Genomic DNA, 144,179 nt, shown 5'->3' with positions numbered 1-144,179 from the left:
GAGCTAAGCAAATCTCTTTGAGATGTGCTTATAAGCTCTGCAGGCCGTGTTAACAGAATGTCTGCACTTGGAAAAATGTTCACAACTGGGGCTTGAACTCAGGGCCTGGGCTTGACCTCTTGTGCTCAAGGCTAGTGCTGTACCACTTTGAGCCATGGTACCACTTCTGGTGTTCTGGTGGTTAAGTGGAGATAAGAGTCTCCCCGACTTTCCTGCCTGGCTGGATTCAAAGTGTGAACCTCAGAACTCAGCCTCCTGAGTAGCTAGGCATGAGTCACCCACACCCAACATCTTGGAGGTTTTCATAAATATATTTAGAATACAAGAAATGTATTAAGAATGGAAAAAAAGACGTGTTGTAGCAACATCCATAGATAAAGGCATAGGATGGTTTCTAGCTCTTAGCTCATTTCATTAGATCGTAGTATTTTGGCAACCTTGTCACAGAGTTGATTTGTGTGCAGTTTCACTGATCTGAAATCTCCTTCGTATCTCAGATGAACCATACCCAAGCTAAAAATCCTGTGTAAGGGGCTTTCGGTATCACTGGCTCTTCCATTCTTACCTAATAAATCTCATTTCATTTTCCTGTGGCTGCTCATCCTTATCTGTCAATGTCATTGTTTGCAGCTTTCATCTGTCTCAGCAACAGCTGCAAATCTGTCTTCATAGGAGCTTTTGATGCAAAGGTCCAGCCATGCATACTGAGGGCCCAACACAAAGGATTGCTTAGCAACTTGGAAATTACCTGGTAGCAAATACTCTTTAGAGACCTGCAAATACTCTTTAGAGACCTAGTTAAGGACTCACTTTCTTACCTAGGAAATTAACTTATCCATCAAGATATACATGCAGTTGTCAAGTACTTAGCTAAAAATCAAGACACACAGCCCACTATAGTCTGAAAGGGAGGAACGGTATTCTTCCACTGGGCCTGACCTACTCCTGGTAAAATAAAGCTAATGTGTAAGAATGTCTCAAACAAACTCTAGCAATTAATTTTATTGTGGCCAAACTGGGAGAGAGGGAGGTAGGGGATGACATTGTCCAAAAAGAAATATACTCCTTATCCAACTTATGTAAACTCTAACCTCTATATTTATAATAACAATTAAAATTTTTTAAAAAATTATCGTGACCACTTCAGATTCGTCAGTACACTGTCATTTGGATGCCCCCAACCCAAAAGTTGGAGTACTTAACAAGAGTTTGGGTTAGTGTTATAAGCCTCTGTTTTCCAGAAACCAAGATACTACTGATTATAGTTCAGAGATTAAATGGCCTCAAAATCTCTATATGATAAACATTTTTGTCTCCAGCTCTTAGGCACTATTGGAAGAACATGGAACCCTCAGGAAGTAGGGCCCTATAGAAAGAAGTTAGGCCAGCAGGGTGTGTCTTGATGGCGGATGTTGAAACCCTGCTCTTTTCCTAACCCTGTCTTTTCCTATCTCTTTCCACTTCCTGGCTACTAGGTGAAGCTTTGTTCTTTCATATGCTCTTCTCCCCCGAAGAGGTTCTCTCTTACCACAGGTCCCAACCGCAACAGGACTGACCAACTGTGGAGAAGCCATGAGCCTGTAGAGAAAACTTAACTAGTAGACTGGGGAAGATTGATTTCCATTGGATCATCTATGATCACAAGCAAGATGGCTGGCACCAAAAAGACACAGAGGTACATGCAGAGATTTGTTGTCAGCATTCCCTAACTCAAGAAAACCTCAGTACACACAATTGATATTTTTTTTTGGTGCCAGTACTGGGAGTTGAGCTTGGGGTCTGGATTCTACCCCTTAGCTCTTTTAGTGAAGGTTAGTGTTCTACCACTTGAGTCACAGCTCCTCATTGTGTACAACTAATGATCTTGGAGATACTTTAGATATAAGAGGGGTTGTACAGTTGATTTATGTACTTCTACTTTTAACTGTATTTTTATCACAGTTCTTGTAGTTCTGTATTAAATTTATATGAATTGAGAATCATCATGCACCTTTGTATTAAACAAAATTTTCTAACAACAAAAAAAGAGGGGTTGTAGAGAAAAGTTTCACACTGGAGTTTGCTTTCAAGTAGGTTTTGATCTGGCATAAGGAGCCCAAGTGAGTTAAATAGATTAAAACAGGAGTATCTTATTAACTCTTGCATCTCAGCATCTGTCATAGGGAGACGGATCTGGCCCCAGGAATTCAGCAAAGGCTTAGGAATGAACAAGTGGCTGTCAGAAGTGAGCTCACTGAGGTGCCACTAGTATTCCTACTGTACACCTCACCGGATGCTTGCGAGCTCAACTCTCGCTGTCAGAGCCTTATAACAGCCTTGATTAGTATGAGGCACACAGGCTGGGGACAAAGTCGCTTTCAAGCTAGAAGTGACAGAATCCTCAAAGGTCGAGCAACTTACCAAATCTGCCAGCCAGAGATGTGGCAGGGTTGGGGCAAACATTCCGATCGATGCTCTACTCGACACAGAGATCCCAAACAACTCATTTCTAGCATGGCACAAGAAGAAGCCTACAGATTTGTATATTCCCAGGCTTTTTGTTCACAGCACAGATTTTGTTCATGCCACTGGATCACAGGAGTAAAGCTGCCTCTCTGTGTCCTTCAATACAAAAATATAGATAATAGTGGGGCACTGGTGGCTCATACCTGTAATCCTAGCTAGTCAGGAAGCCGAGATCTGGAGTTCCAAAGACTCCAAGTAGAAAAAGACCAAGAGATTTCATCTTCAATCAACCATCAAAATGCTGTAAAATGTGAGTCATTGAAGCAACTTTCCATTAAAATACTGATTTGGCTGGGCACTGGTGATTCCTGCCTATAATCCTAGCTATCCAGGAAGCTGAGATCTGAGGATCATGGTTCAAGGCCAGCCCGGGGAAGGAAAGTCCATGAGACTAATTAATCATCAATGGTGCTGTGGCTCAACGTGGTAGAGTGCTAGCTTTGAGGGAAAGAGCTCAGGGACACTGCCCAGGCCCCGAGTTCAAGCCCCACAATCAACAAAAATAAAAATGCTGTAAAATAGTTTGAGAGAGGTGAAGGGCATAACAGGTACAGCAGTTGCAGCAAGAGTCACCTGGTATTTCTGTCCCTGATTTCCAGGCACAGCTGCTTCTCTTAAAATTAGGTATGGCCTTGGCATTGAACTTGTGGCCCATGACATCTGGCCCTGTGCCACTTCCAGGTGAAAGCTCCTAGAGGCAACCTGCGATTTGATATTTCTCTACATCTGTTAGACAGTAGAATAGGGACATTAAATGCCATTCCTGAGCAGGCCCAAATGGACAGCCAGTGTGAGAAATGAGCTGTAAGTCACTGAAAAGGTTGACGGTGTTCTGTCAACTACCTCATCTTATTAAAAACAACATGTGGCTGGGAGCCTGTGGCTTCTATCTGTGATCCTAGCTACTCAAGAGGCTGAGTTCTGGACAGCCTTGGCAGGCAAATCTGAGGGTCTCTTATCTGCAGCTGACCAGCATAAACCTGGAAATGTGGCTTGAGCGATAGAGCAAGTGCAAAAGCTCAAGGACTGTGCCCAGGCCTTGCATGCACACATGCACACACATATGCATAAACCCAGCACTTAAAGTACTCAGTGCTTAGCATACAATCAGAACTCAAAGGAAATTTATTGTTGCTATAATAGTAATTACTATTAGGGTCATCACTGATACTAATATTGACATTTGAAACAGCTCCAGCTCTGCCTAGCTGTCCACTAGCTAACACTGAACTTCAGAATTTTAAGGTCTGTAGTTTCTCAAAAACAGACACGTTTTATACTTGGCATGAGAAAAACCACAAACAATCCTGCTTCATGCCCTTGTTATCTGAGTGTATAAATATCTGAAAGTGACTCTTCTGTGAGCCCTGATTTTCTTGTTGGTAAAATGAGGATGAAAGCTGGGCACTGGTGGCTCATACCTATAATCCTAGCTACTCAAGAAGTTGAGACCTGAGGATCACGGTTTGAAGTCAGCCCAGGCAGAAAAATCCCCATGAGACTCTTATCTCCAATTTAACCACTCAAAACCTGGAAGTTGGTACTGTGGCTCATGTGGTAGAGCACTAGCCGTGAGCAAAAGAGCTCAGGGACAGTGCCCAGGCCTTCAGTTAAAGCTCCACAACTGACAAAAAATTGAGGATGAAAGACAACGAGTGGAGAGTTTGGGCTAAAGCATTACTTTGGGGCAGAGTCAATAGTTTAATATATTCTACTGCCTTTCTCTTCCTTTCTGCCTGCATTTCCTCCCACCTCTGTCTGTCTTTTCATTCTATATCCATCACCGCTTCTGTAACCTCTTTTCTGGTTACTGGATATTCCATAATGCAACAGAAAGGAGAGTATTCACTGATTAATTTTCATGTTGACAGTTTGAGGAAAAATCCTGCCCAATAGGAGACTGATTGGAAGCAAAATATCTGCAGATGTTGCTGAGATCCAGTTTTATTTTTGTAGCCCACAAAGGTAGCTCAGAAGCAAAAGGGAAATGAGAATTATTTGTGATTTTAATATGCATTCTCTCTGTGTGTGTATGTGTGTGTATGTGTGTAACTGATGTAGCCTGTGTTTTCCTATCTAGCCATACTCAGTATTCATTTTTTTCCCACCATCTTGGCTTTGCTTTTCTGGGTATCTCTAGAGGATGGAGCTCTAGCCCCATGAAGGTGAATGTCATACCCCAGGCATCAGTGCTCATGGCCCAATATCAAGTATAATCCAACCCCAAGTCCCCATGAAAGTGGCCGTTCAAATCACTGCAAGGAAAATGAATTAAACAAGTTTTGCATTCATCATATTTGGAGGCTAACCCAACCAAGCAGTTATGCCAGTTGGTCTTAATCATCACCCCTTAATTTAATAACCATTTTCATAGAGAATTATAATACCATGTAAGGCAGATCTGGCAAGCGTTTTCATTTGGTTCCAGATGGGAAACTTAATGGATCTGCTCAAATTTGCTCACAGAGCTTTTAAGGTGTGGAACAAGACTCCGAGCCTTGCCCTCGCCACAGGCCATGTAAGTTCTCAGCGCTGAGTCCCAGGCGCAGACATATTTCCTACCCAGGGAGCCACAGAGGAAAGAGATCTTAGCTTGTGTGGAAGATTTCATGGCCTGTGAAAGCTTTAACAGAAAGGCTTGAAAGGGTATTGAAGTTGAATCGAAATGGTAATTTTGAGGATAGATTTCTTAATGAATATTCTCCTTCTCCCTTTATCTCTAGGGTCATTATGGCTCACGCGATGGATCACACAACTACATCAGAAGGAAAATGATTGGCTGATTTGTGGACACATTTGTTACCTCACCTGTGGCGAAAATGGGGGAAAGTATCACCATCCTTGTATGTGTATCTGCACAAGTAATATACTCTATAATATGGTTTAGAATATGTTCAAGTCATTTGAAGCTGGATGGTAACTTGCCCAAAGCTCTGAAGATGGAAGCTCCGATGTACCACACTGGTATTCATTACCTACAAAGCAGATGACCCAATAAAACCTATCCACTTGACAATCAGTTCGTATAAAACGTGTCTTGCTCAACATCACATTTTCTAAGAATTAATTCCCAGTGAATAAGGACAGACATAAATGTTAAGTTAACCAATATGATGATCACAGTTTCAGAAACAGATCCGATCATCAAACTATAGTGCCTCCAAAGTGAATCACTGGGCCTTCAGGAAAATAAATGACGGAGAGGAGACTTAGTCATTCCTATGAATATGGAAAATTTATTAAAGCTCAGAGCAGATTGCTGAGCAGATTAGATGCTATTATTCTCCTCTTGGGATAACGCAGGTAGAAAGACAAAGTCGTTGTGACAAGCAGAGATTCCCCAGCGATCAGTAATGTGGTTTTCCTTTTTCTCTTATCTCTCCTCAGATTTCAGACTTCCTGAATGGCCTGGATTGCAAGCATGAACCACTGGCACCTGGATTCCTGCTTGTTTCTTTTCTTTTTAAATATATTTTTATTTTCTTTAGGAAGTTGTACAAATCAGTTGTCATTCAACAGAGCATTTGATGAATACATTGCTTCTTGATCAATGCCACCCCTTTTAACAGTCTTAGCCACCCCTCCCAATCCACCCCTCCCCTCACTTTTCTTAATCTTTAGGTTATGTATTAATTCTTTTGCCATTTAACCAATTTATGTAGACAGTGCATCCTGATCTGTGTCATCCCTTCAATATCTCCAACTCCCTTCCACGTACCCCTTCCCTTACTTTTCTCAGTTCTGTGGCATAGAAGATGCATGCTTGCTGGTGTTCCACTCACTTCCCCCATTCGTTCTTCTACCCCTTTTCACTTGACCCCCTCACCCACGTAAGCATCCATTTCCTACTGCTCATTGTGTTGAGTTTTGACATTTCTTCTCAGTGTGGTATGTCGGAATCTCAAACTCTTCCCAAATAGATTCTTTTAAAATACTTTCTCCTTATTACCACCACAGAGCTTTGTATTGCTTTCTCACAGACTATGATGCACATTCCTTTTGCTCCCCTCCCCACCCTCATGTTCAGAGGTAGCTAGCCAACCAGCTAGGTGATCATACAGAAAAGATCGTTCTGGTCTTTCGAAGCCACCTAACTCTGCAAGGAGGAAGGCTAAGATATAGGATGCTTGCAAATAATCATGCCAGCCTAAACGTCAGGGGTCAGAATCCATGCCCCATTCTGCACACAGAACCCCCCTTCATGGGATCATAGATGGACGGTGGCCGCAGAGGGTGCAGTCAGGATGAGAAGCAAATTCAAGGAGTCAGAAGTGGATACCATGAGACACAGGAATGGGTTTCAATCTCAGTTTCTGGGTGCTTCCTGCCAGAGCTTTGCAGCTACCATGGCTAATATGGTTTACATGCCAGACCTCAAAGGATAATGCATTTTAAACACAAGAGGAGGTTAGGCCAGGGAGAGAAATGGGATCTTCGTGGAGAATAGTTTCAGAGTATCTGAGCATGTCAAATCATTATGGAAGAGATCAGCCATCCATTCAGGCACATCCTCCATTGCCAGCTTAGGGTGCTCTGCCCTTCTGAATATCACCTCACAGGGTGCGTTTCAGGGCCTGCTGTCCGGTGCAGTGAAGGAAGATAAAATAAAATTCACAGGCACTCAGATGTAAGCCAAGGCAAGTTTTCATAAAAGGATCCCATAACCTTATATGTCCAGTTCTTCTAAAGTCCCCCTCATTCCTTTTTCTTCCTTCCTTCCTTCCTTCCTTCCTTCCTTCCTTCCTTCCTTCCTTCCTTCCTTCCTTCCTTCCTTCCTTCTTTCCCTCCCTCCCTCCCTTCCTTCCTTCCTTTCTTTTCATTTGTCAGTTGTGGAGCTTGATCTCTGGACCTGCACGCTGTCCCTGAGCTCTTCAGCTCAAGGCTCATGCTTGAGCCACAGTGCTACTTCCCGTTTTCTGGTGGGTAATTGGAGATAAGTGTCTCACAAACTTTCCTGCCCAAGTTGGCTTTGAACTGTGATTTTCAGATCTCAGCTCCCTGAGTAGCTAGGATTAAAGGTGTGAGCCACTGGGCTCATTCTTTCTTTCTTTTTTTTTTTAATTGCAAGTATTTAAGGCATCTGTCATGGTGAGGTGTATAAAAGTCAATTTGATTGTGTGTATTTAAGGTATATAATGTGAGTTAGGAGATACAGATAAACGGTGAAATGGTTACTAGAGTGAAGCAAATGAACATACCCATCATCTCACATAGCTATAGTGTGTGTTGTGTAAGTGTGTGTGTTGTGTGACAGTGTGTGTGTAAAGGGAAGCTACAGTTTACTCATAAATCCCAAATATACTATACTCTTTGTAACCACTACCCTCATGTTGTCTAATAGATGCGTGTACATCTACAACTTTATATTCTTTGAACTTTATGTATACACATCCACATTCCCTCACTCCTGTTTATTCTGTCTCTCTGGTGTGTTGTTGAACTGTTAATGCTTTATTGAGAAGTGTGTGTGTGTGTGTGTATGTGTGCATGTGTGACAGTCCTGAGACTTGAATTAGGGCGTGTGCACTCTTTCTGAGTTTTTTTTTTTTTTTAATTCAAGGCTAGCACTCTACTTCTTTTTGTTTTATTTTTTATTTTTTTGGCCAGTCCTGGGGCTTGGACTCAGGGCCTGAGCACTGTCCCTGGCTTCTTTATGCTCAAGGCTAGCACTCTGCCACTTGAGCCACAGCGCCGCTTCTGGCCGTTTTCTGTATATGTGGTGCTGGGGAATCGAACCGAGGGCTTCATGTATACGAGGCAAGTGCTCTTGCCACTAGACCATATCCCCAGCCCCAGCACTCTACTTCTTGAGACACATCTCCACTTCTGCTTTTGGTAGTTAATTTGAGAAAAGAGTCTCACAGACTGCTACCCATGCTGGTAGAGCACCAGCCATGAGCAAAAAAGCTAAAAAGCTAATGAATAAACCCTAGGCCCCGAGTTCAAAGCTGGCACACACACACACACACACACACACACACAAATAGCTAGAGATGAGAGAGAGAGAGAACTAAACTAAAAATCTACTCAAAGAGATTAAGAAATAGACTAAATACTAAAACACACTTAGGGGAGGAACACAAAGGCACAAAGCCTATGTGCATCTGACCATATAAAATAATATTTATCAAAATGAACTCCAGGAAATAGAAACAAGAGTTGTTTTTTTTCATTGTTGTTATTTTCTTTTTTGTCTTGTTTGCTTAGCTGTCTTTGGGAGGATAGGGAAAGGGCACAGAAACGAGGGACACAGGGTGAACAAATGCCGCAGTGGTCCTCACTGGGCACTGTTGGAAATGAACTCTACAGGTGTGTCGGTGAGTTGGGAGGGAAAAACTGGGAGAAAGCAAGGGAAGGGTGACATGATCTCAAAAGAAATGTACTTTTTTCTTTTTTGCTCAGTTGTGGGGCTGAATTCAGGGCCCGAACTCTCTTCCTGAACCTCTTTGTGCTCAAGGCTAGCGCTCTACCACTTGAGCCACAGCACCACTTCTGGCTTTTGAGCGGTTGATTGGAGATGAGAATCTCACGGGGACTCTTCTGCCTGGGCTGGCTTTACATGGTGATCGTCAGATCTGAGCCTCCTGAGTAGCTAGGACTATAGGCGTGAGCCACTGGCTTCCAGCAAGAAATGTACTCTTTACCCGACATATAACTATAACCTCTCTGTATCGCATCTTTGTAAGAACAAAATTTTGCTGAAGAATGGACAGTGTAAGTTCACATCAAGGCTCTTTTCCAGTTTGCCCCCTTCCCGTCTGTCATTTCCTTCCCCCATTTTCTCCCTTTCCCTTTGTGTTTTCTTCATTCATCTCCATCCTTGTTCCAGAAAGGTCCATCTGGATCTCACTTCCTGTATTCTTCTTTCTTCTCTTCACCTGATCTCTTCTTGTTCCTTTGACCCTTTGCCCTGTGCCTTGTGCTAGTGTCTCCATAATCTACCATAGAGATGCTATCCTGAGAACTTTCTGGGTGCTGATATGGTGGAGATAGATGTCCATGCATCCCCCCAACATGTAACAGCATGGGAAAGGGCTATGACCCCAGGTGGGGGTGTCATAGGCCATCAAGGGCAAATATTCCTCTCCACTCTTCTCTGCTCTCGGAGTCAGCAAGCACAAGCTAGCACCACAAGACCCAGGCTGAATCTAGAAATACTCAGTCTGGGGATGTTCCATTCTTTTACTTTTCTGTTCTCATCCCTTTTACAGTATAAAAGTTGATTTCTGACTGCGTGCTGGCGGCTCACACCTTGTAATCCTAAGTACTCAGAGGGCTAAACTCTGAGAATCTCTGTATGAAGCCAGCCCAGGGAGGCAAGCCTGTGATGTTCTTCAATTAATTATCAAAAAAAGAAGAAAAAAAGCTGGAAGTAGAGCTGTGGGTCAAGTGGTATAGCACTAATCTGGAGCTGAAAAAAAAGATCAGGAACAGAATCTAGGCCTTGAGTTCAAGCCCCAGGACTGGCACATACAGGAAAAATGCGCCTTTCCTCTTTAAAAAAAAAAATGTTCCCCACTTCTTCCTTCCCAGTCCATGCCAGATACCAGGTGTCTAAGGGGTCATATCATAACCCCCTAACTTTGGGGGAAAGTATTAAGCTTGACCCGAGTCATCCAACCAGTGTCAGTCAAAGTCCAGCACCCCAAAGATCATTAAAGTTTCTACCTGGAATTGCCAGTCATTACACCTGCTCAGCATTTCTCATGGCGGTTGATGGTACCAATATGGACCTCACCATGATTGTTGGGGCTGTGGGGATCAGGCAGGGTCTTGACAAACAAAAGAAGAATGTTCTGGGAAAAAGTACTGAAAATCTCAGGATTTCAAGCAGGTGGTAGGATGACAATGGCAGCTACTGAATGTCAGGTCTGCCCTTGCGGGCTGTAATGAAGCCCTCTCTGCTTTCATACTTCAGAAGCCAGTACATGGAGTTTCTCCAGCCTCTGACTGGAGCCACCACTAGGGGCCGCCCTCCCATCACAGTCCTCTCCTGCAGAGCCTAACCTTAGCTTGGCCCTTGGCCTTTAGATTCATCCATCCATCCATCCATCCCTGTACTTCTAAGCTGGAAACATTGTAACAGAATTAACTTCACTACTGTGAGATCAGCAATGCCTTAACTTCCTCTGGCTGGTTACTGTTTAGTTTACCTTCTGCTGGAGGGGAGAACCTCAGGTATTCAATTATTTTTATACTTCAGAGGTTGTTGCCTCTTAAAGGATTGTATACACAATGGGCATTCTTTTGGGGAGAAGCACTTCCCTGTCTAATTGTCCTCCTTTGGGCAATCAAGATCTGTAGTTAGCATGGAGTCACTTTTGCATTTTCCAAACACTACTTTCTCCTTTTCAATCAAAATGACCACCATGGTGGCATTCTTTAAAAATGGACTCTGGGTCTTTTGTTCTTGTCACCTTGAGAAAAGTAAACTTAGTAACTACCTACAACACATACACAACTTGCTGGGCCCACCCTTGGCTCATACTTGTAATTGTAGCTATTCAGAAGGCTGAGATCTGAAGATGGAAGTTCAAGGCCAGTCTGGGAAGTAAAGTCCCTGAGAGACTCTTCTCCCCAGTTACTTACACACACACACACACACACACACACACACACACACACACACACACACACACACACACACCAAGACTGAAGCAGCACTGTGGCACAAATGGTAGAGTAGTGGCCTTGAGTGAAAAATTACAGGGACAGTAGCCAGGCTCTGAGTTCAAGCCCCAGAACCAGCACAGAGAAGCAAGAATAGGTGGAGGGAGGAAGGAGGGAAGGAGGGAGGGAGGGAAGGAGGGAGGGAGGGAGGGAGGGAGGGAGGGAGGGAGGGAGGGAGGGAAGGAAGGAAGGAAGGAAGGAAGGAAGGAAGGGAGGGAGGGAAGGAAGGAAGGAAGGAAGGAAGGAAGGAAGGAAGGAAGGAAGGAAGGAAGGAAGGAAAGAAGGAAGGAAGGCAGGCAGGCATATAACTTTGCAACTTGACTGGAAATGTAGTCAAAACTATCAAGCTCAGTCAGTCCTTGGTTAGTTGGTGCTGAAATGCCATTAACTAGCAGAAGCGAGAAAGAACACGGGAATTCTACACCAATTTTAAAAAGAAGACTGTGGTGTCCATAACTATGAACTATGTGGGAGATGCTCATTTCTCTTCCTCTCCCCTGGAATATAGGCACCTTGCTGAAGATTGCTCGAGCCAATTTGGAAACCTGTTCACTAACACTCTCATTCCTCTCTAGTTTGAGTGAAAAATTCAGAGCTTGTGAAGGCCAAAGAAAATTGCTGCTGACTTAACAACCCGAGTCAGACAAATTGCAGGACCCAAAGAGCCAGTAAAATTCCTACCTGAGCACCAGTCATTACATTTTAAAGGAAGAGGGGTGGACCATGACCCTCTGTCTAACAAAATGAGAACCTTTCACCTCCTGGTCACCGGAAAAGCATTTATTTCCTTACTCCACAATTCAGCATTGGGCAGTCTGGAAGTTCACAAAGTTGTTACCTTACAAAGTTATCACCTTTCCCCACCCCCCCACCCCAAGATTCTATCTCTGAGAGTTTATGGTCTCCCACCTTAAACCTCGCTCTGTCTGCCTGTAACCCTTCTATCAACTTTTTCCTGTTTCGTCCTGATCTCTCCTAAGTCTGTTCAAGGATCTCACTTGGAGTCTCTGCTTACAATGTGTTCTGTATGAAAGCAGGTAATCAACTCAGAATGGAAGGGACCCCTGCATCTTCATAGTGAAGGTCAGTCCAGTTTTCTGGCCCATTGCCTTTATGATTTTGTTTTTGGTATTCTATCCTTGGTGAATAGAAACATAACACTTGAATTTAATAAATTCTACCTTGGGAACAATTTGGTGAAAGGAATTATTAAAAGGTAACATTTAAGTAGTAAAAGACAATATTTTCTAAACTAATCTTTAACTGTGTTTTCTCAAAATAAGTAAAACATGCCTATGAAATAGCAAAAATGTCTTATTTGTTATAAGAACATATATCACATTTAAGCTTTTTATTTTTTTTCTTGTTCTGTGATTTTTTTAAATTAAAATTTATTGACATGGTGATGTACAGAGGGGGTACAGTTACATAATAAGACAGTGAGTATATTTCTTGTCTTATTTGTTACACCTTCCTGCCTTTATGATTTTATCCCAAGAGTTTTCTAAATAGTGATTAGAATAGGGATTCAATGTCTACAGAGCTCACGAGTGGTCACTATCTCTCCCAGCTCCTTCTAGTTCAGCCATAGGTATCCATCAGCCTGGTCACTGCTGATATACATTGGTCCCCACTGGTATTTGTTAAACAATCTTCCAACTCAGAGTTACACCTCAAAGTTGCTTTGCTCCACATTGGAAACAGATCTTCTACCGTGTCCTGGAAGTTGTGGCTCCAGTTGCTCACGGAAAGTGTGACCAGAGATCATTAATGGACATTGCTAGGAAGACATTAGCCTCCAGCTTTATTGAATCAACCTGACCTCATCATTAGTAATCATTTTTTAAATCAGTTGTGGGGCTTGAACTCAGGACCTGGGCATTGTCCCTGAGCTTTTCAGCTCAAGGTTAGCAGTCTACCACTTACAGCCACACCTTCACTTCCGGTTTTTCGGTGGGGTTCATTGGAGATAAGAATCTCACTGACTTTCCTACCTGGGCTAGCTTTGAACCATGATCTTCAGAACTCAGCCTCCTCAGTAGCTAGGATGACAGGCGTAAGCCACCAGTGCCCAATATGATATCTCTTGATATCATATTCTGAGATGTCCTACCCTTAGTTGCCAGTCTGAGGGTGAAGAAAGGAAAACGACAGAAGTTAAACCTTCCATTCTAGGTTAAAAAAAACCAAACAAATACCAAAATGAAAAGGAAAAAAAAGCCTAAAACAAACACTGCTTCAATTTCCTTTCTTTGTATGATGAAAATTAGCTATCAGAATTGTTTGCAAATCGAATCAACCAAGAAGCAACTGACACTTCTCTGATAGACCATTCTCCTGCCCCAAGATGTTTCTGCTTTGTATTTTCCTACCCGTCTCTTGCAGCAGCTGTAGGCTCAAACTCAGTGGGAGTCATGGCTACTTTCTTTTCCACAAAATTCCATTATAAAACACTACAGCTTCTTATATCCAGTGAACATTTTCCCCCAGCTGCTATCTAGCTAGTCATGCTTCTGCTGACTTGAGAAATCAGTCCCAGAATCGGTCTTGTGTATGACTTACCAGTTTCCACACTAGCTAATAACACCTTTTGTTTTTACTAAGGGATTGCATGGTCTTTCAATTTGGAAAGCTCAGTGCTAGCTGAGCTTCGACTTGATAGCAAATCCAAGTGGAGGCACTGTAGGTGCCGAGATGCAAGTTTCCCTGTCTTCAGGCCAGTTACCTGTGGAAAAAAAAAACACCTGCCACAAGATTACGGTTCACACTTAATGGTAACCACCGAATAGGAAAAGGACCTGTTATCAGCAAATCTACGGAAAGGATGGTTTGCCTGTGCTTCGTTGAAGTGTTGAGTAGGTGGCATTGTAGATGGCACTTGGAGGAGCACATGGGTCCTGAACACAGGGTCCTAGGGTGGGCACCCTGGAGCGCCCCTGGAGATGGATCCCCACAGGATAACCACAACAGAGGCCAAGAAGAATAGACCAGCAGATGCTTTCCCCTTCACTCAGTGAAATAACGGGAGCTGATGAGACGGAGCAAGGCAGGGCAGTCAATGTGGGTGTGTCTGGGAGCTGCCTGGACAAGCAGATTGGACCACGCTGGGCCGGCTGGGATTGAGGGTCACAGAGGGCAGGGAGCTGCTCAGCACCGGACAGGTGAGCAGAGGAGGAGACCAGTGAGGGCTGGTGAAGAAAGAGGGCAGGCAGGTGACAGAGTGGTGAGACTCGCTTCATTCTGCAGGGCCTCCCACATGTGTTTCCTGGACGTTTCTGTACTATGTATTATTACTGAAGTAAAATGCATATTGATCCACAAAACCCAAGGACCACACAAAGGCATGAGAAAAAAAGCCCCTCACAATCTGTTCTTCCTGCTCAGAGGATCTTGCTTCCTGTTTCTTGCATTGCTCCCCTAGAGGATTGTCCGCCTTCTTTTCTTAATTCAGACACGCACTTTGCATTCCTTCTCTCCTCTTCTCTCCTTCCCACCCACCCCTCCGCCATTTCCCGTAATTTCATTATGCCTCATCCCTACCTTTATAACATTGTAATGAATCTGTGAGCCGCGTTATCAAGTGGACCACCTCTCACTCATCTCCCTCTCATCTGAAAGAAGGAACTATGTATCCCCATCTCTCCCCTCCACCTCTAGTTCCTGTAACTGGACATGACTTTAATATTTGCCCTGTTTCAGCATTTACACTCCTTTCCTTAGACCGGAATCTCTTGTGTTTGCTTTTGTTAAAGTACATTAAAACAAAGACCAGGTCTGAAGAATCCCTGAGCAAACAAAGCCAATTAATTCTCAGAAGTGACCACAACCTTGCTGGATGTGCAAACATAAGCAAAACTTCACTTGAGCTATTCCTTGCAAATGCCTACATGTAAAGAGAAAGAGAACTTAAATGTCACCCATCAGAAGAAGTCAATCAACTTCTATCAGTAGGGATGTCCTTTGCTCTTTCCAAGATTTTTTAATTAGCCTTTAGTCATTGTACAAAACCATGTCATTTTCATACATATCTATAATGTCATGTTATACTCCTTCATTACACTCTCTTGTTCCCCTAGGTCTCTACTTCCACTGATTCCCTTCCTCTTCTAAATTAGTTCCCCTTCTATGTGTGTGTGTGCAAGTACGCACGTGCACACACACGCAAGTATGCGCACCAGTACTGTTCTCATAAACTCAAGGCCTTGTACTCTCTCTTGGCTTACTCACTCCCGGCTGGCATTCTACCATGTTTGCTGCACCTCCAGACTCTCATTTTGCAGGTTGTCTTTTAGAGTTTAGCTTCTTTCTCTTAACATGAAGAACTCCAGCTCCATGTATTTTCTCCATAAATGACAGAAATTCATTCTTCTGTATGGCTGAACAGTATTCCATTGTGTATTTGTGCCATATTTTCTCGGTCTGTTCATCAGTTGTATCTGGAGTGTGTCCATAGCTTGGCAGTTGTGAATATTGCTACAAGGAGCATTGGGCATAGGTGTCCCTGTGGTACTGGTGTCCTGACTTACATTCCTTCAATAACTACCCAACGGTTACATTATTAGATCCTGGGGTAGTTCAATTTTTTTTTTTTTGAGGACCTTCATCCTATTTTCCAAAGGGGTTACGTTGGTTTTCATTCCCACAGTGTATTGGGGGTTCTCTTTCCTCTGAATCCTTTGCAACATTTGCTATCATTTTTGTTCTTGAGGATGACAGTTTTGACTTGAGTGAAATGGAATCTTAATGTTTTGATTTGTATTTCCTTGATGGCCAGAGATACTAAACAAATCTATGTATTTATCTGTCATTTCTACTTGTTTAAGAATAGTTTCTTCAGTTTACTCATGCGTTTACTAATTAGGTTGTTGATTCTTTGGGAGTTTAGACTGTTAGCATTTTTTTTGTGTGTGTTGGCCATGAATCTTGAACTCAGGGCCTGGGCACTGTCCCTGCGCTCTTTTGCTCAAGGCTAGTGCTCTACCACTTTGAGCCACAGCTCCACTTCTGGTTTTCTGATAGTTCATTGGAGATAAGAGTCTCATGAACTTTCCTGCACAGGCTGGTTTTGAACCTCAATTCTCAGATCTCAGCTTCCTGAGTTGCTAGGATTACAGGCGTGAGCCACCAGTGCTCAGCTGCAAGTTTAGATTTTTGAGTTCCCTGTATATTCTGGTTATAAATTCATTGCCAGATGTGTAGCTGGAAAGGATAGTCTCCAGCTCCACAGTCCATCTCTACAGCCTAGCTACTGTTTCCTTGGCTGTGCAGTAGCATTTTACTTTAATACAGTCCCATTTGTCACCCTGGCTCCTATCTGCTGAGCCAGTGGAATCCCATCCCAGAGGTTCCTCCCTATGCCAACTGCTTCAAATGTTTCCCCTATTCTTTTTTTTTTTTTTTTTTTTTTGTAGTAGTTTCAAAGTTTTAGGCCTTACACTTAGATCATTAATCCATTTTTAAATTTATATTAGTACAGGATGAAAGACAGGGATCTAATCTTAGACTGCACTCATGCAGTTTCCCTAAAACTAGTTATTAAAGGGACTGTCTTTTCTCCAATATACATTTTGAACTCCTTTGTCAACAACAATAACAAAAATCCAACGATCTGGTGACAGCTGCCTGGATTTATTTCTGGCCCTTCTGTTCCATTAGTCTTGTCTATTTCTCCCATTTTCCAATTCTTGTTCTTATTTCCTGAGCTATGTCTCATTGCCTATGCCGTTACCTTGATGTGTGTTTGCCGGTGTTTTCCTATAGTACTTTCAAAGTTTGGGGTATAAAGTTAAGGTCTTGGATATATTTTTAATTTATTTATTTATTTTTTTTTTTTACGGATTGAGAGTCAGGGTCAAATTTACGTCTTTAACATGTGACTACTCAGTTTTTCCAGCATCATTTGTTGGTTAGGTTGTCTTTTCTTCTATGTATGCTTCTGGGCCCTTAGCTGAGCTTTGTAGGTTTATTTCTGGGCCTTCTATTCTATATTGTTAACCTGTTGTACTGGAACTCAGTTGCTAGAAAACAGAGAAGCTATGTTTTGAGAGGTCAAATTGGGAGTCTTTATTGGAGAGCTGGTGTCTGCAGTTGGACTCTTGTCTCAAAGATCTGCAGCCCAGAATTGAGCTTGAACACAACTTTTAAACACAAAAACCATGTGCTTGGGTGGAGACCAAGCCTTGACAAAAGCAGATCTTGTATGGGAGCACTCGGGTGCCAGCAGAACTTTCTTTCTAAGGAAATAGCTCAGGTGTCAGCTTAAGCTTTTCATATAGGGGATACGCCTAAAACTGTCCATATAGGGAGATACTTAGAGGCTACTCAGAGGAGAGTGAATCAAACCATTTAGGGAGATAATCAAGGACAAACATTCTCGGTGGCAAAAACTCTCCAAAGGCTAAACAGCCGTGACATCTGCAAACAAAGGAATGGCCTCTCTCACCTCTAGGTTTCTCAGAGCTGGGTGGAAAGCCCCCTCCACTCAGCAAGGCACCAGGATGTCTATGACAAGGCACATTGCTTAGACCCAGTCTTCTTCAATCTATATGTCTTTTTTGTTGTTGTTGCTGTTACTATAGCTCTGTAATATAATTGGAAAACAGGAATCCTTATGCCTTCGACATTGATCTTTTAGCTCAGCATTGCTAATTTTGCTCAGAATTACTCAGCATTTGCCTATAGGGTTTTTTTTTTTTAATGATTCCATATGAATTTGAGAATTGTTTGCTTTTGGTTCTATGAAGAATGTCATTAAAATTTGGATGGGCATTTTATTGCATTTGTAGATTTTTTTTTTTGGTAATATAGCCTAAGTAAGCATTTTCCACTGAGCTAGGTCAAAGAAGTCGACTGCTTAATTGTGGCCAATCAAAATGCCTTTTTACTTCTGAATGTCTCCCATAAAAGCATTCACTTTGTGTTCCCTCGGCGGGGCTCCCGATTCACATTTTATTTAGAATTACTTGCTTCATGAATCACATTGGCTGCTTAAATAAACTCTAAAATTTATTGTGATTTGGTTTAATTTTTTTCTCATCTAACCACAGACTAAAAACTGAAGTGGAACATTCACAATCTTGTTAATGATTGTCATTGCAAATACAAATATAACACAGTTGGATGCAAGACAGAACTAGGATCTCCATATTGATACACTGAAAAGGGGTCATGGTGGCTAGTTTTTTGTTTTTTTTTTTTTTTTGGCCAGTCCTGGGCCTTGGACTCAGGGCCTGAGCACTATCCCTGGCTTCTTCCCGCTCAAGGCTAGCACTCTGCCACTTGAGCCACAGCGCCGCTTCTGGCCGTTTTCTGTATATGTGGTGCTGGGGAATCGAACCTAGGGCCTCGTGTGTATCCGAGGCAGGCACTCTTGCCACTAGGCTATATCCAGCCCCATGGTGGCTAGTTTTGACTGCCAACTTGGTTGGATAAGTAAAGGATGCCTGTAGTTATACCTGCAAAGGTTTGCTCAGGGATTAATAAACAGTGAAGACCACTCTGAATGCGACAGAGGGAACACCATTATCTAAGTTAGGGGCCCAGATGGAAGAAAAGGGGAAAATAAAAGGCCAGCTCCCACAGATGTTCCCCTCTTTGTGTCCTGACTGCCAGGATGTCATGCTTTGATTTGCTCCATCATGCACTCTCTACTCTGATGGACAGAAATCTCTGAAACCATGAGACAAAATAAAGTTTCCATCAGTTATTTTGTCTAAGCGACTCAAAGTCTAACACAATACCATATCTCAAAATACTCTTATTGTCTGAGCCTCTCAAGTGCAGGGATTACAGGCACATACCTCCACACCTGATGAGATTGTTCTTTTGTGTGTGTCTCTGTTGGTCATGGGACTTGAACTCAGGGCCTGGGTATTGTCCCTGAAATCTTTTTGTTCAAGGCTCAGCATTCTACCACTTTGAGCCATGGCTCCACTTCTATTTTTCTGGTGGTTAATTATAGATAAAAGCCCTGCCTGGGCTGGCTTTAAACCACAATCCTCAAATGCCAGCCTCCTGAATCACTAGGATTACAGGCATAAACCTGGCCTGAGATTGTTTTTTATTGTCATTCTTTAGTTCTACCCACTCTTGTGGCATGAATTTGTAGTTTATTTTTCCTTCTGACATATGATCAGATAAGAGATTTGAGATTTGTCTAGGCAGAAGATGGAGACATATCAAAGGCAAACATTTGAGACCTGCAATGACTGAAATGCATTTATTTTGGTAATGTCCTACTAATATGAGTTTGAGACCAAGGTGTGGAATTATAGATTGAAAACAACTTTCCCCGTGGACTTTGCAGTTATTGTCTTTTTCCATTCTAGGACCCAGGGCTACTCATCAGAAATCTAGTGCTAGATTGATACTGAGCTCTTTATGACCTTGGTCTGTCTTTTTTTTCTCCCTGTGTGATTAAAAAATTGTTCTAGCCAGCTCTCCTGGGAGTCGTGTCTTCCTTGTCAACTCTGACACTGACAAACCACAAGGTGAGTTGACATCCCGAGACTGCTGTATGAACGTGATGATGAATGTCAACAGATGATCTATAAACGGATGGGTTTGCACACACTGGTGGGTGGGTGGGGCCTTTGGACTCTTTCGGGCACTGGCGATTGTGATTCCCACCACGGAGTGCAATCTGTAGATAGATGAAATGGATATAGACAGATTTTGACTGGTTGAGGCACAGATCATCACCATCTTAGGGGATATGCTCCTTTACAACACAGGATTCAGGCCATAACAATGAATTACATCCACCTCCACCCGCCATCTGTGTTACCAAGCCTCCATGAATTATTTAACCAAAAGCAGAACCATACACCAGGCAGACAAACATTATTCTACTGGAACAGGATTTGAAGAGAATGAGTGTTATAGACCACCCGGACAAAGCATGGCAGCAAATGGAATGCTGAGGGCCTACTTGTTATGCTTTGAGTGTTTCCCACCAAAGTGCAGGTGTCACACATCTGATTCTCTACAAAGGCATCAAAACCTTACAATGGAGAAAAGATAGCCTCTTCAACACATCGTGTTCAGAAAACTGGGCTTCAAGTAGAAACTGGTGCCTTATCTCTCACCTCGTACCCCCCCAAAATCAATTCAAATATATCAAGTATCTGTAGCACCTAAAAATTTGAAACTACTAAAGGAAATCGTAAGGAAGATAGACATAGGTTTAGTCCATGACTTTCAGAATGGCACTCCCATAGTTCAGAAAACTAGGAGTAAGAATTGACAAATGTGATTGCATCAAGTTAAAAGGCTTCCTCACAGCAAAGGAAATGATCATCAGAGTGAAGAGATAGCCTACAAAGGGGAAGAAAATCTTTGTCAGATATTCATCTGACAAAGGACTGATATATCCAGAATATGTGGCAGACTCAAAAAAAAATATCATACAGGAAAACAACTACCCATGAATAAGTGGATAAATGAACTGGATACTTCTCCCAAGATGAAATACAAATGGCCAACAAATGGGTGAAAATTTTCTCATCTTTAGCATTTAGAGAAATGTTAATTGAGACTACATTGAAGCCAGGTGCCAGTGGCTCATATCTGTAGTTCTATCTATTCAGGGGGCTGAGATTTGAGGATCACAGTTCAAAGCCAGCCCGGGCTGCAAGGTCTATGAGACTCTTATTTCCAATTTACCACCAAAAAAGGTATGACAGTTCTGAGTCACTTAGCTATCTATCCATTACTTAGAAATGTGAATTATACCATGATTCAGTCATTATGGAAAAGACCCCAGTACTTTCTTATAAAACACAATATACTCATTATACGACTTAGCAATTACAATCTTGGGCATTTATCCCAGAGAAATAAAAACCTATACACTCACATAAAAATCTTTATATAAATGTTTGTAGCAGTAGGTTGATTCATAATAACTGGAAACTGGAAACTACTCGAAGTTTCTTTGTGGAGAAGAGGCAAAACCATGGCAAAGAGAACCAGAAATCAAAACGAGCAGATTTGGATTGAGTGCAATGAAACAACTCTGAGTAAAAATCAAAGCCAGTCTTAAAAGGTACAAATTAAATGACCCCATTAATATCTCATTCCTGAAATGACAAAATTATAGAGACAGAGAACACATTAGTGGTTGCCCTGAGTTACCAGTAGGAGACCTGTGACCATAAAATCTAGCTTAAGGCATTTATGATGAATCCGTTTTGTGTCTCAATTATGGTGGTGGTTGTGTGGATCCTGAAACAAGTACAATGCAAATGAATAGAAAACAATATCCAAATATAGACAAATAAGTGCATATACAACAAGTGAATCTGAATAGGATCTATGGATTAATGAACAACAATCTCATTGCTATTGGTTGAAATATTGTGTTATTGTTAAGAAAGATGCTGCCGCTAGGGTAACTTGCTGAAAGATTTAAGGGATCATGCTATTGCTTTTTGCCTGTGCATATAAGTTTATAATTAACCCAAAATATAAAGTGATACACACACACACACACACACACACACACACATTCTGGTTCCAAGTTTTAGTCTCACTAAAACTTGAGGATGACTCAGAAATTATCTCTGGATCAGGACTTAGGAACACAGCCAAGGAGCCCTCTATATAAGCAGGCCTGAAGGTCAAGTGTAGGGTAGAAAGTACTTTTATCACTGATATTTTAGCACAAACATTTCTATCCTTATTATAAGGGAATAAAGAGAAGGAGAGAGGAGGGGGAGAAAGAAGGAAAGAAGGAAGAGAGAGCTGGAAGGAGGGAGGGGAGAGGGAGAGAAAAAAGTTAATATAATCTCCAGTTTTTGATCTATAGGAAAGTAAATGGTTCAGACAAGGCTCATCATGGATGCTGAAAAGCACTAAAGCAATTTGGAGGGAACAAGGCACTCCTATGGTTGCATAATGTGACCCCATGGAGAGCTGCTAGCTAGCACAATGAAAACCTACTGTCCTGAAGGAGCAGGCTGACGGACTGGTACATGATGCCCTGTGACCAAATTAGCATCTCTAACAGCGACTTCCTAGTATGAGGAGCCTCCTGAGATGGTGCCACGTGACATACACAGGTGCTGCATTCTTGCAAAAGAAATTTAGTACAAATCTAAACAAGTTTTCAATCTAATCTATCAGTTGTGCAAAGAATGGAAAACAAATAATCAACCAGAATACAAAGTATTCCATGAGTCCAGTTTTTTTGTGATGTTAATAGAAGAAGGGGGAAAAAAAGCAGCATTGTTTATGGTAAAGGGATAACATTAACAAAATATAATACACAGATGGAGATTGCTTCCTAGTGTTTAATGAAAGTCACGTGTAAGATGACTGAAGAGATCTGAATGTTGACTGTGTGTTAGATGATATTAGAAAATCTCTTTTAAGTGTTGATTCTGAATGGCCTGTCTTAGGGAGGCACACAATGGACTGTGTGTAGGTGTGTGTGTGTGTGTGTGCATGTGTGTGTGCGTGTGTGCCATTCATTCCTGGAGCTTGAACTCTGTGCCCGGGTATTTTCCCTAAGCTTTTTTGGTCACGGCTGGGGCAATACCACTTGACCCACAACCCCTACTTCTGGCTTTTTGGTAGTTAATTGGAGATAAGAGTCTCATGGAGTTCCCTGCCTGGACTAGCTTCGAACCACAACTGTCAGATCTCAGCCTTCTGAGTAGCTAGGATTATAGGCATGAGCCACTGATACCTGGCTAGAAAAGTTCTCTTGAGCCGGAAGTGTAGTTATAAAATTGCATACACTACTGACTGTAACCTCAGGGCACTGAATAGAGATGCTTTTAAGAAACTAAACTCATAAAGACCCAGCATGCTTATTTTCACCTTACTAAGCCATTCACAGTTCACCTGGCTCAAGATAGATCCTTTAAGTATTATGAGTCTACATAACATATGCACTCTGTTGTATACGAATTCGGTTGTGAGAAATACAGAAGCCATATTTTAAGAGATCAAATTGGGACTCTTTATTGAAGAGCCAGAGACTGCAGGTGGACTCCTGTCCCAAAGACTGGCAGCCCCTCAAATACACTTAACGCTGTTAGAAACTGAGCCATGAAAGCAGGAGAGGAAAGAAAGAGCAGAAAAACAATGCCAACAAACCAGGTCAAGCCCAACGGAGAGCTGAAGTGGGACGCCATGGTGACCTGAGGAGAACCAGGAGACAGGAGGCATGGCATCCTGGCGCCTGAGCTGGTCTGGGCCTAAATAAGGTCTTGGTCAAGGGGCAAGGTCACAGGGAGCTCCAGAGTCTTGGGAGATCATGACCCCAAGACCGGCAGGTCCAGTAACCTATTGTCCAAGTCCCTGCCCCTGCCTCTATGAATTCAGGCACTCCCACCACCTGGGGGTGGAGCTTCCCTGCCTCTACCACAAAAACAGGATGGCGTCAGTTCATTCAAATAATAAAAGTTCAGGTAATTGTGCCTCTATTATTTTTAAATTCCTTAGCTTTTCATGCAGCCTACCTGTGACAAAGAAAGGGAAATCAGAGCAGACAGAAACAACACATGAAACACTAGATATAAAATAAGCTATTGTATCTATACTAATTGTTGGAAGAGGGTGACTTGAAGCCTATCAACACAAAGAATGATGTGATTGGGAATGTTAATGACTCCCATTTGATCATGGCATATTATATATGTGTATTGAAATATTGTATACTCCCATGGACAATTATTACATGTTTATTAAAATTTTTAAACGTGCTGAAGGAAATAGAAATGTTTATCCCAGTTTCTCTTTTACAGTGTCTACACGTTTTGCATTATGACATCATACACTACAAATTTGTGTAATTACACATTCTAAATCTGATTTAATTGATGTATATTTTCTGATGCTGCCCACAGACTTAAGGAATAATCACTGAACTACTTTCAAATAGTTAGGTAAAATATTCAGGATATCTAGCTTCAAAGAAAGTAGCCTTTCTTAGGTACCTAAAAGCCACAATCTCTAGTAATGTGAATAAAATTTAGCAGCAACAGACACTGAAGCCAGTGTGTGTACACTCTTCTTTGCATTGGTCTGACATTTAAACTGTGTATGGAGCACTTCCAATCTTCAGTTAAATAAGAAAATTAATTTTACTGACCCTTTTAAAGGAAAGAGAAATTGAAATCTTTCAAAAGATGGCAAGAAACTTCAGCAGAACACAAAGGAATATATACAAGATGATGAACAAAAAATGGAGGAACTTCTAGTGGTCAGGAGTTGTTTTTCAGCTGGAGAGAAAAAAATGAAAAGCAGATGTTGAAAGGCAAGTCAGAGATGGCAAGTCTTTCAGCACAGACTGTGAAATTGTCATTTTTCCCCCCGAATGGTCTCGTTAAGTGGGTGGTTGACCCTCTTGGCATTGATTCAGGTTGTCTGCCGACAGTTGAGAGTTGCATGGTTCATGTGGGTCTGAGCCTAGCAAAGTGAATCACAGCCAACAAAAAGAGTCTTCTTACGAAGACTTCTTTTGTGACCATTCTCTCCGGTACTTTTGTTTTGTTTTGCTTTGCTTTTACAACAAAAGCTACCATGTGGTGGAAGATAATTTTTACTGAATTTAGATTTCAGGAGAGAATTCCCTTCGATCAGTGAGCAGATTGCTGATCTTATTTTCTTCTTTCCAGGTTTTTAGATGAATACCAAATTGTCCAAACTAGGTATCTAGTGATTGAACTCATACGATTTGCTGATTTTGTTTTGAAGGAACAAAAAAACAAAACTTGACTTTTTTCTTTCCTTAGTTGAAGTCTGAAATGCTGGTTGTTCAAGTGGAGTGTGTGTGTGTGTGTGTGTGTGTGTGTGTGCGCGCGCGCGCACGTGCCAATCCTGAGGCTTGAATTCAGGTCCTAGGCATTGTCTCTGAGCTTTTTGCATAATTCTACTGCTCTACCACTTGAGCCACAGCTCCACTTCTGGCTTTTTTTGGGGGGGTGTTTAATGGAGATAAGAGTCTTACAGAGGGCTGGGGATACGGCCTAGTGGCAAGAGTGCCTGCCTCATATACATGAGGCCCTGGGTTCGATTCCCCAGCACCACATATACAGAAAATGGCCAGAAGCGGCGCTGTGGCTCAAGTGGCAGAGTGCTAGCCTTGAGCGGGAAGAAGCCAGGGACAGTGCTCAGGCCCTGAGTCCAAGCCCCAGGACTGGCCAAAAAAAAAAAAAAAATAAGAGTCTTACAGAGTTTCCTGCCCAGCTTGGCAGAAGGGGATAGCACCCTTCACCCCTTACCCCTCCCCTGAGGCCTCCTAGAACTGATGAGAAAAGCCAGTCACAGCTCACTGTAATCCAGAAAACTCCAGACCTCCATGAACTGTACATAGACAAAGATGGAGAGACAGCTCTTGATGACAGTGTTATAACAACAACAAAATCAGAATACAAAGAGGATGCTCCTGTATGTAATAATGGGGATTGAAAAGCTCAGCCAGGAAGCAAGCAGTCACTGGCCTCACGCCAGCTGCCATTAAATACCTGCCAGCCACAGACACAAGCTCTCTGAAATTAACTCAGGCTGCTGGAAAGTCAAGCTAAAGTTGTTGTTGTTGTTGTTTTAAAAAAGCTCCCTGACTTAGAAGGATGAGGAATTTAATAGAGAAACAAGGCTAGGGCACATCTGTAACCCAGGGAGCTGTTGCTAACTTCATGTTCTATGTGACAAATTTTATTATCCTCCTCTTTCCAATGGGTCAATTGATTTCTCATGGTCCAAATGTTGCATCCATTTTTAAATAAATGATTGAGTTTACTGTGAGGCTACTCATTAAAATGCAATGTTGCAGCTATCGGTGGCAAAATATATTATGAAATTTTTTTCAGCCAGCGTATCGGAAACAACATGTTTTTATTTGTACTATAAAGAAGAAGTAATTTTGCTGTCAACTCTGGACTTTTTTATTTAAAAATTTAAAGGTTTTTTTTTTTTTTATAAATTTTCCCATTTTATGCAACTTTGTAAATTACAGAATTAGTTTAATAAAAAAAATCCTTCAGCAAAAGAAAAAAAATGGGTTTTTACCGATTGTCAAGTAGTACTTTGTAAGTATAGAAATAATAAACAGTTTAATGACAGGAAAACATTTTGAAATGGGATTTTAGGTGACTTTTCTCATTGTGTAAGTGCAATAGAGTGTATTTGTACAAATCTAGGCAATAAAGCTTGATATTCACCAGGGCTATTTGATACAAACCCTCATGTATGCCAGCAGATGTTTTATTAAAACTTTATTACTTGGTGCATGATTGTAGATATAGTCCTATTTTATTTAACATTGCCTTAATAAACAGCTGTTTCTTTGGTCAATCAAGTTACTTCCTTGACCTCTGTCAATTTGGATATTACAGGGTATATATTAGTTTTCTTATGCTGTCATGACAAAATACCAAAGTCTAAGGAGCTTCACCAGCAGAAATATATTTTCTGAAAATTCTGGAGACCAGAAGTCCAAAATGAAGGTGTTGGTAAAGTTGGTTCCATCCAGCTCTGTGGATCATTGTGCTCAGATCTCTGACTTTCTCTCTCTCTCTTTGGTTGCTCATAGGGCTTGAACTCAAGGCCTGGGTGCTGTCCCTGAGCTGAGCTCTTTTCGCTCAAGACTGTCTATCACTTGGAGCCGCAGTGTCACTTCCAGATTTTTTGTTGGTTAATTGGAGTAAGAATCTCACAGACTTTCCTGCTCGGATTGGCTTTTCAATGTGATCCTCAAATCTCAGCCTCCTGAGTCATTAGGATTATCATTGTGAGCCACTAGCACCTGGCTCTCAGCTTTATTTTATTGCTTTGTTCATGGCTCCTACGTAAGCCACACGTCCATTTAACATTTTGCTGGTGAATTGGAGGTAAGAGTGTCATAGACTTTTCTGCCTGATTGTCTTTGAACCTCAATCCTCAATCTCCTGAATAACTAGGGTTCCAGATTTGAGCCACCAGCATCAAGCCAGCTTGGAAACTTTTTTTTTTTGCTGGTCCTGGGGCTTGAACTCAGGGCCTGGGCTCTGTCCCTGAACCTCTCTGTGCTCAAGGCTAGCATTCTACCATTTGCGTCACAGCACCGCTTCCAGCTTTTTCTGTGTATGTGGTACTGAGGGATCAAACCCAGAGCTTCATGTATGCTAGGCCAAGCACTCTACCACTAAGCCACCTTCCCAGGCCAAGCTTGGAAACTTTTTAAACTCTTGTGCAGATTGCAAGTCGGTGTGATTAGAAGAAAAGTAAGTGTCATGGCACTACTCCTCCACTTCAATGACTCTGCATTCCCTGGGGTACATGACTGAAATCCAGAGAATAAATGGTCACATCTGCTACCTCGTCACATCTGCTACCTCGTTCCCTTGTCCTAGGGTCACCTTCACGCAGTCCTGTACAAGATACATAGTGGGTGTGATCGGCCCACGGCCTTAAAGAATACTGTTGTGCCCACGGTCACCCCCATTCATCCAGGCTCACCCCCACAGTCCTCCAGTTCCAGTTCAACTTCAAATCCCCCTTGAGTTACAGGCTTCTGTTCTCATGCCCAGTGAGAGCAAGTCTCTCTAATGAGTCCTTGAAGCTGACTTACGGGTTTCATTACGACTTCTAATCTCTACTTATGGAAGGAAAACCCCCAAGACAATCAGCCAGTGTCTTTGCCTTTGAACTTGCAGCCACTAGCAAGATGCTGGCTTTTCCACAGGGACTTCAGTATATTTTACACAGGAAACAAATTGAGCCAACTGTTTTTTTGTTTTTTTTTTTTGCTCCCTATGAAATGCTCACAAAGCATTCTCCCAGGCATCTCAGACTCAAATCTACCCCATCTTTCCAGCTATTGTGGTTGGTGTAGAACACAGACAGATGTGTATGTGGCCATTTGGCATTAGATGCAAGCCTCAGTTTACCTCTTTGGTAACATAAGGGATGCACTAATTGCAGCAAGAACAAATACTAAGTGTGTGTGTGTGTGTGTGTGTGTGTGTGTGTGTGTGTGTGTGTGTGCCAGCCAGTTCTGGGGCTTGAATTCAGGGCCTTATGCTCTCACTTTTTTTTCTTTTGCTCAAGGCTGGTGCTTTGTCACTTGAGCTACACCTCCATGTGCACCCCCTTTTTTGTTGTCAATTCAAGATAAGAGGCCCACAGACTTTTCTATGCAGGTTGGCTTTGAACTGTGATCCTCGGATCTCAGCCTTCTGAGTGGTTAGGATTATACCGTGGGAGTCATTTATCTTTATAATGACTCATGAAATAATAACTCCTCCTAAAAAGAATCTAAATTTCTAGAGATATTTTGGTTTTTCTTTATTCAGAAAAACTGAATTCTTAAAAAACAAGCAATTCTGAGAAAAACAATACCCAGTTCAGATCCACATAGAGGACACAGACAGTACACTATGAAGGTAAGTTGTTCAGGAAGAAATGAAAACCCATTCTGGAGGTTTCCAGGCTCCTTCTTTGCCCAGTCCTGGGGATTGGACTCAGGGCCTGAGCACTGTCCCTGGCTTCTTTTTGCTCAAGGCTAGCTAGCACTCTGCCACTTGAGCCACAGCGCCACTTCTGTATATGTGGTGCTGGGGAATTGAACCCAGGGCTTCATGTATACGAGGCAAGCACTCTTGCCAATAAGGCCATATTCCCAGCCCCTCCAGGCTCCTTCTTATAACCGACCTTGGAAGCTTATTGCAATGGGTGAGTGTATCCTAGTAAATTTTTATTAGGTTGTCAGCCTTGTGTATCTCCTCCAAAAACATGTAGCTCATAAAAACATTCTTCAGCTTTCTTCTGGCGATTTGATGCATCCCTCTTCAATGCTGCTTAGTTATATTTAAGGCCTTTGTTTTACTTATGTCCAAAAAAAGGGAAAATAATGTAGAGCAAGCCGTCTTCTAAAATTAAAAGCAGTAAAGGGTAAAATAATTGAGTTGTTTTTGGTCCTAAAAGAAAAAGTAAAGCAGCAGACTGGACTTCACAATATGTAGCATCTTGCCGAAAGCTTTTTATTTCTAAACTTTTGCAAAGCAATGGGAAACTCGTTAACTTTTATAGCCAGACAAAAAGGTAATAGCATTTGTAGCTATGGAGATGTAATTGGGCTTTTATTTGAATGTGGCAGGGAGTTTGTGCTCATTATGACAAACAAATGAAGGACAACAAATCACAGGCTGGATTCATCCTCCGTGAGGCAGTTCGTGCTGGTGGCCATTGAGACACGCCTAGCACCGTGTCTTTGTATTCCAATAAAGCAGAAGAACCAGAGCTTGATGGAAAGCAATGTTCTGAAAGGACGAATAGTAGTCATGATTACATCAGTAAATGTGAGAATGGGATAGGAAATATTCCCAGTCCCCATTGTTGTATTTACATAGAAATGGGGATGGAATGGTTACAGATCATGAATGCAGTTCTGAACTTTGTGATGAGAAGACACCAAAATGTGTCCCTGGTAGACCTCTGCGGTCTCTCCTAAGCTAGTTCCAATTCCTATTTCTCTTCCAAAATAGCAACTTCCCCCATCCTTCGTCTCTCCTTCACCAATTAGGTAGGCTCAGAAGAACCTGAGGGAAGGCCTATTTGAAAAATTTCCCATTGGGTTCCCTCAGGTGTGTGTGTGTGTGTGTGTGTGTGTGTGTGTGTGTGTGCGCGCGCGCGCGTGTATGTGTGCATGCCTGTGTGCCTGCCTGCAAGTGAGCTTCCATGCACGCATGCATGTAAGTATGCTGGTCCTGGAGCTTGAGCTCAAAGATTGGGCACTGTCTCTGAGCTTTTTTGCTCAAGCACTTGAACCACAACTCCACTGTTGGCTTTTCGGTGGCTACTCGGAGATAAGAGTCTCACATACTTTCCTTACTCTGGCTGGCTTTGAACCGCAAACCTCGGATCTAATCCTGTAGATGAGACCAGACTTTTAATTCATACACAATGTTGAATGAAGGCTCTTTGAAGCATCCTATGTTCTTTTCAGTACAGATGCTATTAAAAGAGTAAGCCATAAGTCTTTTTAAAACGCATGAGGTTAATGTTTCCACTGATTCCACTCTTATCTTCCATCCATTTCATATAAGAGTAACTGAAAGGATGAGGTCAAGAATTTGCACTGAAAAAGCATAAATGAACTCATGTAAAGATGACCTTACTTTCTTTGCTCTTCAAAATTCCTACTAACACACACACACACACACACACACACACACACACACACACACACACAAATGATTCCTGACTCTGATGATAGGAGGTGATAATTTTCAGTTTTATAATGATGCATAAATATGCCTATACAATTTTTTCACTTCCCACATAAGGTATTTAATAATTATTTCAAAGTAGCTTTGTGTTAAGAGTTTTTTCCACAAAGGAAGTATCAAATAATCTTTTAATGACTGCATAAATGCAAGTAATATTTAATCTATTCAGAACAATTTTTAAAAGGAAATATTTGAATTCTTGTTAATGAAACAAAATTTATAGTAATCTCAACCAAGATTTCACAAAAAGATAAAGACCCAAATTCATGATATTAATATAAATGTTTTAAATAAAATATAAACATAAGTCCATAACATAGTATCATTTTAGTAATATACTCTGACAGTTCAAAATTGTAAAGTGCATTTATCTAGTTGATTATATATTTGTATGATACATTCTATTAAATAAAAATAAGGAAAATTTCCTAGGCACTGGTGGCTCACACTTGTAATCCTAGCTACTCAGGAAGCCGAGATCTGAGGCAGGAAAGTCCATGAGACTCTTAATCTCCCATTAACCATCAGAAAACTGAAAGTGGAGTTGTGGCTTCAAGTGGTATAGTGCCAGCCTTAAGCAAAAGAGCTCAGGGACAGCACCCAGGCCCCGAGTTCAAGCCCCATGACGGACAAAGAAAAATCTATAGGACCATCTCTACAAATGCCAAAATATGTGTTTTAGTAACATTTAAAATTCATTCTTGATTTTACAGAAGGACTTTTGAAAATTATGACAGGCGTGTGTGTGTGTGTGTGTGTGTGTGTGTGTGTGTAGTGTAGTGTATTTTTAAATCCCAAATTCTTTATTCTGCTTGGTAGAAGAACCCCAGAAGCATTTCCATTAAAAAGAGAAATAGCAAGCACTGCTGTAACTATGGAATATTATGGTGGTGGGATTAGCTCTAAAGTATCCCAGCTGGGTGCTGGTTGCTCATGACTGTAATTCTAGCTAATTAGGAGGTTGAGATCTGAAGATCATAGTTTGAAGCTGGCCCAGCAAAAAAGGCCATGAGACTCTTACCTCCAACTAGCCAGCTGAAAACCGGAAGTAGAGATGTGGCTCAAGTGGTGACATACCAGCCTTGATCAAAAAGGCAAAGTGTAAGAGTATGAGGCACTGGGTTCAAGCCCCAGTATTGACACACAGAAAATATAGGTAGATGATAAATAGATAAATTAAAATGGATATTGATATAAAAAGAAAAAAGCCACCCAGAACTTTTCCTTGCAGTTACTACGATCATGTGTCTCAATGACCCAAAGGAATCATCCGTTAAAGGACAATTCAGTTAAGGAACTGGACAGAAAATTTGCATGCACTGAGTGCTGGTGGCTCAGGCCTGTCATCCTAGTTACTCAAGAGGCTGAGATCTAAGGATTGCAGTTCAAAGCCAGCCTGAGCAGGAAACTCTGTGACTCTTACCTCCAATAAACCACCAAAAAGTCAAAAGTGGACTTGTGGCTCAGTTGGTAGAGAGTAAGAAAGCTTAGGGACAATGCCCAGGCCCTGAGTTCAAGCCTTATAACTGGCATGTGCACACACATACACAAGCACACACACACACACTCTCTCTCTCAATAGGCCTTTTCTTTTCCTTTGAAACATGATGAGTTGATTCTACATTTTAAATAGAAATAAACAGAAAGGAAGTGATAAATATGAAAAATAATGAGACTCAAAGGCTCATTCAGATATTAAAATATGTTATTGAAGGTTTCACTGATTAAAAGATTAATGTACTGGTAAATAAATCAAGAAATCAACAAAATAGCCTGAAAAATCCAAAAATAGAACCCAGTGTGTGTAGGCACTTAGTCAATTATCATGGCAACATTTCAAGTGAGTGAGAAAAAAAGAGATTATTCAAAATTCCTGGGGTTGACACTTTATATCTATCTAGCAAAAAAAAAAAAAAAAGATTGAAGCTCTAGCTTACATGGCACACAAAATAAATCCTAAAGAATCTGTCTCGACTCTTAAAAAAGACAAAACTTGAAAATACCAGAAAAGCAGGGAAATATTTCATTAAGAGGTAGAATTGAGGAAGAAATTTAAAAGTATTACCCCAAATCCAAGGTCGTGAAATTATTGATTCAGTTATCTATGTCAATATTCTTCCTTGAAACAAAGTATAATTAAAGTAGAAAATAAGTGACAGGAGGTTAAAAAATATACTTGCCCTTCACATCCTGCAAAACAGTGATAGCTATCACCTTAATATATGAGAACAGAGACCTAATTCCCAATAAAAATGAGTAAAAGGCGAAACCACTGCAGTACATTGAAAAGCAACACAAGAACAACTGTTGAGGTCCATTCATCATTTGAAGATTCCCCAGTTTGAGCTGGACATAGTTTAGCATGCCTGTAATCCCAGCACTCAGGAGACAAAAGCCAGAAGATGGAGACTTCAAAGACAGCCTGGACTAAAAGAATGAGATCCTATCTCAAATAAACAAACAAATAAACAAAACACAGTAATGACAAAAAAATAACCTGCTGCTATGATGAATAAAACGAATGACATAGAGTTTTAGTAATCAGATTTGATAAGCAATTAGATAAGGTACATTCATACTAATCTGTGTCTATGCAATGTGTTGTAGCCCTTATAAGGAACAATTTGTCAAAAATTACAAATCACATACTCTAAAACATCTATTTATGATAAATACACACCTGATTCAATCAGGAATGAACATGATCACTTATCACAACATTGTTTATAACAGCCATACAGTCTCCCAATTACAAGGCCATGATTTAATGATTTTCGATTTTATTTTGATATGAAAGCCATCTATAACAACCATCATGAGAATTTTGAATTTTAGTCTTTCTCCAGGATAATAAGTAGCACAATTACTTAGCCATGCTGGGCAGCTTCAGTCAGCCATGTGATCAGACAGTGAAGCAATTAAAGAACCTCTAAATGAAGGAGCAGCCAAATATCCTTAGGGAAATACCCCAAAACACAGCCATAAACTTGTAGTGGATTGGTCAGTCTTCACCAAAGGTTCCTTTTACTAGGGTGATTGTGCCCTAAGGAAAAACAAACAATCAGACATTTGGGGGACAATGGCCCTGCTAATTTGGGACACATAGAATGCCCCCTCCCCAAAAGTCAAAAAGAAGCACTTCAGGAAGTTAAGTCATCCTTGGGGTTTGGGCTCCAGTCTAACTCCCAGGGTCCCATGAGAGTCACAAGACCGATCCTAGTGTTATTTCCAATTTCCAGATAGAAAATCAGAAAAAGAGAAAACAAGGGATTTGCAGATTCCTTACCTTGTTTACCTGGCCTAGAATGAGGCCTCTCCTGAGAAAGGCCGAGGGTAGCTGTCTTATACCCCAACTATTGCAAAGCAACAGCAATACTGCATTTCAGGAGAGCTGGTGGACATTTCTTCCATGAGGAAGAAGTTGAAGATGCAGGTGGGTGGAATGGTGAGTCTGGCCACAACCCCACTCCATGATGCCACTTTGGGGTGGTGTGCAGAAGACAGATGGATTTGGAGAATGATAGCCAATTATCACAATCTTAATCAAGTAGTGGTTCTAACTGCAGCTGCTTTGCCAGATGTGGGGTTCATTGTTGAAGCAAATTAACATGTTCCCTTGGTACTTGAGATGTGGCAGATGACCTGGAAATTCTTTTTTCCCCCCCTCTTTTACCTGGTAGAAACACCTGCCAAGACCAGTTTTCTGGCAGGTGGCAGGGGCAGCAATACAATTTGAGTATCTTTCTCCAGAGTAGCTCTCCAGAGCTGATGTCATAATTTAGTTCAGGGGTGACTTGTTACTTTTTCCCCAGGAGACATCACACTAAGCCATTACAATGACAACAGTGTGCTATTTACGTGTGTGTGTGTGTGTGTGTGTGTGCAAGTGTGTGTACCCATTGGTCTTGGAGCTTGAACTCAGGGCCTGGGCACTGTCCCTTGAGCTTTTCTGCTTGAGGCTAGTGTTTTACCACTTTGGCCACAGCTCCACTTCCAGCTATTTTGCTGGCTAAATGGAGATAGGAGTCTCAATAGCCTTTTTTTCTACCCAGGGCTGGTTTTGAAACTTGATCCTCAGATTGCAGTCTCCTGCGTCACTGGGATTACAGGCATGAGCCACTGACAGACAATACTTTACTTTTTAAAATAGGATTCGTTCACACAAGATCAGATCTGAGCTGGCTCTGAAGGCATAAGGCTAAGATGATAAGAAGAGATTGTCTCACTAGCCATGGTACCCTTATGTGATACTGTCTCTTTTCTCCTTGGTGATACTTAGGGGACTTGTCAAGAGTTCTTTATAATCAGTTGTAGAGGTAAAGAGGCCTCTGGCCCAGTTTGTGGATGGCTTTCTGTAACAGGTAGGCATAGCTAAAGTGCAGGGAGCCACCACACTCACAGGCCCTCTGTGGGAAGTCTCTTGAGGACAGTGGTGAAAGGGAATGGCCCAGTGAGCAGAAATCCAAGCAGTGCATCTCATGTGTTTTTTCATTTGAGAAGAGAAAAATGAGCAGGCTTGTGTTTATCTATCAATTCACATGCTTTGCCAATGGTGAGGCCAGATGGTCAGGAAATAAGAAGAAGCATGGTTGGAAAACCAGTAACAAGGAAGAAGTCCATCCATAGACCTCTCTGATGGGGGAAAAATGAGGGTATTTTGTCCTGTATCCTTGCTCGCAAAGGGTGCTTCAGGTATGGGAGGACTAAATAATCAAAGGGATGTGATATTTATTCTAGATGTATAGTCAGTTTCTTTCCATTTTCCACACTGGTCAGCACCACATAGTCTCTTTCCATGATAGAAATGGAAGTAAGAGAGACAAATGGCGCATGTTTTCTCTCATGATCGGAAGCTAGATCTAATATATACTGGAACATGATAAATGATGCAGGGCTCTAGACATTCACACACAGTGAGACCAAAGGAGGATGCTCTTAGGAGAGGAACACACAGGTGCAATGCCTATGGGCTTCTGATCAAATTAATAATGTCTATAGGAATGAACTGCAGGACATGGAAACAAGAGGTTTTTTCTTAAAAAGAAAAAAAGAAGCCAGGTGCTGGTGGCTCATGCCTGTAATCTTAACTACTCAGAAGGCTGATCAGAAGGATGGACCTTCAAAGCCAGCCCAGGCAGAAATGTCTGTAAGACTCTTTTTGTGGGACTCTTATCTCCAATTAACCACCAGAAAATTGGAAGTGGTGCTGTGGGTCAAAGTGGTAGAGCACTATCTTTGAATAAAAGAGTTAAGGAACATCTGGGTACCAGTGACTCATGCCTGTAATCTTAGCTAGTCGGGAGGCTGAGCTCTGAGGCTCACAGTTCAAAGCCAGCCTGGGCAGGAAAGTCCATGAGACACTTATCTCCAATTACCTACCAGAAAACTGGAAGTGGCGCTGTGACTCAAGTGGTAGAGTCAAGTGGTAGAGGTAGCCTTGAGCTGAAGAGCTCAGGGACAATGCTCAGGACCTGAGTTCAAGCCCCAGGACTGAAAAGAAATGGAAGTTATACATGGGATCTTCAATACGGCCTTCCACTCACCAAGCCTGACCTGATGATGGCCCCTACTGAGCACCAGCCATCGACACCAACACTGCTTGCTCAAATAGTGCCATTCTCCAGGGTAATCAGATTGTTACTTGGTGGAGGCTTCCACTGGCATCAAATTGCTCCCATTCTGTGAGTGGCAGCCTTCTGTTCTTACTGAAAGGAACACTTCCTCTAGAAAGGAATTTGCCTTCAATGCTCCTGCCCAAATTAGAATCTGAAGACTTTCAAGGACACCCCAATATCACCACTGTGGCATATCACAGGCCATTGCTTCTGATCAGAAACTCACTTCTCAGCAAATAAAGTGTGGTAGGCACATCTGTCTGCCTATCTATCTATCTATCTATCTATCTATCTATCTTATAATCTATTTACATGCTTATTTTAGGCTGATGCAGCTGAATTGACAGAACAGTCAAAAATGGCTCTGTACCGTACAAGCAAGGTGGCAATACCTAGCAATACCCCCGGTGCCCCTTGGAGAGTTCGTACGTGCAGCTGTTTTCTCCCACAGCCAGGAAATCTTGGGTCTAGAAATCGAGGGAGTAGATACAGGAGTGACATCACTCACTATAAGCCCTAATAACCTATCAGCAAAATCTTTTTTCTGTGTCTTCATGCCCTTACTTCCTGCCATTCTAGAGGCTGTGGTTCTAGAGGGAGGGACGTTTTCCACTAGGAAGCATCATGGTGATCCACTTGAGGTTAAGACTGCCACCTTGGGCTCCTTACGCCTCTAATCAACTGCTGGCTGGAATGACTGATGCTGAATTATGAGGAGAAACCGGACTGTTGCTTTGTGACAGAGACTGTCAAGAAGAGCATGCCTGGAATATGGGAGATCCCTTAATATATCTTTTCATATTACCAGGCCTGGTGGTTAACATGAATATAAAACCACAACCCAATCCAATGGTCTACTTTCTTCATGAATGGTCTGAGTCATGAGAGGAGGTAAAGACCTATGACTAGAGGTGATGCTGGCTGATGGTAAAATAAATACAGAATCCAGTCATCCAATTTAGTGCATAGCCTAGAAAATTAAGAAAATAGGGGGAGGGTTGGGAGGGGATGAGGAAGACAAAGATGAAAGGGTCAACATTGATCAAGACGCACTGTATAATGATGGGACAAAGGGTGAACAAATGGGGCAGTGATATTCACTAGACACTACATTGAAAATGAACTATATAACTTGTGGGGGAGGGGGTTGGTGGGAAAAACTGGGAGAGAAAACAAGGGAAGAGATGACACTGTTCAAGAAGAAATGTATTCAATATCTGACTTACGTAACTGTAACCCCTCTGAGAAATGTACTCAATACCTAACTTATGTAAGTGGAACCCCTCTGTATATCACCACTACAATAACAATTTAAAGAAAGATGCATTGTGTTCACAAACTGATTTGTTGAATAGTAACTTCTTTGTACAACTACTTAAAAATAATATAAATAACTAAGTAAATACAAAATGGGTAGTGGAAGATGGTAGTAACAGGAGCTTAAAGTCCAAACCTCATTGTTGGTTCTTTCACTCAAGGTTGGTATGTTATCACTTGAGCTACACATTCACTTCTGCCTTTCCCCCTCTGACTAATTAGAGTTATGAGTCTCTAGGATTTGTCTGCATGGGCTGGCTTTGAACTATAATCCTCATATCTCAGCCTCCTGAGTAGCTAGGGTTACAGGGTGAGCCACTGACATCAGATCTTTTTTTTTTCTAAAAGGCTAAATGGAAACTGCATAAAACTTTATACCATAGGTTTACTGTCTTTTGAAGTCCCTTTGGGCATGAATACTTTTTGTTCTTGATTCTATAGTCTTCAAAGAGAAAGCTTTTCTTGATGCCAGTTATCTTGGGGTCATGCTAATGATCACAGAAGGAGCTCATTTATATGGCCAAATCTACCTTGTTAATTGTAGCCTTCCCAGCCCTGCATAGATCTAAAGGCACTGGAAAACAATTTTTTAAAAAATCATAAAAGAAATACAAGTGCTGGTGGCTCATGCATGTCTGCAATCCTATGGACTCAAGAGGCCAGCCCAGGCAGAAAAGTCCATGAGACTCTTTTCTCTGATTCACCAGCAAAAAAGCAAAAAAAAAACAAAAACAAAAAACCCACCCCAAACCAGAAGTGGAGGTATGGCTTAGATGGTAGAGCAACAGCCTTGAGCTGAAAAATGCCAAGGGATCATGTGACACACACACACACACACACACACACACACACACACACACACTCCTCACCATTACCATCATCATCATCATCATCAAAGAGAGAAAGTAGGCATAGATTTTCTTCACTCCCAGGGAGCAGTGACTTTTAAGAAGACCCAGCTTTTTCTATCTGACTCCAGGGATGAACGGTGGCGTTGTTCAACACTCCCTGTGCACTACTGATAATTGGAAACTGTGTTTCTGGGGAGCTTGCTTAGTGGCTACAACTTTCTCCGATGACCTCGTGCCATATTAATAAAATGGTAAACCCACGAACTCCCCACTAGCCAATAAATAATGCAGGCTGAAATCACCAAATATTATGCCTCTGAGGGCTATTTCATTGAAATTCACTGATTCAACACTATTCCGAGGAAGTTCTGCCTCATTCAGCATTCTTCATGTGGCATCTGCCAGCTTGAATACCAAGGTCCTTAAAGGCCTTTCTGTTTCTGTCACCCTTTCTCAGCTCACAAATGATGGGGTGTAAGGCTAGTTTTTTCAGGGAATTGAAATGCTGTCTCTTTTCTCTGGAGGCTGGTTAGTTTCTACTTGCTTTCCAAGTCTGTGGGGGAGGGGTGGATCAGATAAGCTCTCTGCCCAACTAGTAGCTGCTGCCCTTCTCTATGTCCACTGTAAAGTTCAAAGGCCCAAATTGAATACGCTTTAGAAAGCTGACTCAAAGCCTTTCCCCTTGATTAAGAAATCTCTTGAAAAGAATCAGTTTGGAAGGTTTGGTTTCATCTTGTGTCAGAATTTCTATAGCCAGTTCTTAAGTATTGAAGTAGCAAGCAAGCAAAGGTCAGGCTGTGGTACTATGCATCTTGATCAATGATACCCATGTTATGGTTCTCCCCCATCTTTCCCAATCCCATATATACCCTCAAATTACACAGTACCAGTTTTACACATGTGTATTGAATATACTACCTCCTCACCTTTCCTCCCCGCAGACCAAAAAAAAACAAACAAACCATGTTCCAGATTCCTAGTGTTCATTTGTTAAACTGTTGATTAGTTGTTCAGAGGAATAATACCTAAAGGTGTAATTCTGAGTATATCAACCCTGTATATCAACTCTGCGTATATTGGGTTGTGTGGAGATGTATATAACCCTGTATATGTTTGTCATATATGCTTATAAGTTAGATCTAACTTCCATCTATGGGAGGAAACATGTGTCATTTGATTCTCTGGGGCTTGAGTGGAAGATACATCAGGGGAGGCTGGAGGAGAGCAACAGAGGTCACAACCTGACATCTTTGGAGCAATGGCTGATGGGAGGATGCTTTAGGAAAAGCATCCTGGAATTTTATGTTCACATTCCTGCATCATTATGTTTCTCAAATGCTATAAGAGCTGCTGAAGAGCTGCTTTTGCGGGGCCCCTAAATTAACTAAAAGCAGGATAAAAGCTGGGCAACTCAGCCCCACATTTTGCATGTTTCCTTTGATCTGAGCCATTCTCTCCTTTGCTATCACCTTAGGCGACAGCCAAGAAGGACAGTAGTTACAGATACACATCTTGGGGACTCTGCCTCTCAGATACCAATGCCTTCCTCTTACCCTCTTATAGCAAAAAGGCAAAACTATCCCAAGGGAAGAAAACACCCAGAAGTTCAAGACAGACCATCCACCATTCATCAAGTCATTAATGACTGCCCTTTTTCTTTTGTTGTCTGTCATGGGCCTTGAACTCAGGGCCTGGGTGCTGTCCCTGAGCGTTTTCACTCAAGTGTTCCACCATGTTAGGCCACAGCACCACTTGTAATTTTCTTCTTTTTTATTTTTTTTTCCTGGTGGTTAATTGGAGATATGAGCTTCATGGACTTTTCTGCCCAGGCTTTGAACTGTGATCCTCAGACCTCAGCCTCCTGAGTAGCTAGGATTACAGGCTTGAGCCACCGGGCTAATTTTTTTAAAATTTACTTTATTGTTCTTCTAAAGGTAATGTACAGAGGGATTACACTTACACGAGTCAGGTAATGAGCACATTTCCTCTCATACAGTGCAATGACTGACTTTTTCCTGCTCCCCAAACAGAATGAAGTGATCCTCTCAAACCTCTCCAGAGAGAAAAGCTATGAGCTTGGACATCCAGTTTCCCCCTCCCCCCCTCCCCGACCTTCCCTCCCTTACCTCAGTTGCTTGTCTAAGTGTATAGCTCGTATTTGTACCTTGTACCTCAAAGATGGTGGAAAATGTACTGAAGTGCTGATTTCCCATGGCTGACATGAAATAAATATTCTTTATCTGCCCTTCTCTATGTCTTTTTATTTGCCCTATAAGAGCAAGAGGCTAGGTTACCTGTGGGACTCCTGAAATTTTAGACCTGGGGTCTAAAATCTCTGGTTACAATGTTTCCTGATGGAGCTGGGAATGTGGCTTAGTGGTAGAGTATTTGCCTAGCATGGATGAAACCTTGGGTTGGATTCCTCAGTACCATATAAACAGAAAGAGCCAGAAGTGCTGCAATGGCTCATGTGAGAGTGCTAGCCTTGAGCAAAAGCAGCTCAGGGACAGCGCCTAGACCCTGAGTTGAAGACCCAGGACTGGCAAAAAACAAATAATAAGTTTCGTGGCTACAGGTGCAGGTCCCTGTTATTGGCGTCTTATGCTCTGTTTCCACACTTGGAGTGAGCAGAGAGTTCCAGGTCAGGCTTGCATCTTGCAGGCAGATTTGATTCCCTCCAAATCTGTATGTGGGTCTGTGTACTCTCTTTTCCTTTCCACTCTAGTAGTCAGCAGTAATTTAAAAGCATCATTGTGCATGCACTTGAGGTACTGGCTAAGGGCTAGTAGCATTTGGATTTGAAAACAAATGAGGTCTAAGTAAAACCCAGGGCCTTTCTGTATTACTTGTGAGCTTCTGAGGTCATTTCTACCACTTTTCTCTTCATTACCTATGAAATGTGGCTAAGGGAAAAGGTATCTTCTACATGAGGATTTTGCCAGAGGAAGCAAAGGAAACAAAGAATAGGTAATTGCAAGCAACTACAAACAGCAGGGAAATGTAATCTTCCTATACTATGCCTTCTGTTTCTTTTTTCCCTTACAAAGCTGTAGTTCTTTCCTCCTCCTCCTCCTCCTCCTCCTCCTCCTCCTCCTCCTCCTCCTCCTCCTCCTCCTCCTCCTCCTCCTCCTCCTCCTCCTCCTCCTCCTCCTCCTCCTCCTCCTCCTCCTCCTCCTCCTCCTCCTCCTCCTCCTCCTCCTCCTCCTCTCTTTTCTCTCTCTTCTTCTTTTTCTTCTTCTTTTCTCTCCTCCTCCTCCTCCTCCTCCTCCTCCTCCTCCTCCTCCTCCTCCTCCTCCTCCTCCTCCTCCTCCTCCTCCTCTTCTCCTCCTCCTCCTCCTCCTCCTCCTCCTCCTCCTCCTCCTCCTCTCCCTCACTTCCTCCCTCCCTCCCTGCCTCTCTCTCTCTCTGCCAGTCCTAGGCCTTGAAGTCAAGAATTGTACTTTTGTCTGGCTTTTACTGGTGCTCTACCACTGGAGCCATACCTCTACTTCTGGCTTTGGGGCACTTAATTGGAGTTAGGAGTCTCACAGACTTTCTTGCCTGGGCTGGCTCCAAATAAGAGACCTCAGATCTCAGCCTCCTAAGTATCTAGGACTACAGGTATGAGCCACTGTTGCCCAGCTACACTCCATATTACTTTAATTATCCGTGCTACTGGGGACAAGATCTCTAAGAACGCAATCCAAAGGTAGAGAGAAAACTTTATATGAAACACCTGGTTAAAATATTCCAAATAGAAATTTGTACAAAGGGTCACCTAGCTGCTGAAGGATGAATGGAAACTTTCTTTAGCTTTGGGAACTCCTTAGATTGCCAGGGGCTGTCTCTGCTCTTCAAAAGAATTCTTGGCCCATTAAAATATTTTCTACAATAGATAAAGCATTTTTCCCTTGGACCAAGTTTGGGCATTTCATCACACAGCAGATTCTATGCAGATAGAGACTGAGACAATTTTTCTTTTTCTAGATGTTAGCAAAGTGTATGAGGCTCTTTTCTTAAAAAAGAAAAAGTCTGCTACAAAAGAAACAAATTAAGCTCTATTTGCTCTTTGAGGCTGTGGGAAGTCATATTTGCCCACCTGCTGTTCTTCATATTCGGAAAGGTCGCAGGCATTTGATGGGTACCATCAGGCAGGCTGTAATCAGGGAGAGATCCACTTCCAGGGTCTCAACACACTCATTGATCAAGCAGCGTGGCAGTTGCCATTACCCTAGAGAGATGGAATGGCAAAGCAGAGGCTCAAAGTTTGACCTCCCTCCATCTGCTGAAGGAAGTCCCCTGCCCTAAAGAATCTTCTTCAAGCATTTTCCCCCCTTGGAGGTTTTCAGAGACATAATTCAGGGAGGAAGAAAAAAATAAATCAGAGAATTTTCCTCATTTAATATACTAGTTTTCCAGCATCCCTGGGCTGGCTGTTGTGAGATCTATTCTTTAACAAGATCATAATGAGAAAGCAGAGTTGCCGATACCAGCAGTACTTATGGGGCCACTGAACTTGGCCTTCCTGTAGCAAGCAGCATCATAATTATTCCAGTGATGAAAGCTTGCATCACATCAGGAGACCGGGGCTCCCAGGCCAGATGCAAAGCAGCCCGAGGTATCACATTGGCCTTTCCCAGTCCAGGGCTCCGCAAATGACCACACTGGCTGAAGTTCTAGTCCCATGAGCCACACTGAGGTTCCCTGCCAGGCAGTCCTGGGGACAAAGAAAGTCTCTAGTGCATGGCCCGGCATTAGGCCTGAAAGGCTCCAATTATTCGTCCTGTTCCCCCAAGAAGTTCCTGGCTCTAGCTTTTGAGCAAGGACAAACCTCAGGGAACAAAGCCTCACCATGGGGAAACTTGGAGTACTAGTCATTAAGCATTCTTGCTTTCTTTAGCCCTAGATTTATTTCATCTCTATGTTTTTAATCTTTATACCTTCCCTCATGCGGTGCTACAGAAGACTGATTTCAAACTCTCTTTCTAACTAAATCATCCGGACTTAAGTAAAAACACACAGTATATGAATATACATATATACATACATATATATATATAAATGCAGGCCTACCCATATATACATCCAGGTGTCTATTCATATCATGTGCATATACGTAGTATACACACATAAAAACATAGCATCTTTGATCTTTTAAGCCTCACTTCCCTCCTCACGCCATTCTCTTCACGCTGTCTTTTCTGGTCTGGCCATGCAGGTGACAAGTAACCTTACCAAATCCCTGGGAATTTGGGCACTGGTGCCTCGGATCTCTAACCCTAGCTGCTCAGAAGCCTGAGCTCTGAGGAGTGAGGGAATGCCCAGGAACCTGGGCAGGACAATCCATGAGACTCTCTTACCTCCAATAAACCGCCGCAAAGCCCAAAGTGGATCTGCAGCTCAAGTGGTAAAGCACTAGCCTTGAGCAAAAAAGCTCAGGGACAGTGCCCAGGCCCCAAGTTTAAGTACCAGGACCAACACACACACACACACACACACACACACACACACACACACACACACACACAATTTCCCACTTCCCATGAATTCATGTTGGTATCCCAATTCTGTTTTTTGGTCATTCGGGGCTTGAACTCAGGACCTGGTCACTGCTCCTAAGCAATTTCACTCAAGGCTAATGGCTCTACCACTTTGAGCCACAGCTCCACATCTGGTTTTCTGGTGATTAACTGGAGACAAGAATCTGACAGATTTTTCCCTCCTGGGCTGATTTTGAACCACAATCTTCAGATCACAGCCTCCTAAGTAGCTAGGATTACAGGCGTGAGCCACCACAGCCCAGCTTAGGTGTCCCAACTCTAAACCTTACATTATCTACACCAGTCAAGGCTTAACTTGCACACAAGGGCAAGGATGGAACTTAAGCTCTCAATTAAACTCAAAGTCTGGTTTGACAGCAGCCCTCTCTGCTATAGGAAAATGAGATGTTTGCGGGTCAAGTGGGGCTGCAGAGGCTGTGGGATCCTCCCCTAGGACAGGAGCAGATGGTTTACTGAGCCTGCCACGCTGCCCCTGGCTGCATTTCTACACAGCATGTATGATCGTCACATCCCTCCCTTCAGCCTGGCACTCACTCCCAGCGTGAATGTCAAGAGCAGCGCTCAAGATCTGGGCTGCAATGGGCATTTCTTCCCCAGCAGGCTTAGGTGATCATTGAATCCTAATGCCACCAAAGGCCTTGGGTTATTGGAATCGCATCTCCCCCTCAGCATTGCACAGGAAGTGAAGGTCATACCAAATCACCCCTACAGTCACACATGAGATGGTAAGAACAAACTCGAAAAGAACATTTTATGCATGTTTTTTTCACTCTTACAAGTGTCAAGGGGGCAAAGCTCAAAGAAAGGCACTCTAATTGCTATTGGAGATCATGCTCATTTGTGTATATGTGAGTGAGTGTGTGTGTGTGTGTGTGTGTGTGTGTTGATACTAGGGCTTGAACTCGAGGCCTGGATATTGCCCCTTAGCTTTTTCTCCTCAAGGCTAGTGCTCTGCCACTTGAGCCACACCTCCATTTCTGGTTTCTTGATGGTTAATTGGACTTGGTGGTTAATTGGAAGTTAACTGGACTTCCCTACCCAGGCTGGCTTCCAACCATGATCCTCAGATCTCAGCCTCTTGAAAAGCAAGCGTTATATGTGTGAGCCATTCAAGCTTGGCTCATGCTCTTTTTTAAACTTGTAAAAAGATGTTTAGTCATGTTTTGCCTTAGATCTTTTTTTTTTTAATTGGATAACCTGGAGATTCATTTATTTGCCCGTCACTTTCCCATTAGAGGGAAAGCTACCCAAAAGCCCACACGAATAAACTCACAGCATTTTAATAAGATGGATCTTTGGCAGGGGGAGGAGAGAAGAATTTATAACTGGTGAGAGGAATCTGTTATTCTGGAAGCAATGCTTCATGGACCCAGCCAACACACACAAAGGCTGTGGAGTTAGTTGGAATGCAAGGCCAGTCTTCTTTCTGCTCGGCTATCGGATAATCCACAATTCCTTCTCCCAAAAGTTCAGTGCTGGAGTTGTAAGGCAGCATTTTATTGGATGATAAAAGAGCTCCCTTTCTTCATATATCCTCCATAAACTGCTGAGTTATAAAGTGCTCCATAAATAATGCAAGCGTCTTGCTCATCATTACCACACGACACTGCTAAGTAGACAGAAAATCCAATGATTCCCTTTTATAGAGACCATAGGACACGCATTTACTATAATTCGCTGACCTTGTCATCAAAAATTAGTCTGCAGAGACCCTGGCCTGGATCCTTTCACACTGGAACAGAAAAAGGTTTTGTTTTTTTTTAATAATAACAAAATTATTATTGTCTTTAAGTGGTGCAGAGGTTTCAACTCAGCATGTTCAATTTATAAGCACAAGCAATCTTTTTGTGTGTGTGCCAGTACTGGGCCTTGAACTCAGGGCTTGAGCACTGTCCCTGGCTTCTTTTTCGCTCAAGAATAGCACTCTGCCACTTGAGCCACAGCGCCACTTCTGGCCATTTTCTATACATGTGGTGCGGAGGAATCAAACTCAGGGCCTCATGTATACAAGGCAAGCACTCTTGCCACGAGGCCATATTCCCAGCCGAAGCGCAAGGAATCTTGATCAATGTCATCCCCTTCATTGTTCTCTCCCATCTCTCCTAACCCCATCCATCCCTCAAGCTACCTGGTTCTATCTTCACATATGTACGTTGAACATTATGACTACATTCATCTACCTCTCTTCTTTCCATTCATCTTCCCTCCCTCCCCTTGACCTCTCCCCTCTCAGCAACCTATATTTCAGCTTCCTGGTATTCATTTTGTTAAACTATTAAGTTATGCTGCTTGAAGAAGTTGTACCACTGCAGTCCTGCATCTAGCTGCTATGCGTGTATGTATCTGAATATGATTACATAGCTGTTCATAATTTAACTTTTTTTTTTTTTGGCCAGTCCTGGGCCTTGGACTCAGGGCCTGAGCACTGTCCCTGGCTTCCTTTTTGCTCAAGGCTAGCACTCTGCCACTTGAGCCACAGCACCACTTCTGGCCGTTTTCTGTATATGTGGTACTGGGGAATCGAACCCAGGGCCTCATGTATATGAGGCAGGCACTCTTGCCACTAGGCCATATCCCCAGCCCCCTGTTCATAATTTAGATCTAACTACGTAGGAGAGAAAACATATGCTTTTGGTCTCTCTGAGCTGACTTACTTAACAAAACTTATTCCGGATCCTTCCATTTTTCCTGCAAATGATATAACATTATTCTTCCTGATACAAGAGTAAAATTTTACTGTCGGTGCATGTATGTGTATGTGTGCATGTTTTAACTATGTACACCACATGTTCTTGATCTAGCCACTATAGGGCACCTGGACTATTTCCATAATACAGTGAACAGTGCAAAAGAGATGATTTTTTTGACAGGAGGCACTAAGCAGGGGTTCAGACTTCACTTGAGAACTGGACCATGAAGAAAAATTTGGAACTACTGCTTTTCTTTTATTGCTTTTCAGAGCACAGTCTTCTAGCAAAAACATTCCGGGCCAGGAATCTGAGCTCTTTCAAGAAATCTGCTCATAGTAAAGGCAAATGAACTGCTAAGTCAGATCGTGGTGTGATAATTGTCATTTTATTATTCATGATATATCACGAGTCATGTATCTCATTCGTGCCCTGAGAAATATGCTGTTCAAGCAACTTCACCAGACTTGGTGCTGGGAAGTCAGTTTAGGAAATGAAGCCTAGAATCCCAGGCAACTTGGTGACTTGGTAAATCCAAACAGAACAACTGGTGGTGGGGAAAATCTGCAGAATTCAGCCAGGTGTCCAGGCATTTGGTCCAATGTTCTCCTCCATCCCAAATTAAGGTGTAATGCTTCATTTCTCAATTTTCCAAGCAATAAGAACCCCATTTCCTTACTGACATTTCTGGTGAATAATTAGCTTCTGGTTACTGTCCTTGTATTTCTTGATTTAGGGTATTCCTCAACCTCCAGTTAGTCCTATGTTCTGGAAAATAGAATTGCACAGATTAACTTCTCCTGGCCTCAGCGTGTTTCTGTCGAGGCGGTACAGAAGAGTGACTCTAGAATCTCTAAGTACCTCAATCTCTGCCACTTGTTCTGACCTTCTGATCACAGCTGGGACTGCCAAACTTCTTCATCTTGACCCAAACTGCCAAAAGAAAGTTGTTGTTCCTTTGCCATTCAGATGGTCCCGCCTACTGTAATTCGCTTGCATAACACTTAAATGTAGTCACCCCCCCACTGCACCCCCCCCAAAAAAGAAAGAAACCAGGCGATTGTGAGGAGACTGGTGCCTCACTCCTATAATCCTTGCTACTAAGGAGGCTGAGCTCTGAGGATCGCAGTTCAAAGCCATCCCCACCCTCCAAAAGCTGGAAATAAAGCTGTGGCTTGATATCTCAAGACTTGTGTTCAGATTCAGGGGCATCACTTGTGGTTCTACAGTCTTAGAGGAAATTCATTAACCTCCCTAATTTCCTGTTCTCCACCTGTGAAATGAGAGCCAAAACAGATAATTCCCCAGATTGTAGGTGGATTAGACGGAGGAAATCAGTCACAGTGGTGCCCAATTAACATTTAAACCATTTAACTCAGTAAATGGTCGTTTCCTTCTTGATTTCCCATTTAAAAACAACGGAGACAAACGAATTTCTCCTTGCCAGACTCCAGAAGGAATCAGATCTCTCAGCACTTTGATTTTCTACACATAAGACTCATTTCTGACTTCTGACTTTATAGTCAGAAGGAATGTGTTTCTATTGCATGAATTCTCCAGGATGATTGTAATTTATTTCCAATAGCCATTTCTCTCCCTTTCTTTGCCTCATTCCTCTTACTAGCAATGTAGGAACTAAGAATGGTCCTCCTGAGTCAGGTCAAATCTCTCTACCCAGAGATGTCAGTAAAAATAAATTTTAAAAAAATCATGAGCTGATTTTCTGGTATCTGTCCTGTACTGGATTTAAATTTCCCATGGGAAGAAGCAGGCCAGGACTCCAAGGATACCACAAGGTCAGGCTGGGATGACCATCAGGTAGACAGCAAGTGGACAAGAGTCAAACAAGAGTCAAACACACTGATGAGGACAGAGGAATGTCAGTCACGCCTGTGGTTTGGGTAATGTCCTGTTGTGTCTGTGTTCAGGCAGGTAGCAAAATAGTCTTGTTTCTGATTTTGGTCCTGTCTCTGAAATTGTTTACTCCATCAGGAGCGCCTCAAGGCCCAGCTGGGAGTTGCAGGAGGCTCCTGCCTGCGTGGGGCTACTCCCTCCCTCTTCCTCCCTTCCTCCCCACTCCCACTCTCTGTTTGACTCTTCAGCAAAGCAGTAATAGCCAAGCCAACCTCTGACTGAGTTTTGCATTTCCTGTTCTTGTTTACATCAGGATTGTGATTGAATACTGCCTCATCACATTCCTTTCTTTAGAAACGCTGGAAAATAATTAATTTGGAAGAGATGACATTTCGAATCATGAGATACATAAAGGACAGGTAATTAAAAAAACAACAACCTAAGGCTGAAGGCAATTGAACCTTGTACCATCTGCAATGGAGGAGCAGAGCCCACTACACAAAATCTCGCGAGACCATGGGAGGCTGGCTGTGTCTGACCTCCTGGGTAGCCAGGCATGTCTCTACCACAAAACCTGTCTGCTCCAAGATAGTGCCTTTAGTTGGGCTCCCTTTCTGCTCACAAGACACACCAGTATCTTCCTAACACCTTAGAACTTCACTTATGCCATAGACAGCCCTTGAAGTGCCTTCTCCCATCTGTAATATAGTCCATGACAAAGACACAATGCCTGCGCTCATTGCTGGTCCAGATGAGGCGGACAGGCACAGCCTTGCTGGTCTCTGCACAACCAAAAGCTGGAATGACACAAGAAAAAACTAGAAGAGAGCTCAGAGCAGTGGTCAGAGGAAAGGAGGGGGTGGAGATACCACCAGAGAGCATGCCCTAGGCCCCCAACAGAAGGGGACCTCCCCAGCACCTACCACCAGTTAGCAGTTGGACTTGTTCCCCTCTGAGGGAAAGGCAATCTTTGAATCTAGCAACAATGTCAGAGATGGATGGACCTGGAACCGCAAACTCTTATCCAACTCTCATCAAGAAATTCTTGGTGGGAGCTAGGCAACTGGCAGCTCACGCCTGTAATCTTAGCTAGTTGGGAGGCTGAGATCTGAGGATCATGGTTCAAAGCCAGCGCAGACAGGAAAGTTTGTGACAGTCTTATTTCCAATGAATCACAGTAAAACCAGGATGTGGCACTGTGGTTCAAGTGGTAGAGGGCTAGCCTTGAGTAAAAGCTGTGGGAAGTGCTCAGGCATAGAGTTCAAGCCCCAGGACCAGCAGAAAACTAATAAATAAATAAATATATCATAATAAAAAGGAATAAAAGAAATACTTGGGGGTAGCGCAACCCTGCCCACCTGGAAGCCATGTTCCTCGGGCTGTCTGAGCTCCCAGTGCTCCATTAGCCAGGCAAACTCATTCTGCTCCTTGGACACTATCAGCAGGACTGGCGAGAGCTTCCGGTTCATGAGATAAATCAGGCAAAGGAAGACAACACAACAGAGACTAAGAATTACAGCAGGTTCTGAAACAACCAGCCCACAAAAGCAGCCAGAACCCAACTGCCTTACTAAACAGGCAACTGCTGCAAAAGTAAAAGATTTAAACAGGACTCAAGAGTCCCCTGACGTCACACACACACACACACACACACATACACACACACACACACACACACACACACATTTTCCACAACAGAACTGAAAACTCCCTCCATCATACCACAAGGCAAGGGAAATCACGACTTGAATGAGAAAAACAATGAACTGCCACCAACGCTAAGATGAGTCAGGTGTTGGAAATTATCTGACGAAGCCTTTAAAGGAGCTGCTATCATTTTTTTCCCTTTTAATCTTCAACAATTACATATTCTCTTGAGCTAAATGAAGTGCTAGGGAATCTCAGCCCTTTCCTCCCAAGCTCCTGGGCCGGCAGCTGCTTCCTGTAGCTGGTGGCACTGTCATTCCTTGCAGTTGCTGGATGTTTGTGCAACCATTCTTTCTAGAACAGTTGTTTTTAAGCTGGCATGGTTCCTGCCTTCCTGGTACACAGAGTGAGAGAAAGAGCTCTAACTTCTAAAGGTTAGAACATACTCGCTTGGGAAGACAGAGAGAGGCCTTATATCATATACTCCTAGGAAATGCTGCAACATTCTCTCTTTTGACCTTCTCCTTCTTATGTCCCCCTGGCCTTAGTTCTGATGAGAGGCTGTTCATGCCTCAGCCCAGTCTTACTGGATGCCATCTTTCATTCCACAGCTGGCCTACATAGCTCACCTTTTGTTTGACCTTAAAAGTAGAGGGGATGATCCAGCTCCTGCTACCAGCCATGTTTGGTACCCCAATATGGTACTCAACAAAATGCCCTCTAAGGGTACCAGGAGTAAAGGGATGCGTTGTATCCCCCAGTTATCTGGGTTCAAGAATCCAGAGACCAATTAAATTCTATCCCTGACTGCTTAAAGCCTTTCATGGCTCCCTGTTTCTCTTGGAAATGATAGCAGGAAATCACAGTCACTTCTCCTGGGTTATTCCCTGCCCTCCCTAGTTTCTGGAGAGAGAGAGAGAGAGAGAGAGAGAGAGAGAGAGAGAGAGAGAGAGAGAGAGAGAGAGAGAGAGAGAGAGAGAGAGAGAGAGGCCGTGAGGCAGATGAAGGTTAAAGAATATGGTGGGATCTAACACCTGGCTGATAATCTGTGTCCCATTATGGCATTTCTTGTTCTCACAGTGCCTTGGGTTTCTGCTCAAATTCTTCTTCTTCTTCCCCATAATCCTGTAAGTTCCCACTCAAAAACTACTTCTTCCCATCATGCCCTGGGTACCCACTCCACAAATGAAAAGAGCCGGGGTGGCACACGCACAAGCCATCAAGCAATCAGTGCAAAGCTGAGAGGAGATATGAGAGGAGCCCATATCATCTTCGGGCCTCTCGCTGAATGGATGGAGTGTCACTACTTTCTTCCATGGCTTTCCTTTCACATTCAAATAAACTTACAATTTTCTGCCTTTTAATTCTTTAATGGGGTGGGGGTTGCAAAGAAAATGAATCCATTCCCCTGATGGCACTTCTGCCATGCTGCCCCATGGCCCAACCCCACTGAGTGACTGGCTCTGTAGCTCCCTCCTGGGGACAGAGCCACCCCCCCCTTGCCATGCTCTTCCAGGCCATTTGTCACCCTGCCATGCTCATCCCTCTTGTCTCCACACCCGATAGCTGGTTCTCCCTCGCTGGCTGCCAGACTTCAGACTCCAGGGGAAGGTGATTCTCATGTCCTAGGCATTCAGCAGATTTGCATTCTGTGAATGGTCGCACTTGCTTTCATGTGTGCTTGATTTGCTCACCTGACCCCGCCAGGCACCTCCCTGAACCACTGCGGAAGCTCCTGTCTTTCTTGAAGCGTGCTTTTCCATATTTGCTTTCTGGAAAATGTCACAAAGGGAGAGACAGCTGACAGGGTCTCTCTAAACTGTCCTCTTCTTCCTCACTCGAGGATGTGTGATTGGACACATCCTCCAGGAGGTAGAAGGAATGTGGCCAATGTGGAAGGGAAGCTCATTTGTGATGAAGGCTTAAGAAACAAGGAGTTCCCATCCTGAAGGAGAGGTTGCAGAAAACCAACTTTGCTGATATTTTTGAACCCTTCTTGTGTTCTAGGGGGTACTCTACACTGGCTTCTCAGAAAGTACTTTTAGTCATTCACTTTTATTTTATTATTAATTTATTTTTGCTCGTCGTGGGGCTTGAACTCAGGGCCTGAATGCTGCTGTCCCCAGCTTTATGGTGGTCCATTGGAGATAAAAGTCTCAAAGACTTTCCTGCCTGGTCTGGCTTCAAACTGCCATCCTCAGATCTCAGCCTCCTGAGTAGCTAGGATGGCAGGCATGAGCCACCCAGTGCCCAGCTCTATTTTTGACCTCCATACTAGACTCCTTGCACAGGTGTAGTGGGAATAGGCCTGCAAGTCAGAAAATGCCTTAAAGAGGTTTTTGTTTATTTGTTTTGTTTTTCTTTTAAATAAAAAAAAACCCATGTAAGCTTTTGGTGGGACTTCTATACCCTGAGAAGTTCTAACTGCATTATCTTTGGGGTTTTCATTCTCAGCTGAATTCTTTTGTCTAAACTAAAAAGGGCTTTTAGAGATTCCCTAGTGTCTCAAGAACCATGGTGTTCAAGATTTAATTGTTCCAGCTAGGTGTCCATGGCTCGTGCCTGTGATCTTACCTTCCCAGCATGCTGAGACCGGTGGATCTCAATTTGAAGCCAGCCCAAGCAGAGAAGTAAATGTGATTCCATCTCTAAGCTAACCAGCAAAATGCTGGGCCAGAGGCGTGACTCAAGTTGGTAGAGGACCACCCATGCAAACAAGGCAAGCCAACACGAGGTACGGAGTCCAAACCCTGATACTGGCAAAACCAAAATATATTCAGCCCCACGCTCACATTTGCAGGGCACCAAAGGCAGCACCTACTAGTGACAAAACAACAACAACAACACTAGTAAAGAAGGAAACGCAGCCAGAGTGTCCGTACTTTGTTTCCATTCCAAATACTCAAGGATAGGAAACCTAGTCTATTCCCTGCCATTTCTGAAGAAGTAAGCACAGCAGGGCCAGGAGATTGAGGCCCAGTAAATGCCAATGGTTGTGTGAGACTGAGCAAGTCGTGAGTGCTGGTCTCAGTGCTCTCTTCTGGCTTTAGCTGAGCCACTACCATCTCTTCTGTGACTGCTTCACCTGTGTCCCTGGCTGCTGTCATGTTGTGTGAGTCTGGGTGGTTTAAACAACATGACTTGTTTTCTTACTGTCCTAGTGAACAGCCTAAGATGATAGTGTCTGGGAGGCTGGTCCTGTTGGGTCTCCTCACCGTGGCTTGGATGTGGTGATCTTCTTGCTGTCTTTGCACATAGTCTTTTTTTCTGGGTGTCTCTGTCCTAATCTTCTCTTTTTATAGAGGCTTCATTTTAGTGTTATTACTTCTTTACCTGCATAGCAGGCCACAGAGGAATCCCTGGAAGTTGAGACGTCAACTATAACTCTGGGAGCAGGGCACACAGTTCAGCTCAGTACAAGGCACAGCATGTTTCAGACGAGTTATTGTATCTCCCGGTCAATCCTTCTGCTGTGAACAGAAACAACCCTCACTGAAGGTCTACCAGAGGTCTACAATGCACTGCTGGGAGAGGTGTTAGCCTGGGTGTATGCAATGTGTTTTCCCTGATGGTATTTTCAACTGAAGATGGACTTGTGATCATGTAACCCCATCCATCGTCCACAGAGGAGAAGCTGCATGCTCCCCTCTCCCAAACCCATACTGCTAATTTGGAGTGAAGTTGATTAAAGTTAGAACCTAGGGCAGGGGAGTATGGAAAGCCCAGGAGCACAGAACTCCATCCACTCTTCCCCCAAGGATACTGAAAAAAGCCTTTAAGGCTTTTGCTGTTGTTCCAGCTCTGGGACTTGAACTCAGGGCCTACACAGTTTCTAAGCTTTTTGTGTTCAAGGTAAATGTTCTGTTCTACCACTTGAGCCACAACTCCACTTCTGGCTTTTGGGGGTGTTTAATTGGAGGTAAGAATCTCACAAACATTCTTACCCAGGCTGACTTCAAACCATGATCCTTTAATCTCAGCCTCCTGAGTAGCTAGGATGACAGGTGTGAGCTACCAGCACCCGGCATCCATCAGCATTTTGTTTGTTTTGTTTTTGCCAGTCCTGGGGCTTGAACTCAGGGCCTGAGCACTGTCCCTGGCTTCTTTTTGCTCCAGGCTAGCACTCTACCACTTGAGCCACAGCGCCACTTCTGGCTTTTTCTATCTATGTGGTGCTGAGGAATCAAACCCAGAGCTTCATGCATACAAGTCAAGCACTCTACCACTAGGCCATATTCCCAGCCTCCATCAGCATTTTTTATCTGGACAGAGAGCAGATAGGGTGCAACTGCCTGTCTCTGAAGCCTGGTCAGAGCATACATGAGTACCCCCAACATCCCATGCCACCAGCTACCAGCCAAATGCATCATTGTCTTCTCTTTACTGTCCTGACTAGAAGGAGGTTTAAGGAAAGGTCTTGGAAAATACTGCTAGAATAAAGGTGAACACGAGAGAGATGAATAACCGGCTCTCTCAGATGAAAGATGGCACCAGAATTCTATGCCCACGAAGAGAAATAGCTGGGAACAAAGCTCTCCTTCCAGCCTAATAGCTAAACTGTTATGGAACAGATTCGAAGACATCAGAAAACTTAAATAGGAATGCTCACGACCTCCATCCTTGAAGCTCACCTTCCTCTCAGAAACCCAGAAAATCAACAGAAAGCAGAGGAAGTCCTCAGCCTTCAGTGCAAGAATTATTAGAGAATCTAGGAAGAGAACTGCAGAGCCTCTCTTTCAGAAGAAATAGAAGGTCTGTATCGAGCTCTCAAATGAACCAATAGCAAGGTGAAAATAAGTGGGAAGGCAGTCAGACTTACATATTACAGGAGATCAGAAGAGAAAGGATGGGTCACAGCGGGGGAAGATGGATGGCTCCATCTGCAAAGAAATATAAATGAGTAAACAAAAGGAAAGACTCCCACACTGTGCATAAGAACTTTAGTGAGAAACTGATTGCAATAAAGAAAAAGTTGAGAGGTAGAAAGAAATCCAAAGTGAACAGCTGAGCTTTGGAAACAAATGGAAGATTTAAAATGCCACTGTGTGTGTGTGTGTATACACACACATATACATATAAAGATTTAAAATGCTACCATATGTGTGTATTATATATGTATATGTATGTACATATGTATAGATCTGTATATAAATATGGATAGGTGTATAAATGCATATAGATGTATAAATATGTGTATATAGGTATATGTGTACACACACTGCCTCCACGGGGAAGAAAAAAGCAATACTCAAAGAACAAGTGAACAACACAGAGGAAAAGTTTCAGATTTGCACAAAGAACAGAGAAGCTAGACACAGTAGAACATACACCAGCCCCAAAGAGAACAGAGGTAGAAAACTCTCTTTGTGTATGAAAGTTTTATCCCTCAGGTATTGTGCAGGAAATGAATTCCAAGAAAGTAAATATTATAACCTGTAGAGTGATTAAAAAAAGAATAAGATAATCACAGTGATCAAAATCGGAAGAGAGAGATTGTGTGTCTCGTGAGTTAATTTTCACATCTTTTTTGACATCTTTCAATTTTCTCTCCATGGGCATCATCAAATACAGTTCTAAACCAGTAGGTATTAAAGCATATCATGTAAAGATATATAGGGAAATTGCAGAAGGACTACAGACATAAGGATAACTAAATAATATGTGGGGGTTTGTGATGAGAACTGAAAACTTAATAGATACTGTCATGTTGATAAATTCAAGCCCAATTATGTTATGTAAAATTGTATAACCACATGTAACATGAAAGTAGCACATTTTTCCAACTTAATGAAAGCAAAACACAGACACAAAAGGAGAAAATGGGGAAGAAAATTCCCTGACAGGATGCAAAAGATAGATTCGTTATAGAATTTGTTTAAAATATTAAAATCAAATATGGTGGTCACACTAAAAGTGTAAATGCATCTCCCAGATAAATCTCAAGGTAAGTGGCTTGGCCAGGTGCAGATGGCTCACACCTGTAATCCCAGCTACCCAGAAAGCTGAGATCTGAGAATAACTGTTGGAAGCCAGTCCAGACAGAAAGGTCTGACTCTTATCTCCAATTCAGCACCAGCATAGTTGGAGGTGAAGCTGTGATTCAAATGGTAGAGTGACAACTTTGAGTAAAACAGCCCAGTATGTGTGGGAGGCCCTAAGTTCAAACCTCAATACCCCAACACACAAAAGTGACTCAAATTATGAGCGTGAAATAATGCATTATTATATACTCACATAATCAGAAACACACACACACACACACATATCACCTAGGATCACCACTTGCTTGTGTGTGTGTGTGTGTGTGTGTGTGTGTGTGTGTGTGTTGTGCTACTACTGGGGCTTGAACTTGGCTAGGATGCTGTCCCTAAGCATTTTTGCTTAAGACTAGCACTCTACCAATGTGAGCCACTGCTCCACTTCTGGCTCTTTGGTGGTTAATTGGAGATAAGAGTCTCACAGACTTTCCTATCTGGGCTGACTGTGAACCAGGATCCTCAGATCTCAGCCACCTGAGTAACTAGGATGACAGGCATGAGCCACCAATTGGTTTGGAAGGGTGTTGTCTTGAAGGACTGAGTCCTTCACCTGTGTGTGTGCCCTAAGTGTGCAGCTAGTATCAGAACCCAGTAGACTGTAGGACCCTCAGTAGATATTGAAGAACTGTTGGTATGGGAAAACCTCGACAGAGGCAACACCTTTGGTTTATACTTTGGGAGTTTCTATTTGTTTTGTGCTGGTCCCAGAACTTGAACTCGGTGCCTTGTGTTTTTACTCTACTTTATTTCACTGTTCACTTGTGATCATCACTCTACCAGTTGAGCCATACCTCCAGTCCAACCTTTTCTTGGTTCATTGGATATATGAGTCTCACAGACTTTCCTGCCAGGGTGGCATCGAACTGTGATCCTCACATCTCAGCCTGCTGAAGAGCTAGGATTATAAGTGTGAGACACTGCTTGTTTCTTTTTTTTTTCTCCCCACAGAGCAGGAAAGGACCTTTGAGGCATCTACTAGAGAAGGACAACTATGGGCCTTGTTTTAATGGAAATCCAATACTAATTCAAGGCAAAGATTTAAAATAGACGAAGAAAAATTGGACCTTGTTACTCAGGTTCCCGTAGCTCACACCTATAATCTTAGCTGCTTAGCTACTTGGTTAGCTGGGGAATGGCAGTTCAAGGCCAGAAACATAACAAAGCTCCTTTAAAACTTAAGTAGGAAGACTAAAGCCAAGTTGAATTGTCTCTTAGTATTTTCAGATTAGTTCTGGGACTTCCCATAGGTACTAAAAGATGAGCATGATCAACTCTCTCCTATAAAATAGTATAGCATTCACATTTGATCTGTATACATCCTCCCATATACATTGAATACTCTCTAAGTTATGTATGGTAGGTAGCATAATGTAAATAATATGCACCTGCTGGATTGTAGTATTTAGGAAATAATAACAAGGGGGGAAAGGTCTGTGTATGTTCAGTACAGATATAACTTTCTTTTCCGGGTATTTTTCATTCACTGTTGACTGAATACATTGGTGTGCACAGAAGCAAGCTGCCAAGCAATACATCTTAATTATGAATATTGATAGCAAAAATCATAATAGCAAGAAACAATCACTTCAGGAATATAATGATTTAGCCTTAACAGTCCTATTACCATGATAAAACACTGTGCTAGAACAAAGCAAAGAGGTCCTGACCATCTCCATGGATACCGAAAAGGCCTTGACAAAAAGATAATATCCACATTTCTTCCCAGAAAATAGTAATATTTTGAGAAAATAGATGGATTTTTATGTTTGAGAGAGAGAAGGAGGGAAGGAGGGAAGAAGACATAGAGAGAGTATGTGTATACTGGGGCTTGAACTCTAAACCTTGCAGTATCACTTAGCTTTTCCGGTCAAGGCTGGACTCTACCAATTGAGTCACACCTTCACCTCTGGCTTTTTGTTGGTTCATTGGCAGTAAGTATCTCATGGACTTTCCTGTCCAGGCTGGCTTTGAATTGTGATCCTCAAATCTCAGCCTCCTGAGTAGCTAGCATTACAGGTAGGAGCCACCGTGCCAGATGACAGTGTTTTATTATGACAAGGAAGATACATGTCTTCATACAAATAAAGCTGTACAAGATATTAAAACAGCCTATTAATTTTATGAACAAAATGAAGTATGCCTTGTAGAACTATTACTTAACACTGCACTCAAATACAATTGGACTGAGAAAGCAGAGGGACACTGGGAACAAAAGTGGGGAGGAAGAAAGTCTTAGAAACTTTGAGAAATCACAATTATAGTGGCTGATAATGACAATAATGCAAAAGCACAACTTCTTTCCATTTAGCAAACCAAACTAGAGTAGATCACTCCATTGAAAATGATAGCCAAATGATAAAACATCCAGGAATTAGAGACAAGAAATTCATCAGTCCTGCCTGAACAAAACTATACAATTCTGAATGACAAAAATAGACTTGAACACAAGCCTAGACCACAGTGTTCCTAAATAGAAAGACTCTATCTATAAATTCATTGTGACACCAATTTTGAAAAGAAAATGTATATGACAGAGAAAGAAAGAGAGAAAAGCCAATAGTGAGTGGAAAATATTACTATGAATATGAATAAAGCTTTAAAAATTAAAGGCATTCAGATGCATAAGATAATGCTAAGTGAAATGAACTCCATGTTATGGAAACGAGTGTTATATCACTGTTGTAATCACTTTCAACATGCCATGAGAAACCGTAGCTTCTATTGTTGATGATCCTCTTGTATCCCCTTCCTGTGGTTGTACCTGCACTATCACTGTATCTTATCTGAGTACATTGGAAACTGTATATACTGGTATTAGAACTAGGAAAGTGAGATGGAATACCAAAATCGAGAGACACAGGGTAAAAAGACAAATGACTACAAAAGCAATACTTGCAAAACTATTTGGTGTAAATCAACTGAACAACTCATGGGGGGAGAGGGAAAGGGGGAGGGGGAGGGGGAAATGAGGGAGGAGGTAACAAACAGTACAAGAAATGTATCCAATGCCTAATGTATGAAACCGTAACCTCTCTGTACATCACTTTGACAATAAAAAAGACAAAAAGATTGCATTACACTGATTATAGAATGATTAGAGATGTTTAAGGTAATGTGCAATGTCTACTAAATTGTAATTCCTTTGTACTTCAGTAATATATTATTAAATTTAAATATAACTTAACTGTACTTTAGAAAATCAGGAATTCTTTTTCTTCGGCAGAATTGTATCATATTTATTCTGGAAAATATATTTTTTTGTTTCTATTATACCCTAACTTTATTTCCATTGTGTTAGCTTATGTACCATTGGTTGATAAAGGATATGATCTCAAGTTAATAAACAATACTAAAATACAAATGTCAATATTTTTGAATTACTGTATATGTGAAGTAATAAATGTCAAAATTGTAAAAAAAAAAAAAGTAAAGGCATTCAGAGAGAGAAATTAATAGAACAGAATGAAATCCTAACACTTTTAAGAAATTTAGTTTACAAATAAGGTAACACTTTTAACAAGTGGAGAACATTATTATTGTATTACAGAAATACACTGTTAATACTTTTTTGGTATGGCCAATCATGATTTGGAGGGGAGAAATGATCTTTATTTCCATTTCCTGCATGAAAATTAAACTCAGAGAGTCAGGAGACATGACAATACAGAAATAAAACCAGAAAGTTATAGAAGAAAACATGAGTAAGTTTATTTGTAATTTCAGAATAGGGAAAGCTTTTGTAAAAACTGGAAATTAATCTTAAGATCTACAAAGGAAAAATACAGATTCACTGACAATGTAGAAATTCTAAACTTGCTATGTGTCAATAAATAACATCAAAAGCCAAGTGATAAATTAAAAAAATACTTTCAAGACATAAAACAGAAAGTCCCTGATGTGCATAAACGAATTTAAGAACAATCCAAATAACCCAACCAAAAATCATGTAAAAGACATACATTTTACAAACTTCAAGACTACCAAAAACATTTTAAAAAGATATTCAACCACACTCTTATTACAAACGAACTAAAATCAGAAAATAACATTGCACTATCATTTCTTTTTTACCAGACTGGAAGAAAATTTAATGTGAAAATACCCAACACTAGAATTGAATACTAGGGATTTGTTTCTGGAGAATATCTGTCCATAGCTATCAGAAAATTAAATGCGCATAGCCTGAATTCCAACAATTCCATTTTTTAAATTATTTTATTTTTATCTTTAAGGAGTTGTACAAAGGATTTGCCATTCAACCAAGCAGTTTATGAGTACAGTGCATCTTGAACAGACAATTCCAATTCTATTTACCAATGGATCTAGTTGGTGTGTGTGTGTGTGTGTGTGTGTGTGTCTATGTGATTTGTCCCTACCACGTAGCATGGATAGTCTTGCCCTGCTGTAAATTAGGACCATATCCCCACTTTCCTGAATTCTCAACTTTCTTGTTCTAAACACAGCCTCTTCTCCTCATGTATCCCAAGACAGTCACCAAAAAAAAAGTGCCAGAATAGACACATGAAGATGCTAACTATGGATCTGTGTATAAAAATAAGCAGCAGAATGAACTGTACATTCACCAGTAAAAGATTCCTCAAATAAATCATAGTCCACTGAACAATGGAAACTAAGCAGCTATGAAGACCGGTGAGGCAGGCCATCCCTCATCCAGGAAATGAGAGATGGAAAGATACTAAGACAAAGCACTGAGTAAAAGTGCTTTGCATGGCATGTTAAATGGCATTCCTCCCCTCTACCTTGTCGCCCTCTTCAACTTCCTTCTATTCCATAAGTTTACCACGAGCTCCTCTGAGAAGAGGGAGGAGAGGGCAACAAGACAGACTTTTAAACTGTGTCCATCTTTCTAACTATGTGCACAGCAAATCTGTATTACTATTTTCATAGATGGAAGAATACGTGCACAAGTGGTCAAATTATGAACTAATTTTCTTTTTTAAAAAAATTTTACCTGTATTTTCCATATACAATACAAACCCTCAAAAGTGTTCTTTTGTAAAGCAAACAATGCAGTAAAGATCAATATTGGGGCCAACCATCAGAACTAAAGCATTCTGTCTCTATAGCAAAATGCTTCTGTTTGTTTTTAAACACTGGGAGAGGAAAACGATAAAGACAGAAGGAAAATCAGAAAAATATTGTATGTCACCTGTCCATACCAAGTAGAAGGTGTGAATTTGGGAGGCTGACCCCGATCCGAACCAGCATTGTACTAGTTTCCCGATTCATCAACTTATAAACACAGTCTCAAGTCACACACCACACACACACACACGTTACACATACATGAACACACACAGAGAGCACACACAAACTTTTCTCTTCCTCCAGTACGTGAATTCATATGCATTATCCAGAAATGAGTGAGAAGGCTGGGTTGCGAAAGTGTCTGAAATTTCTTTTACTCCGACAAAATCTAATCTTCTCTAGAGATCTCAGGGATTAGAAGCCGATTACAGATCTCCCTCTCTCTCGAAGCTTGGAAGCCTTTTAGGCAGTTTCGAGCTCTTGAGAATTTACTGGATTAACGCACTAGAACAGCAGAAGTTTTTCTCCCACGAATTACCCTCAGTTTTCATTTAAAAAAAATCAGCATGAGAAGAGGCAATGTGACGACTTTCAGCTAGACTGTCTAAAGGACTTTTGAGTCACCACTTAGGTTGAAACATGTTAAAATTAGCCAGGTGTGGGTTAACTCACCTCTGTTCATTTCTAGATACTCAGGAGGCTGAGATCTGAGGATCAAAGGTAGAAGCCAGCCTGGACAGGAAAGCCTATGAGACAGCCACCCACCAGCTCCTTCCCCATTTCCTGCTAAACAGAAGATCAAAAGGATCCAAGCTTTTGACCCCTGGGCCTGATATATGTGAAAAAGACCAAGGCACCTGTCTACCTGTATTTATACAGTTCTTCTAATCAGCTCCAACACATATAACACACTGAATGCATTGGTTGTTTTAAATCCCATGTGAATGGTTTGAATTAGCTTTAGTTACTTCTGTGGGCTGGTCACCCTCTCATTTGTACTTTGTGTTTTGCAAAATGGAACTTCTCAGTGTCCAGAGACAGCACAGGAAACCCAAGAGTCTTGCTGGGCCTGTTCCCAGTGTAGAACTGACACAAAACTGTGTAGGTTAGCAGAAACTGGAGTGGTAAATGCATCTTTTGTAGACCACACCTCCCTCTTTTTCTCTCTTCTAAGTGGCATAAAACTGTCTGGGGGGGTGGAGAGAGAGAGACAGACAGACAGACACAGACGGACAGAGAGAGAGAGAAAGGAGAGAGGCAGACAGACAGAGAAAAATTGGAATTGTAGAAAAACTCACAGATAGGTTTTTAGTTTAGGGTGTTTTTGGTTTTGTTTTATGTGGTTTTTATTTTTATTTTTTGGTTTTCCTTTCACAAGTCAATTAGTAGAATTGATATGAGTGTATTCATTAGAATTGGTTTCAGTCCAGGTTTGCACGTAGGCAAAAGCAATGTTGAGTGTATTTGACCCATAGGTCAAATAGCAAGTGACATGCAGACATGCAGAGCCAACTGGACAGGCCTCTCCTGACCCCCCAGCTGCCTGGATTCCTCTGCACGGCTCTGCAGAGTGCACAAATCAGCAGAACAACCCCTTAGTAGCCTCGCAGACAAGGATGTGCCAACCATATGCATAAGGGTGGGACTGAAGCCAGGTGCTGGTAGCTCACACCTCTAACCCTAGCTACCCAGGAGGCTGAGATCTGAGGTTCTCCATTCAAAGCCAGCCTCAGAAGAAAACTGGATGAGACTCTTATCTCCACAGAACCACCCCAAAGCCAGAAGTTTAGAGCTATGCGGCAGAGTGGTGGTAGAGTGCTAGCCTCGAGTATAAAAGCTGACGAAGAGTGCCTAGGCTTTGAGTTCAAGTCTCAGTACTCACACGAAAATCAAAAGAAGAGGACTGAACAGGTCTTCTGGTGGCTGAGATCCTACGACTGAAGACAGCCTCGGAGTGACTGCCCTCAGGATGGACCCCTTACAACTGGCATGATGAATGCTGCTGCAGGCTGAGCACCCCGACTTCTCGCCCACCCAGGCTGGCCTCGCCCATCCCTGCGTTTCCCTAGGTCTACAGAACCAAGCAACTCTATGCGAAATCTTTGGAGACGGCCTCCACAAAGTTGGGGGCTGACATGAGGATGCCGATGGTACAGATGATGGTGAAGACGGAGAAGGCCATGAGGCACAGGCGATCCACCACGCAGGCGGCGAACTTCCACTCGCTGCAGACCGCCTCGCTCTCGTCCTGGCAGCGGAAGCGGTTGGCAATGTAGCGCACCTCCTCCAGGATCTTGGCCAGGTCTGGGTCCCCTTCGGGGTGCTGCCCACCATGCAGGAGGTGTTCGTTGTGCGTGGGGGAGCAGGCAATGCGACCGCACACCACCCCGGAGTCGGGGGTTGGGGCGCAGTGCATGCCCTCCAAGCCTCGGAAGCCGATGTACAGCAGGTTGCCGTTGCTGGCCGGGGGCCCCGTGCCCGCGCTCAGCTCCACGCTGGCCAGGCTACAGCGCCTCGGCTTGTGCTGGCAGGCCGGCCGGACCTTGTCCTCCCCCGGCCTCTTCATGCGCAGGAACCACGCGCACCAGTTCAGAAGGATGATTCTGGTCTGCAGAAACAACAGGGGCTGCTCAGAAGGGGATACTAGCTGACCCTGACAAGGGATGGGTACCCCCAAATTAGAAGGTCTGATTCACTCATAAGAGGGAGGAGGAGGGTAAGAGATGAGAATAGAATCAATGCGGGCTTTTACTTGGTTGGGCCATGAAGCTTGAACTCGGGGCCTGGGAGCTGTCTCTGAGTTCTTCAGCTCAAGGCTAGCGCTCTACCACATTGAGCCGCAGCACCACTTCCAGTTTTCTGGTGGTCCATTGGAGATAAGAGTCTCATGGCTTCGAACTTTGACCCTTCGATCTCAGCCTCTTGAGTAGGTAGAATCACAGTCATGAACCACCAGCACCTGGCCAGCTGCTGAATCTTTACATCTGGGTGATCTCATAATAAACTCTCTAAGAAAGACAGCCTTGTGAGCCAGCTACTACTTAGGAGGCTGAGATCTGAGGATCAGAGTTCAAAGCCAGCCTGGAAGTTCAAAGTCTGGGAGACTCTTATCTCCAATTAACCAGGAAAAAAAAAAGCCAGAAGTGTCAGTGTGCAGTGTGGTTTAAGTGGTAGAGCTTCGAATCTTGAATGAAAAAGCTAAGTGAGAACCTGGGGCCCTGAGTTCAAGACGCAGTACAGGAACTCCCTCCAAAAACAGTAGCTGTGGTTAAAAATAATTTTTTTGTGACTTAGCCCAACCCCCCATACCCCCACCTCTCAGCCTGGGCTGGAACTCTAGGGAGTCTAGCCCCAGAGGCAGTTCTCAGGCCAGAGCTGAACAGAGGTGGGGACTTCCACCTTAGGGGTCTGTGCCCTGAGGCCAGTGCTCCGCTGGCAGAATCTATGTGGCCACGTCTATGTTGAATTCCAGGGCCTGAATCATTAGCTTTTCAGGCCAAAGCATCTCCAAAGATGAAATTATCCTCCTGGTGCTTCTCAAATGGTGCCTGTAACCTCTTCTGTGAGGTTATCGTGTTTTGTTTCTGACTGTTCAAATGTCAGATAATGCCACTGCACCCAGGAGTGTCTTCTTCATAGCATCAGATCATAATAAGAGTCCCTCCGATGCAGTTTATCTCTCTCTCTTCCTCTCTCTCTCTCTCTCTCTCTCACCCACACACACACACAGAATGAAAAGAACAATGCGGCATGCTGTATAAAAAGAGAGAGCAATGTATATCCATTATATTGTACTTGCAGCCCATTGGTTTTAACAAGCTGTTGTGTGAAGAGGTTTATAATTAGCATGTGCCTTTAATTAAGATTTCCTTTTAGTTTCTTTTTACTGGAAGAGTAAATGCCACCAGGCTATGAAAACTATTTGGTATCTCCGTATTTCCAAGCTTTTCTCTCCACTTCAGTCAAAATACTTAGAAGGATGAATGCTTATGTTTTTGTGCTAGCATAAACAAATCCTGGGAAGAAAAAGAAGGAATTCACGAAAGTGGTCACAGAAAGAATCAAAGCCAGATTTCCTTTTGTAAAAACTGTTAATTTGGTTTTGGCTTTTGAAGCAGGGGAGTGGCTTTCCTGCTTCAGAGAGATAGGTGGATAGATAAAATTTCATATACAAAAATGGGAGGCGCCAGGATGGCTGGTATCTTGCTTATGAGTATTAGGGTTATGAGAATGCAAGTGGATATATGGAAAGGTATCAAATATATATGTATGTTAGGCCATCTATATCACCGGGTTCTATGTCCGCATATTAGAACAACTGGGGGTTGAAATATACTCAGAATAAAAATGTATAGCCAGGTATTGGTGGCTCAAGCCTGTACTCCTAGCTACTCAAAAACCTGTAATCTGAGGATCATGGTTTGAAGCCAGCCCAGGCAGGAAAGTTTATGAGGAGTCTTAAGGCTAATAAATCACCAAAGAAGCTGGAAGTGTGGATCTGTAAGGAGAGTACCAGTCTCAAATGAAAAAGCCATTAGGAAGGGGGTTGGGGTGTGGGAAGGCGGAGGGTCTTGAGCTCAAGCCCCAGTGCCAGCACAAACAAAACCCTGCATCTCTATTGAATATGTACAGACTTTTCCTTGCCTTATTCCTTAAAACAATGCAGCATAGCAACAATTTACACAACATTTACATTCTGCGAAGTATAAGTCACACAGAGATGTTTTAAAATTTGTGGAAAGATGGATATAGGCTTTATGCAAATACTGCGCTATTTTATATAAGTGACTTGGATATGTGCAGATTTCAGTACCTTCCAGGCACCCTGGAGCCCATTCCCTACAGAGAGAGGGACACCTGTATTGATAGCATAGCTCACTTTGTGTCATATTCTTTTGGTTCCTTATTGAATGCTGAAACTCTAACCATGTTCCTGCTGGTCTCTCACCTTTGGATTGCTACTGCTTCTCGGTGTTCCAGGGTGTATAAAAACACAATAGTCTAGAAAAACACTGTGTTAGCAGAATGTACAGAGCACCAGTGTATGAGGCCTCCCTGGAATGCCAGATTCAAACATGCTACAGTAGCCAGGTACCAGTGGCTCATACTTGTAATCTTAGCTACTCAGGAAGCTGAGATCTGAGGCTCAAGATTGAACAGATGGCTCACACTTGTAATCCTAGCTACTCAGGAGGCTGAGGTCTTATGATCCGAGCTCAAACCACCCCAGGCAGAAAAGTCCATGAGACTGTTTTGTTTTTTTCGGTCAGTTGTGGGGCTTGAACTCTGGACCAGGTGCTGTCTCTGAGCTCTCTCTGCTCAAGGCTATCATTCTACCACTTTGAGACACAGCTCCCCTTCTGGTTTTCTGGTAGTTCACTGGAGATAAGGGTCTCACGGACTTTCCTGCCTAGGCTGGCTTCGAACTATGATCCTCAGATCTCAGCCTCCTGAGCTAGAATTACAGACATCAGACACCAGTGCCCGGCTTCCATGAGACACTTCTCCCCAATTAACTAACAAACAGCTGGAAGTAGCATTGTGACTTAAGTAGTAAAGTGCCAGCCTCGAGCAAAAATAAATAAGTAAATAGAGCTAAGGGATCGCTCCCAGACCCTGAGTTCAAGTTTCAGTACCAGCACACACACACATACACACAAACACGCATGTGCACGCACCTCAAAAAAAATAAAACCCACAATAACTAGGATAGACACCAAGGAGCACATTTATGTTGATTAAATTTGCTGCAAGGATAGACAGAGGGAAAGCTGGGTGGAATGATGTTTGTTGAGGGATGCCATTTTTTATGTAAAGCCTACGAGAACCTCTCTTGGGGAAGGTTCTGAGGTTGCAGGAGGTGGAGGCACATACCCACTTGGGCATCTTGCCGCCATCGGGGTCGTGATGATGGTACTGGAGCACAATGACGGTCACCACGACAGACAGGCCTACAATGATCATGGTGCTGGCAAAGTACTGGGCTGTGGAGAAAACAGACTCAAGTTGAAACCCAGGGCCTTAGCAACTCTCATGTCCCAGGGCACAGAGGTGAAGCCAACCCCTTTCCTCTCTCTGTCAAGGCCTAGAGCGCAGTCATGCTGGAGAGCAGGCTGTAGGCCACCACTCACATTCTAGATGGAGAAAGAACAGCCCAGAAACGTGATGTCTTACCACCACATAGCTGCTGTAACTCCCCCAGGAAATCTAACACCCAGTGGAAAGACCTTGCTTCCTCCATTCTCACAATTAGCTTGGGGGTCTCACTTCCTAACCAGGAGCAGAAGCCCAGACACAGTAGTCTCAGAGAATCAAATCCCAGCCTCACTGGGACATTCTTTTGCATAAGCCCAACCAGAAAGGTTCATGGAAACAGTATTGTCTCTTGTGTCTGGCATCCATCCCCGGGTAGAAATCATGCCTTCTACCTCTCATGGCAAAATCCTTTGTGTCCTATTTGAATTTCCCCAATCACTATATATATATATATATATATATATATATATATATACATATATATATATTTATTATCAAACTGAATTACAGAGAGGTTACAGTTTCATACATTAGGCATTGGATACACTTCTTGTACTGTTTTTTACCTCGTCCCTCATTCCCCCCTCCCCCCACAATCACTTATTTTTAATTTTTTTTTTGCCAGTCCCGGACCTTGGACTCAGGGCCTGAGCACTGTCCCTGGCTTCTTTTTGCTCAAGGCTAGCACTCTGCCACTTGAGCCACAGTGCCACTTCTGGCCATTTTCTATATATGTGGTGCTGGGGAATCGAACTCAGGGCTTCATGTATACGAGGCAAGCGCTCTTGCCACTAGGCCATATTCCCAGCCCCTATTTTTAATTTTTTTGATGGGAATGCGGCTTAACTTAGGGCCTGAGCTCTGTCCCTGAGCTCTTTTGCTCAAGGCTAGTGATCTACCACTTTGAGCCAGAAGGCTGCTTTCGGTTTTCTGGTGGCTTATTGGAGATAAGAGTTACACTGACTTTCCTGCCCCAGCTGGCTTTGAACTGAGATTCTCAGATATCAGTCTCCTGAGTAGCTTAGGTTGCAGGTGTGAGCCATGGACACCTGGCCCCAGTTACTTATTTTATACAGAAATATCAATATATCTCAGGAGGGGATGATTAGGAATTATAATGTGTGCTTCTCGATTTTAATGAAAGGTTACTGGCAAAGCAATGTTTCATTAAAATAATGAATCTCCAATCATAAAATCTTTGGCTGCCAAACAAACATGGACAGGATAAAATGTTCTTGCCATGTTACCTTGTCTGTGCTCCAAAGCTCAAGTGAACCTTCTACCTTAGCCTCCCAAATACTGAGACTATAGGTGCAGGACTCCATTCTCTGCCATAACACAAAGCTGGCTATGTCCTTCATCCTACTTGGGCCTAAGCAAATGTCATGGGGTCACTCTGAATAGTTCCAGGAGAAAACAGAGGGGGCAGTAAAGATCCAGAGTCACGGACCATTCACTTGCTGAGAAACCCACAGCCCACTCTAACCGTTCTCTTTAAAAAAGGAGCCACATTCTTGTCTGGATGCAGTGGCTCACATCTGTAATCCAAACTACTTGGGAATGGACATCAGGAGGATCACAGTTCAAGGCCAGCCTGGCCCAAAGGTAGCAAAACCCCATATCGATCAATAATGATCAGGTCTGAGACACATGCTTGTGACCCCAGGTGCTTCAGAGACTAAAGGTAGAAAGATTACAGTCTTACACAAGCCCTTAGCAAAAAAAGCAAGACCTCAACAGAAAAAATAACTACAGCCAAAAAAAATGGATGAGGTATGTATGACTCAAATGGTAGAATATCTACCTGGCATGCACAAGGCCTTGAGTTCAAGTCCAAGTACTGTTAAAAAAAATAATGAATGAATCCACCTCTTGACTTACCAATCAAGGGCACTGAGTCGGAAGTTGCAGGCATGATCTCAGCAACAAGCAGCATGAAGACAGTAAGAGACAGCAAGACTGTAATCCCTGAAACAGAAATGCAAGGCAGTTTCTTACGTAAAACAGCTACGTAAGTTCTACCTGAGAGGGCTCCTGAGCTGAGTTTCAGAGAGCACAGGAAGGGGCCTGGCCGAGGGATGGATGTGTGGGTTTTGTACACATGGGGGCATGCATTTTCCTGGCGATGGTCCTAGTCACCTTCCAGACCCCCTTGAATCCCCAGGTGGAGACATGCTTAAGAGCCAACCAGAACTTGGAGAGGATTAACACTGCCCAATTACCTCTCCAGCTCTTTATTGAATGCTTTTGCACAGGGAGACTCACATAGTAGGGTTGGGAAAGTGTGCAAACTATCTGGATGTCAGGGGACATGCCTGTGTAGCTACTGAGGAGGCTGAACTCTGAGGCTCAAGGAGTGAAGCCAGCACAGGCAGGAAAGTCCATGAGACTCTTATCTCAATGAACCATGGGGAAAAAAAAAAAAAAAACGGAAACAGAGTTGTGGCTGAAATGGGAGAGCACGAGCCTTGAGTGAAAAACAATGAAGGGACAGAGAGTTGGTCCTGAGTTCAAGCCCTAGTACCAACACACACACACACACACGCACATGCACACGCACACACACACACACCCCTGGTTTTATGATGTGACTCTGGTCCTTCCTGGTTGTGTAATTTCAGATAAGTCATTGAACATTCAGAGCCTCATACTTAGAAAATCAGAGACTTGTGAATGGTTTCCATTGCATACTAAAGGATGTATATTTTCAGGAACTCCAGAAACTAAGAGATACGTTCCATTCAAAATGTTTATCTTCGTACTTGAGGAACAACCTTCCTTACACAGCATAGGATCGCCATGTTACCCATGTAAGCCGATCATTGAGCAAGACTGTTCCCTACTCACAACGGAGGCTGGTCAGCTGCCACCAGGAAACGGGGTCCCCCCCAGAGCAGACTCGATGGAGACCCTTCCTCCTTGTCTTCCCCTCTCTGCAGGACTAGAGAAACCCAGGATCCTGATGTATTTTCTCACATCTGTCCAGCTTGGCTGGAGCATTTGGTGTTGAGATCCAGCGGTGGTGAGCCAAGAAGGCCCTAGGGGCCTCAATGCACCCCTACATGGTCCACAGAGAGCACTGCAAGGCTGACCTCAGGGAAAGGACTTGGTCACTTACCAAGGGAGATTTTCTCGCCGGAATCTGCAGGAAGCAAGAAGACCAGCAGGGCCAGGGCGGAGATGAGCACACAGGGAATAAGGAGGTTGAGGCCATAGTAGAGAGTCCGGCGACGCATGGTCACCGTATAGGTAACATCTGGATAGGGCTCTTTACAACATTCGTAAAACTTTTCACTCCTCTTGCCTGGAACCCCTGCATGGGACAGAGGAGAAAGGCTGGTCAGGATACACAGCTGCCTTGTCCTTTCCAATGTAGAAATTGCATGTGAATGTGTCGTCTCAGTGTACTAAGTGATAAAAGAAAAAAATGGGTATGTGTGAGTTTTCATCGGCCCTTGCTGGCTTGTTAAAGAGCTGTTTAAAGACATTCATAATCCTAGCTACTCAGAAGGATGAGATCTAATGATCACAGTTCAAAGCCAGCCCAAGCAGGAAAGTCTGGGTGACTCTTATCTCCAATGAACCACCAGAAAACCAGAAGTGGAGTTGTGGCTCAAAGTGGTAGAGTGCTAGCCTTGAACAAAATGGCTCAAGGACAGTGCCCAGGCCCTGAGTTTTTAAAAAATTTTTAAATTTATTGTTATCATAAAGGTGATATACAGAGGGGTTACCATTTCATAGATCAGGTAATGAGTACATTTCTTTTGAGAAAATGTCCCCCCTCCTCCTCTCTCTCCTCCAGTTTTTCCCTCTCATCTCCATCTATAAGTTGTATAGTTCATTTTCAACATAGTTTCTACTGAGTACCACTGCTACATTTGTTCATCCTTTGTCCCTCCATTTTTGTGCTGCTTTCAGAAACAAAAAACAAGACAAAAGTGCAAAGAAAAAGGAAAAAAGTCCACTTGTTTCCATTTCCTGGGAGTTCATTTTGGTAACTATTAGTTTATAGGATCAGAGGCACACAGGCATTGTGCCTTTGTGTTCCCCTCCTAAGAATATCCCCCTTTGGTCTCACTCTGTGTGAATGCCAAGAGTCCTGTATCATTTATCAGTACCTGTTGGGGTCCATCTTTCTCGCCTTGATGGAAGGGGCTTGATGCACCTCCCCCAGCTGGGGAATGCGGCCCTTCCATCCTCTCTACATTGGAATCCGGAGAAACCGGTTGGGCAAAGAGACCCCCGACTTAGCTGGCAGCCAGCCTGGCGCCTACCAGCCCCGCCCTGGTTTGGCGCCCTCAGAGTGACGTAGCCCCTTGGAGGTCAAGTGACCAGCCCCTTGGGACTCAGGTGACAGCCGCTTAACCTATGGGAATCCTGGCCAACCCCCTTCCCTCTGAATCATCTCCCCTTGTCCTTCTCTCAATAAAGTTAGTTCGCTCTCAGAAGCCTACTCCGTGGTCTATGTACACTAGCTCCCAGGGTAGGATAGCGGCCACATTGCCACGCGGGTCGCGCGCACGCCAGGCCGGAGTCACCCCTACGTCTCACCCTGACAGACCTGCAGGCCGAGGGTTAGGGGAGAGGACGATACGAGGGTAATAAGAGAGAAAGGAATAAGCATTTGAGCCGGGTGCCCCAACAAGTACCTGGTCATCTTTAATATACAGCTGATTTTAAATCACTATATGTATATGTAATTATGGGCACACCTTACACATAATGATATCTCTGTCAAACAAACATGGAACTGATACACAACAGGGGGTCAGTAAGATTGTATCACCCTACAATTGTGTAGCAAGCCAAGTTTGTAGACATTTACAATGGTGACACAATGTCAAAAGTTACCTAACAACACTTAACAACACTTACCTAACAGGCACAGAGTATGTACCCACCATACAGAGAACTCCGTTTACAATACTCAAGTGCAGGCTCACATTGACAGCATTGGTCAAAAGGGCTTGTGGCAATTCTCTTGTGTGAGCACTGAGAACCCAATCCTTTTCTGAACTTTAGAGATTTGCTGACAGGGGGTAGATTGCCATACAGACATCATGGTGGGAGCCAATTCCACCAGAAAGAATAAATCTCCCACAATCAAACGGTATTTTGCAAGGTTTGAGAAATGCCAGCTTGAGAAAATGGCCAGTTTGATGTCTGGCCTAGACATGCCAATGGACTGACAAAATTATGACCACTTCAAATTGGCCTTGGTTTCCAATCACCACTTGCCTCACTCTTGGGCCCCTCCCCACCCCCTTTCACTCCCAGTGCCAATGCATTCCCAGCCATACTATTTGTTATACACCCCAATCTCCCCGCTTGGCAGCACTGGTTCAGTGCCTGGCTGAATCTGCACTTCCTGATTTGCAAATCTGTGCATCAGTGCCTACGCCAGCACTGACTTGCCTAAACATATCCTCAGCATGGCGGCTCATTTCTCCTGGAAAGCAATGTGTTTGCTAATTGTTTTTGGTGTCTCACCCTGGAGCTCTCAGTAAACAACGCAGAGCTCTGCCAAGTTCAGCAAATGCTCACACTGTAAAGGGCAATGGAGAATTCCAAGCTCCCATAGGAAGAAAGCAGCGCTCCTCTCTTCTACAAGGCTGGCATCTTGGCTGGGCTTACCCATGAGGTCCCATTCACCATTGGGAATGTAGCTGCTGACATCCGCCTCCTGCATCTGCAGGTCCAGGGACCAGCCTCCGTAGGACCAGGACCCAAACTTCAACTTGCACTGCTGTACATCAAAGGGAAACCAGCGCACGTCGATGTAGCAGGAGCTCTTGAAAATGCCTGCATGGGTGACAGCCGCCCCCAGGAAATAGGAATGGAAGCCCACAAAGAAAGGCTCAAGTATATGGCCATGACTCTAACCCATCCCACACCGTCAAACTAAGGACACATCTGTCCAGAACAAACTGCATTTCTCTCTTTCCTTTTCATCCCTCACCCTTTCTTCCTTCATTCCTACCTTCTTCTCCCCTCCCACCCCCTTCCTCCCTCTTTTTTCCTCTTTCCTCCTTCTTTTTCCTTTCTCCCTTCCTATTTCTCTATTTCTCTCCCACTTTCTTTCCCCTCCCTCCCTTCTTTCATTCTTCCTTTCCTCTCCCCTTTTCTTTCTTTTCTCCTTCCTTCCCTTTCCTCCTTCCTTCCTTTTCTTCTTTTCCCCTTCTTTCCTCCTCTCTCCCTTCCTTCCAAAATGCCTCAGGAAAGAAGCCCAGCCAAGGCTTTGCTGTCAGTTAAAATGCAAACACAGCGACAGACTCAATTGTGGAAGACATTCTCAGGATTTTCTTGCCAAGAATTGACTCTATAAACTTGTGTTTCCAGGAATGTCTTCAGATCACACGTAATAAAAGTAAAGAATATAAATCAAAAAGAAAAAAATCTCAGATCAATTGATAAAAACTGATGAAGAGGTTAGAAAGAGAATCTGAAAGGTGGTAAGTGACAGGTTTAAGGTAAAGAGAGAATGCTTGGATGAAAGGAAGAATTCTCACTGGAAAACAACAACAACAACAACCCCCACTGAAAGCCAGTAAGACACAAATGGGTTTCCTAGGTCACAGGGAGGAGACTGGATGAACCCATAAACCCATTCTACTTTCTGGTGTCCAGTGCTCTTCCCTGCTCGGGAAAAAGCTGAAGGTGCTGTAGGCATGAACGTTTTAGGTGTCCCAGTGTGACTGGGGTAAAGTGGCATTCCGTACATTTTCTGCTGCGGAGTTGAAGAGACTGAGGGCCTTGCAAACACAGACCGCACCTCAGACCCACGTTGGGAAAATACAATAAACGATTTGTCTCCTTAAGGTGCTATAATTCTGATTCACGCTATGACATTTCATGTTCACGGGAATCTGCGAGCCATGGCTGAGGCCTTCCTCCCATTAGCAGGCTCGAATGTCTTTGCCTGGTGCAACCACTTATTCATTCATTTATTGACACACAGGCCCCATGCAGTTGAGGAGAGATAAATTCTTAGGTAAACACACATAGATTCAGTCCACAGAGGCTTATCAACTGCTAACAGGAAGAGCAAGTAAACAAGGAGCCAGAAGGCAAAGCCAGCTCTGCTGTGGAACCAGGAAGGCAGGAACTGAGTGCTGGAGGAAGGGAGAGTATGTATACATAAAAGAGCAGATTGTGTGTGTGTGTTTGCATGTGCGCGTGCATGTGTGTGCCCATGAACATGCACGCGTGCGTACACACACACACACACACACACACCCCACAGGGCCTGATGGCAGAGTTCTTCTGAGAATGGAGTTAAGAAGCCACCCCTGTTTGCATTGGGGAAGCTAATTCTTGAAAAGAATATGCAAAAATGTGAAATCTTCCACATCACCCAAAAAAGAAAAAGAATTCAAATATTAAGATCCAACTATTGGAGAAGAACGGTGCAAGGAGTGACACTGACCAAGATGTGTTGTCCTCCCACACTGATGCATTGAATTGAAACCCTTGGTACAACTACTTAAAGGTAATAAAGAATTTTAAATAATAATTAATTTTAAAAACAATAAATAAGTATCTAACTACTAATTCCATATACTAAAACACACACTTTGAAGGTACCTCCATGGTCATGAAATAGCAGTTTTCCAAGCCTGAATTGAGATCCACAGAAATGATATTCTGGGGCGTGTGTGTGTGTGTGTGTGTGTGTGTGTGTGTGTGTGTATCTCAGGTAGCTCTTAACCCATCAGGAAGTTGAGAAGGAATCAGCCCAGATCCAGAATCAGTCACTAATGAGCTCTCTTTTAAAAGCACAGGACCTTGTCTCTAAGTTGCACATGAGTATTCTTGGTTGTATGAACTCAAATTATGGTCCCCAACTCCCACCCTCTCTCGGATCCTGAAGATCTACCTAGACACTGAAGTGTGGCCAGGAGGAAATAGCAGACAGCAATGGAGGACAGGACGGTCTAATTACCAGGCTTGTGGACTGAGATGGAAGAAAAAGGGCTCAAGGGAATTGGCAGTCGCCAAATCATGGGGATTTGTTTCAATGTGGGACTGACTTTACGTTGCATATACGTGACAGAAAAAAAAAAAAAGAACAAATGACAGATGTTGGCAAAGACAACCCAAAACCAGGATTCTGAGACCAGAGCAGAAGTGAAATGAGCCCCTCTGACTTGAGGAGACAATCGAAGGCATGGGCGGGGGCGGGGGAAGAAATGGTAGGGGTGCGAAGCACTCTGCCCAGTGGGAAGTCATCAGGCCAAATGAGACTCATACTTACTTGAAAGCTTCTACTTGGAAGTCGATCTTACCTGGTGGGAGGTACTGGCAGTGCCCGGAAGCATTCACCAAGACATTGGTATGGAAGGTGGCATCAAACCGTTCGTCGGCACTAGAAGCAGGCAAAGGATTCCATGAGCCAGGCTGTGGGTTTCTCGGGGAAATCTGCTGTGCCCACCAATAAGAAGGGCACCAGCTCCTGGCGTGCTTATACACGTACTCTGACAACTTTACACCTGGTCTAGAATTACCAGTGCGATTCACCTGGGAAGTCTGCTCAGTGCCCCTCCCACATTTCACCCAAACTGCGGTATTGTTTCTTATGTATACAAAGCAAAGATCCTATCAAAAAGCCAACCTATAAGCAATCAGCCCATGAGAAATGTCATCACATCTCCATTTCTGCCAGAGATAAGGGGGTAGATATTGGCTTGTGGCCGCCCTGGCAGCCCCGTAGGGAAGAGATTTGAACCTGTTATGTTCAAAGCTCTTGTTCCAGTCTCCTGAAGGCAGCCCACACTTGGCTGGGACTCCATCGATGTATCCTGATGCTTCAGGGGCAGGAGGGAGCTTGGAACCAGCAGGGCCTGTGAGGGGATCCAGGCCCGCAGTCAGTGAAAACAAAAGGATATCAATATACAAAGTATATACAGAGAGCTGAGGATACTGAGGATATTTTAGATGAATGCCAGCTCCCTCCATACATAGGCTCGAACCTCCTGCAGCCAGGAATTACCAATGGGGAAATAAAAATGAGAGAGAGAGAGAGAGAAGCGCAGAGACAGAGACAGAGAGACAAAGACAGAGACAGAGAGGGAAAGAGAGGAGACAGAGAAAGAGGAGACAGAGAAGAGGAGGAGGAAAAAGAAAGAGAGAGAAAGAAGGGGAGAAAGAGAGGAGAAGAGAGAAGGAGGAAGAGAGAAGGGAAGAAAGAGAAAAGAGTAAGTTGGAGGAGAGGGAGCTAGACAGAAAAGGCAACAATTAACACTGGAAGCCTATGTTAAGCACTTCTTGTATTTTCTGTGTTTGATTTGTTGACATCTGCTGTGAGGGACTGTGCTCCTGGGATTTGTCAGTTCCTAGAGACAGCAAACAACACCTTCAGGAGCACTTTTCAAATACAAATCCACCCATCCCACACCCTAATTGAACTGCTTTTCTCCATCCGACTCTTAACACTCAGAGCTACCAGTCACCTGCCCACAAGCCCAAAGCCAGGCACATCTGGAGCAGTTCCTACACTCCGGAGCCTGCTGACATTATTCTAATCATACCCAGCCTTCCCTGTTCCATCCTAGGGAAACCACAAGAAATAGCCTGGAATTTTTATTAATCCTCTCAGCCCCCTGACCACACCAGCACTTCCTCTAATCCCCCTGCTGCATGGTGTGTTCTGTTTCTTGATTTTGGAAAACTACAAGTAAAAATGTGCTCCCTAATGACGCACTTTCCTCTCTGTCTGCCCACATATACCTGATTAAAACTAATCCTGCATGCTGAGTCACACTAGTGCCTCACACCTGTGATCCTTGCTGGTCAGGAGGCTGAAATCCGAGGCTCATAGCTCAAAACCAGCCCAGGCAGATAAATCTGTGACACACTTATCTTCAATTAACCACTAAAAATCCAGACGTGGCTCAAGTGGTAAAGCCAGCCTTGAGTGAAAAAGCTTAAGGGACAGCCACCATCCCTAAGTTCAAGTTCTAATACTGGCACAAAAGCAAACAGAAAAACAAATCTTGAGTCTCTTTAAGATAGCTCTACATGTAAATAAAAACAAGCAATCCCACAAAAAGCTAGATAGCCAGTCAAATCTCGCTCTACACAGCAGATAACCAGACACCCCCATTCTCTGCCTGAGATCCTCTCAATGCAAATTCAGAATCTCCAGAGATTACTGATCAGTCTTTACCATGAGATGATAGACTTTTTTTTTTTTGGGGGGGGGGTGCCAGTCCTGGGGCTTGAACTCAGGGTCTGGGTGCTATCCCTGAGATACTTTTGGTCAAGGCTAGCATTCTTTTTTTTTTTTTTTTTTTGCCAGTCCTGGGCCTTGGACTCAGGGCCTGAGCACTGTCCCTGGCTTCTTCCCGCTCAAGGCTAGCACTCTGCCACTTGAGCCACAGCGCCGCTTCTGGCCGTTTTCTGTATATGTGGTGCTGGGGAATCGAACCTAGGGCCTCGTGTATCTGAGGCTGGCACTCTTGCCGCTAGGCTATATCCCCAGCCCAAGGCTAGCATTCTTGAGCCACAGATCCACTACTGGCTTTATAATGGTTAATTAGACATAAGAGTCTCATGGACTTTCCTGCCCAGGATAGCTTGGAACCTCATTCTTCAAATCTCAGCCTCCTGATGAGCTAGGGTTATAGGTGTGAGCCACCAGTGCCTGACTAGACATTTTTTTTTTTACTAAAGATCCAAATAGCAACTGATGAAAAGAATGGAAAATTGCTTCTCACAAAAGTAATGTCCTCCCTCCAGATTCAAGAGAATATGACAATTATAAAGCTGGATAGAAATATAGGAATTAAAAGCATGATTGGGCTGGGAATATGGCTTAGTGCTCAGTATGCATGGAGCCCTGGGGTCGATTTCTCAGCACCACATACATAGAGAAGGCCAGAAGGGGCGCTGTGGCTCAAGTGGTAGAGTGCTAGCCTTGAGCAAAAAGAAGCCAGGGACAGTGCTCAGGCCCTGAGTTCAAGCCCCAGGACTGGCAAAAAAACCGAAACCAAACAAAAAACCATGAGTGATGAAATAATTACCCTGTAAACGATGGGAAGTTGAACTGATAAGTACCACAGAAAATAGGACAAGAAAGACACACACCATAAATGACAAGGGCTGCAGAACTCAAGTCACTAACAGAAGCTCTGCCAGGAGACAGTGGGGAGGCTGGAGGGAGAGAGGAAATCACCAAATAAATATAAAGAAAATGTATACAGCAGAAAGGAACTATTCAAGCAGGAAGGCAACGAAAGGCACTGTCAGGAGCACAAGGCTTCAGAGTCTGTTTCCCGCATAGATGACCTTGACAAGCTTCAGAAAGTAGAGAGTGAAAACCAAAAAAGGAGAAATAAAGTTTTAGGTTAAACTGGACATAGAGAGCAGGCATAGCTATTATCTGTGCCACAGGCTAGGGAAGGGAGATCTATATGAGAGAGAGAGAGAGAGAGAGAGAGAGAGAGAGAGAGAGAGAGAGAGAGAGAGAGAGAGAGAATAATGGACTGTAAAATGGCATGGATTTGATTAAGGGCATATTTTAAATCACCACCCATCATCATCATTATTATTATCTTGCTATTGAAGCTTGAATGCAGGGCCTGGGCACTGTCCTTTGGCTTTTTCACTCCAAGTTAGCACTCTATCACTTAAGTCCATACCTCCACTTCCAGCTTTTTGCTGGTTAATTGGAGATAAGAGTCTCATGGACTTTGCTGTCCAGGCTGGCTTCAAACCTTCATCTTCAGATCTCAGTTTCTTGAGGTACCTAGGGTTATAAGTGAGATCCACAGGCACCCAGTTTTCCCAACTATTTTTTTCTATAGACTTATAAGGAATACTATGAGCATCTGTTAGATCAATGTTATAATTCTGAAAGATTAAAAAAATAAAGGAGTTCCTACAAGATTTTCTAATAGGCATTCAGATTGGTTTCATTGAAGAGATTCTTTCTCCAAGGGAATGGGTTAAAATAGTAAGATACAAAGCTGTTGTTGCCGTTAGCAACGGCTCACCTGTGTCATGCCTGTGGCTCTGTGGCTACTGTTGATCCAAACTGAATTCTGGAATCCTTGCTATTCTCACAGTGCAACTGTGATCAAACTCCAAATGTCAATATTCATGATGGGAATTTTGATTCTTTCTCCCTTAGGCAAACTGGTTTTTGTTTTTTTAATCGACAAATAACAAAAACTTGGGTAACAGATTTGCACTAATACTACTTTTCTCTGTTCAGAGCAGGAAGATGGGTGATAAGATTGGTTTGTAAAGAAGGGGTCCTAGGGCAAAACATTGAATTTGAACACAGCTCTCGACGGCAGGGCAATGCAGTCCCTCTGAGGGCTGGCTTACAGGTTCTACGTGAAGAGCGCAAACTATTCTTTAACCCTTGGCTTATGAGTCGTTCTCTTCTGTGGGGAAAAGGGTTGTCATCATCAACCGGGCACTAAGATTTGGGAGGGTTCACACACTGCATGGAGAGGTGTAGGAGGAAGGGAAGGCCCACCAAGGCGGCCAGATTCACCAAATCAACCCTGGCACTCAATGCGGTGGCAACAGCCAGACCTCCCTCACATCAGTGAAGTCCCTCTGAAATGCCCAGTGTCCAGAGCAACTCAAGGACCTTCGTGGTTCTGCGCATGCCCAGCATGGTTCTGCGCATGCCCAGCGAGGACCAGCGCGCTGAGACTACACCGCCATGCCAGGCCTGGAAGCCGGCCAAGGATTGCTAACCACAAAGCCAGAGAGGGCTCCACCGGGATCCACTTCATTCTTCTCTCTGCTTTCATGGGCATTTAAATGTTTTCTGTATGCATTTGAAAATGCCAGATCGACATTTCCCTCACCCAGCCCTACACTACGGGAAAACACATGTAGCTGCAGAGCTTTTGTTTTGTTTTTGGTGTCCTTACTGGGGCTTGAACTCAGAAAGTGGGTGCCACAGCTCCACTTCTGGCTTTTTTTCTTCTTTTTGGGGGGTGGTGGTGGAGGGAGATGGGGTTAATTGGAGATAAGAGTCACACAGACTTTGCTGCAGAAGCTGGCTTTGAGCCTGAGCCACCAGCTCTCAACCATTTCTACTTTTTTTTATTAACTAGAAAATATTCTCTGAATTTCTAAGCCTCCTGGCACAAATCTGTACTTAAGATCCTATTGTCTTAAGTGCCTGTTTGTAGCTACAAACTACTGTTAGAACGAACGGATTTTGTATAGGTCTTCATTTTCTTCTAAATTGCTTCCTGTGTTTAATTTTCTAAAGTCAAACTTATCCTTTATCTGTCTGTATGGTATTTTTAAAAAAAGAGTCCCTCCCCTTCCCTGCCCTTTCTTTTGTGCCCACACTGAGACTCGAATTGAGTATATCACAACACTTTTTTTTAAGCTCTCAGCTGGTGCTCCCATTTGAGCCAGACCCTCATTCTCACTTCTTTCTTGCTGGTTATTTTGGCGATGGGAGTCTAGCGAATTTTTCTGCCCAGGCTGGTCTCAAACTATCAGCCTGTAGAGTACTTAGGATTGGAGACATGAGCCACCAGTCCCCAGGGGAGTCAGTTGAATATTAGTGTCATCTCTGCAGAGTAAACTAGTCATTCTTTTTCCTTGGGAAATGTCTCCTCAGGAACGGGTTAACCAGGGACAAAATTCTAGGCTGACAATTTGTGTCCAGTATCTCTCTGGCTTTGGGCATTCTGCAGCTTTATTTGCACATTATTTCTTTGCTTCTTTTCACATCTTCCCTCGGACTCGGGTCTCCTGAATCTGAGGATTTATGTTTTTCATTGATATTATTAAATTCGCAGCCATTCTTTTGAAACATAGCTTCTGGAGAGAAAAGTGTTTTGATGCACACACAAATCTGCCTTAGCGTCTGTCACCCTGTTTGTGGCCTGAGCTAACTTGCAGCTTCCTGTAGCTTGCAAGGAATTGACAGACGGATAAATTCTGACTTGTCTGGGAGTGATTTAATTGGCAGGGCTTTGACTTGCTGCCCTTGTAGATCAACAAGTTTTGTATCCATTTACAAACCCCTTTACGCCCTATAAATTTGTACTGGTTTGGCTTTTCCATTGAACACCTGCTTGATTCCTTGTCATATAATAATGTAATAAATTCTTTGTGGGAAGGGGGCTTGAACTCAGAGCCTCGTGCTCTCCGTTAAGCTTTATCACTCAAGGCTAGTTGATTAGACATGAGTACATGGACTTTTTTGCCCAGGCTGATTTCAAAATCACAATCCTCAGATGTCAGCCTCCTGACTAGCTAGGATTACAGATGTGAGCCACCAGTGCCCTGCTCTAATAAATTATTTATCGTGTCTTTACTTTTGCATTTGTTTCCTAAAATAAGCTTTTTTCTTTAGCACTTCTACATACTTTCTATTATTGCCTGCCACAATGCTTAGCAGGAACACCTGTCTTGCAGGTAGACAGAAAGCTACTACCTTATCTGTCAATAATATTGGTACTTTCCCCAAAAGGTGACTCATCCAGGCAAAGCATCTGGAATGGGATGTGGCACCTTGAGACCCCACAGAAGCGTTAGATGTCATCATGTTGTTGATTCTTTATTATTTCCTATTTTCCATCTTGTTAGCCTTGTCAGACCCATTCAGGAAATTGCCTCTGCTTTTTCCACAGTGTCCCTCCTGACATCCCAGGCCCGCATAGAGCTTTTGATTTTGATCTCTCTATTTCCCACTCCTATTTATTTTGATTTTTTTCTCTGTCTCAAAGATGCTTTGTCAAGGATATTTGCTCCTTTACTCCTGTTTTGGAATTGGACTTGGTTTAGTGATTTTCCTTTTATTCTGAGGGAGGTTGCTCAAAGGGAGGTACTCCTTAATTTTTTTGTTGAACCCAGGGCCTTCCACATACCAAACAAGTACTTCACTACTTAAGTGATGGCCCGTCTCTAGCCTTCTTTTTATTTTATATTACTTAGTCCATTAATTTTTACATTATTTTTATTTTAAATTCAACACATTAAAGTTATAAGTACAATATATCTTGATCAATACCAACCCTTCCATCATTCTCTCCTATATTTCCCAACCCCATTTATTTTGTTTTTGCTTCAGTCTCCCAAATGCTGGGATTACAGGAAGGAGCCACCAAGTCTGGCCAGCACAATTTTTTTTTCTCAAGTTCTTAGAACAAGTAACTATCAGCCCAGAATTCTGTATCTAGTGAAAATACCCTTCAGAAAAAAATGAAGACATATCATAACATTTTTCAGATGTAGGAAAAACTAACAAAATTTGTTGCCAGCAAAATTGCTTGGGGAAAAAAAATGCCTTCTTGGAGAAAATAAAGGATGATAAAATCTCTCCACTTGAATCAGTGAAAACAGTTGATATTAGTAAGGCCATAGAATAATTATAAATGTCAAATGGCACGCCTACAGCAAGCTTACAATAGGTGAGCGAAGCGGCGCCTAAAAAACACTAGAAAAACTTGCCAGAGGCAGATGGCTCAAACCTGTAATCCTAGCTACTCAAGATGCTCAGATATGAGCCTTGTGGTTCAAAGCCAGCCCATACAGGAAAGTTTCAGGAGACTTTTATTTCCAATTCACACACAAAAAGCTGGATGTGAAGCTATAGGTCAAGTGGTAGAGCACTAGCCTTGAGCACTTAAAGCTCTGGGAGAGTTCCTGAGTCCTGAGTTGAAGCCTCAGAAGTGGTACAAAAACAACAACAACCCAAAAACCCACTATCAAAACTAAAAGGGAATCCTAAACAATGTTAAAGTATTACCATCAATGGCAAGAAAGAGGAAAGAAGAGAAATTACTGGCATTCTGCAAATATTCCATAAAGCAAGAATGACTACATGACTATCAGATTAAGCAGAACTGTGAGCAAAGGAAATTATGAGGACAGATGTAAATTTACATAGGGATAAAAACTCAAGGCATGGAGAAGACACAGCAATCAGATAGGCTTTCCCAGCAAGGAAGCTGCAGAATATATACACCAGAAGCTAACGGGAATGAAAAAACAATAATACAAAGACAAATGCACAATTATATTCAAAGACTTCGACACCTTTCTCTCAGTAACTGATGTCAGGACAGCTAAACTAGGCAGAAAGTGAGCAAGGATATATGAGAACTTAACACATCAGCAACCAATAGTATTTAATTGGCACTTAGAAAATTGGCCACTGACAGCAGGAATAACATTTGTCCCCCAATTATCTCAGGAGTATAGACCAAAACAGACCATATATGTTTTGAGACATAAAAAAAAAACCTCAGGAAAATTATATAAAGTAAAATTGTAATATGTGACAGGGCATCCAACTAGATATAAGGAACGGGGAGGCAAGAAGGAAATCTACAAATACTTGGAAACTACCAAGTTTGGAAATAATCTATAAGTCAAAGGGTATCAGTGACTCAGGCCTATAATCCTGGGTGGACTGCAGGTTGAGAGAAAAGGATCATGGTAGGTTGGAAGCCAGGCCTGGCTTTCCTTTTCCTTTTTTTTTCTTTTTTTTTCTGGTTTCCCTTTTTCAATCTGGAGCTGAAAGAGGTGGCAAATGCCTGGCGTTCTATCTATGTGGGAAGCTGAGTCTGAAAGGATCTCAGTTCTAGGACAGCCTGGACTAAAAGGTCTTCAAGACTCTGTCCCCGCAGAGGGAAGCTAAGCACAGTGGCTGCACCTGTGACCCTAACAGCCAAGAGAACCCTAAAGTAAGCAGATCAAAGCTCATGTCAAATTCAAGAAGGAAGGGAGGGAGACCCCCATCCTAAATATAACCAGCAAAAAAACAGGGCTGTGGGCATAACTCAGTCTCGAAAGCACAAGACCCTGAGATCAAACCTCCAGAACTTCCTAAATGAATAAGGAGCATAAAAAAAGGCTGGGGGAGGGGGGTGTGGCTCAGCAGTAGAGCACCTGCCTAGACGTGTGAGGCTTTTAAGCTCAAGTCCCAGTACCTCTTCTGAGATTCTGTACTTTTAATATAATTTTATTGTTATTATTAAGTTGTGCACAGAGGGGTTGCAATTTCCTAATTCAGGTTATGTGTGTATTTCTCTTTTGGGCAGTGTCACCCTTCCTTTGCTCTCCTCTCAGTTGCCACCTCCCATCCCTGCCCACAAGTTGCAAAGTTCATTTTCCACATTGTTTATACTGAATACCATGATTGCACTGGTTTACCCTTCCTCCCTCCCTTCCTGTGCCTTCTTTTGCATCCTTAAGAATGCCAAAAAGCGGGCTGGGGATATGGCCTAGTGGCAAGAGTGCCTGCCTCATATACATGAGGCCCTGGGTTTGATTCCCCAGCACCACATATACAGAAAAAAATGGCCAGAAGTGGTGCTGTGGCTCAAGTGGTAGAGTGCTAGCCTTGAGCAAAAATAAGCCAGGGACAGTGCTCAGGCCCTGAGTCCAAGCCCCAGGACTGCCCCCCCCCAAAAAAAAGAATGCCAAAAAGGAAAAGAAAGCACATATAAACAGCACTACTACCACCACCAACAATAACAGCATAGATAACCCATGTTAAACAAGATAAATATTGTGTCAACACTTACTGGAAATACCAGGCAAGAAATAAAGAAAATAAAAGGCATGTCTTTCTGAAAGGAAGAGAAGCAGCTCTAGTATCAGATGACTTGATGGTTTATGTGGAAAATCCTCACTGGAGACAAAAATAAAAACTTCATATACCAACGTCAGAAGATATAATACCAACACGTAAAATCGTGTGCCTCCATGCAAGCAATAAATATGTGGGAACTGAAGTGGAATGTTTACTATGGCTCTGAAAAGGAAGGAAGCAATCTAACACAAACACAGCAAGATAGACAGAACTTGCGTGCTGCGAAGTAAAAAAAAAATGCTGGTGAGCCCGGGACACCTAAATAAGCGAGCTACCTGAAACATAGGATGGAAGACTGCACAGTAAAGGTGTCAGTTACCCCCAAATTAATATTGGCTTTTATAACCTTTCTATCAAAAGCCCAGCAAAGAGTTATAGACTGGACAGAATAACGAAACAAAAACAATTGTTAAAAATAAAGAACAATGATAACTGGCTACCTGTGGCTCATAGCTGTAATCCTAGCTACTCTGAAGGCTAAGATTCAAGGGTCACAGTTCAAAGTCAATCTGGGCAGGAAAGCCTATGGCATTTTTTTTATTCCAACTAACCATCAAAAAGCTGGACATACAGCTGTGGCTCAAGTAAAAGAGTGCCAGCACTGAGCAAAAAAGCTAATGGATAAAGCCCATGCCTTGAGTTGAAGCCCCAGTACTGGGGTGCGTGCATGTGCACACATGTAGTGGAGGGGACATTGTATTCAATGTCAAGCCTTACTAAAGAGCTAAAACAAATGAAATATTGTAGGCACACACATTGATAAAACAGACAGAAAACCTAAGAGTTAGACCCACACTTTTTGCCAAATTTATATAGCAATTCAGAGAAGAAATACAGCTTTTTAACTAGTGGACTTGGAACAATTGGAACAATTGGAAATCTATAGGGGAAAAGGAGAATCTGTGATCTACACCTCACACATCGCACAATAAATGACAAGGATGAACTTACAATGAACAACAAACTCAAATACAAACTTTAACACTATACATTTTTTTAAGGATGGTAGAAATACTTGGGACTTAGATCAAAGTCTTTAGGCATGATACCAAAACACAATTTGATGTACTAGAAATGAACATGTGGATAAAGCAGTAGAGTATCTGCCTGCCAAGCATGAAGCCCTGTATTGAAACTCAAGCACTTCCAACAAATAACAGATAGATTGATATATAGATATACAAATATAGATGATTGATAGATGATATGATGATAGCAAGATAGAGATAGATATGGATGTAGATATACAGATAGAGATAGATGATGAATTGGTAAGATGACTGATTGATGAGAGATGATAGAGAGAGAGAAAGAGAGAGAGAGAATAGATGTACTAAACTTTTATTACAATCTAACAAGAACAAAGTGATTTTACTCCTCTTAAGAAAATGAAAAGACAAACTGCCAGAGGACTAAAACCACAACCCAAGACTTACAAGTACACTATATAAGCTAACAACTCTTAATTCTCAGTGCTGAAAGCAAACAACAAACAAAGCCTGCAAAAGCACCGTGGGCTGAGCAGATACTCCATTAAAGAAGATACACAAACAGCAAACATATCAGAAGACACTCGACATCATTAGCCCTTTGAGAAATGAGAAACAGAAGGCGATAGATAGTCACCACATAACTATACCCCAATGGCTACAAGGACAAACAGTGTAAACCGGACCAAATCCTGGTGAGGATGCAGAGAAACTTGTGTATATGTGGGGGAGGGGAGAGGGTTAACAAGAAATGATGGAAAGATGCCCAGAATAAAAATATGATCTCCCCAGGGCCCTTCCTGAGTGACCTACTTCCTCCAGCTAGATAAATCTCCAGAAATTCCTAAAATAGCACTGGCAGCTGGAGGCCAAGGATTCATCACGTGATTCTGCGTGGGGAGCACAGCTTATATTCAGACCCTAACAATCCAACAGTGGAGAGAGAGAAAACATCTCCATGGGCTAGGACATCATTATTAAAAGGACCATGGTATCCATACCCGTCTGATTGGAAGATCGGAAAGAATTACAACCATCAAAGCCAGATGTCATCAGCTATGGGTCTCCAGTAAGCCACGAGTCACCCAAACTGGTTCATACTAGCAGCCTTTAGAAAGACCATCTGGAAATCTATTAACTAGAGACTATCCATCTTCTGCTTCCTTAAGAACATTGTTCTGTCAGAGACAGCACGCATCTCCCCTACCAACTAAAAATGCATATGGAATCCTGTAATCAGTCATTCGCCTTGTCTATTATGGATGCATCCATAGGCAAAATGAGAAGCACCCACTAGTTAAGGGCTTCCAATAAGCACTCAGATGGTTTAAAAGTCAAGGTCTCCATCGTTCTTTAGCCATAAGTCCTGCGGTGCGAACCCTATTCATCATTCAGTTGGTTTTCTCAGGACAGCAGGAGGGAGACAAGAATGTAATTGAGGTTAGTGCTTGGGCTGAAATTCACAGCTTCTAGCCACCAAATTCTTCCCAGTTTCCACCTAATTAAAGGAGTGCAGGCTGGTATTCATGCCCAGCAGGGCAGAATCTTTCAAAGTTTGATCCGAGGGGACCACTTGCAGGTGGCAGATTATGGGCGCTTTGTATTCTGCACCTGTCCTCTCAGACCTTGTGTGAGGAGGCAGAGATGGAGGCCTATGTTGCTAAGAAGCACTTGGGAGCTCCTTAGCGATGTCAGCAGAGTCAGGGAGAGCATCAGTCTCTCAAGTACCCATCAGGTTGGCAAGGGCCCAAAAGTTTCACCTCAGAAGCCTTAGAGCAGCCTGCGAGTTTTGAATGCCGGGCCATGGGCCTTCTCTCTCCATCCTTGATGGAGAGGGCTGTGTACCTGGCTGTGCTGGGCTCTTCCTGGCCTCCCTCCCCTACATAAAGCTGGGGAGTTAGGGGCCCCGCTGGACACTGCAGTAGATGAGATCCTTTCTCCCCATTGCCCTCTGCAGATATTCTCAGCTCATATCTGGTCTTTGCTTAAACCTTCTGTTAGTTCAAGGTTTATCAGCCGAATCATCAGACAGAACTAATAGCATTAAAGCTCTTATTTTAACTGTTTTGTTTTTTTATTTTTTTGTCTTGTATGGGGATTGAACCCAAGATGTTGCACTCCTTACTCAAACACTTTGGCACTGAGCTACATCCCCCAAAGCTCTTATTTTTAACTTGCTCTCATGGTATTCTAACTAAGGCATCTTCTACCACTGAGCCCAGGGGTTGGGTGGTTACCTGCCTTAGGGATCTCAGGCACAGGGAACTTTTATTGGATAATTTAGAAAATATTTCAAGGGCAAATACAGACAGATGACCAATAATAGCTGACAAGAAGCATATGAGGGGCTGGGGATATAGCCTAGTGGCAAGAGTGCCTGCCTCGGATACACGAGGCCCTAGGTTCGATTCCCCAGCACCACATATGCAGAAAACGGCCAGAAGCGGCGCTGTGGCTCAAGTGGCAGAGTGCTAGCCTTGAGCAAGAAGAAGCCAGGGACAGTGCTCAGGCCCTGGGTCCAAGGCCCAGGACTGGCCAAAAACAAACAAACAAACAAACAAAAAAGAAGCATATGAGAAGCATGTGACTGTTCTAATGTATACCAAATGATTATGAAGGCTTTATATGGGTCAATGGGACAAAGATTCTAGCCCTTCCCTCCACTAGATGAACAGAACCAATAACACACACACACACACACACACACACACACACACACACAGCAACTGGAATGCATATATGTGTGTGTAGATTTTTTTTTTGCCAGTCCTGGGGCTTGAACTCAGGGCCTGGGCACTGTCTCTTGAGCTTCTTTTGCTCAAGGCTAGCCCTCTACCACTTGAACCACAGCACCAAAGGCTCTGCCTTTGGTCAACAGAGGGAGGCTCTGAAGAGTCTTCTTTCCACATGAGTTGGTCCTCAAACATCTTCAGGGACAGAGGTACAGTTCAGTGGTAGAACCTAGGTAGACCTAGCATGCCAGGTCCCTCCCAAGAAGCTCCTCAGCTTGTGGAAAGAATAGAAACCTTCCACCCAAACATCTTAAAGATTCACAGTACCCCAGAATACATGATTCAGGCCAGAACCAGGGTAGATTCACAGAGAAAACGTCTTATCTAGGTCAATCTGAACTCCTTAGATCACATTCACCTCTGGACACATACCCGAATCTTCATCTGCTCCCTTGAATTAAAAGCAGACATGTTATGGGTCTGCCACATGCGGTCTTTCCTGGATTCTCTGCCACCAGCCCCTCCCAAAGCCCTGACATGGCCTAATTTACTTTTCTCACAGAGTGCCCTGTCCCCATGTCTTAACCTGACAGTTCTGCTAGTGCAGCTTGCCTGTTTTAAAGGGAGGAGACCACATCAATCACAGTCTACACGAAATCATGAATTGATTGGTTGATGGGAGACAAGGTCTTTCTATGACACCCAAGCTGGCCTCTATACTTGGGAACAAGTGAACCTGCTATCCCTACCTCCTCAATAGCTGAGATTACAAGTAAGTGCCACCATACACAGCCTAAACCAAATCACTCCTAAAAATAGAAAAAGGGCCCTAATGAACAGTTATTACGGGACCCCAGGAGAACACAGGACTGATCCAGTCCATGTGGCAAACCTCCCATAGCTTGTGCCTGGAAGAGGGTCTCTCTCTCTCTATTCCAAATCTAAGTTGTTGTATCCCTGATGCATGTCTGTCACCTTCTGCTCTGTACCATACTCCTTGCGACACTTACAAAGAGGCTGTCAGGGGCAAAGTTTGAGGTGTTGTTGTCTAGCCTTGGTCCTGAGTGAAAAGCCATTTCATCTCTAAAGCAATTTTCCTCCCTGTGTGCCCAGGGCAGTCAGAACAGATCACTTTGTTGGAGGCCACAATATCAGATCAGATGAGAGCACTCAGGGAAAAGTGATTACTTACCACCTGCACATGCCTCTTAAAAGGGCAGCTTCTTACACCAAGTCCTCAAAAAAAAAAAATTGCTTGATCTAGACAAGTAGAACAAGCTGCACCAGTCCAAGTATACAATCAAATGTTCAGTTTCTCTAAGTTTGGGGGCACACCATGGGGTATATTCCACTTGAGCCTCCACTCTGTGTTGCTGAAGTACAAAGACAGGGAGAGTCATTCTTTCCATTAGGAAAGAATTCCACAATTCATATATGGCCTCCTCGCATGCAGGAAGCTGATAAGCACAGAACACCGATCTGGTGGGTGGTAGAAATGCACAGGTGAAAGGCTAAATTAGTTAGGACCCAGAATCTCTGGAGAGCATCTTAGCCTTGTAATCTGAAACCACATGCAAAGGAGACCTTGTTATGAAACATCCTTGCCTCTGCTTCTTCTGGGGAAATGGGGACACTGGGGAAGTTTTGCAAAAAAAAAAAAAGGAAGCTGATCAGGAATTAACAACCAATCAGAATGTTTCAGGACCCACCAGTCAGAACATTATCATTCAAAACAAGTATAATGAAGGCAACCAATCAGAGTGCAGCCCAGGGTATAAAGACTTGCCATTTTGAGGGAGGAAGGGATGAGATAGAGAGATGAGAGGAATTTCTAAGACAGGAACTCAAGGAGTATTCTCATGTTGCAAATCCTCTCAAAATGACACATTTGTAGATCCTTATTAATCTAAACATGAAGGGGGTTATTCTGTTATGCTACCTGAAACAGTACAGTATTCTTTCTTATGTATTCTACCACTCAAGGTTCCAACATATGCAGGCAAATCATCTTTCTCACTTGTTCCAATGAGCAAGTTTTCCTCTGCAGATGGAAAGAGAACACACTATGCTTTCCCTAAGGTACATTGGGGAGAAAGTCCCCCAAAGCCCACAGCGAAAGCAGATGATTGAGACTCTCATCTTACCAAATCTTGAGGTTTTACTCCTTTCCCTAGCGGAATGCATTTCTGAATGATTTTTCTTATCAGATATTCAAATTGCCGTATGTCATTCCAAGCTTACTAAAATGAAGGCGTGTGGTCAGTCTTTAGAAAACCATATATGATGCAAATGCCCATAGCAAGCACACGTGGTCGACATTCAGTGCACACACGAGTTAAAACCCATCAGGGTGTTGTGGGATGCACCCATCAGAATGCCACCATTCAAAACAACTGTAATAGAGGCAACTGCATTTGTAAATATGACTTAATGCATAGAAGCCTTTCTCCAGCCCCCAAAGCAAACAAGTACTGAATTCTCAAACGAGGGCACGGGGCCCACAAAACTCCATCATCCGAAGCCCCAATCACTAAAGTATGACTAGCAACATGGCAGATGCAGAACGAGGGATGGCACCCTAACAGACACAGATGGGTGATTACTGACTATGTGAATGAATAAAGGAAGAAATAAACATACACCAAAAAGAACTAAAGGAGGGAGCTACAATGGCAGTGACTGGCAGTGGATGCAACATGGGCGGGCATTGTCCACTACAGGGCTATAACTCTCTCTGTCCTCTAGCAGCTGCTTGGCCAGAAGGGCTGTGTGGCCTCTGCTGCCTCAAGCAACAACAACACAATTCTCTACCTCCAGGAGCCCTACAGCACGTTCAGGGAAAGATGGGGCTGGATGACCTTGATCTCACCTTGTGTTCCCCATACCACTTCCTTCCAGGAGCTCATGATGATGACCAAATTTACCATTGAATTCCTGTCCCACATATTTATGACACAGATCCTTAAAATTCTGTTTGGCTCTGTGTTGAATGCCACAAGATCAATACGCCCATCTCCGATAGCTATTGTGCTATCGGCACAATGGGTTTTGTAGCCCTCAGGCTGCATGGGGAGGGGAGGAGGGGTGCTGTATGGAGTTGCTTTGTGGTCTGGCCTGATGCCACATATATGAATGAAGACAGCCTTGTGCTGGCTCCCCTCAGATGCAAAGACATCACTGGGAACCCTCGCCCTGGGCTGCACCTGGTCCTCTGCTGGAAATTCCATCCAAATTCTTGCACATGATGGGTGTTACCACAGTACAAGTGCCTTGGAAGGAGTGCTCCATGACTGGCAATAGTGGAGAAGGGATTTAGTCCAAAAAAAGGAAGGTGGTGAATGAAAGCCACTAAAAAGTAGCCATTGGGAGAATAATATCCAGTAGAGACAAGTTCACCTTTAGAGACTGAGGCAGGCAGAGTGGCCAGAGTTCAGAAATCAGAGGCAAGAGAGAGAGAGACAGACAGACAGACAGACAGAGACGACAGAGAGAGACAGACAGAGAAGGAGGCAGGCAGACAGCATATAGGTATTGCTTTTTTATATTATTTTTTTTGTGCCAGTACTGGGGCTTGAACTCAGGACCTCTCACTCTTCCTTTTTCCAGTCAAGGCTATACTCTACCACCTGAGCCAAACCTCTCCTTCTGGCTCTTTGCTGGTTAATTGGAAATAAGAGTCTCACAGACTTTCCTGTCCAGGCTGGCTTCAAACCTTGCTCCTCAGATTTCAGCCTCCTTAGTAGCTAGAATTACAGGCATGAGCCTAGATGGCTGGGCTTATGGTGGGGGCTGATGATGCACATTCACTTGCCCCCTCTCCCTCTCTCCTACCCTCCCTCCCCCTTTTCATGTTTCTTAGAGATGAGAAGGAATAACAAAAGCAAAATGTACCCACTACCATGGGCTTGGAGGAGTAGACAAGCAAAGAATAATGGAGAATAGCTTCTAGCCAAATCATCTGATGGCAAGTTGAAAGGAGAACATAAATAAATATTTTTGTGTGTATGTGCTGGTCCTTGGACCCAGGGCCTAGGCACTGTCCCTGAGCTTCTTTTTGCTCAAGGGTAGCACTCTGCCACGTGAGTCACAGCTCCATTTCCAGCTTTTCCTGCATAGTTTATTGGAGATAAGAGTCTCCTGGACTTTCCTGCCCTGACTAGTTTTGAACTGCAATCCTCAGATTTCAGCCTCCTGAGTAGCTAGGATTATGGGCATGAGCCACCAGCAGCACCAGATAAAATAAGTGTTCTGATCATCATTCAAAGCAAGAGAGAAACGAAAGGAAGAAGAAATGAGAAAGGAAGAGAAATGTAAAAAGGACCAGAGCCTCTCCTAGGCCCCCCTCACTGTCGAAGCCAAGATACCAAGACTTGGTCCTGATGGTTCATCCTGTCTCTGATCCTTTCTCTCTGACCTTGGCTCCAATTCCCTTTGTAGCCCACAGGTTCCTTCTGATCCTAGAGAAGATCTAGGTAAACACGCTCTGGCCTCAGGATGATCAAAACACGACACATTTTCTAAAAGATAAAACCATGAGACTTGCACAAATATAAAATGGATACACATCTCAGACATCCTTTAAGACATCCATTAACAAGAGACTAGAATGGGGTCAAAAAAAACAATCTAAGAAACATCTAGAAAGCGGAGGCACACTTAGGCACAGCTAGGAAGGCTGATCGGATCTCTGTTACCAGAGAAATTTTTCCACCAGACACAACCCATGTGTTTATGGATTAGAATAATTTGCTCTGCTAGTAGTTTGTCCGGAACTTAAGAGGTGAAAAACAGTTTGAAGACTCTTCACAGGCAGAGTCAACTACAGAAACCAACAAGGGGGCCACACGCTTAGCAGAGCAGAGACACCCACTGCCTTTGTAGCCTTTTCTTTTTGCCTTTCCAAGTCTCTCGCAAGTACTCTTGTCAGCCTTCTGTCCTGGCTGCTCCTCCCAGCAAGAACACCCACTTCCTGATCCTACAGGAATTGCCACTGGGCTTCACCCCTTTTCTGACATTGACACTCAGAACCTCCCTACTTCTATTACTTCCCCCACTCCTCTGGGAGCACCTATAATCCTCCCTTCCTCCTTCCCTCCCTCCCTCCCTTCCCCCCCTCCTTTCTCTCTCCTGGTCAGGGTGTATGGTCTGTCTGTATGCTCGGATCCTATAACCGTGTATAACAACAGTGTGGGATCCCTTCCTTCAATATTGGTTGAACAAATGAACAAATGCAAACCAAATAGCACCAGCTATGGAGAACAGCGGGGGAGGCTGGGAGGGATCATTCATCCGTTCCATGGATGATTTTGGGAGATGCAAACATAGATTGTCTGGCTCCGCTCATGTCTGACAAACAAGCTGCCTCTCCCCCTTCTTCCACCCACACATTATTTAGCAACAGCCTCCCCAAAGATTAGGTCAGACTGAATACTGAAGAACAGATACACTAGCAAGACAAGGCTAGTGCCTCCTTCTCGGAGATTGACAGCAGGGAAATTGTCGTGGCTTACCTGGAGATTCCTTATCACATCCCAGAACAAAGCCCTCACCCGTCTTCAGCCCTCCCCTCGGCCCTCCTCCAAGATCCCAGCCATTAGAACTATCCAATAGCAGCACCCACACCTGTCTGGGCCTCATATATCATGATATTGTAGCTATCAACTATGATGATGCCAGTCTAAATGGCCCCTAAGATGCCATATGGGGACACGTAGTGCCTCAGAGAATGGATGTGGAGAAGATGGTCCCAACTAAGATGCAAGCCTGCCCAGCACTGATGACTCACACCTGTCTACATCCTAGCTACTCAAGAGGCTGACACCTGAGGATCATGGTTCGAAGCCAGGAGTCCATGAGACTCTTATCTCCAATTAACAAGCAAAAAGCCTTAGCAGTGGAGCTGTGGCTCAAGAGGTCAAGTGCTAGCCTTGTGCAAAATAAAGCTCAGGAACAGCACCCAGGCCCTGAATTCAAGTCCCAGGACACACACACACACACACACACACACACACACACACACACACACACACACACACCTATGCAGGCCTGGACTCTCACTTAGCCCAATTACTTTTGCTACCTGCCTATACGTTTCTCCTCTGGCTGAGGATACTGCAGCCTATATCAAGTCCTACTGCTCCTCTGGTGCCCCACCGAAAGTGAAGTTGGTTTGTTGATGGAGCACAGGTGAGAAGGACTTGAATGTGAAGCGGGCTCAGATCATCTATGCTGTGGGAAGCCGTGCCAACAATGGTCCTTGCCTTAGCCAAGGCCCTCTCAGGTGCCTCCTCTGAGGATCCTGGGTCCATGTAAGCCAGACAGAGATTCTGGAAGTACCTCTTATGGCAGGTACTGCCATCTCCCCACCCCCCTCCATACCCCCCTCCTCTTGCCACCATCTCCTCTGGGAATGATCTCCCATAAGTCCTACAGGCAATGCGCCCTAGTGTTCTAGTGTGCTTTTCACTGGGCTTTCTACTGGATTCCTTCCTCTCTTTCTCACTTCCCTGCTTCTAATGGTGCTCCCCAGAATCACTACCCAAGTAATCTAACCACACTAAACCTAAGATGCTTGGACAACATATTTAAGTTCTGTTTCACTGGCACCTCACTGATGAGCATAATCAAGATCCCTTTCCTAGCGGGAGCCAGCAGAACTCACCCTCAGGGTGTCCTGCACATGTGGTACCATTCCTAGCTCCTGCCATCCTCTCTGGGCTCACAGGAAAGACACCAACGTGCAGATGTTCAAAGGTAGCTAGCTTTGCGTAGTCTGTGAAAAGGGGTGGTTCATACTCCATGGATTTCCAGACCTGTGTGGTGACTTACTTCTATAACACTGGCTATTTGACAGGCCGTGATCAGGAAGATTGAGATTCAAGGCCATCCCAGACAGAAAAGGTTCGCAAGGTTGTATTTCAACAGAAAAAAATAAAGGATGGGTATGGTGATTTGCATCTGCTATCCAAGCTATACCAGAAAGCCGAAATAGGGGGAATCATCATCCGGATCATCCCTGGGCAAAAAGTGAGACCCTATCACAACCACAACCAGAGCAAAGAGGATTGAAAGCTCTCTCAAACAGTATAATGCCTGCACAGCCCTGAGTTCAAGCCCTAGTATTACAAAAAAGAAAAATATCATTATTATGACTACTACTACAACTACAACAGAAATTTCGGATCAGGCATCCCCAAAGCAAAGAAGCCCAGTGAAGCCTGAGTTAGTCCCCAGCAACCGCAAGGATTCAGACTCCTCTCCTGTCTTTTGTCTCCAGCAGGGCTTTTAACTCCATCAAAAGGGGGCAAGCAATCAGGACAAGCGGTCCATAGTTGCTACTCACTTTAAGCAAAATTGTGGGCAGAAAAATCCTTGAAAGGAAGGCTTCAAGTGGGGCAGAATTAAGTGATGGAGAAACTTCTGTGCTCTGCATTTGGAGAGAGCTTTTATGAATGCCCATCCTCTCCTCAAAGCAGCCCGGCCAGCTGGCCGACAACACAGAACCCGCTCTCCATCCATCAAGGAAATACAGCAGTCCATTTCAGAAATGATGCAAAGATAGCTATTTTGCAATGACCCAGCCTCTTCAAAAGCACAGAAAATGTATTCGGTCTAAAAAAAAAATAGCCATTAGTGGTTCACGCGTGGGCTCCAAGAGGAAACTGGATGACAGTGAGAAATAGGAGATGTGTTTGTGTGGCACTGCCAGAGATTATTGCCCTTTAAAAAAAGCATGGCTCCCACAGCCTTTCCTTGAGGGGTTAAGGCTATCCATACTAATGATATTAATGATCCCACTAATGAATCTATGGGGTGAACTCAGTGTTCAGATGGCCTACATAGAAGCTGGCAAGAAATATTAAACTCACATCTCTTAAGATCCCCAAGTATATAGAATATTGGGTCAGGATCTTAGTAAAGACATCTTTTTCTTGCTATTTTGAGAGGTGATGCGGGGATGATTTCACAGTTTACTGTTTTCTGAGTTGCCAACAGGATTTCTTTCTCAGGCAGGCCCAACTCTCGGTTCCTCCTTCTCCTAAGTCATTCCTGCATCCTCCCTCCTTCCCTCCTTCCCTTCAGGAAGAGACTGTTGTTGTCTTTGCTCCTTGCAATTCAATTTTATAGAAAAATTAGTAACTCTCCATTAGCCAGAATGCTGGGATCATCAGACAGTTTCTGTTTGGGAGTTCATCATCTTATACATGACCCTTAAACCCACCACTTCTAGCCTCATTCCTGAGAGTGTCCACTATTGTAAGATGCATTCTTGATTGGAGAGGAAGAACACAAATTGGAAATGAAGAGGAATAGTCCTTCTTCTAAACTAGTGAAAGTGTAAGGTGTGATTCTATGTAGAAACCCTCATCATGACAGCTTGACACACAAGTGGCTTTCTGAACATTGACGTTCTGCCAAGAACCATGCCAGGAGTGTCCCACACAGCCACAAGTCTGCCCTTCCCAACTCTGTGGAAGCCAGCATCTCCCACCATTTGCAAAGGAGAAAGCGAAGAGCTAAAGTCTGTAGAGATAATAGATATTATGGCAAAAAATGTATACAAGTAAATGTATATCAAGGTTGGAAATTCGAGTCTGACCACTTGCTTTTACATAGGCAGCAGGAAAGCCCCTGTTAAGGTCTTATTTGCTTTCTCCCCATATTCATGGGTTAAAATTGTAACCTTCAGGACCTCCAAATGAGACTACCTTTGGAGAGAGAGCCTTTAAAAGAGTGGTGAAATTAGGTGACCTCACTAGGCTGTGGTCATGTAGTCTAAGCTGACTGGTGTCCTTGAAGAGGAGATTAAGACACAGAAATGTACTCAGGAAAGGTCATGTGGAAATACAGGCAGAAGATAGAGAAACCCAGATCTCAGGTTCTGGCCTCCAGATCTGTGAGCAAATCACTGTGTGTTGGTGATGCTCTTTGGCTCACTTCCTCTGTTATAGCAACCCTAGCAATCCAACACAACCCTCCAGGAAACATCAGATGAGACACAGTCCAGCCTAGAGTGCTCCTAGGCTTCGTCCATTCAAGCAGGGATCACTTCCTCTGACCCTGAGCTTTCCTCAAAGTTCAGTTTGTTTTACTTCTGAAACAAGTGGCAGAAAAGGAGAAGGAGATTTTTTCTTCTACAGAAAGGCCCTGTTACTCAAGGGAATTATGACTGTAATGACAAAGTGGGTGTAAGAAAGTGAACTGTCTAGACGTCAGGAAGGAGAAAGTACAGCCTGGACACATTGGCAGACTCAAGGGACTGACCCTCGTGGGCAGTGGAGTAGGCTCATACTGTTCTCTGAGTCAGAGAAGCTCAGGCTCCTGGCTCCCTCCAGACAGAAGCAAAGACAGCAGCCATGTGTAGGGAAGCCACATGCCTTCATTATAACCTGGTCATCACCCTTCAGGATAGAGAATAATTGTTCTTGAGTTCTTTACCTAGCTATGTGGCTTAGCATAGAAATTTCACTTCTAGAAATAGACGCTGCTTAGATACTTGCTGTTTGGGCATACAAAAAAGAAAAATCCACCTGCCTTGATTGACTTGTGAATCCATCAATCCTTATTTCTTGTCCTCAGGAGAAAAGACTATTATAAACAACATGGTTGTTTATTGACATTACACGACCATGGAAAGCTGTAAACAATTTGGTCAGCATGCTTCGTTGAGCAGCTAGTGCTCTTGAAACTCAGCCCTGGTTCCAAACAGAACATTCCCAAAGCAAAAATGTAGAACGACTCAAATGAGATCCTAGGTCTAGGTCTAGACTCCAGCTAAGCACCTCTTGGGTGAGCCCCTTCTACTGTTGATTGTAGCTTGTTGCATTCACAGGACCCAACAATGCAGACAAAACCCTTATGCACCTCATATAGGGTCATTTCAGGCAACATATAGAACTTGAGCTTGAATGCAAACATAGAAAATACCAGCAGAGGGAGACAGAGCTGCTTCCCAAAGGCCTGGTCCCTTGGAAAGCCTCCCAGGGAACATTGGTTCCAGGTGACAGGTAATAAGCCAGGTGCAGGTGGCTCATGCTTGTGACCTAGCTAATCAAGAGGCTGAGGTGTGACGATCACAGTTCGAAGCCAACTTAGGCAGGAAAGTCCATGAGACTTTAATTTCCAATTTCTAATAGTAAAATAGTGGAAGTAGAGCTGTGCTGTGGCTCAAATGGTAGAAACCCATCAATGCTCTGAGTTTAAGGCCAAGTACTGGAACAAATATGTGTGTGTGTGTATAGTGTATAGATAGATAGATGATAGGTAGCTTGATAAATAGATGATAGGATAATAGATTGATCAATGATAGGTAGATAGATGATAGATCAATGGCTAGGTAGCAGATAGATAGACAGGTGATACATTAATAAGATACATAACAGATTGAAAGACGACAGACCAATAGATATACAATAGATGGATTGATCGATAGATCAATAAATGACGTCAAGTGTTTGCTAAAATATTCATATATGCTTGATTGATACTTGTCTGCAACATAAAATCATTTGTTGTCTATGGATCCAATAGGCTTACCTGTTATACAGAAGAATGTCTGGTTTCCAAATCTGGCCATCGGGGAAATGAACATTCTTCACACCTGGATATTCTGACATATTCCACTGCAAATAGTGATCTGTCCAAGACTAACACACAGAGACAACCGCCATTAGTAACATTTTACTTCTTAGCCCTCTTCTGTTTCTTGTAAGAGATTATTTTTAGGCAAGTTCAAAGTAAAAATGATTTCCAGACATCTATTTACATAACTGAGCTGTTAGCTATAGAATATAAATGGGAATTAAATAATCCCTGTCAAAATGAGCATGAAAATGATATTGAAAGCCCCGCTGTCAGCCTAAGCCACCTTCAAGATGAGAAGCACCAAAGCTCATTCTAAGCCTCTGTGCCACCTCCGGGGCCTCTCCTGCCAAAGCGATGGGTTATTTCTCACCAAGTGAGTAACTGTGGTGCTTTCTAAGTTTTCATTATGAGGGTATTTTAAACAAATAAAACTCACTTACTACAGGCTATGGAAATGGGGTACATTTCCCCTCCCCATGAACATGTGTGAGCAACATGAGAACCCTTGAGAAACTCATAGCAGCCCATTTTGAGACATGAGCTCTGAGGAGGTGGCAGGTATCTCACGCCTATAGTCCTAGCTACTCGAGAGGCTGAGATCTGAGGGTCACAGTTCAAAGGCCAGCAGGAGCAGGAAAGTCTGTGAAACTCTTATCTCCAACTAATGACCAAAAAAGCTAGAGGTGGAACTGTGGCTCAAATGGTTGAGTGCTAGCCTGTGCAAAAATAAAATAAAATAAAACACACAGGGACAGTGCTCAGGCCCTGAGCTCAAGCCCTAGTACTGGCACAGAAAAAAAGAAAGAGAGAGAGATTAAATATTAAATTCATGGGGGAAAGGCTTACATATTTATACCCCTGCCCAGAAGGGATTTAGAGATGAAAGGGGTGACGTGTTTGTTTTTTTTAATTGTTTCATTGGTTATTTGGGAGCACTTAATTAAATATTTCATTGTTAATGTTCACTTAGGGGGTCATTTGGTCTATTTATGAATGAAGTAGAGATATTTTAAGGGAAAAAGAGAAAAATCTTGTAAAATGTGTTCATATAATTTGTAAAAACAAGTAGCTCATAATAAGTACTTATATGCATAGTTTTCTTTCAAAGTTTTTCCTCATTTTTATCTTATTGTGTCTCTGAATAGGACTTTGTAAAATAAAATTTGGACTAAGAAAAAAAAAAAAGAGAAAGAGAGAGAGAGGGAAGGAGGGAAGGAGGGAGGGAGGGAGCTAAGGAACAGAGCCCAGGCCCTGAGTTGAAGTTCCAGTACTGGCACACATATAAAAAATAAAATTGCTTACTATAAAAGATGCCACATATTTGGTGTCAGAAAACATTTAACCATTTATTTGAAAAGTCTTCCAATCAACCATTTTTGACCTCAGAGAAGGAAAGTGAGCCACCCCCCCCCATCCCTTACCCCTGAGACTTCCTTCTCTCAGCCAGACATGGTGTCTGACTCACCTCTGCTAGCCCCTGATGCAATCAGCACCCTCGCAGCCCAGGCCTGCTAATGAATGAGCGGTCACTTCGATGCGTCAGAGATAATCAATGCAGAAAATTTCAAAGGAAACAGTTTAGAAATAATTAGGGTTGTACAAGCTAATATTCTTGGGTGCGAATGCTATTAGTACCATAATTAGAATGAAGAGGTTAAAAATAGACAATAAATAAACGAAGGCTGGGACATCCAACGACAGAAAAATGGTCAATATTCCAAAAGAATAGAAGACAGATTTAAAAAAAAAAAAAGCAAATGCAAATCTCTGAGTGGCTGTAATGTCTTTTCAGATAGAGAAATGGTTCCTGTCATTTGTTATCATATATTAACTCAGATCATATCTGACAGGCCTCCCTAGTCCCAGAAAAATCCGCCATCAGCCGCTCCCTCTGAGGGGAGGGCGGAGGTAAGTGTACAGACTGGCAACTCTGTTCCTCTAAGCTATAAGAACCAAGGACAACTGGGAGGGGGAAAAAAAGATAAAAATCAACACACTGTGAGTCAAAGAGAATTCAATTTCTTTTTTTCCTTCTTACTTCTTTGCTTCTTTCATTCTGGATGGCATAGCCAAAAAAAAAAAAAAAGCTATCATTTATTTAAAAAAAGAGAGAGAGAGAGAGAGACCTCAAAGTTGAAAGACCCTAGAGAGGAGATTCTGTTGGTTCAGACTTCCCTAAGAGGAAATTAGCAGCAAGAAATGGAAACCGGAGAAGAAAAGAGCTGGGCAATCTTCTCTGGCTATCCCTCCTCCTGCCCTCATTTCTGCTTCCTGGAATCTGGTCCTGTTCAAATTCAAAAATCGAGCTTCATTTCTTGCATGTGTTTTTTACTCAGGCAGGGTCAAGCCAAGCTGGTCACCAGCCAGAGAATGCAAAGCCAAGAATTAATCCATGCCTCTTTCTAAACAGGATTGGGGAAGCATCTATGCCTCCCTCTGGGACACCCGAGGGCCCCTGTGTCCACACTACGGCCACATGAGACACCAGGGTTGTCACCCTCAAAATGCTGGGCTCCGTCAGAAGCACAGAGGCTCAGGTTTATTTGCCAAGTGCTAAGGTTTGTTCTAAACGCAAGCTTCTTGGAATGCCTGTAGGGGGCTGAGAACCTGGAGAATCACTGTTCAAAGCCAGCCTGGGCAGAAAAATCCTTGCAACTCCATCTCCAAAATAACCAGCCAAATGCCAGACTGGAAGCATGACTCAAGTAGTAGAACACCAGCTGTCATCAAGAAAGCAAGACAAAATAGGAACCAGTTGCTCATGCCTGTAATCCTAGCTACTCAGGAAGCTGAGATCTGAAGATCACAATTCAAAGACAGCCAACCAAGGCAGGAAAGTCTGTGAGACTCTTACCTCCAATTAATCACTAAGAGTCAGAAATGCAGCTGTGGCTCCAGTAGTAGAGCACTGGCCTTGAGCAAAAATGCTCAGGAACAGCTCATGGACCCTCAGTTCAAGCTCAGAACCCCATAAACAGGAAGAAGGGAGGGAGGGAGAGAGAGAGGGAGGGATAGGAAAGAAAGGCAGACAAGAGTGTGTGAGTGCCGAGTTCAAGTCCTAGTACCAGCATGTACATGCATGCACACATGCGTGCGTGCACGCACATACACACACAATGCAGGAGTGGGGACAGAATATTCCAGATGAATGTTATCAGTTAGCTTCATAAGTTCATCTGTAGTGAGAAATTTGGCTTCTTCAAATATCAACTAAGGCTGGGACATCGAGTAATCTTCCCATTTAGAAGCTTCTGGGCCTTTCCCTGCCTCCCGTTTTCCTAGAGCAGGATTGATGGTACCTGTGACCCCCGGGTCCACCCACAAGCTGGACCCCTGATCTATCTCGGGAGACCCCATGCCCTTCCTGTGTTAACCTCTTTACTTTGTCTGACTTAATTTTCTTTAAATTGACCCATTATTATACATATGCATGAGTTTAGTGGGATAATTCAAGATATTATTCGATGTGAATAATCAGACTAATTAAGCCTTTCCATCTCCTTAAACGTTTATCATCTCTTAATGGCTAACCTTTCTTTAAGTGAGTTAATTACAAGGCCTGGTTGTAAATGGGTGAAAGAGGGTAAAGTCTTAGATGTTCGGGTACATAGCAGGTGTTCCCAAATGTAGACTGAGCAGGTAAATAAAGTGTGTGTGTGTGTGCTGGTCCTGGGGCTTGAACTCAGGACCCAGGCGCTATCTCTGAGCTTATTGCTCAAGGGTAGTGCTCTACCACCTGAGCTGCAGCTTCACTTCTGGCTTTTTGGTGGTTCACTGGAGATAAGTGTCTCACAGACTTTCCTCCCCAGGCTGGCTTCGAACCATGATCCTCAGATTTCAACCTCCTGAGTAGCTAGAATTACAGGCATGAGCCACTGGACACTTGCATTTCCTTCATGTTTTATCTCTGGACAAAGACTCGAGAACCAAACTCAGGTCCAACTCCAACATTAATGTGTCCAAACTACTTCAAAAATTATGCGACAGATACTTTCCCAGGGCAGTTTGGGTGTGTTGGTTGTGTATTTGTTTGAGACAGGATGTCACTAAGTAGCCCAAGCTTCCCAAACTCACCATCCTTCTTCCTTAGCCTCTGAGTGCTGATATAACAAGTGTACACTACCATACCCAGCCAAGTGAGATGGGCTATTTTTTTTCCTGTTTTTTGCTTTCAACAAAAGTGAAGGGGAAACCAATCAAGTTGTCGGCCTGAGACACTTGAAGGAAATACCATTGTTCCTAGCATATCATCTGGAAGAAATTCAAAGGACTGAATCACATTGCTTCACAAAATCTCTCATTATTGACTCCATGTGTTGCTGAGTCTATTAATAAAACCGTGGTAGAGCTTGACAGTGACAATTTTATTGTTCTCTAATTTCTAGAAATAAAAAATAATCACCTGTGGATATGCAAATGAACCGTGGTTGACATAAACATGAATTTCCAATTAAAAATGTTTAATAATTTATATATTAAGTTTATAATCTCTGTCACCTTGGCAAATTATGCTATCCTTAATAGCAATCTTCAATCATCCCTGAAGAAAAAAAATATGTAAATACGTCTAGTGTGAGGGAAAAATATGGTTTGGGGGGACATTTTTTGTTTGTTTTTGTGTGATTTTTTTTGTTTTGTTTTGCAGCTCTGGGGTTTGAACTCAGGACAAATGCTTCACCACTGTAGTCATACCTTCCAGATGCTGTTTTGCTTTAATTATTTTTTTAGGTAAGGTCTTATGATTTTGCCTGGGGCAAGACTTCATACTGTGATCTTCCAACACCGTGTCCAGTTCACTGATCGAGGTGCAGTTTCACTAATGTTTTGGCCCCTGATGGTCTCAGCCCATGATCCTTCCAATCTCTTCCCCCAAGTGACTGACATGACAGACATGAGCCATCACGCCTGCTTTGAAAGAATAGTTTTTATATAAATACTTACACTTGGGGGGGGGGAACCAAGATGGGGCAAATGAACCAAAGATTTACAAGTGTTAAATTATTTTCAACTGGACTAACAGGACAAATCTGAAAGGAGAAATGGATCACAGGTGCACACCTATAATCCCAGCACACATAGGCAGGAAAATCATGAGTTTGAGGTCAGCTACATAGCAAGACCCTGTCTCAAAAAAAAAAAAAAGACAGACAGAAAGACTTGCAGGTATGAACAGAAGAAGGGACAGTGTATAATGTCTGATAACCAAAGAAAGACTTGCTTTATACGGATTTTAAATGAATGACATGCACATAGAATTAGTATGGTAATTAGATTCTACCTGACATAGGAAAGGGAAGTTTTGTGTTCGAATTCCAATAGTTCCAATTTGATGAACGTGGCCTTCCTTGCCAGTTAGTTAAATTTAGAATAGAACCATGGAGGTAAAGTGAAACAAAAAGAAAAATCCAGGAATACAGGCCTGAGACGCCTTTACTGGGTGGATTTGTGGATTTTTGAAATATGTGGATAGACTTTATCTGGCTGAGCATCCTTAATGTAATACACACACACACACACACACACACACACACACACTCTCTTTCTCTCTCTCTCTCTCTCTCTCTCTCTCTCAAATCTAAAATACTGCAAGAAACCGGAACCCTTTTGAGTGGCAGGTTGACACTATTCCCACGTGAGTATTGACTATGGATTTCCGAGCATTTCAGATGATGGATTTGGGGTTTAGGGATGCTCAACCTCTCCAGCCCGGACCAGTGGGGATGGCTTCCAGCCTAGGAAGCCACAGTCTGATTGGAACCCACTGTGAGCAGGATGCAAGAGTGCAGGGCAGCTGCTGCCGGGCCCCAGGCAGTAACTACGGGACAGGCTGTGCTCACTGGAGTGCAGCCCTGCATTGTATGATTTGTCTTATATGATATGGTTTTGAAATGTCCCCAACTCGCACACAGCAGTTGGGACATCTGCTTGCATCAAGCCCTGATGGCTTTCAACATGGAATCCTCAGTCCTAACTTCGAGGCCCCTGTGCACTAGCCATGACCAGTCGATGATGTCATATTCCCAGTATTTATATTGGAATGTGTGGAGTCCAGAGGGGGGTTGATGGGCCTGGCTCCTTCTCTTCTTGACCTTGATGGCAATCCTTGCAAATAAAAGGACATGCAGCTCAGAAGCAAAAAACGAGCAGACCGGAGGCAAGAACAAACCAGAAACCCAAACAAACCAGAGGCGAGAGAACAGGGACATTTGTGTAACTTACCATTTGCAGCCAAATGTTGGTGGTTAAAACTTGGTTCTTCTCATCCTTCAAAACAAAATAAATAAATAAATAAATAAATAAATAAATAAATAAATAAATAAATAAATATGGGTGGCATAAATATGGTTTATGTGCTCTACAAAGGGAGGAATGATATAATTATTCATGTAGGAATCTGACTACTGGGATCATTGTTATGTGTGGAAATTGGAATGCTCCAAGTACTTCCAAATATATGCCAGCAGCATTTCCCCAGAGTTAAACTTTTCTATTTATTCCAAAGTACTACACATTTATTATCGAGCACTTACAAAGGACAGCAAAGAATAAAGAAGGAAATTAAAATCAAACAGCCCTAGCATCTAGAAATGATGTCTGTTAGGACCCAGCTATTTTTCTTTTTCCTCCTCCTCCTTCACCTCCTCCCCTTTTCTCTCTTTCTCCTCCCCTCCTCCTCATCCTTTCATTCCCCTATAATTTATGTACTTTTAAAAGTTGAGGGCAATTCCAATTTCTTCTTACAGTTGAGTTTATGACTACAATTTATATGCTTCTCAACAAATATAAATATTAGATGTTTCCTTTCCCCCAGAAAAGGAGGTATGGCCCTCCTTTGGGACATGGCTGCCCACCATGACCCAAGGGTATTGAGTGGCTCATGGTTCTGCCTTGGTCCTGAGGGCCTAGGGTGCTTTTGACTCTCATCTTTCATCAAGGAACCTGTCAGGCCCTTGCCATGCATGGAAGGTAACGACTTAGCCAGGTAACAGAAAGGTGAGGCACTTTTCCAGAAGAGTCATTCACCTTTGGATCCTTCTGACTCTAGAATTCCATTTTTCCTACATTTATTTCCACAACACCTATCTGAATGTGGCCACTCTATTGTGGTTTCATGTTTGTGGGCCACCCATGGAACTCAGGCTACCATATCAATAGTGGCATTGTGCAAACACAAAGCATCTGCTATAATTTAGATCTTAAGTGTCTCCCAAAGACCCTGGAGTTAAAGGCTTGGTGCTCAAGCTGACACTATTGGGTAATGGTGGAAGTAGCTCCCCCTCTTAAGGAGAAGGAGCTTCATGAGAGGTCTGTAAGTCACTGGGAGTGAGGCCTTGACAGAGACAGTGAGACCACATCCCCTTCCTTTGCTTCTTAGCCATGAAGGAAAGCAGCCTTGCTTTGCATGTTTCTGCCATTATGTGCTGCCTACCACAAGCCCAAAGCAATGGAGCCAATTGGCTCTAGACACGTTCAAAACTGTGATCCAAAACACACCTTTTCTCCTTACAGGTTAGATTATCTGGGATATTTGTCATTGAGATAGAAAAGCTAACTGAAACACTACCTAAGGAAAACGTTAATTCAACTTGTCCTTCCAACTGGGATGCAACCAGCACTGAGTGAGCCAAGCCCAGGACAGTCTAGGAAAACCCCACTGTGAGAATGTTGTGCTACGATTCTACTAAGAATACTTGTATTCAGTTCTGCATCTTCAATTCCAGTTTCAAGGACTCTATGAATTAGCCACTGACCCTGTCCAAGAAATGGACCTACGAATGTCCTCATCAAGGCCTGTCGAGAAGCTGAGACCTTGAATCACTACAGCAAGACCTCCTTGGCCTGTCTCATGAATGGGCAATCACCCAATAGCAGAACGCACATAGCATCTGTTGGGGCATGGTCAGCAGACAGGGAGAATTCAGGGCTTCTTCTGCTGAAAATGTAAATACATGGAAAATGTATCAGGAGTTGGCAGTGGTGCTCCCTTCACCCAGCTGCCCACCCTAAAGGGGAAATGAGTAAGCTTGGGTAATTCCCACAGACAGAGGAGGGAACATGGGAGAATGTTCCAGAGGTCCTGAGCCAAGGAAGATGTTCAAAAGCAAGTACAATTTAATTAGAGGAAGAAACATAGCTCCTTTTCCAAAATAAGACATATCATGGTTTTTTAAAAGCAGGAAATAGTTTTCAAGCTAACATTTGTCTGAGCTCCTGTGCTGAGCAGAGGATCCTGATGGAGCCATCCATTTCCCCACCCATGGAAGCTCTGGCTTTGCTTCCATCTCTGACATCACGGAGGAATGTTACTAAATTCTTCAGGGCTCCTCTCCACTGCCACAACTTATTAAGAAGCTGTTGTTATTTTAATAGACTGAGAATTGGTGAGGGTTTCATTTAGGAGTCTTTCTTCTCTTTCTTTCTTTCCCTTTTATTTTTTTTTAACTGCATTTGTGTCTTCCTCTCTAGAGAAAGGCTTCTGTGGTTTGGGAGCTCAATTATTACCAATCTAATTAAAAGGCTTTCTTCTTTCCACCATCCCGATGAACAGAAAGCTCATTAGAACGACACCGGGTTTCCGCACCAGTGTGGCAGCCTGGGACCAACCCAGGGTTTCAAACTGTAATCAACAAGCAGCAGCCAGCCACCACCTGGCAGGGCAGGGATGCCAGAGACAGCCTCCGTGGAGGCTCCCCGAGGAAACTGGCAGAAGGATGCTGCCACGTGCCACGTGGCCTCCTCTCCTCCCCCTCCAAGTCTGGAGCTCCCATTGACCAGGCAATGTCATCTCTCACTTCCTATCTACTTGCTACGTGTCATGTAGTCTCTCTCTCTCTCTCTCTCTCTCTCTCTCTCTCTCTCTCTCTCTCTCACACACACACACACACACACACACACACAATCAAGTCCCTATCATACTGTACAAGCCCTTGCTAGGATCTTGTGTGAGAGGCTAGAGTGACAAGCGTGGACCACTCCTGATGTGCATTCATTCAGTCAGCATTACTGAGCACTTCCGGTCTCTAGCACTATGCTAGTCCTATCCATACACAGGGAACTGAATACTGTTCTTGAGCTCTTGGAACATGAGACAGGGTGGGAGAGGGTTAAACAATTTAGTCACAATGGGTCTCTAAGTAGAGAGACCAGGGTCACAGAGTAAAAAACAAGACCCTTTGGGGAGGCTGACAGGAAGATGGACCTCACCCACACAAACAAGGGCTGGAGCCTTTTTATTCTCTATGACCCTTTGTGCTTATACTCTATGATCTTTTTTTTTGCCGGGGGGCGGGGAGCGGGGCATCAGTCCTGAGGCTTGAACTCAGGGCTTGGGCACTGTCCTTGAGTTCACTCAAGGCTAGCGTTCTACCACTTTGCACCACAGCTCTACTTCCAGTTTTCTGATGGTTCACTGGAGGTAAGAGTCTCACAGACTTTCCTGCCCAGCCAGACTGGCTCTGAACTGTGATCCTCAGATCTCAGCCTCCTGGGTCACTAGGATGACAGACATGAGCCCCCAGTTCCCAACCTCCCTGATCTTTTCACAATACACATGGGTCCTCTCTCACCCACTACTTGCACCCCAGCCTTGAGCCTTTGTTCCTGGACCCTCAGTGACAGTCCTGCTTGCCAACTCCCAACCCTATCTCAAAGGGGTCCCCACACAGCAGGAGTGAACTTGAAAGGTGATGACAGTTACACCCACTAATCTTCCCTCCCAGCCTGCTTGCAAAGTAGAAGTCTCTGCACACTCTTCCCAGGTACAGCCTTCCCTCAATTCTCTCGTGCCAGGCATCTCGCTGACCTCTTCTGCATAGGGGACCAGCGGCCAGCTTCAACCCTAGGGCACTCACTTCCCGGGCAGGGCTGACATATCCAGGGAGGAACGCTAGAGAATATTCCAGGGGATCCTGAGCCAGGGAGTATGTTCCAAAGGAACTACAATTTAATTCCAGGAAGAAAATATATCTCCTCTCTCCAAAATAAGACATAGCAAGATTTTCTTTTAAATTGTCAGTTTTGATTTTTTTTCTTGTTATTATAAAGATGATGTACGGAGGGGTTACAGTTTTCATAAGGCAGGTAATGGGTACATTCTTTTTGCCACCCCTTCTCTCACTCTCTCTTCCCATTTTTCCCTCCCGCCCCCACTCATAGGTTGTTCATTTTCCACACAGTATCCAGTGAGTACCACTGCTGCATTTGCACACCCTTTGTGCTCCTCTTTACCCTCCAAAGACAGATAAATAACAGACAAGATGATAAGGAAACAAAAACAACAGCAAAGAAAAAAACAACCCTCTTGTTTCCATTTCCTGGAGTTCAGTTGGATAAATACCATGTTATATGATCAGAGGCGCATAGATGGGTATTGAGCCTTTGTGTTCCTCCCCTCAGAATATCCTCCTTTGGTCTCACTGTGTGTGACTGCCCAGAGTCTTGCATAATTTATCATGTCCTGACTAGTTTGGGTCTAGCTTCCACATATGAAAGGGAACAGGCACCTTTTGTCTCTCTGAGCTTGGCTTACCCTCACTATCAAGGTTTTCTGAAGCAGGAAATAGTTGTAGCACCAACAGTGAGGCAAGGGAGCCCCTGCGTTTGAAAGGCCTGCAGATGGGGAGTTGTCCACGCTTGCCACCCTTGCCACTCTGGCCTGTCACACAAGATCATTTATTTAAGGCAAAGCAGAACCTGCAGAGGATCCACTTGGGGATCCCAAGTGGGGAGGAAGGCCAGTTTCTCTCTCGGAGAAGCAGCTACACTGAGGCCGAAGCCAGTCTTCTGAGCAGCCTTGAACAGATTAGTAACACCAGAATCAGGAGGAGGAGGCATCCATACCCTTTCTCTCACATCCACGAGGTCATGCGGGACAAACACTGGGATTCTTCTTGCGATAGGGGATACCATTTGCCTCCCTGGCCCAGTGGTTTCTGGGCAAATGACAGCACAGACCGCCTGAGAAACAGCATCTGAGGGCCCCTGGAGGCCGTGATGGGCCAACAGTGCAGACAGGTAGCTTGGTCTGCTTGGCTTGTTGTGACTCTCTATAAACCCGGAGGCACAATCAATTTCTCAACAGGTGGGAGGCTGGATATCTGAGACAGGGGGCATGAAGGAATTATGGTGTCTAGTGAAGGCCTTTCTCATTCATAAAGGTCATCTTCTCCCTGAGGCTTCTCATATACAGGGGCAGAAGGGAGTTAAGACAAATCTCCTGGTCTGTCTCTATCTCTGTCTTTCTGTCTCTCTCTCTCTCTCTGTCTCTGTCTCTCTGTCTCTCTCTCTGTCTCTCTCTCTCTCTCTCTCTCTCTCTCTCTCGTGTATGTGTGTGTATGTGTGTGTGAGTGTGTACATGCTCATGTGTACGTGTGTGCCCATGTGCTGGTCCTGGGGCTTGAACTAAGGGCCTGGGCATTGTCTCTGAACTTTCCCCCCCCTCAAAGCTAGTGCTCTACCAATTGAGCCACAGCTCCACTTCCAGCTTTTTGTGTTTTTTGATTTTTTGGTGATGAACTGGAGTTAAGAATCTCAAGGTCTTTCCTACCCAGATCTCAGCCTCCCATGTAGCTAGGAAGACACAGTGAGCCACCTGTGCCTTACTTTATAACCGTCTCTTTTCAAAGGACACTAGCACCATTCATGTCCCAGTCCCTTCCCCAAGGACTCGCCTCCCGAACCCATCTTCAAGGACCTGAGGGTTTCATCCTATGAATATAAAGGTGCTGAACTGTCCATTCACAGCCTTCTGAAAATGGCTCCTGCAGTTTGGGTTTACAGAGGAGCAGAATCCATGCAGATGCCCCTTAAGCGCCAAGCAGCAGGTGCTTGTTTCTGTGGCTTTTCATGGTCTCTCTCCTGAGACTCAGGAGTGATAAAAGCTGCCCAGTACCTCCTGGAGCTGGAGGGGTGAGGGGAGAGACTGTCCAATCGGTAGAAGGTCATGTGATGTTAGCATCTGTCACCGAGCCCACAGAGCTCTCCTGCAAGACACACAACTCCTGTCAGCCCCCAGGGGCTCCAGAAGAGACAAGGATCACACATAGCCCATGCTGGAGTCAGAAGGCCAAGCAGAGCACAGCACCCCAGTGTCAACTGGCCTTACTCTCTTCATTTTTTAAAAAATCTGGGCACGCAGGAGAGGAGCAGGCTTTGATTTATGTCACCATGGTTTTTTTTTTTCCTTTTTAAATCAATCTTTCTAAATAACTGTGCACCCAATTTAGAGTACAACTGTTCCTATGATGGGTAATACACTATCTTGCATTTCTACAGCAATTATTCTTTTGGAAGTTATGGGGACACCTTATTCAATGACATTGTACAGAGATTTCATTTACTTCCCTCCCTCCTTCCTTCCTTGGTTCATTCTGTCCTTCTGCTGCTGCATTTGGGTAGAAGCTGAGAAAACAAAACACATAGCAATAAATCTAGCCATGTCTGAATCCTTATTTGCAGAAATGACCTCTGGATGATATAAATTCATAGTTTTCAGCAAGGATGACTTATCTAATCTCATCCACCCTATTTCCATCCTACCATTCTAGGACAATAAACTTATGGTCTGTGATTTCCTCTGAGTCAGCAACCCTTATGACTGGCAAAGACGTGTGTCCAGATTAAGAAATAAATTCATATGAACCAATCAGGAAAAGGTAGACAATACAACAGGAAAATGGGCAAGAAATGAACACGCGCTTTGCCATAGAAGATATCATGAACATAACTCTGGTTGCTAACCCTGAAGCAGCTTATATTCTTGTAGTATCTCTACCTTCCTCTGTCTCTCTCCCAACTCTTCTCTCCTCTTTATCTCATCTGTCTTTTCTGTCTCTCTCTCCCTCTTTTCCTTTCTCCCTCTGTTCTCTCTCCTCTCTCTCTCTCTTTCTCCTCTCCCTCTTCTCTCTCCCTCTCACGCACACATACATATATATTTTGTAACCTATTTGAACCTTGTGACAACACAGCACTTCATAAGGAGGATTGTGGATGTCTTTCCAAATTTAATTTTAAATTACCTTCATGATCAAGGTAATGTAAGCTCACAACAAAGCATTCAAACAGAACAAAGACATATGAAATTAAATTTGGAAATACATTCACAACCAAAAAGACTTAGAGAATTGGCCTAGATTTCAACATCTCCTTTCTACGTACAACTGCCAATGTTCACTGGTATTCTGGTATTCTTATTCTTCCTGAAATCAAGCTTAAAAATTGTCTAGAGGTCAACATGTACTTTCCATGGTGGGTTAATGGACAGATGGATGGATGAATGGATGGATGGATGGATGGATGAATGGATGGATGGATGAATACATGTATGGCTGGGTAAGTGGATGGATGGGTGGGTGAGTGGATGGGTGGATGGATGGATGGAGAGACAGATGGACAGATGTAACCTGTTTTTTAGCCAGCTATCCCACACTGCTGAGGGTTTGTACCACTATTTCGCGACTAAGACTCTGGAAAACTCCTTCATGACAACAGAATCCACAGATATATACTTATATTTAAGTCCCAACAAGTGGAAGAAATGCAGGATGCATTCCTTTATGATCAGGAACTCTGAACAAATAAGACTGCAGATCCTGTTCGAACCAGACTCTAACGCACATTTTCCCTTCTCCCAACAGGCCAGCAACTCCTGTTAACATAATCCCAAGAAGGATGGAAGTGAGCAGGAAAAGCAGCTGAAGAGGCTGACTTCTTTGGTAAGGATAAATGCCAGGTGGTCAGGGGCAGGCATGTGTTCCTGAGCTTGGGTCCTCCATCCGGGCAACACACCACTGGATTTCCCTTTTCCCTGGAAGTCCTGCTACCCATTCCATTCCTGGAGGGGAAACACCGTCCATGGACAGAGTGCTCCAGCTGTCTATGCATGGTGGGGATGTTGAGAAAAAGGCTGCCAGGCAAGTTCCCCTGGGGAAGTGTATGCACACACACACACACACACACACACACACACACACACACACACGTCCATTTAGATCCTGCTGGATAGATGCCATCCTCACACCTGGCTATCTCTTTCCAGGGAGCCAGGCTAGAGTCAAGGCTACACTGCCAACTGCAGCATGACTCTTTCCCCAAGTTGTCTCCCGAGCACCCTCTCAGGGTCTCAATCCCATGAAGTCATGGGAACTGAGTCACCTAACAGAAGAAGGTGGCCCTTGAGTTGGGATGTCACAAATTGGACAGCAGTGGCGATCAAAAGATTGGAGGAGGAGAGAGAAGGAGAGAGAACGCCATCAGCACACTGCAACCGCCTCCAGGCATTTCCTACACTGAGCACAACCAACACAAGGCCTGTACCAGTCACACTACTAAACGTAAATGTGTAGTGGCGTCAGGCACCCCCAGGGAGGCCTTACACACAGAGGTGTACCCAGGTACTTGAATGAACACCAGGCTATCTCCCAAGGAACCTTCCAGAAGGCTCTTCTGTGACAAGGCCATCAATGATCTGACCTCCCGCAAGAAAGGTGGCCCAACAGAAACGATCTGCAAATGAAGTAAGGAGTCAGGATGTATTTATCCACTTCCTTAGCATCCTTTATACATTTTTTTTTTTTTGGCCAGTCCTGGGGCTTGGACTCAGGGCCTGAGCACTGTCCCTGGCTTCTTTGTGCTCAAGGCTAGCACTCTGCCATTTGAGCCACAGCGCTACTTCTGGCCGTTTTCTGTATATGTGGTGCTGGGGAATTGAACCCAGGGCCTCATGTATACGAGGCAAGCACTCTTGCCACTAGGCCATATCCCCAGCCCATCCTTTATACATTTAAATTTGTTTTTAATTCATATCTCAAAGCTTCCATATCTTTGTGGGATGCCCTAATTGATCAGTACATGTTTATATCATGTAATACTTGTATCAGCTTAAACGCCTCTATCTTTTTAAATGTCTATTATTTCCTTACAGTGATAACATTTAAAACATTTTTTTGGTGCCAGTCCTGGGATGTGAACACAGGGCTTAGGTGCTGACCCTAGACTTTTCTGCTCAAGGTCAGTGCTCTACCACTTAAGCTACAGCTCCACTTCCAGATTTTTAATTGTGGTTAAATGGAAATAAGAGCTTCACAGACTTTCCTGCCTGAGCTGTCTTTGAATTGTGATTCTCAGATCTCAGCTTCCTGAGTAGCTAGGATTACAGGTGTGAGCCACTAGTGTCCAGCTTTCAAATTTATTGTAGTTTTTTTTTTTTTTTTTTTTTTTTGGCCAGTCCTGGGGCTTGGACTCAGGGCCTGAGCACTGTCCCTGGCTTCTTCTTGCTCAAGGCTAGCACTCTGCCACTTGAGCCACAGCGCCACTTCTGGGCATTTTCTGTATATGTGGTGCTGGGGAATCGAACCCAGGGCCTCATGTATACGAGGCAAGCACTCTTGCCACTAGGCCATATCCCCAGCCCTATTGTAGCATTTTTAAATGTGCAGTGCACTATGGCCAACGTACTGCATCACATTATACCAGAACTTGCTTCAAACTCCAATGTTGGTGGTCTCCTTCATATCCCTAGAAACACGATTTAGAAGCAGTAACTTTTCCTGCATTTTGTTATCTGATGTTCCAATACAAATGTATTGATTTAATAAAAATTTAAAAAATAAGCCTAAGGAAGGAATAACATAGAAAATAATCTGTGCCTCTAGGAACACTGAAAATAAGAATTATGAAAATGTAAGCTGTGAATAAAATGTAAAAAAAAATGCTAGTTACATGAACATAGTATGATTCCAAATAAAAAAGAAAAGTAATAAAAAGCCGGTTGCTAGTGGCTCATGCCTGTAACCCTAGCTACTCAGGAGGCTAAGATCTGAAGATCAAGGTTCAAAGTTAGCCTAAGTCCAAGACTCTTATTTCCAAGTAACTAGCAAACAGCCAGAAATGGAGCTGTGGCTCAAGTGGTAGAGCATCAACCTTGAGTGAAAAAGCCAAGTGAGAGCAAGAGACCCTAAATTCAAGCCCCAGTACAGATACAAATAAATAAATAAATATGTATAGCTAAATAAACAACACAAAGTAGCTAACCTAATAAGAAAGGAAGGCAGACTGACAGGCAAAACTAATATACAAAGTACTACCTGGAAAAAATCCAAAGAAGAGTTTGCTTCTTTGGGAGTTCTTTAGACACTATTACTCAATAAAGACTAGGATCAAATTAAACATGATTTCAGAAACAAGATAACAAAATAACACACCCAAATGAGAGAGAAGATGTCAGAGCTAAATAAATAAACTGAAAACCCAAATAACAGGAATGCATGGTTAATAAATTAGAAGAAGAAAGTAACAAAACAGACAGCTAAAAATTGAGTTACTGGAATGAAAGCAAGTCATGAGGTAATGAGGGCTTGAACAGAGGGAAAACACAAAGAAATTCAGTGAGTTAGACCCAGAGGCAGAGGGAGAACGTGATGCAAAGCCCCTACAACAAAGCCCACCTGCGAAACAGGCCAGGTGAAAAGGGAATCAATCAGTGGCCCAGTGTGAAACACAAAACTACCAGTTTCTGTGTCCTGCAGATTGGCAGACTCTACAAACTGAACACAATTCTGCTGTAAAACATCTACAAAGGCTGAATTAAAATGACTGTTTAAATGCCAATTGAAACACAAGAAAGTCAGGAAAATCTTCAAAAGGAAAATTCAAAAGGATGTTAGCAAGAATATTATAAGCATGTGGACCAAAACTGGGGTATTATATCTGTGCCCTGGCATGCTCAGAGAGAGCTTGCCCAGTGCCTACCTGGGGCTGGGAGCAATCGTAAACACATACCACACACACACACACACACACACACACACACACACACACCCCACAAAGTCCCTGGCCCCATCTACCATGTGGTACCCGCATCCTGAAGAACCATTTGTAAAACAAAAGAGAACTTTGTCCAAAAGTAAAGCTGTCATCCTGGGAATATATGGCCTTCCTTCTGATGGAGAATTCAAATACCAAATGATCCATAAAGAATAGGAACTCTGAAAGCTACGGGAATTTCTGCAAGTGAAATCGTTCTCTGCCTGGCACAGAAGCTTTTACCTGGAAACTCAGTTATTCAGGAGGCAGAGGTCAGGAGGTCTGAAGTTCACAACTAGCCCAGGCCAGAATAAATAAATAAATAAAGCAAGATCTCATCTTCTCATCTCCGTCAATAAGCTGGGTATGGTGGTAGGCCTCAGTGAAAGGAGGATATTGGAAAGAAGCCAGCCTGGTGTAAAATAACTAGAGTCATAAGTAGGGTGTGTGTGTGTGTGTGTGTGTGTGTGTGTGCGCGCGTGTGTGTAGGCAGGTGATGCTGGGGTGAAAACAGGATAGAGGGCCTGCTTGGTAAACACAGGGTCCTGGGTTTAAACCTCAGCTTAATAAAACAAAAGCACACGCACACACACACGCGCACACACGTTATTCTAGGCCTCTAAAACTTTGTGGCACACCAAAAAAAGCAACAATGAAGCAAACTGAACAAAAGAAAAGAATAAAAACTATCTTTGCCAGAAACGATAATGATCATGTCTTCCTGATGCTAAATATAGAATATGCTAAGTGAAATATGAGTGGGAGACAGAAAAAAAGGAATAACTCAGCAAGAAAAATCATCCAAAAATCTCCAACAAGAGAAATACCAGAGAAATGTAACTGAGAATTCCTCCTTATATCAGAGACAGGATAACCAAGTAAGCAGGAATAAACCCTACACATTCAGACAGGGGAACTCAAGAGGCAACACTGACTAGGTGTGGTGAAAATGATTAAATGTATTAACAATATCAAAAATATAAGAAAACTGCTGAATGCCAGGAGCTGACGCCTGTAACCCTAGCTACTCAGGCGACTGAGATATCAGGGTTGCAGATAAAAGCCAGCCAGCGCAGATAAATCCCAGAGACTCTTAGCTCCAGTTAACCAGCAAAAAGCTAAAAGTAGAGCTTAAAGCTAAAAGTGTTCCCTGACCCAGAGATACCTGCCCTGCAGTCTGCAGCCAGGATATAAACTCCTTGGGAGAGTAAGGCTTCCTCCATGCCCAGCTCTTCTGGCTAGTGTATGATTTTCCATCTCCCTTGTGAAATGTAAATTTGGGGGAGACTACCTTCTAGTATGAGTAGAAATTCATCTTAGTTAGAAATAATACCATATGTAAGTGAACAGGTATATTCAGTACTAAGCAGTGCAGAACAGGAGTGGCTGCCTGAAGTATAGACATGGCTTCTAGCTTGCTTTTGCCACAACCAGCTGTCAGACATTCTCTCTGGTCCTTTATTTTCTTATTTGCAATCTCAGGGGATCATTCTTGTGGCTCCCTTCAGCACCAATAGTCAATAAATTTAAATCACAAGAAATGAAAAAAAAAAAAAAAAAGCTAAAAGTGGCTTAAATGGTAGAGGACCAGCCTTGAAAGCAAGGTCCTGAGGTCAAGTCCTAGTACCAGCACAAATAAATAAATAAAAGGATCGGAAGGAGCTAGATGCGTGATCCAATTGGTACAGCACCTGCCAAGCAAACCCTGAGTTCAAACCCAGTACTTGTAAAACAAACAACAACAAAACAAACAAGAAAACCCAAAGACAGGAAATGGCACAGTGAAGAGATTCAACACACACACATACACACTCACATTTTTAATGTAGCAAATGTAGAACATTTAAATAGTGACTAAGAACCTTCCAGAATTAGCCAAGTAAACCTCAATTTAAGGACATACAAGGTCCTCAGAAAAGGAAAGGATGAATCAAAAACTAATAAAACCAAATCATTTTTCACTCTCAAGATGCAACAAGCTTAGAATGAATCACTTCCATATTTACAAGGAAAACACTGAGCAAATGGAGAAATCAATGACTCTTCTCAAACCTTACACACAGGGAAATCTGAAGAGCAGGAAAAGCCCAAGTCAAGCCAAGATCTGCTTCCTTGAGGCATAGAGCCCTGGAAGCTATAAACTTGTCACACATGGCAATGCGGGATGGGTTTCTGTTTGCTGAGTGTGAACTTGAGCAAAAGCAAGAGACCCTAGGGCCAATGTCTTTTGGAAACTCCCAAGATGTTATGGCTTTTATCTGCAGGAGCTGTGATGAGCACATGCTTTTTGATAAATAGGCAGGATTGCTCTTGGGGCTTTGCTAAAAGCAAAGAAGTCACCTGGAGAAAACAGATCTCCCCAGAAACTTCTTATAAGAAAGCCACTGTCTAGGCTTTTCCAGACTTTTCTCATGGCAGAGGGAAGGCCACGTGTCACCCAACCACTCGTGGCCTTCTGTGTCACTTCAGTTGGAGGAAGGCTGTATACCTCATCATACTCATGAAGGACACAGGCCCAGTGACAGACAGAGGCTTAGCCTGCAATTATGAGACATCCTTCCACTTACTACCAGCCCAAAGCTCCAGCATTCCCCGTTGAGGAAGAGGGCTTTGTAGGCCCAGGTCAAGAAGGGAAAAGCAGACACTGGAGGCATATGAGACCTCTGGTACATAAAATTATAGCAAGCATTCAATAAAGCCAACTATTAGTCAAACCAATATAAATGGTCCCATCCAAGGTGTGTTTGCCTCAATTCCTATTATCTTATAAGGGACATTTCTGGTCATGAGAGAAGAAATGACCAGACAACTTAAAATCAATCAGTAGGACTTGGAACCAATGTTGAAGTGATCATATGAGAGAAAATACATTTGGGGGCTAAAGAGAAAAATGAAGAGGCAAAAAGCAAGTGAGATGTTTGTGTGAGAGAAAGGGGAACTGGGAGGCAGATAGGGAGACAAAGTGGTAGAAAGCACACCATGTAGATAACATAGGTCTGTTTATGACATTTCTTGTTCCCATAGTGCCTTGGGATCCTGCTCAAATGTGTTTTCTTCCCACAATGCCCTGGGTGCACACTCAGCCAATAAAAAGAGCCAAGGTGGTACATGCACAAGCCATCAAACAATGAGCTTAAAGCCCAGGGGAGGAGATAGGACAGAAGCCTCATACTATGAAAACCTCCCTCAGAGAGGGCTCCATTGGCTTCCTCTTTAGACCCGTCTCCTGATGGAGAGTTTCTGCTCCTCTCTCTTTTTGTTTTCTTTTAAATGCATTTTAAAATTTTATTGGGAAGGTGATGTACAGAGGGGTTACAGATATATGTCAGATAAAGAGTACATTGCTTTTTGGACAATGTCACCCCTTCCCTGGCTCTCTCCCAGTTTTCCCCTCCTGTCCCCACCCACAAGTTGTAGAGTTCATGTTCCACGTAGTGTCCAGTGAGGACCACTGCTGCCTTTGTTCACCTATTTCTGTTCACTTTCAAATCAACTTACGCTGTTTACTGGAAACACTTCCTGACTTTTAATAAGGCGAAGAGAATGAACCTGCCACTACAAAGTATCATAATCTGCAGAAAGATGGAAATGAGGCAAGGATCACACTGGGAAGTGAGATGCCAAAAACACTGTCAAAGGAATTAAAGAACACCAACATGCATGTGATAAATACCAACATTATTTTTTTTAAATCAGTGATAGTTTGTCAGTGACAGCATCAAAAAGTGGCAAGGGTGTGGAGGTGCATCTCTGTAACCCCAAAACTCAAGAGGTAGAGATAGGAAGATCACTGAACTTTGACGAGTCTGAACTACATAGTAAAACTTTATCTGGGGGGAGAAAAGGGAACTTCATAAACTGAAATATGAAAGACAGAAGAGCAGAAGAGAAAATGAAAAACAATAGTTTTGCTGGGCACCAGTGGCTCACCCCTATAATCCTAGCTACTTAGGAGGCTGAGATTTGTGGTTCAAAGGCAGCCCCGGCAAGAAAACCCACGAGACTCTTAGCTCCAATGAACCACAGAAAACTGGAAGTGGCACTGTGGCTCCAAGTGGTAGAGCACTAGCCTTGAGGCAGTGCTCAGGCTGAGTTCAAGCCCCACAATTGACATAATTTTTTTTAAAAGAAGAGTTTTATCCAAGAGGTATTAATCTTATCCAAGAGATATTAATCTATATGTAATTAGATCAACAGGAGAAGAAAGATCCCACTATTTGTTTTTTTTTTTTTTTTTTTTTTGGCCAGTCCTGGGCCTTGGACTCAGGGCCTGAGCACTGTCCCTGGCTTCTTCCTGCTCAAGGCTAGCACTCTGCCACTTGAGCCACAACGCCGCTTCTGGCCGTTTTCTGTATATGTGGTGCTGGGGAATCGAACCTAGGGCCTCGTGTATCCGAGGCAGGCACTCTTGCCACTAGGCTATATCCCCAGCCCCAAGATCCCACTATTTGAATGGCTGAGAACTTGCCAAATTTATTGACAGATACAAATCATAGATTCAGGAAGTTGTATGAACACCCAGCAGACTAAATAGTGAACAATCTAAACCTGTACCTTATTCCTATCTCAGAAATCAAATCACAATGGATCATAAGCTTATAGGTAAAATGCGAAATGAGAAAAAAAAGTAGGAGGAAATATAGAACTGAATATATGTGGTCCAGATTTCAGTGTTATGTTTTTGAGCACAGCACAAAAGGCGTGATAATCCAGGCAAAGTAAAAACACTAGCAAATTGGATTTATGAAAGCTAAACAAATGTTCTGTGAAAGACACTGTTACCAGAATGAAAAGATAAATTACAGACAGGGAGGAAAATCTTGCAAAATCACATCTCTGATTAAACAAACAAACAAAAAAAGGAACTTGCATCTAAAATACAGAGGGGAAAAGAAATCAACAATAAGAATACAACTTCCACAGAAGATGGAAGAAAAGAACCTCACAAAGGAAGTGTCCAGATGGCCAATAAGCTGACGAAAAGCTGTCCCTCGCCATGTCATCGGGGAAATGCAAATGAACACAAGGAGCTACTACTGCATATCCTTTCATTTCTGAGGGCTACAGCAAACTGTGTAAGTTGAGAGGAGGGGGAATCAGAACCACAGGAATGCTCAGCATACCATGATGTGAAAATGAGAGACGTCGCAGGCACTGTGGAAGAGAGCTCACATCCGAAATCCTAGCTACTCACAAAGGCTGAGATCTGAAGATCATGGTTCAAAGCCAGGAAAGTGGGCAGGAAAGTCCATGAAACCATTTTTATTTATTTATTTTTGATCAGTCATGGGGCTTGAACTCAGAGCCTGTGTGCTGTCCCTGGGCTCTTTTGCTCAAGGCTAGTAGTGCTCTACCATTTTGAGCCACAGCCCCACTTCCAGGTTTTTAGGCAGTTAATTGGAGATCAGAGTCTCATGGACTTTCTCCTAAATGGGTTGGCTTTGCATCACGATCCTCAGATCTCAGCTTCCCGAGTAGCTAGGATTACAGGAGTGAGTCACCAGTACCTAACTCATAAGACTCTTAGCTCCAATTAACCACCCCAAAAAGCCTGAAGTAGATGTGTGGCCCAGGTGGTCGAATACCAGCCTTGAGCAGAAAAAGTCAAAGGATAAGTGCTCAGAGCCTAAATTCAAGCCCCAAAACCAGCATCAAAAGACACACACACACACACACACACACACACACACACACACACACACACAGAGAGAGAGAGACAGAGAGAGACAGAGACAGAGACAGAAAAACTGATTCAGCTTAACTCAAAACAGTTTAAGAGAAAATGCTCAGTTCAATTTGATATATATTCATTCATGGGTTACCCCAGTCACATTGTGTGTTCTCTGTAAAATTTTTTTCATATCTCAACAAATTTATGGTGCCACTCAACTTTAAAACACCTCCTATTTTTCTAAAGCAAAATGTGAAAAAAGATTTATATGTGAGACCGGTTGGAAATGGTATTAGGTTTCTTTGCATGTATGTATATATGGCTGGGTGGGTGGCACTCCTAAGAGGTGTACAAATCATTGTTATTTTACCCCTCAGGGAAGTCAAAGAGTTGCTGATGGCTATGATCAGGGAGGGCCTGGGGCACTCACTGTAGGTGCCAGCTTTGCCATCATGACTCTCATATGCTGAAGTGTAAGCATGAGTGGTCAGCAGTGCTGAACTCAAGGAAGTAACCTAAGGAGTTTCCACTACAGGCCAGCGCCACAGTGCTCAGCATGGTGATTCACAGTTACTAAAGGTGTGTCAGTTGCCCTACAACTGAAGAATGGATCAAGAAAATGTGATTCGTGTATATAACACATACATACATATAAATTTTTGTTCTTATTTTATTTTTTGATGGTCCTAAAGGCTTAGACTGAGGTCCTGGGCTCTGTCCTTGAGTTCTTGTTGCTAACACTCTGAGCCACAATGCCACTTCTGGCTTTTTCTGTGATTTAATTGGAAATAAGAGTCTCACAGGCTTTCCTGCTTGGGCTGGCTTCCAACTGCCATCCTCAGAGCTCAGCCTCCTGAGTAGCTAGAATGGCAGGTGTGAGCCACTGACACCTGGCTGAAAGTTGTTTTTTGTTGGTTTGTTTTTGTGCTGACCCTGGGGCTTGAACTCAGAGATGGGACACTGGTCCTGAGCTCTTTTGCTCAAGGCTAGTAGTGCTCTACCACTTAAGCCACAGCTCCACTTGCAGCTTTTCCTACTAATCGAAGATAGGAATCTCAAATCTCACAGACTTTTCTACCTGGGTTGATTTCAAAGCTTGATCCTCAGATCTCAGTCTCCTGAGTAGCTAGGAGTATAGCACGAGACACTGGTATCTGGCTTTAGTTCATATATTTATAAGAAGGAGGATTCTAAATTCTGAAAAAAAAATCTAATTAAACTTGCAGTTCCCAAATGTATTTATAAATCCTTTTTGTTTCTCAGTGAAATCTATAAATAATGAGTTCTCTCCAGATCTTTAGGCTCCAATCCTTCTCTTATAGTCTTGCAGAAAGCTAATAAATTACTTGTGTCCAAAAATATCTTGGCAGTTTATTCTAACTAATCACTGTTACAGTTTTGACACTAAGAAATAAACCCTACACCTAAATCCCATTTCTCTTCTAAGAGAGAGTATATTTGAATTCAGAATATATTCAAACACCCTCTTTTAACCTTAACAATGAGAAGCTAAATGAACCAAATTCAGACAATTCACAGATTTCTTTTCTTCTGAGATGTGCCATGATGTGTCATGCCATAAGGCCTACTATACCAATTACAAAAAAAAAATCCTATCATAAAAATCGGGGACAGAATTACTTTGCTATTTTTTCATAACTTAGAGGATTAAATCCTTTGCATTAATTTCCAAAGTAATACCCTCCTTCTTAAATGACCTCTTGCTATGTATAAACCACTTGATCTGCCAGGGATTTTTTTTTATTAACATAAACCCTGAAACTTTGAAGTGGTTAGGAAGGAAGTCAGCATAGGCCAGTCCATGCCACAACCACCACTGAATTTCTATTCTACCGCCTCTACTTCCTTACCCCATTCCATCACTCAGGGACCAAAATAAATGGCATCTATTTTTGTATTTATTATAACCTAGAACAACAATCTATTACTTTTCAATTTGACCAAGCAATGCATTTGCTGGAACTTAGATTGCATAGTCAGATTGTTAGAGAACCAGGTTATGCAATAGAAAGACATTCCCAAGAGAAGGGGAAAAATACAGTTCTCTGGTATTTTATAATCTGATCCAAGAGCTCTTGACTACAGGGCCATCATGAAATTAGTCTGTATCCTTTCTCACCCCACTTAACCCTCCATCTCAACCCCCACTTATGTTCCTTCATGCCACAGCACACCCCCTAGTCTCTCAGGAAGAATTTCCCACGTCTCACCTCTGTTTTTCCTTTGGGGTATCAGTGCCCCCCACCCCTGGAACCAGGGCCCTGATAATAGAGTCTCCATCCCAGAGCAGAAACAAAAGGGACAGAAGGTAAGTCTGCAGGGAAAACAGTCATCTCTTCGGCTCTTGAACACCCAACCCAACAGAAATAAGAATGAAAATGGGGTCCAATAAACCGACAAAGGAGTTGGAACATTTCCAAGGTTATGAGTATCTACTGCTGCCTTGAGATTAGGGGCGGGAGAACTAAGTAAGTCTCCCTAGACCTACAAATGGGGAGGGGGAGGAACAGACTGTCATTCAATGTGCTCATCTTCTCTCCTTTCATTGGATGAATTCTAGCATCAAATTTATAAGTAATGGACACAGGAATCAAATAGTGCCACATCCCCACATTCTGATCTCTCTCTCTCTCTCTCTCTCTCTCTCTCTCTCTCTCTCTCTCTCTCTCTCTCTCTCTCTCTCTCTCTGTTTGGTACTGAGATTTGAACTCAGGGCCAGGCAAGTACTCTACTACTTGAGCTACAAACTTAGTCCTTTATCAAATCTGTGGATCTAATTCTAGGTTCTCTGTTCTATTTAGGAACCTCTATATTCATTATTCTACCTATACCACAATCTAGATTATAAATCTTCAAATCAATTAGAATGATTCCTCATATTTTCAAAAGTGTTTGCTATTCTTGTTTGTCTTTGCCCTGTAACTTTTTAAGTAACCTTGTGTCTATCTACAGATATTTTAACAAGGGTTCTGATAAAATTTGTATTAAGCCTGCATATCAGTTAGGGGACCGCTGACATATTTATTGTACTTATTATGTTGAGACTTCCATTCATGAATATGTTATGGCTTTCCATTTATTTAGATCTGTTCTGATTTCTGTCATCAGCTTTTATAATACCGTATACAAATCCAGCTTTTATAATACAGTACACAAATCCAGCACATAACTGTCAGACTTTCACATAAGGCAGCCTTTTCTTCTTTTCTCCCTCATTTCTTTCTTCTTCTTCATGAGCAACTGTAAATAGCAATATATACATTCATACATATATATGTATGTATTGTTGCCCACATTGATTGCTAGTGTATAAAAATAGAGCTGATTTTGGTGTGTTAATTTAGTATCCTGCAACCTTACAGAACTCACTTATGCTAGGGTGTGTGTTTGTGTGTGTTTGTGTGTGTGTGTGTGTGTGTGTGTGTGTGTGTGTGTGTGTGTAGATTTGGACAGAGGGACTTTCTCTGCAGACAAAGTCTTCTGCAGATAATCACAATTTTGTTTCCTCCTCTCCTTCTTGTATGGCTTCCATTTCCTTTACTTGATCTTAGCATTCCCAGGACCATGTTGATTAACAGACGTGACAGCAAACACATCTGCATCATTTCCTGTTGATTCTTTCACTACCCAGTATCACGTTGGTGCAGCTCTTTCTAGGTGTAGTTTATCCAGTTGAAAATGTCTGTTTCTGCCTGTATTTTCTCTCAGTTTTATGTTGAATTTTGTCAGATGCTTTCTCTGCAATTAAAATGATCGCATGGTAGTTATAGATTGGCTTTTGAATATTAAACTAGACTCAAATCCCTCCCTACAATAAACCCAGCTTGACCATGGTGCCTGTTTCTTTTTTTTTTTGTATTGATGAATTCCAATCGTTAACAATATATTTGGTTGATATTCATTATATTCAAATATTCAACTTTTTCCTCTCCTCTCCCCTTCCATCTCTTCTTCACTCCCCTCGGCTTCCTTTCTTCCTCCTCTCCCCTCTCCTCTCTTCCACTTTCCTCCCCCCTCCTCTATTTTTGAATTCTACAAGATCAGCCCCTCATACCCAGGATTTCATCGGTGCTAAGCAAATTCCTTACCACTAAGCTACACCCACATCCCTGTCATTTTTTTATGTACTTTTTGAACTGATTTTTCATCATAAGTTAGCTTCCTAAGTGAACTGGAAGTGTTTCCAATTATTCTATATTCTGAAAGCAATGGGATAGAATAGGTATTAAAATTCTTCCTTAAACATCTGATAAAATTCAGTGAACTCCTCTGGGCCTGGACTTAATTTTGAGAGGCTTAAAGTGACAATTCCAGTGTCTTTCATGGTCACAGGGATTTTATTTCATATTGAATGACTTGTGATCATTTGTCTTTGGGGGAATAGATTCATTTCATCTAAATCATCCTACTTGTAAGTATAGAATTCTTCATGGTTCTCATTATTCGTGGATGTCTGTAGGTCATATTTACATCCTGTTTCATTGATGACATTGGTTATATGAATGTTCTCTTCTTTGTTAATCTTGCTTGAGGGTTGTCAATCTCATCGATCTGTTATAACAAACAAGGTGTTAAATTTCATTGACTTTCAATTACTTAATTTCAATTTTATTGATTTCCACTCCTGTCATTCTTCTTCTTGCTTCGGGTTTTCTTTTTCTTTCTTTTGTAGGTTTTCCAGGTGGATCTTGAAGGGGGGGGGGGGAGAGAGAGAGAGAGAGAGAGAGAGAGAGAGAGAGAGAGAGAGAGAGGAGAGAGATGTCCTAGGGCTTGAACTTAGGACCTGCATGCTGTCCCTGAGCTTTTTGGCTCAAGGCTGGTGCTCTTTCATTTAAGCCACACCTCCACTTTCAGCTTTTTGCTGTCTAATTGTAGATAAGACTTTCCTGCCCATCATGGCTTCAAACTATAATCCTTAGACCTCAGATTCCCAAGTAGCTAGGATTACAGGTGTGTGCTATGGGTGACTGGCTGGCTTTTCCTTTAAGACACAAGCACTTGGTGCTACAAAAATTTTCCTCCTTTGGTGCTTTCTTTTTGTCCAGCAAAATTAACTATGTGATAGTTGACTTCCCATTTTCTGAAATGCCAGTTATTCTAACTTTGCCCATAAATTATGCATATGCATTTTTAAAGTTTTTCAACCTTTGGACGCTGCTATGACTTTCATATGGTTAATATCCCCCCAAAAGGTTTAAGGATTGCTCCCAAGAAGAGCATCAGGAAGTGCTATGGACCAATAAAATACAGTCTGGTGAGGGAGGTCTTTAGGTCACTGGGCGGGGCCTTGAGAGACACTGGAACCCTGTATCTAAGTCTCTCTTCCCTTGTGAGATAAGCACTTGCTCTGCCACACAGACAAATGGGGCTATTCAAAGTTGGATGTCAATGTGCACAACTGCAAGCCATAGTAAGGTTCATTTTCACTCTCTAAGGATCCCATGTCAGGTTATTTTGTTAAAGTGAAAGAAAGGTGCAACACACACACACACACACACACACACACTTTTTTGTCCTTTTGTTACTGATTTCCAGTTTGATTCTATCAAGGACAGACACTTTACTCTCGATCAATGCAAATGTGTGATAGTTTGGGCCCAGATGATGTGCGTGCCTTTGTGCCTGTTCGATGCACCTTTAAAATAAGAATGTATTCTGGTATTCTTGAGTGGAGCATTGTACAAGTGTTGAGAACATCTGCTTGGTCGATACTGTTTACCTTGTTTGTACTCTGGTTGATTTTTCTGTCTGGGATTTCCTTCAGTTATTGTGAGAAGAGTGTAGAATCCTCCAGCTATCATTGTGAATGTTTCTACTTCATCCTTAAACTTTACCAGTGCCATTCCCCTACAGTGCTAAGCTAAGGCTTATTCACTCAAGGTTGGTGCTCTACCACTTGAGCCACACTTCTACTTCTGGCTTTTTTGTCTGCTTAACTGGAGATAAGAGCCTCTCAGACTTGCCTGCTTTGAACAAGAATACTCAGACCTCAGCCTTCTGGGTAGCTAGGATTACAGGCATGAGCCACCAGCTCTTGATTGCCTTGATGTGTATTTCCTGAGCTGCATTTCCTCAATGAGAAATTGTAAAATTTGAGTGGCAGATTACAGTTAATGAATTTCAGGGCCCAGCAATTGACAATTAGGCTCAATGACAATTAGGCTCAATTGTTTGGACCCTGGCCACTTGTATCTTCCCACTCCACTTACTTTTCATGGGGCTTGTATTAGTTGCAATGTAAGTTGGAATATGTCACACCACAATTCTTTCAGATTTGGAATAACAGATTTGTGGGTGGAGAACTTCATAACTGAAATTTCTTTTCCTACTTGGCTTTGCAGTGATTTCCAGGATAACAGCTCGTTGGTGATTTAACAGTAAAGCCCCACACTTTTTTCCAATCCTGTACTTGACAATGCTTTTGAAGAATGATTTTCCTCTATTCTCCTGGATGAATTTGAGGTGTTTTTTTTTTTATCCCAAATCATGCTTGGAACTGAAGGACACGGTGGGGCATTTCCATCAAAGTACTTATGTCTTCCTTCAACTTTATGATGCTATTTTAAAAGAATAATTAATAATAATAATTTCCTCTTATGAATACAACCGATTCACTCAGTTTCTCTTTTTGAGTTTTCCATCAGAACCAAATTACAATTTATTCCTCTATCTACTTTGAGTCAATGTTTCCAAGTATAATTTCCTATTGATAGGTTCCTAGGTAAATGCAGATCCCAGGGCCTTTGAGCCTGTGACATCTGGGGTTACTCCATATCCCCTAACAGAGAAGCTACCAAGGGTCGTAGCGAGAGAACACATGGGCATTAAATGTGAAGCAGCAGTGAGAAGAGCTAAAATGGAGTGAAAGATACCAAATACCAAAGGGAAAAAAATCATACTTCAGGATGAAAATAAAAGCACACTGGTCACCCACTTAAGGAGGTTAACTGCTAAAGATAAGATGCAGACCTCTTAAAAGAAAATGTTGCAAGTAAACAAAAATGCAATGGGGACTGGGTTCAAGTGTTCTGATGGTTTTTGCCTCCACAAGATGGTCATTACAATGTAACACCAGCTCCTGTCATCATCAAAGAGATGAAAAATGTAAGTGTCTTGAAGCTTTCAAGCAGATTACATTGTTTCAAACAGATTGTATTGTTTTATGGCTGATTTCAAACACAGACAAGGGAGATCCACACACCTAAAGTCACACAAGCAAAGCTCTGGGCTCACAGGGGTAACCCATCTACACCAGTTCAGCCTGCCTGGAAACCCTTTGCCCTTTCTAGATCTCACAGATTTAGTGATAAAATCAAAAGAAAACTCATTTTCTCCCCCCAAAGAGTAGCACCTATTTCTGAAATAGGTGCAATCTTCTCAGCCCAGAGAAAGCTTCATGATGAATCAACCCTATCTTGCACTTCATTTCCTCTCTCCGAGACTAAGCTTCAAGCACTTCAAAGGTACTTCTTTCTAAATCAGGCATGCTTTTCAAGAGGTATTTGGAATAATCCAAGCAGCCAGGAGAAAGCTGCCTTTGTGTGGTACATCAATGACCAGCTGCTCCTCACGATGCAACACACCACTGGAGACACACATTTCCTGTCATGAATATTCCTTTCCAGTTTGTACTTTCATCCAACTGCCCATAATTTTCCCTGTCAGAGACAATGGAGGGGCCATCTGTCCACTGCTGCTTTAATGCAGGCCTGATGGTAATTGTCAAAGGACTGCCCTGGATCGCTGTCATTGCACTAATTGTTCCATGCACAGAGCAGGAATGGAAAGTCCAAATCGCCCTGGCCTGCTCCGAGTGAAAGGAGGCCAGGAGGAATTCCCAGAAGCTGTGTGGTGCTCTGCCCCGTAGGCAGAAAACTAAACCCAAATGCCGCTCGTTCCTGGAGCCCTGATTCCTTACACATGGCTCCCTGGGCCCAGCCACAGAGGGAACAGCAGCTGCTGCTCATTCTACTCCAGCAGAAGTCCCAAAGCACAATGCCACGGACACAGAGGGGGAAGTCTCAAAGCCAGATCTGGGGAGAGAGCTCTTCACGCTAGAAATATCCCAGACTGCCTGACATGATCTAACTTTGAAAGAAATTACGTGTGGTCTGACTTGCCACTGTTACGGGTGGTGTCACTGAAGAAGAATCATGGTGAGAGACAGTTTTCCACTACTGTAATGAAATGCCTGAGAGAATGGATGTAAAGGGAGAAAAGGTTTATTGGTATTGCTGGTTTATTGGTCGATGGCTGGTTGGACCTGAGGTGGCGTGGGAAATGACGGCATAAGTTCCATCCTGTCCCATCTTGAACCCCCCTGGTGGTCTAGTGGAAGAGGTGTGCTCACCATGGTGGCTCACCAAAGATGACAGGGAGGAAAAGGTCCAGAGTTTCCATATCCCCTTTAGAGGCACGCTTCTTCCCCCCATGACCTATTTCCCGTCTCTAAGATTCTACCACCTTCCAACAATGCCATGGGCTCGATGGGCACTGTTGACACCTTCGTTTGCAAATAGTGAGATCAAACTAACATCCCCAGCCCTTGACCCATTGACTTCTAAAATCTGCAAAATATTTGATTTAATAGATAAGCTTTGAAATATTGAGTCAAGGCTTTTTTAAACTCTCAATGAAGAACTCTACTAAATTTAATTTGTCAAGAGCTTTTCTCCTTAATAAAATCCCTCTTAAAAATAAAGGTATCTTTACTGAAAAGAGTCAAATAAAAGCACTTTAATGTTAATAGGAGTTTGCATTGTTTGGCTTTGTGTGTGTGTGTGTGTGTGTTTGCTGCTACTGGAGTTTGACCTCAGGGCTGTGCACTCTCACTTGGCTTTTTTACTCACTGCTGATGCTCTGCCACTTGAGCCATGCCTCCAGTAGGATATTTTTGCTTGTTAATAGGAAATAAGAGCCCTGAAGACATTTCTGCTGCAGCTGAGTTAAAAATCTCAAACCTCAAATCTTTTTTTTTTTCTTTTTTTTTTATTAATTGGACATAAATTTTTTTACAAGGTGTTGTGCAAAGAGGGTGCAGTTACATAGTAGGGCAGTGTGTACATTTCTTATGATATCTTACAACCTGTTTTTCTATCCCTTGTCTAGGTCAGGTTGACATATATGCAATATACAATGTATCAAGAACATATACAGTATTCACAGACTTGGTCTCTACTGTCTCTCCGTCTCCCTTTGTTAACAGTCATATATCAGGGAGATCATGCCCCTTTGTTTTCTGTGTTCTAGGCTTGTCTCACTCAACATTATTTGTTCGAGTTCCGACCATTTCCCTGCAAATAACAATATTTCACCATTCCTAATCGCTATGTAGTATTCCATTGTGTATAAGTACCATATTTTTTGGATCCATTCGTCTGTGGAGGGGCATCTGGGTTGTTTCCATATTTTAGCTATTGTGAATTGTGCCGCGATAAACATGGTAGTACAAATGCCTTTTTGATATCTTGGATTTTGCTGTTTAGGATAGATGCCTAGGAGTGGTATGGCTGGGTCATAGGGTAGGTCTATATTGAGCTTTTTGAGAAACCTCCATACTGTTCTCCAAATCAAACCTCAAATCTTAACAATCTGAGCAGCTAGGATTACAGGAGTGAGCCATAGGTGCCCACCCAGTGTTTGATATCTTAATCAAAGGCATAAAAATACAAACTGAGTATTAAAACTGGAGGCTGCCTACAAGTAGCTGTTTTCTTATGGGAATGGACAGTATGGGGAAGTCTCAGGACAGAAGCCAAGGTTTCCCACAAGCCCTCTTTACTGTGAGCTCTGTAAATAATGTGGGCCATTTCAATGTTTTTCAATATTAAAAACTGCCAGACCCAATTCATTATCCACCTCATATATACTCCTAAATAATGGAAATGTCAGTTTGGGCACAGGCATAGTAAATAATATGATGTCCAAATGTGATACAATTGACAGTCATGCACTTGTTGTAACGATAATCCTCTAATTATTCTTGAGAAACAAACTCATTGTATCATCAGTCAAGATTTCCATACAACTACTTAAAGGTGACAGACCATAGATAAAAATCAATTCTAGGTGAGTTATAGATCTTAATGAGATTTTAAAAATTAATAAAATACTCTCAAAAAATATAGAGCTAAGAGTTCAAGATCAGCCAGGCAAAAAACTAAGTATGATGGTACATGCTTGTAATCCTGACTATTGGTGAAGCATAAGTAGGAGGCACACCCAAGAAAACACACAAGACTTTGTCTATAAAACAGACTAAAAGCAAAAGGTCTGGTGCTATAATTAAGAAGTAGAGTGTTTGCCTAGCAAGTACAAGGCTCTGAGTTCAAACCTGAATACTGAGGAAAATTAAGGAAAAAAAACCAGCACCAACAAAAAACAAAAAACTAAGCTGGAGGTGTAGTTCAGTGCCTACTTAGCCTGTGTATGGTCCCATGTTCAATCCCCAGCAATAAGCAGGAAGGAAGGAAAGAAGGAAGGGAGGGAGGGAGGAAGGAGGGATGGGGAGGAGAGAGGAAGGAAAGGAAAAGAAAGGAAAGGGGGAGGGAGGGAGAGAAGGAAGGAAGGAAGGAAGGAAGGAAGGAAGGAAGGAAGGACCCACAGCTATCTGACATAGAGATATTCACATTTGTACTGCAAAACTTCAGAATGAAATATTATTATTACATGGAAAAAAATCCTACAAATGGAAAAAAACGATAGTGTAACTCCAAGGAAAACAGTACTTATCAGAGTCTACTAACGTTGTTCAGATGTGAACAGTGATTTCATAATTTTTAATATAAATGTTATAGATTGATTTAGTCCAAATTGATTATGTAATTTGTTCAGGGAAATGTAGAAAGGGATTAAGAAGACACATAAGTGTGCAGAGGAGGAGTAACGGGAGAATTAAATCCAATTTTTCAGGCTCAGGAAGTCTTTGAGTGTTGGACATAACTCTAAACCAAACAGTGACGATAGAAGCATTTTATTGAGAGACAGACATGTCTGTCTCAAATCATTAGAAGAATATTCATATCAGTGTTATTCCTAATAGAGGAAATTTAGAAACAATCTAAATATCCATCAATATAATAAGAAATCTCATTACAAGTATACAATAAAAAAAAGTTACCTGAAACCACTTGGGTGACTGGCAAACAAAGATAAACAGGCAGATCCAATAGAGTACATAATGTACATTTAAATACCCCCAGCCTGGGAGTATAACTCAGAGGGAGAACATTGGAATTGATCCCCCAGCCTTTGCAAAAAGTATGTTTAGGAAAAAAAAAAACCATTCCATAGAAGGGTAAGACTAAGCTCTGGTGTTTGAAACCACATGGACAGTTTTGCCCTGGAGGAAAGAAGGGCTGTATTACGTGGTGGTCTATTTGGTTAGGTGGGTCCTTTATGACAACTCATGGGGTCAATTTTGATATTGCATAATTTCATGTGTATCTATTACACTACAGTTCCAATTAATTAATTTGTTTGTTTATGTCAGTCCTCGGCCTTGAACTCAGGGCTTTAGGCTCTGTCCTGGAGTTCTTTCACTCAAAGCTAGCAATCTACCCCTTTGAGCCACAGCTCTACTTCTGGTGTTCTAGTGGTTCATTGGTGATAAGAGCCTCACAGACTTTCCTGTCAAGGCTGGCTTTGAACCTCATCCTCCAGCCTCAATCTCCTGAGTAGCTAGGATTACAGGCATAAGCCAACAGCACCCAAATATAATTCAAACTTTTACAAAAGAATTAAAGAGTAACTTCCAAAATGAGATTTGCATCTATGAGCCTTGCGGTGGGTTAGTGATCATTTCAAATACTATGACAAAATCATTATAGAGAACACAGATAGCACACTAATGCTTTCTGACTAATGATTGTAATTGCAAATTTTGTTATTTTGAATGATTGGAGCAAATGTATGAATATACTCAATCAGAGAGCATCCTGAGTCTAATTTTATAAGAGGTGCTTAAAAGTATTTTCCCCTATTTTTTTAAAATCTAAGAACCACTGAGTACTCACTTGGCCCCATGAGTTAGGAGAACCAGAAGAAAAGCTTGGTATCCTGTCTCCATTTTGTAGGTCTTTACCCTAGTTCATTTACTTTGCAATTACCTTGGAAATTACAAGAACAGAACTGAACAATAACATCTTTTTGTGTTGTTGTTTTGCTTTGGTCTGTCCTGGGGCTTCAACTCAGAGCCTGGGCGCTATCCCTGAGCAATTTTGCTCAAGGCTAGTGCTCTAACACTTTGAGCCACAGTGCCACTTCTGGTTTTTGGTGGTTCATTGGAGGTAAGAGTCTCACAGACCTTCCTGCCCAAGCTGTCTTTGAATTATGATCCTCAGATCTCAGCCTCCTGAGCAGCTAGGATGACAGGTGTGAGCCACCGACACCCAGTTCAGATTATTTTGTTTATTCAAATACTTTTGCATTTGTTTATTTGTGTTGCTTTTGTTGCCAGTCCTGGGCCTTGGACTCAGGGCCTGAGCACTGTCCCTGGCTTCTTTTTGCTCAAGGCTAGCACTCTACCACTTGAGCCACAGCGCCACTTCCGGCTTTTTCTATATATGTGGTGCTGAGGAATCGAACCCAGGGCTTCATGTATACGAGGCGAGCACTTTACCACTAGGCCATTAAAAAAATCAAATACTTTTGCACTTTTTCTTGAAAACCCTAACCCCCCCTCCCACATTCCCTGCTCCTTGTTTCTCCCATCCTGCTCCTCGTTACATGGAGTCCCTTGGCAGTGATGAGTAAACCCTAATCTGATCTGTCCAGGAGGTCTTCGAGGTCTCTGCCTTCTCTTTCATCTGTGTCATTTTCCCTAACAACAAGCACTGAAGCAATGACCCAACTAAGCCACCCCTACACCAGCACTGCTTAGTAATTATGCTTACCTCACTCTCCCATACCCCAGTTCTTTGTCTATAAAAACCTAAAGTTCATGCCAGCACCCCCAAACATGGTTGCTGTGACCCCATAGTCTGCTTGTGCCATTTAATAAATCTCTTTTCTCTGTCCTTCACCATACCTCTTTAATTTTCATATATGAGAGAGTACACAGCTCCGACATGTAAACCTCTTGGAATTTGGACCTGGGGGTGGTGGGTCTCAAAACTTTGTTTTCCATTTGTTTAATTGAAATCCGCAGCCAATCAACTTTCTCTGTGAGCTTCTTGGAACAGACCCATTAGCTTACGATTGCATTACACAATTCTAAAACGTACAAGCAACTGGAAAAGCTAGACTGCCCCTTGCCTGTCTCTCCACAGAATAAAGCAAACTAGTTTTCTTCCTTTACGTTTCTCTCCCTGGAGCAGCAACACTAGCTCATTTTCACCACACGGGAATCTTTACAGGCAATTTGCCTTCAGTGATCCAAGAGTAAATGTCCCAAGTTGAGTGTCTCTCGCAGGTGGCATTCATTAACCATGACAACCGCAATTCCCTCCCCTCGGCCCTCTGCCACCTGCAATGGAGACAAGTCTTCGGATGCATCTGCCGTCTGATTCAGCCGTGGTCAGCCTTACCCTCAGGCCTTTCCTACAGCCCATTCTCTGCTGAGGAGCTCTAATCCATTTCTCACACTGGATTTGGTATAATCCTATATTGAATTTTATGTTCGTTCTTTGGGCTTGCCAACCGCTGAGATAAAGCTTCTGCTATCACTTTCAGCTTGATATCTTGAATCTGAATAATGTATTCTGTGATTATATATATATATAGAGAGAGAGAGAGAGAGAAAGTGATAGATACAGATATATATCACATTGTTATACACATATATCCATCAGGCTAAGGGCAATAGACATGGGCCATATGTATGCAAACACACCATTTTATGATAATGCTGAAATTATTTTGACTGCAAGAGCAGTCAAATAACAGTGACTCAGTGAATCACTGAAATGAATTGCATGGGAATTGCTGTTAGAAGACTACACCAAACAAAGGGGAGGTTAGGGGTGCATGCAGCTCAGTAAAGCCCTAAACTGAATTCACAGCACCCCAAAAGCAAAGATACTGAGTGCCTTTCTCCTTCTCTGGAAGACACGACCTGATCCTGATTTTAAAATACATAAATACATCAATAAGAAAGCAGATTTTCATTGCCATCTCTCCACGACAGTATCATTTCTCTTCCTGAAGCAGCATGCTAGGGATAAAAGAGGAGCAGGTATAGAGAGGCCTGCTCTCTGGGAAACACCTTCAGAGGTAGTCCTGCAAGGTATCATTATAAGAAAGACTCCTTCAGTAAAAGCACTCACAATTCTCAGCCCCTAATGATAAAAGAATGCAGTAGGTATACACTCCTAGAGCAGTAAGCATGTTTGAAGGACAAAATAGGAGTTCAAGGCTCACTGAAGAGAAGGAATAGTTTGGTAAATTCCCTAGAGTTACACCTTAATATGTATATGCAGGGACTAGTCCCTGTAGTGATGGAAGCTGGCTTTTTAATTTTTCAACCCCTAAATGGATTAAGAACTTGTAATGTGGCAATGAGATCATGCAGGGTTGATCAGTCTGGGCACTTTGAACACTGTGGATGAAATAAATCCTTCCTGTGAGGGTCTGTCCTATGTCCTCCCCCCCAAAAAAGCTTAGGGATAACACCAGGCCCTGAGTTCAAGCCCCAAGACTGACACAACAAAAGAAGAAAAGAAAATGCTATAATAATAATAACCCAATTTTATCTTGGATATTTCTTCCTAGAGTATGTTGTGTGTGTGTGTGTGTGTGTGTGTGTGTGTGTGTGTGCGCATGTGCGCTGGTCCTGAATCTTGAACTCAGAGCCTGGGTACTGTCTCTGATCTTTTGTATTCTAGCACTCTACTAGCTGAGCAACAGCTCACTTTCAGCTTTTTGGTGGTTAGTTGGAGATTACAATCTCATGGACTTTTCTGCCTGGGCTGGCTTTGAACCACAATTCTCAGATCTCAGCCTCCTGAGTAGCTGGGATATCAGACATGAGCCACTGGTGCCTGGCCTAAGAGTGTAAGTTTTTTAAAAGTAATATTTGATAATATTTAGACTTGTGGCATTTTAGATAGGCCTAACAAGCACAAAGTGCAACATCTGATGAACCTCAACAAAGGGCTATCAAAGTGACATCAGAGAAAATCCCATCCTTTAGAATACTGGCTCCACAACCAGGCCTGCATTCTGTAGTAGAAAACTCTAAATGCATGACCTGTTCTACAGTCTGTGACTAAAGCTTCCAGAGAGCTGGCTCTGCCATCCCCAAATCTATAAAACTCCCCCAAATCATTCTTGCAAATTATGTTTTATATTTGTGCATAATTACATATTGATTCATATTATTCACTTTATTCAGGGTGTTTACCTTGCCTTCCGGACATGTTTTCCTGACATACATTTATTTTATGCAAATCAACACTTGATAGAGTGGCCTTTAGATGTATGTGTCCACGTGGCTGACTACATAACCCAAACAGAGAGGACAAATATGATGAAAATTGCAGGCAAATGAGAACCTTTCATTTGCATTTGCTTTCAGATGATTTCTTGGGCATTATCTCATTTTCAGCACTGTGACAATTCCGTGAGGTCAATTAATGATCACCATTAGTCACGGTAGTGGGGAATCATTGTGGTGCTTTCACTTAGTAAATTTATCTATGCATTTGAGTGATGTTTCTATGCACAGGTGTACATATCATAGCCAGCCTATCCAAAACATCTATGGAGCTTACCCCCTTCTCTACCCCAACCCTCAGTGGCTGTCCTAGGTTTGACCTTGCTATGGTTTCAGAATTCCCCCTGAAGCTAACATACTGTAACTCCTTAGCATAGCAGTATTGGGCAGTGATGCCTAGAAGATGGTCACAAAGGCAGAGCCCTCACCCATGGGAGGGCTTTCCTTCATAAAGAACTGAGGTGATTCTTTTCTTCTATATGTGTCCTTTCTCTCTTTTAATGTTCACATATATTTATTGTCTTCAAGTCACCGTCCAAAAGAGTTCCAATCCACACCTCCGTTGATGAGTACAACGCATCTTGATCAATGTCACTCCTTTGGTCATTCTCTTCCATCTTTCCCAACCCCCCTCCCGCCCCCTTAAGTTAACTGGTTCCACTTCACACATGTACACTGAATGTTAGTTAATACTGCGTTCATCCTTCTTTTCCTCTTTCCATGCATCTTCCCTCCCTCACCTTGACCTTCCTCCCTCTCCAAATAGGGTTAATTCTCCTGAGACTTGATTGGTTACCCCAAGAATAGGTTATAAAGCCAGGCTTCCTCTGGTACATCGCCTCTTCTGCATGTGACTACTTGCCCTCTGCTTTTTCTTATGAATTAAAACAGCACCAAGACCCCTCCCACGCCCACCCCCCGCAAAAAACAAAAGCTGAGCAGCTGATGGATTTTGTAGCCTCCTGGACAAAGAATCCAAATTACCCTCCTTCCTTATAAATTATCCAGTCTCCACTCTTTGGTTATAGACACAGAAAATGGACTGAGAAAGACCTTCATAACCCTTGCCCACTTTTTGCCTTCTCTCTACTCTGTCTCACACTCACTGCTATCAATATCTTCTATCTGAAGACAAAACTTCGTACTTCCCTCTCCTGCTCAGAAATTCTTCATACTTTCTTCACCTTGGGGCCTGCTGAATAACTAGCATGGACCACAGGGGTAAAGCCATTCCTTCTAAGAGTCCTGTTTGTCTTTAAAATATATACACTTTTTCCATTCTAATTTATAATTTATACTTCTTGGATTTAATACAAATATAATGGTTGGATTGTTTCCATTTCTAGGAAAATATGCTGCGGCAAGCTGATCTTGTGGGTCACAAAACTTCTGCTATATTGCCTCCTCATGCCCTCTTGAAATGCCCAGATTAGGGCCCTGGGCAAAAATGTGAACTTGGCAGAGATATTCAAGACCCCTTACACACTAGCATCCATTACAGAGGAAAATCACCAAGTACATTTCTAGAATACAGACTAACAAAGGGCTGGTAAAACACTTTTGATCAATTATATAGGTATATATGTATATATACATATATATACATATATTGGAACTTCTCAATAAACATAAGCAGCAGTCTTACAGCAAAACCTGCAGCAAGCAGCCATCAGGACCCAGATGAACCTTCTCCACGGTGTATTTTCAACTTTCTCTCCCTCTGCTCTCATTACCTCGAAAGCTGCTCCTACTTTCTCTCTCTGGAAAACCCCTACTCATCTACAGCAATGTGTCCACTCACTTCTTTGATACCATTCCAACCACTGCATTTGAAAATAAATGATTTCCCTCTGCAGATATGCAGCCCTTTGTAAAGACAGTGTTGTTAAATTATACATATAACTTTGCACTTACATGGTAGTCTCCTAGCTAGATCATAGGAAATCCCAAAGCAGAAGTTGTCCCTTAATCTCAGAAGCTAGCAAAGTCCAGGACCCAACAATTGTGTGTAAAATTAATTGAGGAAAGAAAAGTGATCTTTGCTAAAAATAAAATATGTAGCATCATATGCCATCTTCCTATCAGGCCATCTAGGAAAAAAATCTCTGCTTATAAAGAGGGTATATGGCTGGGAGTCAGTGACTCACACCTGTAATCCTAGCTATTCAGGAGGCTGAGATCTGAGGATAGCGGTTTGAAGCCAGCCTGGGCAGGAAAGTCCATGAAATGTATCTACAGTTAGCAGCAAAAGAGAAAGAAAGAAAGCTATGGCTCAAATAGTAGCATGCTATCCTTGAGCATTACAGCTCAGGAATAACACCCAGACCCTGAGTCCAAACACCAGGACCAGTACACACACACAAAAGTGGGGGAAGGAGAATGATAATAAGTTTTCAGGGAGCAACAATGATGGTCTTTCGAATAGCTCAGTACCAATGGGCAAATAAATAAATAAATAAATAATTCCCTGAACTCAGTGCCAGCTAAGAATTTTCCACCCTAGACTCCTTATGAGAGCCAGATGCCTCTGTCCAGGGTGCTAAATTTTCAGCTGGAAAGATCTGGCTCTGTTTCAAAGACCGGCAGAAGTAGGCAGAGCTAAAAGTTCAAATGTTTGCATTTTGTTGTTGTTTTGCCTGATAGAGCGACTTCCTTCTCACCCAAGATCATAGGACCCTCATATTCATTCTGTTCCGGTTCAGCCAGTTTAAGTAGATTAAGCTGACTCTTCTGCCTAAGAATTTGCGAGATCTAAAGGAGGCAGCAGAAGCTGGGTGGATAAAGGACCTAGGAGATGGAGACGGAGATGAGATCTCATCATCACCCTGCCTCCTGAGCAACCTGGGGTTCCTAGACCCAACCTTTCTAGGCACAGGCTTCTTGACCCCTGAGTTGAGTAGCTACATAATTAAGATGGAGCAACCCTTCAGTGAATCATCCATGTGTGGCAAACACTTTTTCTTTTTTCATCCCCTCAGAACCCTGTGAAGTGGATATGATTGGTCTCATTTTACACATGAGAAGACAGGGCTTAGAAAGGGAAAGTATTTTTTCTCAAGGCCACTTCACAAACAAGAGGCTTTGCTGGGCGGGGAAGCTCAATGTGTTTGTTCACAGCTACATGGAAGCTACATGGAAGCTACATAGTGAAAGCAAGACCCTCCCCCAAAGCTTTCCATGCCTGCTGGCTGCCCATGGCCATCTTGTTGTGTGTCCCTTTAATACTGAAGTGGCAATGACACTTGGTGCTTTAGGTGTGTGTGTGTGTGTGTGTGTGTGTGTGTGTGTGTTGGGGCTTGAACTCAGCACGTGGGCATTGTCCCCTAGCTTTTCCTGCCCAAAGCTAGCACCCTACCACTTGAGCCACACCTCCACTTCTAGCTTTGTGATGACTAATAGGAGATAGGAATTTCAAAGACTTTCTTGCCTGGCTTGACTTTGAACCATAATCCTCAGAGCTCAGCCTCCTGAGTAGCTAGGAGTACAGGCATGAGCTATTAGCATCAGGCTTGTTATATTTTCTAACCTAATAAAGATTTTAATTTTTTTGACTTTTTCACATCATCAATCCTAACCTATGCTTTAATTTCCCCCTTAAGAGCCATGCTTCTTATTAATCAAGTTCCTTAAGAGTCTCTTCATTAGGCAGAGGGATGCAGGTAAAAGGCTACAGTTTATGAGTGGAGAGTGGTCTCCTTTCCACAAAGGGTCTGCAAGAGCCTTTGGGAGCCTGTCCTCCTTACTCAGCTGAATGGCCCTGTGCTGTCATACTGGAGCAAGCCAGAGCAAGGCCAGCCCCACGAGAGGCTGCTGTGGATGACACAGCGAACACTGGCTAAGGAGGGCCGTGACAAGTGGGGGGCAGTACGGGCTCATTTCTCTCTCCCACACGACGTGCCTTGTGAAGTGTGTGAACCCCGCTGCCTGATGGACCCCTCCTTGGGTACTTTCATGTGAAAATGAACATCCTCAGGAATCTGGCTTTGAGGTCTATCTCTGAAGTTACCTTTACCTTCTTTAACTTATCACAATCAAAACACGACTGTCCATTCTGTTCGCAGGGAAGTCAAGCCTCAGGATGCTCAAGCAACTTGCTCCAGATCAGCTGGAGGCGGGGCCATTCAGAAGCTACTGAGATTCCAAGTAGACACCTTGCAAGTTACAGGGGTGCTGCTTTATAACGTTCCCCCCACCATTCCATGCCTGGAGCCTGTCTTCTCCTCCATCCCATAGCCCCTCCAACTCCATGTCTCTCAGACCTAGCTTCATTTCAGTGTCAACACTTCCTTTTCTTCTACCCTAACTCAAAACGGCCACACTTCCTCCTTTCTTGCAACCTGCACTCCGTACTTTCCTCTCCTGTATTCATCCTGGTAACTTGCTCATATTATCACATATCACAATATCACATAGAATATTTAACTCAGGAAACTGCTTACATGGATATACATTTGACACAGGTGTAAGAAATAAGCCTTCTGTCACCAGGATTCTAATTCTGTAATTGCCATAATACCAAGTATCACCTGTCACTTCCCATCATTTGGCCTAAAAACCTTTTGGTGGCTTTTTGCATCCTCGACTTGAGAGCTGTGGCTATTTTTTTTCACACCTCCTTCCTGCCGTTTTATTCTCTCCCTGTGATTACCATTAATTATCCTTTTACCCCCACCTCACTACCTTCTGTAGCTGGGAAGCTTCAAATGAGAAGGAATGCCTTGTACAGACCAGCCACTCGAACCCACTTGGAATAAATTAGACACTTTTGTGAAGTACTAGCACGGTGCAGAAAGATCCACCCGTGACAACTGAATATTCAAAACGGTCTAGAAGAGGGAAAGACAAGTTGACTGGGTGCATGCATGGATTACACAGTGGAAGTGGGCTCTGGGCTACCGGGGGGGGGGGGCCAGGGCTGTGGTGTCAGCTGCCGGCAGAGGACAAATCCTGTGTGCTGTGCTGTGCTGTGCTGTGCGTCTCTAGTGGGGAGCTCCGAGTCCTCCCCAGGAAGCTAAGCAAAAAATGTCTATTACCCAAAAGTTGGGGGGAGGGGAGTCCAAACACCCACCTCTGGCTGGACAGACTTCTCAGAAGAAAAAAGCCCAGCGCCAGGGCCCCTGCCCCAAAGAAACGACATGCTACACGCGTCCAGAACAGTCTAGAAGTGGCTGGACTGCCCGGCGGGGAGTGGGGAGGGCGGGGAAAGCCGGAGTATACAGGAGTACATCCGTTTCTTGCTATGGAATTCTCCGATCCGGATACTTTTTCCGCCCTGAGTTTTTCCCTACGCTGTGGGACAGACAAGCGGTACCCAGGCAGCCACAGACAGGTGGCCGGGGTGATGAGGCTTAGCTGGGATCACCACCCGCAGGCAGGCGGGGAGATCAAAGCAGCTCGGAGTCTTGGGGGGCCCCCGGCGGGGTGGGGTGGGGTGGAGTGGGGGGTAGGGGATGATGAGCTCGGATGCCCCGGGCCAAGGGACCAAGCCCCTTTCCCCCGTGTGCCCCGGGTGCCGGGGACCGACCACTCACCACATCGATGATCTGCAGGAGGCTCATGGAGAAGTAGACGGTGAGCGGCAGCGAGTCGTTGGCCACGGGCCTCTCCAAGGGGTTGTAGTTCTTGACCAGCTCCTTGTACAGCTTTCTCTGGAACTCGCCTTGCAGGGACACTTTAAAAAGAAGAAGAAGCGGGGGCTGAGCGAGGCTGCACCAGCCCGGGATCACCCTGCCCCGGCGCCCGGTCCTGCCTCTGGCCCCCCCTTTGCCTGCGGAGAGACCCCCACGCCGACCTTAACCGGGATGGGGGGGGGGGGTGGGGGGAAACCTGGAGCAGTCGGGGTGCGCCTACCCTCCGGGGATCCCGCCGAGGAGAAGTGAGCAGCAGCGGGGCGGGGGGTGGGGGAGAGATGGGTGTCCTTACCCGGCAGGAACGAGGCGGCGAGCGCCCAGCAGACGCAACCCCGCCAGCCGCGCATGTTGAGCCGGGATGGTTTTCCCCCGCCCTCGCGCCCCGCGCGCTCGCGCGCAGCGCCCCGCGCCCGTCCCTCCGCTCCGCTGCGCGCACCGCTCCGCGCTCAGCTCCGCGCTCAGCTCCGCGCTCAGCTCCGGCCTGCGCCCGCCGAGCCGCCGAGCCGCCGAGCCGGCTCCTCCGCTCCCCGCGCCTTTAAAGAGCTGCGCGCGTCCCCGCCGGCCCGGCCCGGCCCGGCCCGCCCCCTGCGCCGCTCCACGTGACGAGCCCCGCCCCCGCCTCCCCGCCCTCCTCCCGCCTCGGTCCGTCCCCCCTCCACCACCCCCCCACCCCGAGGAATGGCCACCCGAGGCTACATGCGTGCATCCGACACCTGGGTGCGCTGGTGAGGCTTGGCGCGACTCGGGGGTGGCGGGGCGGGGGCGGGGGGGGGTCCCTGCGCGTCTCTGCTGGGGCAGTGCCGGGGACCTAGGGTGGGGGGGGGGGGTAGGGGCAGGGGCAGCCTGGTTCCCCCCCATTCACCCACCCCCAGCTCCCAGCCACAAGATGTAAGGAGCCCTAAGGGGAAAGTGGGGGCAATTCTGAGAGCATCCGGGCGTCCCTTTCCACCCCCACCCCCCGACCCCCCCAATCCATGCCCGCAGGACCGGGGCGACCTTTTCCTTCGGGAGACCCGCCGGATTCTAGGCTCCGTTCTGGAAAGGCCAGCGATGGAGAGTGGCTGCGGATGGCGGAGGCTGGAGCCCCGGTGGAGGGCAAGGGGAGGCTCCTTCTCTTCCCACGGACACCCGGACAGTCGAAAAGTTCACTCCGAACCCCAGCTGGCAGGACTGCCCAAACTTGGTCTATGCTAGGTGTTTGTATTGTGCCGGTCCTGGGACTTGAACTCAGGGCCTGAGCACTTGTCCCTAAGCTCGCCTCTCCCTCCCTCTTCGCCAGTGTACCACTTGAACCACACCTCCACTTCTGGGGTTGTTTTTTTGTTTTTGTTTTTGTTTTTTGGCAGATCATTGGAAATAAAGCTCACAGGCATTTCCCACCTGGTTTGGCTTCCAACAGTGATCCTCAGATCTCAGCCTCCTGAGTAGCTAGGATGACAGGTGCGAGCCCCCTGCAAGCACTGGCTTTTTTAGGGGGTCCTTATTCAGGCTCAAGAGAATTAATAGGCAGGAAGGCGGTTCAGGCAGAGTCCAGGAAGGTTGAAAACAAAACAAACAAAACTGGGAAGGAGTTGGGTCCCCTTTTCTCCCAGAAACTGAATGCAGCAAGGGAAGTGTGCAGAATTCCCTGAATCCTATAGGGGGCGCTGTCTACCGCCTTCCCAGACCCCAGGGCATCTGTGGACCAGACCCCAAGGACAACGCCCAAG

At 43.3% G+C, this 144,179-nt stretch overlaps 1 protein-coding gene across 1 annotated transcript; it reads right to left on the bottom strand.

Moving 5' to 3' along the window:
* Positions 1-62,993: 62,993 nt before the first annotated feature.
* On the bottom strand, positions 62,994-142,822 carry Chrna7 (cholinergic receptor nicotinic alpha 7 subunit). The gene is made up of 10 exons (XM_048369335.1): positions 142,763-142,822; positions 142,372-142,511; positions 105,135-105,179; positions 98,868-98,977; positions 75,312-75,391; positions 72,661-72,828; positions 70,145-70,339; positions 68,908-68,994; positions 66,865-66,974; positions 62,994-63,598 (listed from the first exon to the last, which is right to left on the bottom strand). The coding sequence occupies exons 1-10, from the start codon at positions 142,815-142,817 to the stop codon at positions 63,080-63,082; spliced, it is 1,509 nt and encodes a 502-aa protein (XP_048225292.1). The 5' UTR covers positions 142,818-142,822; the 3' UTR covers positions 62,994-63,079.
* Positions 142,823-144,179: the final 1,357 nt, after the last annotated feature.

The sequence above is a fragment of the Perognathus longimembris genome, chromosome 20 (assembly GCF_023159225.1).
Source record: "Perognathus longimembris pacificus isolate PPM17 chromosome 20, ASM2315922v1, whole genome shotgun sequence".
Lineage (NCBI taxonomy): Eukaryota > Metazoa > Chordata > Mammalia > Rodentia > Heteromyidae > Perognathus > Perognathus longimembris.
Note: the sequence above shows the minus strand (reverse complement) of the source record. Positions and strands in the feature narration are given on the sequence as shown.

Coding starts and splice junctions, on each gene's coding strand:
- Chrna7 (XM_048369335.1), bottom strand. CDS start 142,817: ATGCGCGGCTGGCGGGGTTGCGTCTGCTGGGCGCTCGCCGCCTCGTTC. Junction 98,978..105,134: donor CCAACATTTGGCTGCAAATG/GTAAGTTACACA, acceptor TCTGTGTGTTAG/TCTTGGACAGATCACTATTT. Junction 63,599..66,864: donor GCGGCAAGATGCCCAAGTGG/GTATGTGCCTCC, acceptor TTGTTTCTGCAG/ACCAGAATCATCCTTCTGAA.